The 144,179-nt window shown below is 33.6% G+C and overlaps 6 protein-coding genes and 3 long non-coding RNA genes across 20 annotated transcripts in view; 8 read left to right on the top strand and 1 right to left on the bottom strand.

Moving 5' to 3' along the window:
• The window catches only part of LOC134259002 (mutS protein homolog 5-like), a 30,796-nt gene extending 12,883 nt beyond the window's left edge, over positions 1-17,913 (top strand). For all 10 annotated transcript variants that reach the window (XM_062741589.1, XM_062741591.1, XM_062741593.1 and 7 more), the window contains 23 exons: positions 420-535; positions 973-1,082; positions 5,603-5,638; positions 5,770-5,855; positions 5,941-5,986; positions 6,187-6,325; positions 10,530-10,592; positions 10,756-10,827; positions 10,987-11,043; positions 11,213-11,285; positions 11,629-11,738; positions 12,037-12,117; positions 12,233-12,278; positions 12,772-12,813; positions 12,927-13,023; positions 13,564-13,653; positions 13,744-13,870; positions 15,203-15,352; positions 15,922-15,996; positions 16,097-16,240; positions 16,377-16,514; positions 16,611-16,684; positions 17,561-17,913. In XM_062741589.1, coding sequence (XP_062597573.1) covers positions 420-535; positions 973-1,082; positions 5,603-5,638; positions 5,770-5,855; positions 5,941-5,986; positions 6,187-6,325; positions 10,530-10,592; positions 10,756-10,827; positions 10,987-11,043; positions 11,213-11,285; positions 11,629-11,738; positions 12,037-12,117; positions 12,233-12,278; positions 12,772-12,813; positions 12,927-13,023; positions 13,564-13,653; positions 13,744-13,870; positions 15,203-15,352; positions 15,922-15,996; positions 16,097-16,240; positions 16,377-16,514; positions 16,611-16,684; positions 17,561-17,666 — 2,078 coding nt within the window. In that variant the 3' untranslated portion in view covers positions 17,667-17,913. The remainder of the gene's footprint in view (positions 1-419; positions 536-972; positions 1,083-5,602; positions 5,639-5,769; positions 5,856-5,940; positions 5,987-6,186; positions 6,326-10,529; positions 10,593-10,755; positions 10,828-10,986; positions 11,044-11,212; positions 11,286-11,628; positions 11,739-12,036; positions 12,118-12,232; positions 12,279-12,771; positions 12,814-12,926; positions 13,024-13,563; positions 13,654-13,743; positions 13,871-15,202; positions 15,353-15,921; positions 15,997-16,096; positions 16,241-16,376; positions 16,515-16,610; positions 16,685-17,560) is intronic.
• Positions 17,914-19,733: 1,820 nt separating this feature from the next.
• Positions 19,734-31,630, top strand: LOC134259001 (hippocampus abundant transcript 1 protein-like). The gene is made up of 13 exons (XM_062741586.1): positions 19,734-19,892; positions 25,271-25,366; positions 25,965-26,027; positions 26,186-26,313; positions 26,582-26,696; positions 27,047-27,265; positions 27,910-28,023; positions 28,176-28,247; positions 28,378-28,490; positions 28,781-28,878; positions 29,213-29,388; positions 30,818-30,983; positions 31,186-31,630. The coding sequence occupies exons 1-13, from the start codon at positions 19,818-19,820 to the stop codon at positions 31,242-31,244; spliced, it is 1,494 nt and encodes a 497-aa protein (XP_062597570.1). The 5' UTR covers positions 19,734-19,817; the 3' UTR covers positions 31,245-31,630.
• A 5,497-nt stretch (positions 31,631-37,127) lies between these two features.
• On the top strand, positions 37,128-41,989 carry LOC134258991 (uncharacterized). The gene is made up of 3 exons (XR_009990256.1): positions 37,128-37,273; positions 40,942-41,027; positions 41,130-41,989. It is a non-coding gene; the product is annotated as an uncharacterized LOC134258991 (long non-coding RNA).
• A 5,925-nt stretch (positions 41,990-47,914) lies between these two features.
• Positions 47,915-51,620, top strand: LOC134259000 (uncharacterized). 3 transcript variants are annotated; one of them, XR_009990263.1, is made up of 4 exons: positions 47,915-47,966; positions 48,271-48,375; positions 48,852-48,948; positions 49,817-51,620. It is a non-coding gene; the product is annotated as an uncharacterized LOC134259000 (long non-coding RNA). The 3 variants fall into 3 exon arrangements; XR_009990261.1 differs by having other exon boundaries at positions 48,271-48,379; XR_009990262.1 differs by having other exon boundaries at positions 47,924-48,042; positions 48,271-48,379.
• A 4,368-nt stretch (positions 51,621-55,988) lies between these two features.
• LOC134258990 (uncharacterized) lies at positions 55,989-58,321 on the top strand. Its single transcript, XM_062741581.1, has 3 exons — positions 55,989-56,227; positions 57,086-57,301; positions 58,056-58,321. The coding sequence occupies exons 1-3, from the start codon at positions 56,077-56,079 to the stop codon at positions 58,247-58,249; spliced, it is 561 nt and encodes a 186-aa protein (XP_062597565.1). The 5' UTR covers positions 55,989-56,076; the 3' UTR covers positions 58,250-58,321.
• Positions 58,322-65,041: 6,720 nt separating this feature from the next.
• Positions 65,042-89,784, top strand: LOC134258999 (centromere-associated protein E-like). The gene is made up of 32 exons (XM_062741584.1): positions 65,042-65,091; positions 68,102-68,153; positions 68,514-68,611; positions 68,699-68,788; positions 69,145-69,263; positions 69,494-69,604; positions 70,169-70,253; positions 70,334-70,401; positions 70,716-70,769; positions 70,900-71,030; positions 71,252-71,384; positions 71,606-71,725; positions 73,564-73,725; positions 75,502-75,595; positions 75,823-76,000; positions 76,567-76,690; positions 77,375-77,458; positions 77,751-78,134; positions 78,239-78,595; positions 78,688-80,286; positions 80,684-81,451; positions 81,540-82,043; positions 82,219-82,479; positions 83,059-83,316; positions 84,367-84,447; positions 85,272-85,361; positions 87,461-87,683; positions 87,911-88,025; positions 88,177-88,274; positions 88,381-88,645; positions 88,911-88,960; positions 89,305-89,784. The coding sequence occupies exons 2-32, from the start codon at positions 68,107-68,109 to the stop codon at positions 89,448-89,450; spliced, it is 6,897 nt and encodes a 2,298-aa protein (XP_062597568.1). The 5' UTR covers positions 65,042-65,091; positions 68,102-68,106; the 3' UTR covers positions 89,451-89,784.
• A 5,819-nt stretch (positions 89,785-95,603) lies between these two features.
• On the bottom strand, positions 95,604-97,282 carry LOC134258994 (uncharacterized). The gene is made up of 2 exons (XM_062741582.1): positions 96,201-97,282; positions 95,604-95,770 (listed from the first exon to the last, which is right to left on the bottom strand). Exons 1-2 carry the CDS (start codon positions 97,201-97,203, stop codon positions 95,604-95,606), a joined length of 1,170 nt encoding a protein of 389 aa, XP_062597566.1. The 5' UTR covers positions 97,204-97,282.
• Positions 97,283-125,192: 27,910 nt separating this feature from the next.
• On the top strand, positions 125,193-130,220 carry LOC134258998 (uncharacterized). The gene is made up of 2 exons (XR_009990260.1): positions 125,193-126,350; positions 128,952-130,220. It is a non-coding gene; the product is annotated as an uncharacterized LOC134258998 (long non-coding RNA).
• Positions 130,221-134,016: 3,796 nt separating this feature from the next.
• LOC134258989 (uncharacterized) lies at positions 134,017-137,390 on the top strand. Its single transcript, XM_062741580.1, has 2 exons — positions 134,017-134,078; positions 134,560-137,390. Exon 2 carries the CDS (start codon positions 135,045-135,047, stop codon positions 137,157-137,159), a length of 2,115 nt encoding a protein of 704 aa, XP_062597564.1. The 5' UTR covers positions 134,017-134,078; positions 134,560-135,044; the 3' UTR covers positions 137,160-137,390.
• Positions 137,391-144,179: the final 6,789 nt, after the last annotated feature.

The raw sequence follows: 144,179 nt of genomic DNA, 5'->3' as shown, positions 1-144,179 counted from the left end.
AGGCGGCTATATGAAAGTGTTTGACGCGTGACCAAATCGTTTTCAAAGGACACAAACTCAGACTATCAAAAAGCTGGCCTGTCAATCAAATCAGTAGCTATTGTTTTTTTAATGATTGACAGGCGGTAAATTATTGATCTTGAATCAGGTAAATTTTGGGGGCGTTAACATAAAATTGGGTGTTTAACAGTAATTATTTCTTTATTGAGGTTGTGTACATACACTGTAAAATCATCTAATAAATTTACAAAAGGTAAATCTTGAAGAATTTTTGGCATCTTCATTTAAGATTTTTAATCTTCAGAAATCATGGTATGATAGAGGACATTAAAAACAATTGATAAGAAAAGTTATGAGTTTAATAATTCTATTTATTTTTGATAATTTGATATTTTATAATGAGTTGTGATTTTCTACAGATCCTGATATTTGTAAGAGGAGGATCCTGAATCTCCCGGGGATACCAGAGCACTACACAGACACAGAGAGAACACTGTATTTCTCCTCCCTCATCTCATTTGACAACATCTCCACAGTACGTATGTATTCTTCACTTCATTTAAAAGCAAGTGAAGTAAAGTCAAATTCATGCTTTTGAAAGAAAGGGTGGAACTTGAAACCACTGATGATTGTTTTGCAAAAAAACTGCTAAATCTTTGCTTTAATTTTTATTTTCTTTCTGCTTTCCCTATTTTCCGTGTCAGCAAATGGAGGAGATAATTTTTTTTTTAATTTGAACATTTTTTTTTACATTACATAATAATGTTTTTTTTCTTATTCTTGACATTAATCTGTCATATGTACAGTCTAATTGGGCAGATTATAGTATATTCTTGCTGTATATTTATTTGGCGATATATCTTTCCAATAAAGAAAACTGTTCAAATCATAAGTTATTTAACTTATATCCCTGTTTTTTTCTTTCCATTGTACTTCAGATTGAGTTTCTTGATATTAAGTTTATATTTTCAGATCCGAGCAACAGGTGGTTTGTTGAAGTACCTGGAGAAGACAAGAATAGGTGTAGAGCTGGAGGACCCCTCTGTCAGAGTCCCTGTGATGGATGTCAGGGTTATCACACTGTAGGTCCTCATATCAGGGTTATCACACTGTAGGTTCTTATGTCAGAGTTCCTGTGATGGATGTTATCACACTGTAGGTTCTCATGCAGAGTTATCACACTGTAGGTTCTCATCACACTGTATGGTTCTCACACTGGTTTTCATGTCAGAGCTATTATTATCCTTCAGTACAGTCAGGATTGGTTTAGAGCAGGTCACGTCAGGGTTATCACACAACTGTTAGATGACAATGAAATAGCGTAAGCGAGCTCATTACAACTGTGTTGTCGCCCTTTGAATAAAACTACAGTGGTTTATCACATTTATAAGTACAGTGGCTAAATATGCGGGATCGGTAAACAATAAAATCTAACGATGACGTCAAGGTTGTCTGCTGACATATTTTGAAAGTATGGAAAAGGAGCAGAGTAGAAGAAAATAAGAGGTTTGATTACTATTTTCTTCTCTATCTAATTGATAATGGTATATTCTTCATGTCAGGGTTATCACACTGTAGGTCCACCCTCATGTCAGGCTTATCACAATGTCAAGGTTATCACACTGTAGGTTTTCATGTCAGAGTCCCTGTGATGGATGTCAAAGTTATCACACTGTAGGTTCTCATGTCAGAGTCCCTGTGATGGATGTCAGGGTTATCACACTGTAGGTTCTCATGTCAGGGTTATCACACTGTAGGTTCTCATGTCAGAGTTATCACACTGTAGGTTCTCATGTCAGAGTCCCTGTGATGAATGTCAGGGTTATCACACTGTAGGTTCTCATGTCAGAGTCCCTGTGATGAATGTCAGGGTTATCACACTGTAGGTTCTCATGTCAGAGGATATCACACTGTAGGTTCTCATGTCAGGGTTATCACACTGTAGGTTCTCATGTCAGAGTTATCACACTGTAGGTTCTCATGTCAGAGTCCCTGTGATGAATGTCAAGGTTATCACACTGAAGGTTCTCATGTCAGAGTATCACACACTGTAAGTTCTCATGTCAGAGTCCCTGTTAATGTCACACATGTAGGTTCTCATGTCAGAGTTATCACACTGTAGGTTCTCATGTCAGAGTCCCTGTGATGGATGTCAAAGTTATAACACTGTAGGTTCTCATGTCAGAGTCCCTGTGATGAATGTCAGGGTTATCACACTGTAGGTTTTCATGTCAGTCCCTGTGATGGATGTCAAAGTTATCACACTGTAGGTTTTCATGTCAGAGTCCCTGTGATGGATGTCAGGGTTATCACACTGTAGGTTCTCATGTCAGAGTTATCACACTGTAGGTTTTCATGTCAGAGTCCCTGTGATGGATGTCAAAGTTATCACACTGTAGGTTTTCATGTCAGAGTCCCTGTGATGAATGTCAGGGTTATCACACTGTAAGTTCTCATGTCAGAGTCCCTGTGATGGAAGTCAGGGTAATCACACTGTAGGTTCCTCATGTCAGGGTTATCACACTGTAGGTTCTCATGTCAGAGTACCTGACAGAAAAGAAGTTTGAGATACAAGTAACTTGTAATGCTTAAAATATTTTAATACAATTGCTTGCTTGATCCTATATCTTTCTTTAACAAGTCCAATTCATCATATATCTGTTAAGTTCAAATATACATATAAAGTAATTGGGAATGCTAATTGTTTGGCCTTAAGTATCAATTTATAATAAGCTTATTGACTTTAAGTGTGTTTTACTTGGTCTATTTATATTTAAGTAAGAGAATGATGACTAGATAAGAGAATGATAACCTTTGTGGTCTATGGGCCTTTTGCAATAATTATAGCTTAGGAAAGCAATGATTTTTTCATCATTATTGGTCCATACTATTTAAGAAAATTCAATGTTAATTTTAGCAGAAAGGGAACAAAGAATATTAAGGTATTTAAATATGTTAAGTTCTTAACAAAAGAAGTGATTTTTTTAGGACAAAAACATGGAGTTAAACATTGTCTATTATGTGAAGTAGAATTAATTTATGTTCAAGTATATACATTGGTTTTGAATTTTTTAAAAGGGATATTGCATATGTTTCTATTTTTGTAACAGGAGATTTATTATTTACAAGAGCTAAACAATGTGGACTTTTTATACATCATTAATGGCTGATCTATGAAAGTGAAAACAATTGACAATCACAGGACATATCACATAAAAATCATGCATAGCAATTAAGGATATATGTAGGACTTTATGAATGAATGACAGACAGATACACAGGAGAACAGTATTAAATAAAGAAAGGGGAAATCAACTGAGCTCAGTCTAAGTAGTTTGATTTGGTTTTTACTTAGAAGAAAGCTATTTTGATTTATCATTATGACTCTGCAAAACAATATACACACACACAAACTTAATCTTAAAAATCTTCAATAAGAGTGAGAAAAAATTTAATTTTTCAATAAATTACATGAAAAAAAGTTATATAGTGAAGAAGGTTAGGAAAGCATATTTTGTTGTCCTTGTAATAATTACAGTGCAAATGACTCTGTGGTTTTGTTTTTTTTATCACGTTAAATCATCAAGTGATTTCAGTTTAAGAGCCCTGGGGACACAATCATTTCCGAGTTCATAAACAACTTGAAACCTGCAAAAGATACTTGGTGTGTGTGAAGTGAACTTTTCTTAAGGGCTCTTCATACCATACTTAACTGTTTCCATATTCTGAGATACTTCTTCGTACCATCCCCTCAAGTGTATCTTTCATTTTCAATTATTTAATTCATAACACACCTTACATTATTTTTAAGCTTTATTGTAATGTTTATAAACAAATTAGTGTCCAATATTTTTTTTAAGAGGGCTTGGGATGCTATTTCAAAATTTTGCTTCTGAGAGTAGATTTGAAGTACCTACAAAGGTTAAAGAAAAGTCATTGTGCTAATGGCCTTGTGGTCTCACTTCAGATGAAATGTGGAGAGTAAAAATGTTATTGAGAAATATGCTTTTTATGACCTTAGTTGTGCAAAATCAGGGGCATTAGTATTTTGTCTCCAGCTATCCTTCATTAGTTTGATTGGTTCAGTATGCATTATGATGCATTTTTGTGGTCTGAAAGAGAAGCCTTATTTTCTCATTTTTCAAAATTCTTGATGCTTTTTATTTAACAAAATTGTGAACTTTACCTTGTGTACTTCCTATTTCTTGAACTTGCCTGAGGAGACCAGTCCTATAAGCCTGTTTTTCAGTAGTTCTAATTTATATTGTGCATATTTCATTGAAGTGTATATTTATGCAAAAATTTATGCCGTAAAGAATAATGTTTCTTACACTTAGGATTATAAACTGTCATTTCTTTTTTAAAAAGTTCATCCAGTCTCATTGATGATTCCAAGATAACAATGGGATATTTACGAGGGTTGATCCAAAAGTTCGTGGAATTTCTTAATATTTTATTTATTCATAAATGAAATTGGTTGAAAATCACAACTAAGAATAAAGAGACTTGTGTAATATTTTAGATTAAAAAATATTTTAAATATTTGTGATAGTAACTCTATGGCAGTTGCCATAGAAACGGATGTTTGGAAATGCGAGGGAGACATCAACGCGTTTATTATCATTTTAATTCTTAATACTTGAAATGAGAATTAAACCGCTCTTCGTGTTATAGAAAATGAAAATTATGTCATTATTACGATTGCTTGATCTTTTATAAACCTTTGTGTGTGTATTTTACTGATTTTACTGGATATTTTGTTTATTAGTTAATAATTTATTGTTCATCTTAATTGTTAGACGACGTCAAATTTCGTCAAGTCATAAGTTTTGTGAAAATCCAGTCACTTATCTTAAATGCATATATTATTCATAGACTGAGGAAAAATGCTTTAGCCACTGGTTTTCCAGTGGCGTAAGAAAAAGAAGAAAAATAGAACCTTTATGGACGTTGATTAAAGGTGTGACAGCCTTTTTTGAGGCTCTGTTTTAAGTGTTGTCTCCCTTGATAAATTGAAAGCGTTAATAGACGTTGTCGGCTGACGTACTGTTCTTGGCAGTACAACTGAAATCGGAACATCATATGGAAAGATGGGGGGTATTTTGAAATATGAGCAAATAATGAAGATAAATTGGTGCGAGAGCATACCCAGGCTTTTCTTTAGAAAAAAAGATGGAGAAAAGGGCAGCATTTTGAAGAATTACGTGTTCGAATTTGACATTAGGGTGAGATGATTCTATAACGTGACGTGACATACCTAACTTGATGTTACGTCGAAGTCTCCCCTGGGTTTCACAACCATCCATTTTCAGAAAGCTGTTGTGACCTTATTGGTAATTGGAACGTGGTGAAATTTTCCAGTATTGTTGCATTATGACTCTATTTTATAAATATGCCTTTTGTTTGCTTTATTCAAATCATGATAAAATTTTAGAAAGAAATTCCACAAACTTTTGGATCAACCCTCGTATATATAGGTTTGATACTTGTACAAAAAATACCAAATAGTTAATACACATATTGAAGACACAAGTTTTTAAAGAATTAAAAATTTTAATTTCTTGATTTATTTGTTTTATTTATTTATTTAATTTTTTTTCAGAGATGATCAAGTTGCTTTGGATGATACAGCATTCAGGTACTTTAAATACATGTAGCATCAAGTTTATAGAGCTCTAAGAGGAAAACAATCTGTTGAAAGGGAAGTAACTTGTATTTGCATCCAGTAGTACAAATACCAATAGATTAATTTTCTTCCTTTTTATCCAGTGCTTTGCAGATTTTTCATAAGGAGGCCCATCCTTCGGTTTACAAGATAGGACAGGGCGGAGCTAAAGAAGGACTGAGTTTGTTTGGTATGTGTTGTTTCTTTAGAAAATTAAATTACAAGTTGAGTATCTTTAAATTATTACAACATCTTTGTATTATTTTCCATTGAAGGGTTATTAAACAGATGCAGATCTCCAATAGGAAGCAGAAAACTTAGGTAATGTATAATACTAAAATTGTTTTTAAAATTAAAGATTTTGGATTCTACCACTTTTTGTTGAATATCTACTTTGGATTTTTTTTACACTTGCACCTTTTATGACCCTTCTTCACAATTTGAAACAGTTTTCAGAATAATGCTGTAAGTGATTTTTTCAATTTCTAAGAATCTATCATGTATTCATTTATTCTGTGTAGACTGTGGTTTTTGAGACCAATTCGTAATTTAGAAGTACTAAAGCAGAGACAGGATGGTGTGGCTTTCTTTGTGAATCCTCGAAACATAGAAGTCTTCTCTACTCTAACGGACTGCATGAAAAATGTCAAGAATATCACAGTAAATAAAGTCTTCTCTACTCTAACGGACTGCATGAAAAATGTCAAGAATATCACAGTAAATATAAAGTCTTCTCTACTCTAACGGACTGCATGAAAAATGTCAAGAATATCACAGTAAATATAAAGTCTTCTCTACTCTAACAGACTGCATGAAAAATGTCAAGAATATCACAGTAAATATAAAGTCTTCTCTACTCTAACGGACTGCATGAAAAATGTCAAGAATATCACAGTAAATAAAGTCTTCTCTACTCTAACGGACTGCATGAAAAATGTCAAGAATATCACAGTAAATATAGTCTTCTCTACTCTAATGGACTGCCTGAAAATTTAATATCAAGAATATCACAGTAAATAAAGTCTTCTCTACTCTAACGGACTGCATGAAAAATGTCAAGAATATCACAGTAAATATCATATTTCTCAAAAGTTTGACAGGAGAATCTTTCATATGTCTTTATTAGAGACACTTTGTTTCATGCAACCTTTGCTGCTTTTATCATACTTGACAATGTTTACAGTAATATTACTAATTCATAACAGGCCATATCGCACTTGAAATTCCTACCTTTTCTATTCAATTGGTAAAAATATCACTGTACTATATTATATAAATATTGCATGTAGTTGAGTGTAACATTGAAAATTTTCACCCCAAGAAAGACAATGGTTTTCGAGGGGTGAAAATATATTTATTATATATTACTGAATGTTTTATACAAATATATATAACAGTGAACCGTGCGCGCATAAATTCTGCGCAAACGCTAATTTTTGGAATATCGCCCGTCATCAAGCAATGTTTACTGTTGCTAGGCAGGAGGGCGTGGCTTCATTATTCAGCGTGTAATAGTGTTTTTAGCTCACCTGAGCCGAAGGCTCAAGTGATCTTTTCTGATCAAAATTTGTCCGTTGTCTGTCGTTGTCGTCGTTAACTATTCACATTTCATCTTCTTCTCAAGAACCACTGGGCCAATTTCAACCAAACTTGCCACAAAGTTTCCTTAGGTAAAGGGGATTCAAGTTTGTTCAAATGAAGGGCAAGGCCCTCTTCCAAGGGGAAATAATTATGAATTAGTGAAAAATTAATGGCATTTTTAAAAAATCTTCTTCTCAAGAACCACTGGGCCAAGAAAGATGAAACTGATGTGGAAGTATCCTCAGGTAGTGTAGATTCAAGTTTGTTCAAATCATGACCCCCAGGGGTAGGGTGGGGCCACAATGGCCGATCAAATTTTTACATAGGAGTATATAGGGAAAATCTTTAAAAATCTTCTTCTCAAGAACCACTGGGCCAAGACAGATGAAACTCATGGGGAATCATCCTCAGGTAGAGTTGATTCAAGTTTGTTCAAATCATGACCCCCGGGGGTAGGGTGGGGCCACAATGGCCGATCAAATTTTTACATTGGAACATATAGAAAAAATTTTTAAAAGCTTTTCTCAAGAACCAGTGGGTAAGGAAAGATGAAACTCATGTGGAATCTTCCTCAGGTCATAACCCCCAAGGGTAGGGTGGGGCCACAATGATGGATCTAAGTGTTACATAGAAAAATAAAGGGTAAAATCCCAAGAACAGAAAAGTAATGTTTAGTCATATTGACATGTAAACATCCTCATGTATTGAAGATTTAGATTTATTCAAATCATGACCCTTTAGAGTAGGAAGGGAAACAGTGGGGAATCAAATCAAAATTATTATGAAGTTGTGTATTGGAAGAAAATGTTTTTAAAAAATCTTTTTATCAAGAAAGCAAAGTCATATGCTGTATTTGTATGAAGGCCTTCTCAAGTAGTATTAAAATCAAAGCCCCCCCCCCCCCAGCCTTCAGTAAACTTTTCAGTTGATTTGATTTGTGCTTTTTACTAGCCGATTTGCTCAGGTGAGCGATGTGGCCTTTGGGCCTCTTGTTAGCTCTTCTGAGCCAAAAGCTCAAAGAGCTAATGCTGTGGCCATTTGTGTGGTGTGCGGCGTGCGTTAACTTTTTAGAATATGGGCCATAACTCAAGAACCCCTTGGCCAATCATTGTCAAATTTGTCACAGGGTATCCTTGGCCTAAAGGCTACCTTTTATACTAAAACTAGGGTTGTGACCCTAAAACAAGGGGAGATAATCAGGAAAATAAAACCAAAAGTACTGGTTGCTAAAAAATCTTCTTCTCCAGAACCACCAGGCAGATTTTCACCAAACTTACATACAAGGGTCAGGATATGTTGAAGATTAAAAATTGTTCAAGGCATGACCCTGGGGCAAAGGGCGTGGTCTCATGGTCACTTCAAAGTTAAACAAAATTTAGACTTATTAAAAACGGTGATATTTTGCTTACTATAAAGATTAGGATCATCAAATCTTGTAAGTTGATGCATCTTAGGACTTCACATCATGTTAACACAAAAGTAGGTCATGGAGACCTACTTTTGAAATTTTACGGGCTTTTGTTTTCAAATTGATTTGGAGGCATATTTTGGACACTTTAAGGCCTATGATCATCAAACTTTGTCAGTTGATGCATCTTGGGTCCTTGAAGAAGGTCAACTTAAAAGTAGGTCATGGTGACCTACTTTTTGAATTAAATGGCTCATCTTTTGTAAAACATTTAATTCCATTATTTCAGATACCGAGAGGTTTAGAATCACCAAATCTTGTAAGTTGATGCATCTTGGGGCTTTAAAACATATTTATGAAGAAGTAGGTCACTGTGACCTACTTTTTGTATTTTGCAGGCATTTGTTTTCAAATTGTTTAAAAGGCATATTTTGAATACTTTCAGACCTATGATCATCAACTTTGTCAGTTGATGCATCTTGGGTCTTCGGAAAATGTCAACCAAAGAGTAGGTCACTGTGACCTAGTTTTGACATTTTATGGCTATATTTCAGTATCTTAGGTACTTTTTTGGCTTAGAATCATCAAACTTTGTCAGTTGATGCAACTTGGGTTTTCAGAACATGTCGACCAAAAAGTAGGTCACTGTGACCTAGTTTTGAATTTTATGGCTATATTTAATTAAGTATCTTAGGTACTTTTTGGCTTAGAATCATCAAATTTTGTCAGTTGATGCAACTTAGGTTTTCAGAACATGTCAACCAAAAAGTAGGTCACTGTGACCTAGTTTTGACATTTTATGGCTATATTTAAGTATTTTAGGTACTTTTTGGCTTAAAAATATCAAACATTGTCAGTTGAGGCATCTTGGGTTTTCGGAGAATGTCGACCAAAAAGTAGGTCGAAATGACCTACTTTTGATTATCTCAGGTACTTATTTGCTTAGAATCATCAAACTTTGTCAGTTGATGCTACTTGGGTTTTCGGAACATGTCAACCAAAAAGTAGGTCACTGTGACCTACTTTTGAATATATGAGGTACTTATTGGCTTAGAACCATCAGTCAATTAATGCATCTTGAGCCTTCAGAAAGTTTCAAATCAAAAAGGAGGTCACCATGACCTACTTATGGTACTTTATAGCTAATACTGATTTCAGAAATATCTTCAGTCCTAACTGGCTAAGAATCATCAAACTTTGTCAGTTCATGCATCTTAGGATACTTAGAGTTAGAGGCTTCAAATAGAAGTGATATACTTTACAATTTATCAGAAGAGCGATTCAAGGCCCTTGGGCCTCTTGTTTAACAAATGTTTCTCGAAGAATCAGATTCAAGTAAGTTACATGAAAGTATAATATATAATAATAGTGTGGTGGTATATTTATCAATGAAGAGAAGGGTTCAAAATGTCAAGAGCTCATGAAATTCCTCCATCAGAATAGATGCATACATGGCACTGATGTGCATTTACTAATGTTACACCTAACTGAAGAAGTATTATATCCCATCAAATCGGGGCTGCATTAAAGATAGTAATGACTTCATAGTGCCAGGTAATGCCTAAAAAATTGAACAAATGCAGGCTAGTCCTGTGTAGGGATAATAAGTGTAGAGTTCATAAAAAGCATATGAGAGATGGTTTCACACTAGACAAGCAGCTACAATTTTGAACGTCACAGCTAAGGTAAATGTATAGGTAAGGGTAGAAAAATTTTACTGAATTTAATTGATTTTAAGTATTGTTTATGATGAATAGCTTCTTTAAGGCAAATATATACATGCTTTTGCCATACACAGGCAAGAACCAAAGGTCTCGGTGAAGATATGAATCCTTTACTATGAAATGATTTCTAAAGTTGTTTTTTATTTTGTAGCCAGTGTTAAAAAGAATGTACCAAGCTCAGGCCACCGTTATTGACTGGCAAGCCTTGTACAAGGTCAGTTTACGGGGTTTCTCCACATCATTTTCTGTGAGAATTTTATTTTTATGCACAAATAGGTAATTATAAAAGAAATGGTCTAAGTAATGTTCTAGCTTATGAAATGTTAAGTATGAATGTGTATTGAAAACTTTATTTTTTGATTTTGATTTATTTTCAGACTGTTTATCATGCAATTTATATTGGTGATATCTGCAGAGCCCAGCCACAGACAATTTATATATTCAAGAAGGTACGTGTAGAGTACATATATTTGTACTTATAAGTCTTAAAATTCTTGAGCATTTCACCTCATTAATATTCCTTTACATTTCATATCTTTTTCTGACTAACAATTCACTCTTGCAGTATCATGATTTACATAGCTACAAATTTGATCTTATCATTTTAGATAAATGAAGCTTTTAAAGACGATCTTCACAGAATTGCAAATCTGATCAATAAAATAGTGAGTGCATTTTGACAGATTTTTTGTTGCAGCTTTAGTAAAACCTTCTTGTTTGAAGTATTCCATATATTTATTCTCACTTGATCTTGTATGGGTTAATCTTGGCACAAAATAATGGTAGAAAAACATGAGCACATTCATGAAATTTATACTACTGGAAACATTGTAGGTGGATTTTGAGGAGAGTAAAGCGGAGGGCAGATTTGTTGTCAAACCCAATGTTGATGCTGAATTAGATGACAGTAAGTACATGCCATTACAGGGAGAAGCAGTCAAGTTTATCTTGAACCCATCTCAAAATATCTGAGGATTCCAGATATTGAGCCAAAAATACATTGTACTTTAAGGAAAAGTTGGAGGGATTTCCAGCTCTCTTTGACATGCTAGTATATTTACATGCTATTTGAGATAAAAATGTTCAGGATAGCAAAGTTCAACTATATCTTATATTTGATATTATACAATGTACATGTTTTTCCCCCTGATATTCAGAAACCATCTGACAAGATTATTAAAAGGTGTATCCTTCTCTGTCCTACATTTTAAAGCACTCATATTCATATATCTTTGGTTTTTACTTTGAAGAGAAAAGGACATACAATGGTCTGCCAGATTTCATGACAAAATTAGCAGCGGAGGAGCTAGAGAGGCTTAGTGATGATATCCCAGCATGCAATGTCATCTACCTGCCACAGGTAAGTAATTTCAGGGAAAGTAGTATAATTGTACCCTGCTAATCAGGAAAGCTTAAACTGTGTTTAGCTCATTTTTGTGAATTTGGCAATGGTAGTCAGGAAAGCTTACAAATCTAGTACTCACTTAATGAGTATCGATAAAGGAAGAGAAATAGATTTTTGGAAACATTTGGGTGTATGCTTGATGGTGTTTATAACATGGTTCGGCTCTAACAACTTTCCCCAAATGTTTATTGCTTGGTACACTGCTTGAGTTAATGAATTAAAACCATTTTGCATTAATTTTCTTGTATTTTAGCTGGGATACATGTTGGCAATTCAAAGGCTTGATTACATGCAGACAGAGGAAGATTTTGAAATGCCTGGTTTGGAATTTGTGGTAAGTGCATTCACTAATATGTATCGTAAGTTGATTTTTAATAGTATCAAATTTACATGTAATTTCAATACTTCAGAATGCATTATGTTATATTAAATCATATTTTGTCAAACAGTTTTTGTCCAACAATGTGTTGCACTACAAAAGCGCACGCACAAGAGGTACTTCCTTAATTGTTTGTAAATTTATTGTTTCATTTTCTGTTGTACTGTTCAAGAATTGTTTTTTTATACAAAAATTTATTCACAAATAAAAGTAAATGGGATTGGGCAGAAGGCAAAGCCTATTTTAGCCCTCTCCCTTTCGAGAGTTGGTTGACTTTGTTAGATCTTTGAATTAAACTAGCCAAGATTACAATAATAGAATAGTTTGTAAAATTCTTTTAAAATGTTTACTCTCCTACCGTTTTGCTTGAATTAAAGTCAAACTAAAATACCACTTTCCAGTAATCAGTAGTGAATTATGGTTTAGCTACCACTTACTCATAAGCTAGGAGAGCCAAGGGCTCATCAGATAAAAACTGTATTTGACTTAGTGTATATGTTTAGATTAATGGCTTTAACTTTCAAATTTAACACTTTTGGAGTAGTTTCAGGTTGAATAAAATAAAAAAAGAGCCTGCAGTGTACAAAATAATTGCATTTTCTTTTGCAGAGTTGGATGAAGTGTTGGGGGATACTCAGTGTGAAATAACAGGTATGGTTTACTATAAAATTATCTTTAACCTATGATTTAATTGTATGAGAGAAATGAGGTCGTTCCAATTGCACAATAGAAGTGTCATATTTGTCATATGATTCATATTTTAGATCAAGAAACAGCCATCATGCACAAACTACAGAATGCCATCCTAGAGAGTTATAGAACTCTGATAGAAAATCAGGATTTGTCAGCAGAACTAGACTGGTAAGTTGTGATGCCAAGAAATCAAACCCAGACCAGAGACAGGGCAGGTGCTCTAATCATTGAGTTACCCTGGGCAAGACAAACCATTGCATTCTCAAATATTTGGTACTTTACAAAGCTTAGTAGGAAAGGAGAAAATTTATTCTGGACTTGGAACCAAATCTTTGACCCCTGTATTACTAGCTAGGTGGTCCAATCAGTCAACTATCCAGACAGACATACCACCTATTGCACATGACTCCAACCAATTCATTGTTTATGAGAAAGCTTGAGCAAGTAAACATGCTGAAAACATAAGTTCATTGATTTTAAATTCTTCCTTTGTTACTGACCATTTTTTTAAAACAAAAAAAAAAAAAGAAAAAAAAAAGCTTTCACACTATTTGCTCCTCAAGTAGAAGTACATGTATCCCACAGATAACATGGAATTCTAGTGGGAAATGATATACACATGTTCATTAATTTATAGTACATGTATGTAATTAAAATATCTGCATATCTCTTTATTGACAATTTGATATTCACTTTTTGTTTCCCAAGCATACTGTCACTGGCAGCTTCAGCTAAAGAATTCAACTATGTCAAACCCACAGTAGTTGATGAAGACGTCATTGACATAAGAGGAGGAAGGTATTGTTATAGTTGTTTTTTTTATTGTCATTTTTACTTTATGATGTGCAAAGTTTGTTATTATACTGGAAAACCTTATTTCTCTATTAGACATCCTATTCAAGAAGTTTGCTGCAGTCCCTTTGTTCCCAATGATACCTTCAGTAATGAAACCTATGGAAAGATGAAAGTTCTTACAGGTCCCAACGCTTCAGGAAAGAGTGTTTATCTAAAACAGGTACCCTTCCCAAGCATTAAACCTACCTATAGCCCCTATTTAGATAGTATATGGAAAAAGAAACAATAATATTTGACATGTTTTATAATTTGGATTCACCTTTATAATGAACCTGCAAATATATTAGTTTTATCCATAAAATGTGCATCTATCAGTAGAATTAATTTTTGCAATATGAAGAATAATACTGTACTGTGATGGAAAATATTTTTTTATTGAATTATTAGAGACATACTGTGAAATCACTAATTTTTGTGGGGGTTTAATTTTCGTTGTTTTCGAGGCAAGGAAATGTAAAATTTAATATACATTACTACTAAAACATTCTCCATCCACGAAACTAAGTCCCCACAAACCGAGATTTTTTCCCCAACCCTCAAAAATTTGACCCCATGAAAATATGTGATTTTCCAGTAATTGTTGTGTTGCAAAAATTTCAAATTAGATGTGAGCTGAAAATTCTCATCAAACAATATTTTAGCCTTAAAATGCTAACAAACTATGTGTACTTATTATATCTATTTGGTTGAAGTTATTTTTATACCCCCCGCAAACGAAGTTTGGGGGGTATATAGGAATCACCTTGTCCTGTCTGTCCGTCTGTCTGTCTGTCTGTCTGTCTGTAAACAATTTTTCAAAATGCTACTCCTCCTACAGTTTTGGCCTAATTTCAGTATAACTTGGCACACAAGTAGACTACACTAAGATACATAATTCTGTGTATCAGTTTTTGATTTCGATAAATGGTGTTGCCTTGGTTACTAAAAATAGAAATTTCTGTGAAATTCTTTTAAAATGCTACTCCTCCTACAGTTTTGGTCTGATTTCAGTATATAACTTGGCACACAAATAGACTGCACTAAGATACATAATTTTGTGTATCGGTTTTTGATTTCCATGAACGGTGTTGTCGTGTTTACTAAAAATAGAAATTTCTGTAAAATTGTTTCAAAATGCTACTCCTCCTACAGTTTTGGTCTGATTTCAAGATAACTTGGCACACAAGTAGACTACACTAAGATACATAATTGTGTATATCGGTTTTTGATTTCCATGAATGGTGTTGCCGTGGTTAATAAAAATGAAAATGACTATAAAATTGTTTCAAAATGCTACTCCTCCTACAATTTTGGTCTGATTTCAATATAACTTTGCACACAAGTAGACTACACTAAGAACATAGAGAGACTTAATGAAGGATCATTATTCTATTTATTGCTGTTGTAAAGATTCAATTCCCAGCTGCTAATTTTCTCTTCCTTTGCTACAAGTAAAAACCTGTAGAGCTTCAGTCTCGACAGAGACTTCTGGTTATATTTGGATATGTTTTAGGTAGCCCTGATAGTTTACATGGCTCACATTGGCAGCTTTGTACCTGCAGAGTCTGCAGTGATTGGTTGTGTAGACAGAATTTTTACCAGGATAAGAACAATGGACAGCGTTTCAGTAGGCCTCTCCACCTTCATGATAGACGTGAACCAGGTCAGCTATTTTAAGGAAAAATAACTTTTTGAAATTCACTTTTGCAGAAGTAATTCCAATTTACTGAATGTAAAATATTTTAAGCTGAAAGATATCTGTTTTTAAGATATATTTTAGTTAAGAAAAACCAATCAAGACAATATTAGTTATCCAGGTTACAAAGTCGGGTGTAAATATCCGTGCACCCGACTTGAGCCGGGTGTAAATAAAACGTGACGTCACAATGCATAGTTTAGCCTTCGGCCTCAGGGTGTATGGAATACAACCCGGGGTAAATCCCCGTACACCCTTGATTGAACCTGGATAACGAATTTATTTCCTTTGTACCCATAACAATGCTTTAGAGTGTGTCTCAACATATCGATTTGCTTTGTATTATAGAAAAACTATGCATTGTGACGTCACGTTTTATTTACACCCGGCTCAAGTCGGGTGCACGGATATTTACACCCGACTTTGTAACCAATCAAAGCTCGTGTTACAAGCTAGATAGGAAATAAAGGATTTTATCCTCTGATATAGTAAATGCAATTTTACTGTATAAATCAGGTAGTAAGTTTGCTTTTCAGATGTCAGAGGCACTGAGGGATGCCACACAGCGGTCACTAGTAGTGGTAGATGAGTTTGGCAAAGGGACAGAACTGGTTTGTAAAATAATCTCCAACTTTACATAAATTAAAAGAAAGGGCAGTGTTCAAATTAAGTGTCACAATTTTGGTAACTATATTTTTAACTTTTCAAAAGGTGGATGGAATGGCCCTTCTCTGTGCTTGCCTGACATACTGGATAGAAAACGGAAAATCCTGTCCTCATGTTTTTGTCTCCACACATTTTCACAGTATCATTCATCAACAGTTACTACCTGAGTCACCAATGGTTAAGTTCATGGTAAGTATCAGCATCTTTAACATACTAAAAATAGATGCTTAATAATTAGTGAAAAATGAAATCCATATTTATGAAAAACTACTATTTCTGCTACTTGACATAATCATTCTGCTCTATAAGAGACTATTTTTTGTAGACCATGGACAGCTTAACAGAGGAGGGGGAACTACTTTTCTTATATCAGCTGGTGGAGGGACATGCTAGGTCCAGCTACGCTAGTCATGTTGCTCTGCAGGCAGGACTTCCAGAAGAAATTGTTCAGAGAGGGGTGAAGGTAATCATTTTAATAAAGTTACAAGTTCAAAGATTGATCATTAATGTATTTTTTCACTGTAAAATGATGGTGATTATGAAATTAATGTAATTTTAGGTTTCTGAACTGTTGAGACAAAATAGACCAGTGTACGCTATTGACATGGTTGATACAGAAACTCATTTCAAAAGGTTAGGTTTTGTCTTATTTAATGAGATGTTTTCATGTAAAAGAATTGAAGATTTCTTTGGGGACTTAAACATTTGGCTACTTAGAAAGAACTGGTTCTTAGGGGGCCCCATTTTTAGAAGCTTTATTATAAAACATAGGCTTCAGGAAAGTTTGAATTTCATATATACAGCAAAACTCGTTTAGTACAAACAAGGATATTGCGAATTTACGGATATAGCGAAGTCATCTTGGATCCCCAGCTATATAAATTTAATGACTTTCTTATATGGTTATAACGAATTACGGATATAGCAAAGTAATTCACAGGCCCCAGTGACTTCGTTATTACCGAGTTTTACTGTATGTACATAAGTGCATTGCATTTTAAATCTGAATTAATTAAAATAAAGATTTAAGAATTATGAAATATCTGTTCTTTGTAAAGATGTGCATTGTTTCAGGACTTCTATGTTAAGTAAACTTATTTCAAAGATTATGCATAAAATACAATGTACATACATGTATTTTGTTAATTCTGAATGAAACCAAAACAAGATGTATCTGTATATTTGTCAGCTAATGAGAGATTGTTTAAGAAGTCACTAAACTACTGATACTTGATGCACGCAGAACTGTGCATATTCATATATTTGCAGAATTTAAATGATATAGATATTACACTGTACCCACGGCCAAACTTGGATCTTTTGAGAATGTTTATTGCTTGACGGGGGATCAAAATTGCATTAGGAAAATTGTCTAATAAACTGTCAAGATTTTAAATGTTTTATGTAAACTGGAATTTTTAGTCTTGTGGCAAAAAAATGATTGACCATCAGATCCTCACTGCATGTTCTACTAGAGGACATAATATGTGAGATTTCTTTTCTTTTCAGGAGTCAAATAATTGTCAAAAAATTCTTAGACTTGGATCTGGAAACAGATGATTTGGAAAGTTTCCTGAGAGATTTTGTTCTCCCTACCAGTGAAGGCAAGCTGTGACACTCAGTTCAGTGCAGAGTCTACCATTATATAGGACTGGAGAAAACCAAATGCAATAGACAGAATGATAGTTTCTACAGATTGTTACATTAAAGTTGATGCTTATACATGTATATGGTTATTTCTATGCTTAACAAGTTTTCACAAATAAAAAATTACAGGTATTGTTTCCTTCCTTGTTGGTAATGTAATTTTATGTTTGTACTCAACTTTAAACAAGAATTTATAATAGTGCTTTGATTATTAAGCTGATACACCAGGAAATATAAAGAGCTTAATATAGCTAAAGCATAGATCTGTTAAACTAATGATTAGCTCCTTTTGGAATGTTGTGCCTTTATCTTAAAAATAGTAAAAATATTTTTTTGAAAAAAATGTATTGCTTTTTAGCTTACCTGAGCTTTTCTATTCATATATTGTCCTGTCTGTAAATTTTTAACGTTTGACTTCTTGTCCGGGACCATTAGGCCAAAATCAAACAAACGTGACACAAAGTATCTTCGACAAAGAAAAGTTTTTTTCTCAAATGTAAGTTTGTGCTTCTTTTAAAGGGAGGTAATTTAGAATTACTTGTACTGGAAAGTTGGTGGCATCTAGCTTTATAAAGATTTCCTTCTCAAGAACCACTGGGTCAAGAATCTTAAAATTATATGGAACCTTCATTACAGTGTTAATTTAATGATTTACAAATCATGACCCCCAGGGCTTAGGTGGGGTCACAATTAGTTTTCCATTTCTCTCATGGGTAGCAATTGGCCACAATAAAGAACATTTGCATGGAAAATTATAAATGTGCATGAAAAAATCTAGAAATGTGATTAGTCAAAGAAATATAAATAAAGCATCCTCATGCAGTTGGTGTAGATTCATATTTGTTCAAATCATCCCCTAGAGGTAGTTGGGAGCATTTATGTACATTTTAACTTATAATCTAAGCTCAGGTGAGTGATGTGGCCACTGGGCCTCTTTTTCTTCTAGATGGACTTTATTTGACATTATGAATAACTTTTAGCTTTCTTTTACTCTATTCTCTTTATGACATTTAAGCTTCATAGAGTGAAATGTGAAGATAACAAAAAAATAGTGGTCATGCTGAAAAGTCCTTGACTCCTTTGAAAATATACAAATTGTGAGCAGAGCCAAATTGGACCACTGAAGACAGAATTAGGATCAGATACCATAAAGGAGTAAGATCCCCCTGTAGACAGGTCACGTCTATCGTGCTCTTTGACATGATTGGGTATAAACAGAAAAATCTTTATTTATAAAATCATCAGTGTGAAAATAATATATAATCCGTGGATTTATATACCTCTTAAATTTGTATGAAAAACATCTGTGAATTTAATATCCTGAAGATGAATTGTATTTGAAGATATCATCAATTCATTTTATGGAGACAAGAAGTTGCTTAAATATCAAAGAATACTATTTTACTGAATTATTACTCCCTGATTCAATAATTTATTATGTGCATTAATTCTTTTGGTGAGAATATTTTTTAGTGTTATCAACTATAGCTAGGTTATACACTGTAGATTGGCAAATATATATCACGATGGTTTTAATTTCACTATGTTTGCGATTTATAATTTTTCCATGAAATTAAACTCGTCATGAATACTATTATAAGTTTTAGAAAACGTTTAAATGCTTATTCAAAATATAAGATTAATTTCTTGCAGCGTGAAATTAAACCATCGCGACTGGTACTTTTTGAGAAATCATGAAATTCTTTGTGAATTTATTGGGGGGGGGGGGGATACCCAAATATTTGAGAGCATAAAGGATAGCTATAGATCTAAATATGTATATTTTTTCTTATAAATATAGGCTAATGATTATAAAGGGATACAACTTCAACTTCTTGAATGAGGACCGGACTTATGTTAAGGCTGCTCAAAAGAGTATCCAAAAATACATTCTATCTAAAATGAACAACTTATTTCACCTTAAAGAAAAAAAATTTTAAGACAAAGTAGGAGAAAGAAATTCTTAGAAAAAATGAAGTTTGAATTCCGCGCCAAAATTATGCTAACTATTCACTGCGGACCTGGGATTTCCAAGTTCAAGGTCGGCCGAGAAAATGGGACGATAGTGAAAATAGTGTTGATAAAATGAACCCGATTACTATATGAATGAATTTTTGATATGGGTAGGAAAAAACGTGTAGTTGGTAAAATAATATGGGGACCTCGGAAAGGCCACATCAAGGAAAACGGAATGGTAAGCTGATCCGTATGTCGAGTTTAGGAATTGAAAGTGAAAAATATTTTGAAGGTGTCGCGAAGTATGTCGTCACAAGACATACGCGAAGGAAAAGGATCCATCATCCTGAGAATTTTACATTTATATACTGTTAATTCCATCGATATATATGAAATATTTGATATGATATTATAATTAGTGATCCGACTTGTCTGTAGCTTGTTTCATAAGAAAACACGGAGATGACATGATGCCGAATTTCCTCAACAGCTTAATGTGCTTTATTGTCTGCAATAACAACTTCTCGGGCATTTCCGACTAGCGGAAAAACAACCTCGAATGTATATGTGTCACAGATGGTGAAAGGTCATGTCTCAACCGGGACTCGAACCCAGGGCCTCTGGCGTACCGTGCCAGTGCTCTAACTACTGAGCTATTGAGACCCGATATATTGACTGACCCTCATGCACCTGTGAACCCGGTGACATATGGAAGACGCCATTACAACCCTCCCTTTTCACGATCTATGAAATAAATGCATGGAGACTTTTTATCTGTGGAATATGGAGTTTAACTTTATTCAAATGATGTAATGATATTACCTAAAATATACTATAGAAGGGACTTCTTTGAATAAACAGGAAATATATAAATTTTTAACATCCTGGGCCAATTGCATTTGTCACTGATCGGCGTACGCCGAATTGCGGCGGTCATATGACCGCCGTACAACGGCTAAGATGCAAATGAAGTAAACCGGCGAAAACAGTTTTTAAAAATGAATAATTACACTAAATGATAATCAATTTATTAAGTTTTATCACTTTTTAGCTCACCTGAGCCGAAGGCTCAAGTGAGCTTTTCTGATCAAATTATGTCCGTCCATTTGTCTGTCCATCCGTCTGTAAACTTTTCACGTTTTTGACTTCTTCTCAAGAACCACTGAGCCCATATTGACCAAACTTGGTACCAAGCATTCTTGGGTGAAGGGGAATTTAAATTGTTAAAATGAAGGGCCAAGTCCCCTCACAAGGGGAGATAATCAAGAAAATATGAGAATAGGGTGTGGTCGTTAAAAAATCTTCTTCTCAAGAACCACTGGGCCAGAAAAGCTGAAACTTATGTGGAAGCATCCTGGGGTAGTGTAGATTCTAAATTGTTCAAATCATGATCCCCGGGGGTTGGGCGGGCACACAATGGGGAATCAAAGTTTTACATAGAAATATATAGGAAAAATCTTTAAAAATCTTCTTCTCGAGAACCACTGGGCCAGAAAAGCTGAAACTCATGTGGAAGTATCCTGGGGTAGTGTAGATTTTTTATTAGCTCTACTGGTCAGAGACCAGAAGAGCTTATGCGATAGTAAGGTGTCCGTCGTCCGTCCGTCTGTCTGTCTGTCCGTCTGTCTGTAAACAATTTTTCAAAACGCTACTCCTCCTACATTTTTGGTCTGATTTTAATATAACTTGGCACACAAGTAGACTACACAAAGGTACATAAAATAGTGCATCGGTTTTTGATTTCGATGAACGGTGTTGCCATGCTTACTAAAAATAGAATTTTCTGTGAAATTCCTTTGAAATGCTACTCCTCCTACAATTTTGATCTGATTTCAATATAACTTCGCACACAAGTAGACTACACTAAGATACATGAAATAGTGCATCGGTTTTTGATTTCGATGAACGGTGTTGCCATTGTTACTAAAAATAGAATTTTCTTTGAAATTCCTTTAAAACGCTACTCCTCCTACAGTTTTGATCTGATTTCAATATAACTTGGCAAACAAGTAAACTACACAAAGATTCATAAGATAGTGCATCGGTTTTTGATTTCGATGAACGGGTTGCCATGGTTACTAAAAATAGTATTTTCTGTGAAATTCCTTTAAAACGCTACTCCTCCTACAATTTTGATCTGATTTCAATATAACTTGGCACACAAGAAGACTACACTTAGATACGTAAAATGGTGCATCGGTTTTTGATTTCAATGAACGGTGTTGCCATGGTAACTAAAAATAGAATTTTCTGTGAAATTCCTTTAAAACGCTACTCCTCCTACAATTTTGATCTGATTTCAATATAACTTGGCACACAAGAAGACTACACTTAGATACATAAAATGGTGCATCGGTTTTTGATTTCAATGAACGGTGTTGCCATGGTAACTAAAAATAGAATTTTCTGTGAAATTCCTTTAAAACGCTACTCCTCCTACAATTTTGATCTGATTTCAATATATCTTGGCACACAAGTAGACTACACTAAGATACATAAAATAGCGCATCGATTTTTGATTTCGACGAACGGTGTTGCTATGGTTACTAAAAATATAATTTTCTTTGAAATTCCCTTAAAACACTACTCCTCCTACAATTTTGGTCTGATTTCAATAGTAGTGAGATCATGAAATAAATTTGAGATCTTTTAAGTTTCAAGTGGATTACAGCGTTAGATACTTGAATTTATAGAGAATAAGTATCATAGAATAGTGCATTGGTTTTTGATTTCGATGAACAGTGTTGCCATTGTTACTAAGAATAGAAATGTCTGTGAAATTCCTTTTAAACGCTACTCCTTCTACAGTTGTGGTCTGATGGCAATGGCTTCCTTTCTCATCTTTTGTTATAAGTACAAACCAGTAGAGCTACAGTCTCGACAGAAACTTCTGGTTGTTCAAATCATGACCCCGGGGTTGGGCGGGCACACAATGGGGAATCAAAGTTTTACATAGAAATATATAGGAAAAATCTTTAGAAAAATCTCCTTCTCAAGAACCATTGGGCCAGAAAAGCTGAAACTTATGTGGAATTATCCTGGGGTAGTGTAGATTCTAAATTGTTCAATTCATGATCCCCGGGGGTAGGGCGGGGCCACAATGGGGAATCAAAGTTTTACATAGAAATACATAGGAAAAATCTCCTTTTCAAGAACCACTGGTCTAGAAAAGCTGAAACTTGTGTGGAAGCATCCTGGGGTAGTGTAGATTCTAAATTGTTCAAATCATGACCCCCCAGGGGTAGGGAGGGGCCAAAATAGGGAATTAAAGTTTTACATAGATATATACAGGAAAAATCTTTAAAAGTCTTCTTCTCAAGAACCACTGGGCCAGAAAAGCTGAAACTTATTTGGAAACAACAAGGGGTAGCGTAGATTCTAAATAGTTCAAATCATTACCCCCCAGGGTAGGACGGGGCCACAATAAGGAATCAAAGTTTTACATAGAAATATATAGGAAAAATCTTTAAAAAATCTTCTTCTATAGAACCACTGGGCCAGAAAAGCTGAAACTTATGTGGAAGCATCCTGGGGTAGTGTAGATTTCAAATTGTCTAAATTATGATCAGTGGGGTAGGGTGGGGTCACAATATGTATTACAGGGGGGAAATCTGGTAAAGAACAGAATGGTCAAAGCTTCTCAGGTGAGCGATGTGGCCCATGGGCCTCTTGTTTCATTATGTCTTAGTAGAATAATTTGAAATTCAATTTTTAAAAAAACAAGGAACTCATGAAAAATTTTATTATTTAGAAAATAAAAATATATTTTAAATATATGAATGGAGATTTGCTCAAAATATGCAAACAAATAAAGAACATGTCGATTTGGTAAAAAGTAACTGCATTTTCACAGTTGTTTTCTCTTCCCGCCATATTTCTAAGACCGGCGATTTCCTCGCCGGTCATTTCAGACCGGCTCATTCGGCGTACGTCGGCGAACCGTTCCCGGTCAAATGAAGTAACAAGCCCGGGTTACGAAAGGTCAAGCGGCGCATTTGGCGTACGCCGGTATGACAAATGAAATCCAACCCCTTTGATGTTAATACATTCGAGGTTGTTTTTCTGACCTCTGACGGAAAGACCCGAGATGATGCGATTGCAGTATTGAGTAATCCTAATAGTTTATTTATTGATGGAATGGGAGCGTGGAAAATTAAATGAATTATCAATTACATTAACAGTTACATGAGTAAGTCTATTTGTATTTCTTTATTGAAATACAAAAACCCTTTTCCTAAATAAAAAGTGTCATTTTCCATTAATAAAGCTAAAAATGAAACAAATTAAAAACCTTTAATGTAATGAGATTAACATTGTATATTAATGTTCACCCCCCCCCCCCCCCCCACGAAAAAACACAAACCCTTGTTTCCCTTATTTTAATGGTCCTGTAAGGCTGTTGCTTGTACCTACCGAATGGTGATCATGGTTATGTAAAAGTTTTGAATGTTATTAAGCTAAAATAATTGTGTACCGTATATGCTACAGATTGCCTAAGATTTTCAGTAAAGAGGACAGATATATAGAATTTTTGAAATTTAATACCCTAATAAACTTAAAGTACAGTTATGACAACATAATTATGCCCATGTGTTAAAACCGTCAATTCAGTATGCAAATAATCCTGCATGACAACAGATGGACAGAAAATTGTTGACTTTTGTGTGAAATGGTTGCATTGTCTTTAGGTTAATGTGCTCTGATGTTTGCACTTTCATAATTTATGAAAAGTGTGACAGTGTATGACACTGATGTGAATCCCTAGAAAAAATTAAGGGTTCTTGAACTTGAGCTTGAACTTTGACCTAGTCCCTGACCCAGCTGTCCTTGCAAAGTATTTATAAATATTTAAAACACAAGGTCATGGAAAGGTGCTTTTAAATACTGTTAAGATCACATATTTTCATTGACTAGGATTTTCATGAGGAAAAATATTTCCTGGATGAAAAAATGCTAATTTGGATTAAAGTATTAAATTTGAAATTTTACATTTCATGGAGAACATTTCAATTGTCTCTTCACCCCCACCCCCAAAAAATAAATCCCTAAAAAATGTGTGGTTTCACTCAACATGTTCAATTACTCACTGTACCTATGCAACCACTTAGTCTTTGTTTATATACTGTAAGTCGTTTAAATTCAATGATGTTATAATTTCACGATATCTCAAAAAGTACCAATTGCGACAGTTTTAATTTCATGCTTCTAGAAATTTATTCAAAATTTTGTATAAGCATTTAAACATTTATTTAAACTATTAAATAATAACATTCACGATGTATTTAATTTCGTGGAAAATGATGAATCACGAACATAGCAAACTTAAAACCATCTTGATTATATTTGCCAATCTACAGTATACATGTACAATCAAGGCTGTCTTATCCTTTTTTTCCATTTTATTTGACTGTATTGCTGATCTATCAACCCCGCAATTTTTTACAGAAACATTTAAAATAAGCATAATGTTTTTTTCTCTCTGTTCTCCTTTCGTTTTTGTCTTCATTAAAATGCATGAATTGTTGCTTTAAACAAAACAGCAAAGTGCACTGAATTTGATTGACAGTGTTGAGTAGCAGTCTGAATTGTATACACTCTGTACTTTCATTTTTACAGGACCCAGTGGCTGGGCAGGCCAGTGTGTACCATGCTCTAGTTGTAATCTTTTTAGAGTTCTTTGCCTGGGGATTGCTAACTTCTCCTATTATTGAAGTAAGTTGACTTATTTGGTTAAATTGCACAATGAGTGAAGTGGTAAAGTCCATGGTTTTATTATGATAATTGAATCAGATCAATATTATTATTTATATGAGGCTGCAATTGGATTACATTTATTATAAATTTATGACATAAAGTTTATTCACTTTATTTACTTTATAATCATGGGTAAACAACAGCATTTTAATGCTTTTCTATTATAAAGACATTCTCAAGCTGTTGCAAGTCATTGCATTTATTTATTCATTTTTACACAGCTTGTAGAGATATCTCATAGAAAAGAGACACACTATCTGAGTTTACTAGTGCAAATTATATGAGATTTACACATTACATTTTTGAGAGCTAGATCACATTTTATCTTTGTAGTCTTACTGGTAATATGTGGCAGTTATTATGATGCACAATCTGAATTTTTGTTTGATATAATATTTAAAAGATCTTGAAGTGATACATGAACATTGTACATGTATATGCATGAACAGATGGTCAGTTTGTATCTAGTTTGTATCATTTAAGGAAATAATTAATGAATATGATAAAATTATTTTACAGAGATCGAAGTTTAATTGTCCTCTATTCTTTCCTTCAGGTATTAAATAACACTTTTGCTAACCACACTTTCCTTATGAATGGGTTGATACAAGGAGTTAAGGTAAGATTTAATTCAAAGTTTTAATAAATAGACCTGTTTAAATTATGTAAAATTGTTCAAAATTTCAAGAATCAAAGACAACTTTGTCATCACATAAAGAAAGATGCATTTATTTCCTTGTCAATTTAAGTAGTTCATTGTGTTTCCTTTGTGTGTAGGGTTTGCTGTCCTTCCTCAGTGCTCCATTGGTGGGGGCGTTATCTGACACACTCGGGAGGAAGCCATTTCTTCTTATTACTGTCTCCTTTACATGTGCACCAATACCTCTGATGAAAATCAGTCCCATGTAGGTTTTCTTAGATCATTTGTAGTGCATTCATAAGCTATTTTTAAGACTGAGAAAAGTGTACAATTTAAAGATTTTTAAAGAATTATGAATGATGAATTAAAGAATGTTAGAAGATTATTATATTTATCATCCAAATTATTTTGAGTATGTGATTTTATTTTACAAGTTTAAAATTATATTTGCTGTATAATTCTCTGAATAAAATAGGTATGTTAAATCTAGTCTACAAAACTTTACAGTAATTGGGCATTCTTTGCTATTACAGGTGGTATTTTGCCATGCTTTCTATATCTGGTATATTTGCGGTGACATTTAGTGTTGTATTTGCGTATGTTGCTGACATAACCACGGAAGAGGATCGGGGCCAGGCCTACGGTTTGGTAAGTCATCCTATCCAGAAATAGTTCTTTATGCTTTCTGAACCAAACACTGCCCACAGCTTGAATGCAAAATGATATAAATGGAAAATTTAAATGTATTTTTAAAAGTTTAAAACTTTTAATGTATTTCTATTACCTGGGTAGCTGTATTTTAAGGGAAAATATGATGCAATTGAATTCCTTTGAACTTTGTTGTTTAAAAATGGCACTTTTAGTGAGGAAAAAATATATGTAACATAATTTTTGCAGTATATATTCATTAATTTTACCTGTATTCTTTGTATATTTTAGGTGTACCTTAATTTTTGCAGTATTTATATACCTTTACCTGTATTGTTCCTATATTTCAGGTGTCAGCTACATTTGCAGCCAGTTTAGTGACTAGTCCAGCTTTAGGTGCTTATCTAGGAAAAGTGTATAGTGACAATTTTGTGATATGGCTGGCCACAGCTGTAGCGGTTTTAGATATTCTATTTATATTAGTGGCAGTCCCGGAATCGCTGCCTGATAAACTACGCCCAGCGAACTGGGGATCTCAGATTTCCTGGGAGAATGCAGACCCATTAGGTGTAAGTTCATTTTCAGATGCAATGACAATATATAAAATGTGCATAGAAATATTAGGATTAAGTTTATTCAGGTTCATTCTCAGAAAATTAATATCAGTAATACCCAAAGTGGGTTTCTGAAAATTTGTAAAAAATTTCCCTTAAGGAGGCTGGGGGGTCAACAAATTAATCACAAATTAACCACCAGATTTAACTTATTTTTTTAGATACGGTAACTTAAGCTGTCTACTTTCATCTCACAAAGAAAAAATTCATACATTTTAGTTTTAAAATTTGATCATTTTCTATATCTTCATATGGAGCTCTCCTTTTAAAGGAGATAAAAATAGTCTGAAAATGGCTGCCACACCCCAGCCTCGTTAATTGCAAGGAAAAAACACAATAAGAGAAAACTGATACAGAGAATACCTGTATGTATAGTTAATAAAGTATTTTGTGTAGATCTAACAAAATATCCCTGCTCTGATGGTAATATGACAATGTGACTGTTACCATTGTTTGCAGAAGTTAGGTCCAATTCATATAGAGTTGACCATTTTGTACAATTACATAGACATAGGTGCTCCAAAATATGCATGTTGCATACAATGTATTTACTAGTTACATGTATTTATGATATTTTTTTTTTTTTGGTCTTATTTCAGGCATTAAAGAAAATAGGTCATGACAAGTTAATATTATTGCTCTGTGTAGCTGTGTTTCTGTCCTATCTTCCCGAAGCAGGGGAATATTCATGTTTCTTTGTTTACCTGAGATTAGTAAGTAGCTTAAATACATATTCAGTCATATTTTACATGTTTCATTGGAAAGATGTTAAAAAGTGAGTTGGCATATACAGCGAGAATTCATATTTATTAAAAAGAAAAAGGATGAGAAAAAAAGAGAATATTAGTATGTTGTTTTTTCCTAGGTTATGATGTTCTCAGCTCAAGAAGTTGCTTCATATATAGCTATGGTTGGAGTCTTGTCTGTTGTTGCTCAAGTAAGGTTTACATGTTTTTTACTTCATGAATTTGACTATTTTCAGTTTTATCTGATATATTTTATTACCGTTCTCATTGCAGAAGCGATGCATGTAAACTAAGATTAATGCATTTTTTCCTAACTTTCAGACACTTATTTTAGCATTGTTGATGAAATATGTAGGACATAAAGGAGCCATTATGTTTGGTCTTGTATTTGAAATTGTACAGCTTGCCTGTTTTGGATTTGGATCTCAAACATGGTATGTATGCACACAATTATTAAAATAGCACAGTGTTAAAAATAATGAGAACAAAACCCAGCACTCTCGTTACTGCTTAAATCTTTGAATTCATTATGTTTTCACCAAAAAATCACATGCCTACATTTTGAATTTGTGAAATCTACATTAAATTTCATTATGCATACCTCTTAATGCAAGCAACTTTCAATTCTGTTAAAAAGCTGAAAAGTTTTAGGGACAACAAGGCATATTTATTTTTAAAAAATGATTTCTTATTATGTTATGAAAGAAAATGTGTTATTATTTAGGGTGATATGGATGGCTGGTTGTATTGCTGCCATGTCAAGTGTAACGTATCCCGCCATAAGCGCATTCACATCATCTCATGCCAGTGCTGACCAGCAAGGTAAAGCCAAAGATAGAAAAATATAGTGATAAATATGAGTATTTCTTTTTAATGCACACAAATAAAATTTAATCTTTTGATGTAATTTGTTGTTCATATTGAAAAATAAAGATATATTCCATAACTTATCTTGATTTTGATTTTAAAACAACAATCAAATTACACGTATGTTTCGGCTGTCTTTTTGCTAACATTTAAGATTATTATAACACCAGTAGAGCTAAATATAAATTTCTTGTTAGTGCAGAATTTCAGTCTATTAATCAGTTCTTGTTTTCTCTGGGACCCAATGAAACAAAGTTCTCAGGTATATAACGCCTTTTTTTTCCTACAGGAGTTGCGCAGGGCATCATCACTGGAATTCGGGGCTTGTGTAATGGACTGGGACCAGCTCTGTTTGGTTTCATTTTTTATCTCTTCCATGTGGATTTAAATGAAACCACAGATCCTGATATACAGGTGATATCTCCAGAAAACAACACATACCACAAAATCCAGTCAGCAATTCAGGTAAATATTGTGTACAACACATACATGTACTTAAAAATCCAGTCAACAGCATAAGATTTGCTAAAACATATTCTTTATTACACATTGAAAAATTCATTCAGTAGTGCAGCTGAGAATTCCCTTCTATTTGGCAAAATCAGGCCATCATTGTAGGAAAGAATTATTTTACATTTTAACCTTTTTATCATAATTTTATGAGTCATCATTCCACTGTTAACTCAAATTATGCTTTAAGGGTAATGGTTTTCATTGAGAAATTTTATTTATAGTTAAATTGCACACAATTTTAATATTCCTTTTTAAATTCTTTTTAAAACTTGCATTTAAATTTCGAAATTTATTATGAAAAAAATTATGGTAATTCATCCTAGTGAGAGTTATCTTTCTTATCAGAGGGTCGGTAAACCTTAAAGCCGCTTGGTCCGATTCTAATTGCTAAAAAATATATATTCGTTTTTCTTCTTGAAAAATAATTGTCCATAAATTATTTCAACTTTTGTCAAATTATATCCCAAAAGTCTTTTCCTTTTTAAAGATATCAAAATTAAAAAGTTAAAAAAATAATTTTTGTTAGGTCACATAAAAAATAATCCTTTGTTTACATTGCGTGAAATCACCTTCGAAAAATTAAATTTATCGCTTACATGTATAACTCATGAAGAACAAACCCGAGCATTTTTTTCCGCAACAAAGTGTACACGGGCAATGTACTAGCCCTCAATAAATCTTTAAAAATATCTGATTTTCCTTTATTCTGTAAATATGCATATTAATAAAAAAAATTACTATGGACTATATTCAGTTAATTTCTTAATTTTTAAAAGATATATCATGACTTGGGATATTACAAATGAAAAAAAAAAAATGCTCGGGTTTGAATTCTCTTCATAATTAGATATAACTGATAAAAGTATTTTTACAAAGGTGACTTCAAAACAAATCTTAAGTTACCGTCAGGAACTGCTATTTGTCAACAAGGTTTTTGGTTTATGTTTTCCATGTAAAGATTGTTGTAATAAACTATTAATCAATCTTATAATTAATTTTTATATATTATCTACGTAATGACATACTTTTATTGTTTAAGATAATATGTGCTTGTTTCGGATGAAGCGGCTTTAAGTTTTCTAGCTGTTATACTGTAAAATCACTAATTTTCAGGAGGGGGGGGGGGGGGGTAATTTTCGTTTTTTTCGAGGTATGAAAAGACCCACAAATTCATGTCCACCCTGAAATGTGAAATGTTACATAAGTAAATACTCAACAACTCATAATCCTCGAAATCAAATCCCCAAGAACCAAGAGTGTTTCCTCAAACCATGAAAATTTGGCCCAATGAAAATATTTGATTTTACAGTAACTGATAAGAATTAAGCCTTTTGGAAATTGTCTGGCAGTATTTACAGTAATTACTTTTATTTTGTTGCAGAGTGTGGTACCCGGTCCTCCGTTTGCATTTGGTGCTATTCTAGTCATTTTGGCTCTGTTAGTAGCTGTTTTTATGCCAGAAAATCCTCACGGCACAATTCAAGTCGGCAAATCAAAAGTCAGGCGACAAAACTCACTGACATTAGAAGCTTTCCGCCTAGATAAAGGTATCCCAAAATTACACAGTGAATGTCTAAAATAGCAATTTGGTAAAGAATTACATGTTATCAGCTGTGGAAAACCTAAATATGTGTACATTATTATCATAAAATCTGTATAGCACATTTTAAGATAGGTAAAAAAATCAATAGGTGTTGTGATTTAAATTTACAATGTATTCTTGTTACCCTTTAAACTTTTATTTTTCAGGCTCTAGAGAAGACCAGTCTCCATTAATTAGTCTAAGTGATACAGATCAAAATCCCTGAAATCAAACAGACTGTGAGACAAAGGACCAAGATTTTAGCTAAAAAGACTAACTGTGATTACTAGTTGTAAATAGCTCTCCACATAGTAACAAGTAATGGACTGAATGAACTCAGCATAAAGAAGCATGAACTTCATGGAGACATGGTGCAGTTTGTTATTACCACTAGGTGTCAAGGTGCTTTCTATAATCCTGTGAGGGTTGTCCCAGAAAAAATGTCAACTTTTTGAAAATCGTATAAAGTACTTGACCAAAATCATTTAATTTTTGCTCATTGTTGGGAAATACACTGTAATATTTTATTCATTTTGAAAATATGTTATAGGGTTGAAATGTCAAAACCATGTACATGTAGTTTTGGCATTTTTAGCATGATAGATACATGTATTAGTACCGTAAATCTGGAAATTTTTACGTCGATTTATTTTTGCGAATTTGGGTCAAAAAGCTGTTGATTAATTTTTACGCTTCAAATTTTTGCGAATTGTCACTGGTGCTAAAAATTAAAATCACTGAAGATTTTCATATCAGGTTATGTTTCAAATAATATGCCCAGTTAGAATACCGCCAATATACTCACAACGTGGCAAGATATTGCAAAATCGCTCTGAAACAATTTTGATAAAAATACAAAAGGATTAATTTGCACTGAAAATAATTTCTAACTCAAGTATAACAAATATTTTAGAGGTTGTGTATGCCTTTTAACCTAAAGTATAATCCAAATGAAGAAAAAATATAACTAATTTTCTCAACGTTTGGTTTTTCTCACCTAAAATTTACACGCCGCGTTTACATTTGGAACTTTCTAGTAGTTTGAGTTATCGCCCGTGTTGATACACGGTTAGATAAAATGACAGTTATCTCTTTATTGGCAAATTAATTGATTAAAATAATTAAAAAGGGGCATACCGCCTCAGTGCTTGTCAAATCATCAATTTACGCACGGGTAATTAACTTGTAGTTATAGTAGACTAGTGTAAACAGGTTTCTTTTAAAAATGACCAGTGCTTACCGACACCTATTCACCAAGTTAAAAAAAGACACGAGTTCTCAGAAAAAAATTCTTCGCATGTTGATTTATTTTTAAGAAAAATATTTTTGCGAATTCAATGCACGCGCAAATTTGCTAAAAATTTATCTACAGTAAAAATTTCCAGATTTACGGTATTCGGCATATCCAAATAATGAGTTTTTAAAAAGGAATGTTAACACAAATTTTACTCTCGAGAAAAAATGTTCTTTATTGATCGAGATATATTTTTGAAATTTCTGTTTGGTGTACAATATATGTTTATTATGTGGCGTGGCGGTTTTGAACTATATAAATGGTACAAAAGATAATAAAATTGTCATATGTCTCTGGGACAACCCCTGTATTTTACCAAAATAAGGCAATTTCTAAAATTTCCCGTGAAAAATTAATAATTCTAGTGACGGTAGAATATGTCTTTCTTTTCTGTTGCTTAATTCTGTGTAATGTGCCAATCCAGTGAGCCACGTCTATACGTACATGGAACATGTCATATTTTATGAAATACCTCTGTTAATTTTAGCTTGTTTTTTGTACATTTTTTCAAGACAAGAGCATTTTTATTATAATGTATATATAAATTTCAGTTCACTTTGCTAATGTCAGATGGTTTTATTTTGTGTACAAGTGTGCATGTGTTTATAATAGGTGCAGGTGTTATTGTTCCAAGTTCGGAAAATTTGTGATTATTTCATTTCATACTTTGGTGAATGATGATGTTGAGTGCAAGTATTCTCTTCACTATTAGAAGATATTATTAAAAAACTTTTTTTTATATAAATTTTCTCCATTGAATAATGTAGTTCTAGTTATAATTAAAGAGATTATAACGAACTCTCAAGACCAGCAGACATTGCTTTGTTGGATAATATTTATATATCAAGTCTTTATCTGTTTATGTTTGAAATATGACTTAATGAAAGTAAATGTCTGTGTATTTATTCCATATTTTTGTTATTTTGATTCATGCTTGATAACAAGGGTAAAAATTCTCCACAGAATGGCAGAAGGGAAAAAAAATAATAGGCATACTTTTTATGGGTTCATATTTCTGCCAATCTCTATTTCTGTTATTTAAAAACTATCATTATATACCTTATATGAGTATTAAGTTTGATGGGACAAATTTCTGCAGAAAGTTTGTGAGGGTGTAAACAGTGTAAATCCACAAAAAAGTACTTCTACAGTATCATTAAATAGACAGCCTTCTCATTCAATTCTACTTTTCTAGGCAATGCTAAAACTATATTCCTCTCAAGACATTGACAGAAGTAATTACAAATGTATAAAATAAAATTTTGAAAGACGTTTTTGGCACATTTCTACTTTTTTATAGAACAGTTAGCGACAATCACTCTTACATCTGAATCGCACAATCAACACGTTCCCTTCCTTATTTTGATCTATAACTTTACGTATTCAAGCTTCTAGTGTTTGTAAGTACATGTAGTAATTGATCAGTGTTTGCAAGCTTACCATTTATACCAAACTTAGATGTCCAAGTTCATATAGGATTTCTATTTTACCACCGGCAGTTGATATATTGTCAGAGAATTTGATCTTGAGGCAATGTCTTACCACTTTTTCATTAGCAGAGCAGATATTGCAATAACTATATAAATGTACCTCATCCATTGTATTGAACAATGTTGGGGTATATCTTATTTTTTTTCAAGGATACTTGTTTATGTATCAAACATGGTTCAATTATAAGATTCTACACAGAATAACCTTGATAACTGTTTTTCTTGTGGAACTTTAAATGATCTTGATGTGGAACAGTGTTTTGCAAGTACTTTGTCAATGTCAGATATATTTGTCAGTATGGTCTGTTCATGCTGTAGTAATGATGCTTAACTATGAACTGAATAAAATTATTTCTTGTAATTCAGGTTGCATCAATAGTAATGTTTATTTTTGTAATGTGTAACTGGAATATCTTTAGTCACTCGGTTCTAATCAAATACTTGTAGCGTATTCATTTGAAACTGTGTCGAAAGAGCAGGCTAAGAAAAATTTAAATGGAAAGAGAAATCAAAATTTGATAAATGATTAATAAATGGACTTCACATAAAATGACAAGGATGAACATAGATGTAGATCTTTATCTGCTTTATCTGTCCGCATTTTCTCAAGCCGAGAGCTACAGTTCTGCAGCTAGGATGAACAGACAGACAGACATGTTGTGAAGTGCTAGTTGAAATTGTGAGACAGGTTGATATCTCACTTGAATGGAGGGCTAAAGTGAGCTTTTCTGATCAGTAGTTGTTTTTCTCGAAGCTTTTCACATTTTCAACTTCTCAAGAACTACTGGTACAGATTTTACAAAGCATCCTTGAAAGAGGGGAAGATCATTTGCTATCGGCTGTCATCCGTCATCATGTGTTGTCCATTTTGTGTCTTGCATTAGCATTTGAATATTTTCAGCATGTGTTGTCCATTGTGTGTTGTTCATTAACATTTGAATATTTTCAGCTTCTTCTCTGAAACTGCTCAACCAATTTTGGCATATATCATCTATGGTTAATGTGGAACAAAAATTGTGAATTTCATGATCCCATGATATACAGTAAAAATTCATTAATTCTTTGAAAATTGACTTCTCCTCTGCTCCTGACCAACTTCATACATAGTTATGATGATAAGAGTATCTCTTCTGAAATTGGAAATTTCATGGCCCCTTGGTCACACACGCATCTGACGTTTTTAACCTTTCTTTTCGTACATAACTAGAAATGTGTCCATAGGACATGAATGCCCCGCCGAGGGTATATTAGAAACGCAACATGAAAATTTGTATAACTGAATGAAATTTGATCAGAATATCTTGAATAGTGATGCAGTTGAATTGCTTATATTAGTATGTATGAGGTCAAAAAATGTTGATGCAATTGAAAAGCTCTCATCAGCATATGAAGTTGAAAAAAATATTGTGAATTGTTTATTTAAGGCTGACTTAAAACCAATTTGTGATAAAACTGAGGTCAAGGTAAAAAACTATGTACATGTATTAGCATATGAAGTTTGGCACTAATATAGGAAAAGTGAGGTCAAAGGTCAAAGAAAAGTCAAGGTCTAAAATATTAATGCAGTTGAATGTCTCTCATCAATTTGTATCAACATATGAAGTTTAATAAAAATAACTTGAATGATTTCTTTAAAACTGACTTAAACACAATTTGATGAAAGTGATATCAAGGTCAAATGAAAGGTCAAGGTCAAAAAATGTTTATGCAGTTGAATTGCTTAAATCAGTATATAGCAGCATATGAAGATTGACACTGATTTAAGAAAATGAGGTAAAGGTCAAAGGAAATGTCAAGGTCAAAATGCTGATGCAGTCGAATAGCTCTCATCAGTATTTATCAGCTAATGAAGTTTGATAAAGATATCTTGGATGATTTCTTAAAAACTGAGCTAAACATTACTTTAAGAAAGCTGAGATCAAGGTCAAAGGAAAGGTCGAGGTCAAAAATGTTGATGTAGTTGAATAGGTCTCTTCAGTATGTATCAGCATATGAAGTTTGGTAACACTATCTTGAATGGTATCTTTAAAACTGAGCAAAGCACTTATTTGAGAAAAGTGAGATCAAGAGGTCAAAGGGAAGGTCAAGGTTAAAATGGTGATGCAGTTGCATAGCTCTCATCAGTATGTATTAACATGTGATGTTTGATAATCAAATTCTGTCTGTTGTAACACTTTCGTTTCCACAAGATGTCTCTAGAACCATTTGAACTGTTGCAATGAAATTTTACATAGCAACTCCATGTGGCCTAATGAAGACCCCTATTGATTTTGAGGTCAAAAAGTCAAAGTTCAAGGTCGTATTTATACATTCTGTCTGTGTGTAACACTATCATTTCCGGGCGATATTTCAAGAAGATTTTGAGGTTATGCAATGCAATTTTATACCAAAACTCCTTAGGACCTCTCTCACCCCTCTCAAAGTGCCCTGTCCCGTTTGTTTTATTAATATTTATAGTATTACATGTCGCTATTTTTAGCACAGGGGCATGAGGAGAGTTATTGCGTATAAAACAGGTTCCCGGCGGACATTTTGTTATTATTACATCTATTAGAACTGTTTAATTTAGTAAAGGCCAAATAAATCAAACATGGATTGTGTAAAATTTTGACAATACCGAACATGAATATCTACATGTATGTGACTTCACTTCTGTATGTACTTAATGCCATGTAAAGCGATTCCGTGGTCTAGTGGTACATGTATGTTTATCGCTTCGCATGTGAGAGGTCCTGAGTTCAGGTCCCGGATGGACCACTTTTTTTTTTAAGAAATACTTTTTTTTACTAAATGATAGGCCATATTTCAGACTATGTGGGCAAAAAATGTGTGGTTGAATTTCTTTCATATCATATATAAAGAGAGATTTTGTATCCTAGAACAAAATATCAAAGTTTCAGAAAAATTGAATTTGAGGAAAAATCTTGGCCTATTTATTGTGTCCTAGTCCTACTATGATTGGGAGTCTAGGCCATGCTTTTAATCTTGAAATATAATATAATTATGACTTGGTATTCTGCACTCAAAATAAGCATGCAAGCAATTATAGATTGATATACCCTATATATTAAAGTATATTCATGAATATTTTACCGTCTACAATGTATGTTTATACCGGTATATTATTTTGAATAAACATAACTGTTACATATAAATGTAATTCATGACTGTAATTTTAAAAAGTTTATTAAAATACCCACGCACAAGATTTTCTGTTGAAATTTACAATATACATGTAACAAAAAAATTGTGTACTCGCAGCGTTAGTTTATATTTCACGATTTAATGACCGCAGTAGTGTAATGAATGATGAATACGTAATTAAATCACGTGAGCATGATGTTTGAACATAATTCACAACTGAATTCACAAAGCAGTAACAGGTAACTGCGCAGCAGACTTTCAGATCAGTTCATTACATTTTTCAGTCGAAAGTGCATTACAGGAGCCCAGAGATGATCAAAAATTGAGGTAAATATTCTAAAGCTGTTGTAATAAAAAATGTTTAAGAATTTGTTTAATTTCTCTGAGGAAGGTTGTATATTTTGACATCCCCGCCATTTTCAAAGGGTATTTTCCCTGGTCAGTGGTCAAACGACACAACTTCCAGATCTCCTTAGACAGCTGTAGATAGTTTTACAAATGACACAAAATAGTCTGCAATTTTAGGGGAAATGTAGTTACAAGGGAATAAATAGGACAGGATATATTCGTCGCATTTAATCTTGCAAATATGCATTAAAATAAAAAAAAAAAACTTTCGGTTAAGAGGTTTTTCACATTTTCAAAATGCAATAGAATCCATAAAAATCAACCAAATACATGAAAAATTGAAACGCATTTATTTCTTTTAAAAAAATTATCTCAGAACCTCCCCCCCCCCCTCTCTTCCAGTAACCTAGCAATGTCGCTTATATAACAAGACAGGTTTGAGACATAAATATTTTGTCCTGCCCAGAGGTAGAGCATATTCTAGATTAACTGCTAAAATTGTTTTATAATTGGGGGATTGATTAATACATAAATTTATTATTTGTTTCTTGCATGCATTTGTAATTTATTTGCATCGGGATCGAAATTGTGAGTTTTAAATTTTGACATGTGGCGCGAACAGCAAATTTGGCGTCAGTGGACGGTCAGGTGAGTTGGTTGGGGAAAACAGTTAACATTATTTGAAATAACATTTGTCGGATTCAGATGCACGTATTGATAAAACGTTGATAAAGTATTTTTAAGCTGCGGAAAGGGACAGCTTAAAACCTACAGGTGAATTAATCTATAAAACAAAAAAGTGAAATATCGTTTGAAAATGTATTGTGCTTTTAGACTCTGCATAAGTTTGGGACATCAGATCCTAAGTGGGATTAACTTTGCCCTGAATCAACTGTGTATTGATAATGCAAATATTTTTATAGCTGCAGATCTGTAGCTCTCCCAAAAAAAAGATTGATAGACCGGAGAGCTATAGTGCCACCCACTGAAAAAACTGTATATTTATTGCGCACAAAAAAGTGGCTCGGTTCTTACAAATGACACAAAATAGTCTGTATTCTTAAATAGGACAATTGCATTAAAATAATTCCTACCTCAGTTGCAAAAAGGGAAGATTTTAAACAATCCTTTCTCCTCTATCAAGTACTCTCGTAGTTGACATCTGAACAAAGCATATTAGACCGAATTATCTTTGAAACCAAAATGGCAGTATATAGTAAGCGAAATGTTCTATGATTACAATATCAGGGTCAGGAGGACTATTAACAACAATTATGAGGAATGTTTGGTCGTGGAAACAGCGAAAGAATATGTGCGGAACACACGGTTAGTAATGTTTTGAGATCACAGTTTAAAAACATGGAGAAATAAATCGAGAACCGAGCGCACTTTTTTGTGCGCAATAAAAACACAGTTTTTTCAAAAAAGTGGGTGGCAAATGTATGCAAATATTTTTTAACTGACAGATGGCATATTTTTACTGACAGGCATTTTTAGGGTGTCGAAGGGGCCTGTTTTTTGCTCCATTCATAATGGCAAAAAGTATGTGTTTTCCCAATTTCACCAAAGAAAATTTCCAACAGACAATCAAAACAAACAAAATTTGGTTATAAAATATTTGGACTCTGTAATGTATAATCTAATTGATGTTCAAATAAATATATAAACGACGTGCTCCAAATACTGATTGAGTGAATGTTGAAGTATTGTATGTATAAACTGACAATGATAGTAATTGTTTATATTTGTATTCAGCATTAATCATACAAGACTTACAATATTATAATACGCAATCTCTCCTGCAATACAAGTGACTAGATCTACACACCACCATGCACAACAGACGACAACTTACACACACTTGCGCATCGCACACAGTGTCAAGTTAACACATACCTGCACACACTCATACCACACTAAACTCCCCTCCCTTTTGAAAAAGAGGGAGGTACTCCTGTACCTTAATACATCATATGCAAGTAAAAAAGTCAATGAGTACCTTGCAAATAAAAGATAAACTATTATTTATTTACATAAATAGAAAAATGACAAAATTATGGGTTTTTTTTAAATTTCAACCAAATGTCACTTTTTTCTCAAATGGAATAGCCCAGCCAATTGATGTTTTGCCCCCTTTCCGGATTCTGCTGGAAATCAAGCGGTGAGGTTGTCGGCATGACATTTTACTTGCATAAATTTATTCATCAAATCAGAGATGGCATAAAAAATATGCATTTTAATCATTTTTTTGCTCACCAATATGAAGTGGACAGGAATATTAGTAACACCCATGGGATCAGTGCAAGTGTTGGTGTCCCAGATGAAAGTTTTTGGAGCAGACTTCTTTTTAAGTACATCTATGCCCTAGCCCCTAAGGGATGCATGTAAGATGCTTCAAGTATGTTTCATTGTACCAACCAGGGTTTCAGAGACTGCAATTTCAGCTAATTTAAAAGAATGATCAGGTTAATGTTTTTGAAGCAGGTGTCATTTCCAAGTATTTTGACCAAACTTACAAGAATCAAACATGTACATCCAAAATAAAATATATGGAAGTACACTACCAGGCTTGCCTCGGATGCTGAATCTGGCCTTTATTTTTAATATGAGTGACTAGGTTAAAAGTTTTTTGAGCTAGTCTCATTTCCAATTAACTATAAGGCCTATTTTGACCAATCTTTCATGGATCCATTACCAGGCTTGCTTTAGATTCTGAATCCAACCTACATTTTATGGATGAGTGAAAGAGTCAAAATTTTTGGAGCAAGGAAATATTTGGAAATAGTCATTCTAATATAACTATTAACCTGTTGAATGATCACAATCAAATTAGAGATATTGATGAAGGTTATTCAAATGCAAAAATTTTTTTTACCTTAAAGCTTTATTTTGAACTTGAACTTACCTCAACAAAGTCAAGATGTAGTTATGCTATACCCTGACACCAGCCTCAGGGTTAGCATTTGTGCCATGGTAGAGTTTTAGGAGCAAGTCCATGTTCTAGTAAGTATAAGTCGTACCTGGACCAAAATTGCATGGATGATGCATTTAGGAATGGACACTATCAGACTTGATTCGGATGCTGGATCTGACCCACATTTTCCAGATGAGTGACCAGGTTAAGGTTTTTGGAGCAGGTCCATTCCCAAGAAACTGTAAGTCCTACCCGATCCAAACAAGCATGGATGATGCATCTAGGAATGGACACTACCAGACTTGCTTCGGATGCTTGATCTGACCTACTTTTTCCAGATGAGTGATGAAATTATTCCCAACTCAGCTCTACCCTGACCAAACTTGCATGGATGATGCATCTAAAGATGGACATTTGAAACTTGCTTCGGATGCTGGATCTGACCTGCATTCTTCAAACAAGTGACCAGGTTCAAGTATTTGGAAAATGTCAATCCTCAATGAACTTTAAAACCTATTTAAACAGAATTTGCTTGAATATTGTTGTCAGGATAAATACTAACTGTTAAGGAAATATGATGTGAGATTTGCATTACTTAAACTGATAACATTCTGTCCGAGGTGAGCTTCCTTACATTTATAATCTTTGATTATCTATGCTTTTAAATGAAGTTTCATACTTCATGTGAAATGAGAGTGTCTCCCCTATGATGTGTCTGTTTTCTCTTTATAAGAGCAGAAGAAATTTGAGGCTGACCAGGATCCTGAAGTGAGGAGCAGTCCCTTTCCCATTTAACAGCATTCATGAGCAGAAAATGGGGTAAGATTCATACTTGACCTCTTTGTACCTTTTCCCAGTATTTTGGCTTTCCAATTGATGTTGGCTTTGTCAGGCTTTGACCTATTGATTTTGAATTGACAGGAAGCAGAAATGCTGAGACAGTTCAGAAGAAACATCACCAGAAGCCACAGCAACAGCAAAGGAAGCTTATATGGAAGTATTTTTGATTTTCTCCCTTCTTTCCCCTACCCCCTGGCCCCTGCTGACTCTAACATAACTAACCATCCCCTTCCCTTTCCCCCTCATTCGTCTTCCTGAATTCACTGTCATTGTTTTCTGATTTTTCAATGAATTGTGTTGTACTGATTTTATTCACTTGAATTTTTGTGATTTGTTGCATTCTTTTGAAGTTTTACTAACATTGTGCCAGTTTTATACTTTCAGGGACTCGGTAGAGGAACAACGATGGAGGAGCAAGGCCAACCAACAGAGGAAGACGAGATGACGAGTCCATTTCCCATCTCTATACAGCAGCCAACATGGCCCAAAGTGGTAAGTAACTTTTCGTGATTTGTTGCATTCTTTTGAAGTTTTACTAACATTGTGCCAGTTTTATACTTTCAGGGACTCGGAAGAGGAACAACGATGGAGGAGCAAGGTCGACCAACAGAGGAAGACGAGATGACGAGTCCATTTCCCATCTCTATACAGCAGCCAACATGGCCCAAAGTGGTAAGTAACTTTTCGTGATTTGTTGCATTCTTTTGAAGTTTTACTAACATTGTGCCAGTTTTATACTTTCAGGGACTCGGAAGAGGAACAACGATGGAGGAGCAGGGTCGACCAACAGAGGAAGACGAGATGACGAGTCCATTTCCCATCTCTATACAGCAGCCAACATGGCCCAAAGTGGTAAGTAACTTTTTGTGATTTGTTGCATTCTTTTGAAGTTTTACTAACATTGTGCCAGTTTTATACTTTCAGGGACTCGGAAGAGGAACAACGATGGAGGAGCAGGGGAAGACGAGATGACGAGTCCATTTCCCATCTCTATACAGCAGCCAACATGGCCCAAAGTGGTAAATAACTTTTCGTGATTTGTTGCATTCTTTTGAAGTTTTACTAACATTGTGCCAGTTTTATACTTTCAGGGACTCGGAAGAGGAACAACGATGGAGGAGCAGGGTCGACCAACAGAGGAAGACGAGATGACGAATCCATTTCCCATCTCTATACAGCAGCCAACATGGCCCAAAGTGGTAAGTAACTTTTCATGATTTGTTGCATTCTTTTGAAGTTTTACTAACATTGTGCCAGTTTTATACTTTCAGGGACTCGGAAGAGGAACAACGATGGAGGAGCAGGGTCGACCAACAGAGGAAGACGAGATGACGAGTCCATTTCCCATCTCTATACAGCAGCCAACATGGCCCAAAGTGGTAAGTAACTTTTTGTGATTTGTTGCATTTTTTTGAAGTTTTACTGAAATATTGCCAGTTTTATACTTTCAGGGACTCGGAAGAGGAACAACGATGGAGGAGCAGGGGAAGACGAGATGACGAGTCCATTTCCCATCTCTATACAGCAGCCAACATGGCCCAAAGTGGTAAGTAACTTTTCATGATTTGTTGCATTCTTTTGAAGTTTTACTAACATTGTGCCAGTTTTATACTTTCAGGGACTCGGTAGAGGAACAACGATGGAGGAGCAAGGCCAACCAACAGAGGAAGACGAGATGACGAGTCCATTTCCCATCTCTATACAGCAGCCAACATGGCCCAAAGTGGTAAGTAACTTTTCGTGATTTGTTGCATTCTTTTGAAGTTTTACTAACATTGTGCCAGTTTTATACTTTCAGGGACTCGGAAGAGGAACAACGATGGAGGAGCAAGGTCGACCAACAGAAGAAGACAAGATGACGAGTCCATTTCCCATCTCTATACAGCAGCCAACATGGCCCAAAGTGGTAAGTAACTTTTCGTGATTTGTTGCATTCTTTTGAAGTTTTACTAACATTGTGCCAGTTTATACTTTCAGGGACTCGGAAGAGGAACAACGATGGAGGAGCAAGGTCGACCAACAGAAGAAGACAAGATGACGAGTCCATTTCCCATCTCTATACAGCAGCCAACATGGCCCAAAGTGGTAAGTAACTTTTCATGATTTGTTGCATTCTTTTGAAGTTTTACTAACATTGTGCCAGTTTTATACTTTCAGGGACTCGGAAGAGGAACAACGATGGAGGAGCAAGGTCGACCAACAGAAGAAGACAAGATGACAAGTCCATTTCCCATCTCTATACAGCAGCCAACATGGTCCAAAGTGGTAAGTAACTTTTCGTGATTTGTTGCATTCTTTTGAAGTTTTACTAACATTGTGCCAGTTTTATACTTTCAGGGACTAGGGAGAGGAACAATGATGGAGGAGCAGGGTCGACCAACAGAGGACGATGAGATGACGAGTCCATTTCCCATCTCTATACAGCAGCCAACATGGCCCAAAGTGGTAAATAACTTTTCATGATTTGTTGCATTCTTTTGAAGTTTTACTAACATTGTGCCAGTTTTATACTTTCAGGGACTCGGAAGAGGAACAACGATGGAGGAGCAGGGTCGACCAACAGGGGAAGACGAGATGACGAGTCCATTTCCCATCTCTATACAGCAGCCAACATGGCCCAAAGTGGTAAGTAACTTTTCGTGATTTGTTGCATTCTTTTGAAGTTTTACTAACATTGTGCCAGTTTTATACTTTCAGGGACTCTGAAGAGGAACAACGATGGAGGAGCAGGGGGACGAGATGACGAGTCCATTTCCCATCTCTATACAGCAGCCAACATGGCCCAAAGTGGTAAGTAACTTTTCATGATTTGTTGCATTCTTTTGAAGTTTTACTAACATTGTGCCAGTTTTATACTTTCAGGGTTTCAGAGGAGGAACAACGATGGAGGAGCAAGGTCGACCAACAGAGGAAGACGAGATGACGAGTCCATTTCCCATCTCTATACAGCAGCCAACATGGCCCAAAGTGGTAAGTAACTTTTCATGATTTGTTGCATTCTTTTGAAGTTTTACTAACATTGTGCCAGTTTTATACTTTCAGGGACTCGGAAGAGGAACAACGATGGAGGAGCAGGGGAAGACGAGATGACGAGTCCATTTCCCATCTCTATACAGCAGCCAACATGGTCCAAAGTGGTAAGTAACTTTTCGTGATTTGTTGCGTTCTTTTGAAGTTTTACTAACATTGTGACAGTTTTATACTTTCAGGGACTCGGAAGAGGAACAACGATGGAGGAGCAGGGTCGACCAACAGAGGAAGACGAGATGACGAGTCCATTTCCCATCTCTATACAGCAGCCAACATGGCCCAAAGTGGTAAGTAATTTTTCGTGATTTGTTGCATTCTTTTGAAGTTTTACTAACATTGTGCCAGTTTTATACTTTCAGGGACTCGGGAGAGGAACAACGATGGAGGAGCAAGGTCGACCAACAGAAGAAGACGAGATGACGAGTCCATTTCCCATCTCTATACAGCAGCCAACATGGCCCAAAGTGGTAAGTAACTTTTCGTGATTTGTTGCATTCTTTTGAAGTTTTACTAACATTGTGCCAGTTTTATACTTTCAGGGTTTCAGAGGAGGAACAACGATGGAGGAGCAAGGTCGACCAACAGAGGAAGACGAGATGACGAGTCCATTTCCCATCTCTATACAGCAGCCAACATGGCCCAAAGTGGTAAGTAACTTTTCGTGATTTGTTGCATTCTTTTGAAGTTTTACTAACATTGTGCCAGTTTTATACTTTCAGGGACTCGGGAGAGGAACAACGATGGAGGAGCAAGGTCGACCAACAGAGGAAGACGAGATGACGAGTCCATTTCCCATCTCTATACAGCAGCCAACATGGCCCAAAGTGGTAAGTAACTTTTCGTGATTTGTTGCATTCTTTTGAAGTTTTACTAACATTGTGTCAGTTTTATACTTTCAGGGACTCGGAAGAGGAACAACGATGGAGGAGCAGGGTCGACCAACAGAGGAAGACGAGATGACGAGTCCATTTCCCATCTCTATACAGCAGCCAACATGGCCCAAAGTGGTAAGTAACTCTTCATGATTTGTTGCATTCTTTTGAAGTTTTACTAACATTGTGCCAGTTTTATACTTTCAGGGACTCGGAAGAGGAACAACGATGGAGGAGCAAGGTCGACCAACAGAGGAAGACGAGATGACGAGTCCATTTCCCATCTCTATACAGCAGCCAACATGGTCCAAAGTGGTAAGTAACTTTTCGTGATTTGTTGCATTCTTTTGAAGTTTTACTAACATTGTGCCAGTTTTATACTTTCAGGGACTCGGGAGAGGAACAACGATGGAGGAGCAGGGTCGACCAACAGAGGACGATGAGATGACGAGTCCATTTCCCATCTCTATACAGCAGCCAACATGGCCCAAAGTGGTAAGTAAGTTTTCGTGATTTGTTGCATTCTTTTGAAGTTTTACTAACATTGTGCCAGTTTTATACTTTCAGGGACTCGGGAGAGGAACAACGATGGAGGAGCAAGGTCGACCAACAGAAGAAGACGAGATGACGAGTCCATTTCCCATCTCTATACAGCAGCCAACATGGCCCAAAGTGGTAAGTAAGTTTTCGTGATTTGTTGCATTCTTTTGAAGTTTTACTAACATTGTGTCAGTTTTATACTTTCAGGGACTCGGAAGACGAACAACGATGGAGGAGCAAGGTCGACCAACAGCAAAAGACAGGATGACGAGTCTATTTCCCATCTCTATGCAGCAGCCAATATGGCTCAAGGTTGTAAGTAACAAATTGATTATTCAAATGAAGTTTGTCATTTGTTAGGGAATGTGAGTGATTCTCCTTTGATGTGTTTGTTTTCTCTTTTTAAGCAGAAGAAATTTGAGGCTGACCAGGATCCGGAAGTGAAGAGCAGTCCCTCTCCTATTTAACAGCATTCATGAGCTGAAAGTGCGGTAAAATTCATACTTGACCTCTGAGCACCTTTTCCCAATATTATGGCTTTCCAATTGATGTTGACTTTTTCAGGCTTTGACCTCTTGAGTTTGAATTGACAGGAAGCAGAGATAGCCACCTCTGAAGGTCAGTCTGGAGTGTTTTCTGCTGCATTCAGAAAGTATTGGGTGTATAGTAGTTGTAAGTAGCGTTACAAAGGTGTTTCTTAGTCTTAGGTTTAGTTTGTATAGTATTTCCTGTAGGTGCAGTTGTGTTGTAGGTTGAGTTAGTAAGTAGGCTTTAGTTGATAGTTAGACAGCTTAGAGGAGTGTAGGTTATTATTGTAGTGTTAAGGTATTTGTTAGTTAGTGCATGATTAGTGCTTGTGGTGGATAGGTTTGCATGATTAACACCCTAACAAGCAGGGTTCTCCATGAGCTGTTTTACTGTGTTGGTCCCAACACAGAAAAATGTTCTCCGACACAGTAATATTCAAATTTTATCTGTGCGACACATTCAAAATTTTGCTGACACAGTATGATCTGTGATAATAAAAAAGATTGAAACATACAAATTCTCTCTATCTGAAACATAATTGATCAAACAATTCTACCGTCTTTCAATTCTATACGATATCTAGATCACTTAATTATGCTTTCACCTTGCATAATCAATTATTTCCTAGACCCTCAATGGACTTGACGCATGAAGGAACAAAGACAAAAAATTGGATTTCAAACTTCCATGTAACGCTTAATTGGTACTAGTAGTTGCAATTAAAGTACATTGTATTATTTTTAAAAATATATTTAAATGTCTTTTCTTTAGAGCCATGGATCTAGAATTATGTTTGCAATGTAAATCAAACATAACACTGTACCAAAATCATTTACTTGATGTAAATAAATAGTTTTCAATTTTCAAGGAACTTTTAAAAGTATTTTACTATTCCGAAGTCTCTTTTTTTGTAATTCCTTAATTCGATCAATAAAATTGACAAAAAAATTATGACAAATTTGCTTTAAAAAATTGTAAGTAGTTCAACTTTATAGACAAGAATTTCCTCTGCATTTCACAACATGTGCTAATATGTTCGACCATACTATTTTTGTAACGAATTGGTGATTTTTTTTTTTTAAATTGTGTGCATGTATTCTTAAGTAATTATAATGAATAGTGAGTCAGTTGCAAATTTGATCGCTAAAATACTGTGAAATTTTAGTGCTTTGCGTAAACTCTGCAACACAGTAAAATTTCAAACAATGGAGAACCCTGAACAAGTAACAAGCTACTAAAACTACTAACGTCTGCTAAATGTTGTGTGACGCGTCTAGTGTGTTGGTGTAAGTGTCTGTGTGCTTGTCACCTCTCGCTTTCAGCCATCACCGCTGGCTAGCAGCAATGCGAAAAGGGGGAAGAAATTCTAATGTCTTCCCCTGCCAGTACATAGCCTCTCCACAACAAGTCCTATGCGATGCCTCCACGTGGAAGCAGATGGATACTGGGTATCATTTTGTCCCAGGCTAAGTTCGCAAGGGCGCGTGGGAAGATGAGTCTCAAAAGCATTGGTAAACATCTCATATAGGATCTCTCCTGATCACAAACCCAATTTAGTAGTAGAATCAATTGATATAAGTGCTGGTTTTTAAAAGAAGTGAACCCTTTGTTCATTTTATGTCTTTGTCATCTTTTTAGCTCACCTGAGCCAAAGGCTAAAGTGAGCTTTTCTGATCACATTTTGTCCGTCGTCTGTCCGCCCGTCCATCTGTAAACTTTTCACATTTTTGACTTCTTCTCAAGAACCACTGGGCCAATTTTGACCAAACTTGGTACCAAGCATTCTTGAGTAAAGGGGAATTTAAATTGTTAAAATGAAGGGCCAAGTCCCCTCACAAGGGGAGATAATCAAGAAAAGACAAAACTAGGGTGGGGTCATTAAAAAATCTTCTCAAGAAGTGAGGAAGAGTCCCTTTCCCATTCCGCTGCAGCCATGAGGAGAATACTCGTAAGAATCAGACTTTACTTCTTTTTCACCTATGGAACTTCATCATGACCCACTTTAACAGGCAGGAGTCTTACAAGTATTTTTTATTTAATTATTTCTGACATATCTTTGTCCTCCCTACTCTAAAGTAACTATGCTTTCCTCTCCTTGCCCCAATATTCCACCTTTTTCCTAGCTATCATAACCTTATTGTCTTTATTTGCTTTTTGATTTTCAAGCTAATAATGTTGTAATGATTATGTTCATTTGAATTTCTGTGATTATTACATTGCTTTGTATTATTGCTTATCTTCTCTCCATCAAGTATTTTCAAGGAATTTGACAAGGGAAGAGGACCAGTGCTGACCAAGTGAAGAAAAAGAAGAGTCTATTGCCAAGCTTTGTACAGCAGCCAATATCTGATTAAGGAGTGGGTAAAAAGATTTATTTTTTGCAATTTACAAATTTTGTTTATACACTTATCAAATCATAGGTCCAGGGGGATTCACTTCTGCTGCACAACAGCAAGACTGTGTTGCAATAACAATAGGGCATCCCGAGGATGTGTTGTTTCAAATTATGTTACATCATGATCCCTTTGGACTAGGATTAGTAAAAAAAATATGAATTAAGAATTTTTCTTTTGATGACAAAGTCAAGATGACTCAGGTGAACATTTTGGCACAAGGTATTTTTGTTCATGTTTTTTTCATTATCAAGTAGAAGATGAGACTGATCTCAATCAGTTAACAAGAATGTGGAAAGTAAGGACTTACTACTGTCTAACCTAAACATTGATGGTTAGTCAGATCAGATGCATGTAAAGCTCTAGACCTTGCATTATGTGAATTAGAGGAGATTTTGACTCTCTCATTGCTTGGATTCTTAGTGTTTTTTTGTTAATAGGCAGGCGGTTATGCTGGCATTGATCCTGTTTCCAAAAGCAGATCAACATGATTCCTCAAGACTCCAAAGAGATCAACTATGGGACCTGAAAATAAAGGTAAGACACATGTACAAGCTCTGCAAAATCCTTCTATTCTGTAAAAATATGTTAGCTATTTTTCATTTATTATACCCCCCGCAAACGAAGTTTGGGGGGGGTATATAGGAATCACCTTGTCCGTCTGTCTGTCTGTCCGTCTGTCTGTGCAAACGTGTCCGGTCCATATCTTTCTTATGGAGGGACATTAGAATCTACTACTCCACACAAAGATTGCCCATGACCTAAGGGTGTGTCATGACCTTGACCCAAGGTCATTTGGAGAAGTTCAAGGTCACTGGAAGAAAAAGTTCATAATTCGTGTCCGGTCCATATCTTTCTTATGGATAAACTTGGTAGGTTCTCATTTCACTTGCCCATGACCCAAAGGTGTGTCATGACCTTGACCCAAGGTCATTTGGTGAAGTTCAAGGTCACTGGAAGAAAAAGTTCGTAATTTGTGTCCAGCCCACATCTTTCTTATGGATAATCTTGGTAGGTTCTCATTTCACACAAAGATTGCCCATGACCCAAGGGTGTGTCATGACCTTGACCCAAGGTCATTTGGGGAAGTTCAAGGTCACAGGAAGAAAAAGTTCCTAAATCTTTCCAGTCCATATCTTTTTTATGGATAAACGTGGTAGGTTCTCATCTCACACAAAGATTGCTCATGACCCAAGGGTAAGTCATGACCTTGACCCAAGGTCATTTGGGGAATTTCAAGGTCACTGGAAGAAAAATTTCAGAATTCATGTGTGATACATATCTTTATTATGGAAAAATTTACTTCTGAAAAAACCCAGCGGGGGGTATTTTGTCCCGTTTGGACAGTTCTAGTTAAGATTTTATTAATATTTATGTTGAGTCCTTGTGATTTCTTTTTTTACAGGCAGACTGCCATCAATTTCATGTTTCTTTGATAGCAGACAAATATGCTTCAGCAATAGTGCAGAGAGTAATTTAAGGTTTGGACTGCAAGTGATGGACACACTAAATAACTCATCTCAAAGAATTCAATGGATAGTGCTGAGTACATTATTATATATCTACAAAGTGATGGGCACACTAAATAGCTTAACTGACAGAATTCAATGGACCGTGCTGAGAACATTGTTATATATCTACAAAGTGATGGACACACTAAATAGCTTAACTGACAGAATTCAATGGACCGTGCAGAGTACATTGTTATCTACAAAGTGATGGACACACTAAATAGCTTAACTCACAGAATCCAATGGACAGAGTTGAGTATGTACTAATATCTACAAAGTGATGAACACAGTAAACAGCTTAATTCTCAGGATTCAGTGTACCATGCTGAGTACATAACTCATTAAGGATAACTCATGATCATATGACATCCACAGCAGATCACTCAAATTAAGTTGTGATACTACATTATTGTACAACTTTTAATATACTACGTTATTTTTTCTGAATGTTTTTTTTGGTATCTGTATATTATATTTTTTAATTTAAAAAAAATTAAAGATTGGATTTTGAAGCAAAAATATCAAGAGAGGTAAATCAGTGCTTGTCTGAATATCTAAGCTTAAGAGAAAGGGAGGTAATTTTTTTTATTGTGAATCCTTGTCCAGAGCATATGCTTTCTCCCCTTGGTCCAATGTGGCTAATACTTCTCTCACAGAGTGCCACTGGTCAATGGATGTGTAGTGACCTTGAACAAAGTTTCTAGGCCAAGAGTCAAGGTTAAAACCCCTTTCAGCTACTTTACATTTTTATGTTCATTGCTGAAAGTGGGACCCTTTGAGATGGCCACCATCTCAATGATATCTAATTTTAGTTTGAAAATTGCTAGAAAAGATAAAGTGATCTCATTGTAACATTATTATTTTTTAGTGTTTTAGATTATAAATAAATATAACAATATGCAAAATCTAAATTCTTTTATATTTTCTCTCCTTTGACTTATATAGCAGGCCTTGCAGTTTTTAGCTCATATGAGATTTTCTGATCACCTGTTGTCCATCGTCCATCCGTCTGACTGTCCATTCATCTGTAAACTTTTCACATTTTCAGCTTATTCTTGAGAACCATTGGGCCAATTTTGACCAAACTTAATACAAAACATCCTTGGGTAGTGGGAGTTTAAATTATAAAAATAAAGTCCCCTTCCGAGGGGAAATTGTCAAGAATATACAAAAATAGGGTGGGGTCATAAAAAAATCTTCTCAAGAACCACTGGGCCAGAAAAGCTAAACTTCTGTGGAAGCATCCTGGGGTAGTGTTACTAGTGTAGATTCTAAATTGCTTGAATCATGACCCCTGGGGATTGGGAAAGGTCAAGATAGGTATTAGGGGGAAATCTCTTTAATAATATAATGGCCAAAGTTACTCAGGTGAGTGATGTGGCCCATGGGCTTCTTGCTTATCTAATTTAGTTTTATCTTTGTATGCAACACTTTTTCCTTCTTTTAGTTGTTACTGAGGTTCTAAGTAATTTAAGTTTTTTATGAAATATTTTTCCTTGTCAAGTCCTATAAGCATGTTCTACTTCATACACAAGTAGTATATGAAGATTTTCTAGATGTTTCATATTTTTTCAATTTTTCTTGAAAAGCATAACTGATGTACATGTAATTGTAAAAACTGTGTTTGTCCCTTGTGATACATGATTAATTTATGTCAGTTTGAATTTATCATATATATTAAAATACACTATTATACAGTCTTTTTGTCATGGAATTAAACTTGTTGAGTTTTTATTCCACCTCTATAATTGAAGATTTGGGGGCATATTTTGATAAACTGTCTGTCTGTTTATGTGTCTCCAAATTTACTAATTTTTACTACCCATGGCCATTCCTTTTGAACTTTTTTTTAACCTTTAAGTTAGACTTTGACCTACTTTGGTAAAACAAAATGATGTGAATGATTAGTGCTAGGGCTTTCATATTTCAAATGTATATTCCTTGTAATGAAACTTCTCTTTTTACCCCAAACAAAGGAAGTTTTAGGGATATATAGGAATCACATTGTCTGTGAATGTAATTTTGTCTAGGCTCTAACTTTGATATATGGAAACATTGGAAGCTTATACTTGTTATAGAGCTTGCTTGTAATGACCCGACAGTGAGTCCTGATCTGACACAAGGTCATTCCTGCAAGTTCAAGGTCACTGGCCTAAAAGTATGAAATTTTTGTCTGGGTCATAACTTTGTAGAAAGAATCACTGGAAGCTCAAACCTGGTACAGGGATTGCTTATGACCCAAAAATGTGTCATGATCTTCAATCCAGTCATTCCATTTAGTTCAAGGTTACTAGTAGAAAAAAGGTATGACATAACTTGACTTTGTAATGGAGAGTCAGTGGAAGCTCATACTCGGTACAGATATTGCTTATGATCAAAGAATATGCCTTGACCTTTATCCAAGGTCATTTTGGCGATTTCAAGGTCACTGGTAGAAAAAAGAAAAAAAATGTCTCGGCTAAAACTTTATTTGGAAAAGAATTGGTACAGGTATTGTTTTTTAAATAAGGATAGTTCTTATTTTAATCCAGTGTCAATGCAGCAAGTTCAAAGTTACAGGCAGAATAGTGTAAAATTATTTTTTAAGACTTTAACTTAACAATGTAGAAATACTAGGAGCTCGTACTTGATACAAAGATTGCTCATTGGAACCTGATACAGGTACTGTTTATGAACCTAAGGAGTGTCATGACTTTAATTCGAAGTCAAATAGCAAGTGAAAGGTTGGTGGTAAAAGAATTAAAAATTATGACAAGCCTTTATTATCTGATGGAGAAATATCTGTACGTATGCATGATGATTCACTTAAAGTTTATTAATGATCAAAGTATATGTGAATTTTGACTAGTCTGTCTTTTTGGCAAGAAATTGAAATGAAATGGCAAATTGAAAAAAAATATTTTGGACCAATCCCGATCAAAATAAAACCATAATGAATAAAATAACAATTTATTGCCTTCTTTATTGTCCCCCGCTTTAGCGAAAGCGAGGGGACATTAAATCTCATTCGTCTGTCCGTCCGTCACAAAAACTTTAACCTTGCCCATTATTTTTTATTTAGTGGAGGTTAAGTTTTTTGACTACTTCTATGTCCTATGATTAGACATGCATGGAAGATGTTTCTAGTGTGTTTCATTGTACCCAAAGTTTCAGATGCTGCAATTTCAGAAAGGAATGACCAGGTTAATGTTTTTGGTGCAGGTTAACATTTTTGGTACAGTTTTTGGTGTAGGTCTCATTTCCGAGTAACTATAAGCCCTATGTTGACCAAACTTACATGGATGGTACATCTTAGGATTTGACCAGACTTTTTGGACACATTTTCCGGTTGAGTGAACAGGTTAAAGTTTTTGGTGCAATTTTGAATACCAAACCAAACTTGCATGGATGGTACATCTTAGGATGCATTCTACCAGACTTGCTTGAAATACCTACATTTTCCGGTAGAAACAGGTTAAAGTTTTTGGTGCAGGTTTCATTTCACTATGAGACATGTAATGACCAAACTTGCATGGATGGTACATCTTAGGATGCATATTACAAGACTTGCTTCGGATGCTGAATCTGACCTACATTTTCCGGTTGAGTGAAGAGGTTAAAATTTTTGGTACAGGTTTCATTTCCAAGGTACTATGAACCCTATAATGACTAAACTTGCATGGATGGTACATCTTACATACAACTTGCTTCGGAATCTGACCTACATTTTCTGGACCAGGTTAAAGTTTAACCTTTTGAGCCTTAATGACCAAACTTGCACATCTAAGGTTGCATTCTACTGGGCTGGCTAAAAACTTTTCCGGATACAGGTTTCATTTCCAAGTAACTTTGAGCATGTTGAACAAACTTTTGATACATCTTAGGATGCACACTAATGGACTTGCTTCAGATGCTGAATTCAACATACATTTTCCAGATAATAGACCTCGTAAAAGTTATGGGTGCAGGTCTATCACCAAGAAACTATAAAGCTTATATAAACCAAAGTTGCACAAATGATGCATCAAGGGATGAAAACTCTCAATCTTGCTTCAGATGCTGGATTTTAATTACATTTTCATGATGAAGAACTAGATTTAAGTTTTTATATAGGTCTATTCCAAAGTATCAAAATTGCATAAATTTTGCATTTTTGGATGTACGCTTTTTGTTGGTTAATTGTGTGGCTTAATTTGCCTTACTGGAGAATCTCTGATTACCTATGTTTTTTGATTTAGTGGAGCTATGACTTTCATATTTCACTTGTGTGTCTCTTGTGAGAAGACCTTTCGTTGGGTACCACCATTTTTGACCTAGACCTTGAAGTTTGACCCACTTTTACACAAAAAATCCAAACTTTTACTTTGGCCATATCTTTTGAATAGTAGAAACTAGGAATTTCATATTTCACATATGCATTTTTTGTGTCAAGGCCTTTCATTGGATACCAACAATTTTGACCTTTTAACCTTGACCTTAGAGACCTATGAAAAAACTTTTACCTTGACCATAACTTTAGAACGGAAAGGGCTAGGGCTATCATACTTCTCATATGTAATCCTTGTGAAAAGACCTTTCATTGGATACCAAGAACTTTGACCCTTTGACCTTGACCATGGAGATTGACCTAATTTTCAAAAACTTTGACCATGGCCACAACTTTTGAACAGTAGATACTACATGTAGGAATTCATATTTTAGCACATATGTATTTTTTGTCGCAAGACCTTTCATTGGATACCAACAACTTTGACCTTTTGACCTTGGAGATTTCTGTACTTATGAAAAAACTTTACCATATCTTTTGAATGGTAGAAACTAGGACTTACATATTTCACATATGTATTTTTGTGGCAAGGCCTTTCATTGGATACCAACTACTAGTATTCTGACATTTTGACTTTGACCTTGGAGATTTCCGTACTTTTGAAAAAAAAAGTTTAACCTTGACCATAACATTTGAACGGTAAGGGCTAAGGCTTTCGTACTTCACATATGTAATCCTTATGAGAAGACCTTTCATTGGATACCAAGAACTTTGACCCTTTGACCTTGACCTTGGAGATTGACTTACTTTTCCAAAACTTTTACCTTGGCCATAACTATTGAACGGTTAAGGTTAGGGTTTTCATCCTTCACATATGTATTACTTGTGACCTTTTTAAAGAAATCAACAACTCAGATCCTTTCACCTTGGAGTTTGACCTACCTTTCAAAAATGTATCCTTGGCCATAACTTTCTTTTGAACAGGGGGGTGGGATTTTGTATTTCACAATCGTATTTCTTGTCTGAAAACCCTACTTTTGGTAATATCAAATATATTTCATTTGAATTAAGAAATGTTAAATCTTTGTTATGTTGCCATACGAGGTCATCTGTGTTTCACAATTTGACACATCTTGTTCCTTATATTGAGAAGAGATAGGACTTTCATATTTGACATGTGCATTACCTGTGACAAGATATTTCCGAGCATGCTATGAATTCTTACCCCTTGATCTTGACCTTCACAAGTGACCTTATTTTTAAAAAGAAATCAACTTCAGTGATAATTTCTAAATAAATGACATATGATAGGGTGTTCATATTAGACACAATGTGTCATAAAAAAATGACATCTCATCCACAAAGACACTGAAAGCGGGGGACCACAATTCTTTGAATTTGCTTGTTTCACCCAAACTTTGCATGTACACTAAAGTTAATGTAAGTTATAAATATGGTATAAAATGAAGAGTTAATTTCGCTATTGTAGTTTACACACAATAAAATCCCCAGCTGGCCCCATTAAGCAGATGGACTTCTATTACCTACATAGTTAAGATGAGCAAGGGTCCTTTTTTCCAGAATTTTGAATTTTAAGACCCCAGGATCAGAGGTACTAAAGGTGGGGTGGGGGTATAGGAGTTGTAATGATTACATACTGAAAAGGATCGAGTTAATGCTTTGAAATCCGCTTCTAATTGGCATTAAATGGAACATTGAATTTATGATGAGCAAGGGAACCTTTTCCAAAATTGTGAAATGTGTGGACTGGTCCCAGTCTCAGGGGTTCCTGTGGGGTTGTGACACTACTGATTATTGTTGAATAGGGTTGCCTCGTTATAACGAGAGAATCTGACGTCACAATGATGTGACGTCACAATTGATTGCTTAGTTATCAAAGAAGTAGAAATGGCTGTGAACGAAACCCTAGGAAGGTTTATTTTGGCGAAGATAGAAATGCAATGCCATTGTAAAGTTCCTTCAGAAAATCTGGCATTAGCTGTCACCGGATCCATCCCCCAGTTAGGGAATTGGAACCTGGAAGAAGCTCTTATTGCAGGTATGATTCTTTTCATTGACCTAAGAAAAGTGTCTACAGATTTTTCAAAGAAAAACGAGTTCTTTTAACGATCCTTTACAGATATAATAATGTGTATCGGGGTGTACATTTCCGGTATATTCAATAAGAAATATTCTAAGGTTAATTTTCAATTATAAATGAAGAAATGTAAAACAAATTTGGTGTTTTCTTTCCATCTCAGGAAAAAAGTTTTATTATTGTCCACATCCTCTCAGAAAACAGTTTTCGTATTTTCTTGATCAGTACTTTAAAATCATTGAATTAAAGTATCGGGGTTCCGTTGACTGGGTTTCAAATTGAATTCCATGTAAATACTTCATTTTCTACAGCCACAAAGTACGGTAAAATCAAAACTTTAAATCCATTATGACGTCATAATGACTCGGAAAAGATAATCTATATAAACTCATTGGATCAGAAAAGAAACCATCGATGTAATTCCTAAATGGTTTTCAAACGGAAAATTTTGTATAAAATTAACACGGATATCGCTTTGAAGACGAACTTTCACAGCTTTGGCTGAAATTCCTTTATAGTGTGTTGATATTTTTCAAAATTATTACTGTGATGGTTCCTCGCTACAAACCTTTTTATGCATAGTTTTGTGAGAATGAATTTAATCTGTCCATTTTGATTTTCGCTTTCAAATCTCAAAACTGAAAAGTTCAATTGTAGCAGTTGCTCATCAATTTCTTCCTTTCTTTTTAAGCTTTATATGTATAGCTTCCCCTTTATTTTTAGAGAACCGATTCATCCTCACAGTGCAATTTTCGCAGAATTTAAGTTCTTCCCATAGCTGTAAATGTTCTTATTTTTTTCAACTGATTTTCACTGTAGAGGAAGTTCCGATGCACCCAGGAAAATGGGTTGTAGAGGTCAAATTGCCAATAGGCACGATTTTCCATTATAAATGGGTGGTAGTATGGCGGGACAGCCTCAGACCCTTTGCTTGGGAAGATGTTGGAAGAAGACTTACCCACATTAGAGAAAGTGGAATATATATATGTGGTTGGGAAACTGAGGCTGTCTTTCAAGCTGTATCCGAAAATTCAGGTATGCCAAAATATAATACTTGTGTTGTTTTTAGCTCTACTGGTCAGAGACAAGAAATCGAAGAGCTTATAATAAAATGCTATTGTAAAGTGTCCGTCATCTGTCCGTTTGTATAAACAATTTTTCAAAATGCTACTCCTCCCACAGTTTTATTCTGATTTCAAGATTACTTGTACACAAGTAGACTACACGAAGATACATGATAGTACTGTGTATCGGTTTTTTGTTTCAATGAAAGGTGCTGGACACCGTGGTTACACAAAATAGAAATTTCTTTAAATTATTTTTTAATCGCGGTACTCCTCGTACAGTTTTGATCTAATTTCAATAGAAGTAGACTACACTTGAAAGTAATTAGAACATAATCCTGTGTATATCGGTTTTCGATTTCAATATAACTTTGCATTAAAGTAGACTACACTAAGACATAACTCTGTAAATTGCTGATTGATATCGATGAAGGGTGTTGCCGTTGTAACTAAAAAGAGACATTTCTGTAAAATTCTTTAAAAAAAACTAATCCTCTTATAGTTCAAGATTGATAGCAGTCTTCCACGAAAATATACCAAATCGAGGATCATTGACCTATTTCTTGCTGTAGCAAAGTTTCTCAAGTCCAATGCTACTTTCTCTTCCTTTGTTATAAATACAAACCAGTAGAGCTACAGTTTCAACAGAAACTTTTGGTTTTTTAATACATTTTTTTTTATGTACATGTCCAAAAAACGTTTTGACGTTTATGATTGGTGTTTAGCAGGGTTCTGGTCGCACTTGAAACGTGCACAAAATGCACCACCTCGCTATGTACTCTTCAAAGCGGTGTACAATTTCATCAAGCGTGGAATAGTCTGGGTATGCAGCTGGATATGGCAGAAAGTACAGAGATTATGGCGCCCACCACCACCACCACCACCACCACCCCATCAAGATTCCACCATCGGGGTTTAATTTTTTTTACCCGTACTGTACAGTTATTTATTTCTTTTTTGGTACGATTACCCATTTCTAATTTATAAAATATCTTTTTCTCTCTATATTGCACTTTATCAAATTATATAATAGTTTAAAATATTTTTTGACTGATTAACTTTAATCTTTTTACATTTCATTAAGAAATCTAGCCAAAATTAATATCTAAACTCCGTCTTTATTTATCTCAGACCACGATTTACACATCCCTATTTAAATACAATTTATCTCTATTACCAACTTATTCATTGAAGAAGATTACCTCCCCCCTCCTTTTAAAATAAAAACCTCGCTTTTTCCTTTGTTCTACCTTCAATATTTTCCTCTTTTTTTCTTTTTTTTTTAAAAATAACTTGTAAAAATATTAAATAATTTTTCTTCATATTTCAAAGTGTACTTTTTTTTTTTTTTTTTTTTTTTTTTTTTTACAAAGTCAAAACAATTAAGAGCTTTCTTTCATTATAAGATTCTAGAACAGAGATATTCATACAACAGACTTTATAGAATTAATTCTGAGCTCACTCACTGGTATCAAGGACCTTATTTTTGTCATATCACTTACGTAATTTTTTCACTGAAATATTCAAGTTATTAATTTAATATAGATCTGACATTTTCCCTTCTGTGTCTAAAACATTTTATTCAAGGTTTTGTTTTGATTTTCGTTTTTTTAATGTTTTTTTTTAATTATTATTTTTGTTTTTTTTTTTCATTTTTTTTTTTGTCAGTCTTGGTTGTCTTCTCTTCCTCGCCCCTCATTTTCGATACTGTAGTAGGTAACCCTTTCTTTCCTGTTTATTGAAAGTCTTTTGTTGTCTTGCATCATATAGATGTACATCTGTATCTCTTTGTTGAATCTGTTGTAAGCACCCCCTTTCTACGTTTGTCATCATCTGACTTTTGTTTTCTTGTCCATCTTACCAGTTCAACTTCTTCTTGAGATTTCTCTTCTTCTTCCATTGCTACTCGGCAATAAATTTTCTTCATCTGGCCTTCAAGGCTGACCAATGGATCCTCTTCTAAGTCTTTGTTCTCCACATTAGGTTGCTATAAGGTGTTGTGTCATCCCATGTTTCTGCCTGTGTGTCTGTCGGAATCAACGTCCCTCGCATTTGTCTCTGTAGATGACCCCACCTGTTTTACCTTCCTCTGTGTTCTCAGTCAATATCTGACTGTCGTGCTTTCTTTCTTCCTTTTTATTTTGTCTCTAGCTACAGATGACATCACTTGTTTCCTCATGACCGTTGTGTGTGTGTGTGTGGGGGGGGGGGGGGGTGGGGGGGGGTTATCATTGTTTTTTGTTTCTCCACCTTCCACGTAGCTCTATTGTAACTACATGCGTATTACTTGTGACCTCATGCACCTGTTGTTTAATTTCTCTTATTTATTTTGTCTGTTTTATCTGCATCGAAAGAACCAGGGGTATGTTGTTTTTGTCCCGACTGTCTGTTTGTCCTTCTGTTTGTCTGTTGTCAACTTTAACATAACCCATACTGTAACTATCGCGCTGTCAAGGGTAAGTGTAAACTTCTTCAGTCTACGTCCCACTCCAGAATTGTATGTGTTACCATATCGGGGGCATAGTGTTTCACACACACATCTTGTAATTGTAGTCTTTCAGCTCACCTGAGTTAATAGCTTATGTCAGCTTTTTTGATCACCGTCGTCCGCCCGTCCGTCTGTCTGTAAACTTTCAACATTTTTAACTTCTTCTCAAGAACCACCGTGTGTCCGTCTGTAAACTTTTCACATTTTTAACTTCTTCTCAAGAACCACTGTGTGTCCGTCTGTAAACTTTTCACATTTTTAACTTCTTCTCAAGAACCACTGTGCCAATTTGAACAAAACTTGGTACAAAGCATCCTTGGGTAATAGGGAGTTTCAATAAAGTACCAAGTCCCTTTACAAGAGGAGATAATCAAGAAAAGACAAAAATAGGGTTGGGTCATCAAAAAATCTTCTTCTCAAGAACCACTGGGCCAGGAAAGCTGAAACCTTGTGGAAGCATCCTGGGGTAGTGTAAATTGTTAAAATCAAGATTCCCGGGGGGTAGGGCGGGCCACAATAGGGAATCCAATTTTTACATAGAAATAAATAGGACAAATCTTTAGAAATCTTCTTCTCAGGAACCAATGGGCCAGAAAAGCTGAAACTTATGTGAAATCATCATTGGGTATAGTGTAGATTCTAAATTATTAAAACCATAACCCAGGGTGGGGTTGGGAAGTTGGTTAGGGTGGGGGCACAATAGGTTTAACAAGGGGGGCTGGTAAACTACGGCATCACAAAAGTTACTCGGGTGAGTGATGTGGCCCATGGGCCATTTGTTTTGTTCTTTTTTTTTTCTTCTGTCATTTTTTTCATTTCAGTATTAGAATTCCTTTCTAATATTGCCCCAACTATCTGTTTACAAAACAAAGTTGTAGTAACTTGTCTATATATGATCCCTTTATTATTTCAATACAGTTTAAGACATGTATTCGCATCAATTTTACATCGATATTTATTTCTTTTTCTGGTTACAAACGTGGACAATGATGCTATTTTTTTTTATTCTCTACACGTGGAAAATATTGTAAGCTAGATATAAGGGAAAAGTTTAAAGACAACTTACTCAAAAAGTTAATTTTCGTATTTAATACTATGAAGACAATTAAAATCGAGTTTTCCAGTTACAAAATTTTTGTTGCTGTATATATAATTTTGTAAAAGTCTTAAGAGTTTAAAGATTTCATAGGAAAATGTGGCTCAATTTGGATAAACCATTGTATTTGAAGAACTGATATATTTATTTGTACATTTTAATGCATTTTTTTACCACATCCATAACAGTTAAAGCTGAGAAAATGTAAAAATGACAGTACGGTGTTTTTTTTTAAATATTGTGTGGAGCTCAATCTCCTATTTCGATAATATATACTATTGTATGTTATGAAGAACGTTTATTCTTTGTAAATTATATATTTATTATGTAAATGCACGAGCAAATAAATTTTACCTTAACTTGTCAAAACCTGGCATTTTAATCAACTGTAGAGTTCTGTCAAAACAAGTCTTGAGATACATTCTGGAATATTGTGCTTTAAGATTTAATTAAAGTTATTTCAATATTGTTTGTTGGCTTGTTTGTTAGTTTGTGTCCACGTGTACTTAGTTTTGTGTAGCATATAATAAAGTGTATTTGAATATGATTCGATTTTTTTTCTTCGTTGCACATCTAATTGTTTTGCAACTAACTGCAGAGAAGAAATGAAGAATTCTCTAAATATAATAGGACATCGGGTCCTACCCCTTGTCATTATTTTATTAGATGATGTATCTTTGAATGGGCAAAAGTGTCTATTGCTTACTCTGTTTAAACTAATACAGGGCACAAGACTTGGCTATATTAAATAAAAAAGATCCTGGATATATTTTGGGCTCATACCATAAAAAGTTTTATACAATAAGATACATTTATGAAACGTAACTAACTCAAAAACATTTAACCATCCTAATTTTTCAAATTTTTTTTTTAGAGTTCACATCAATATATTTTATCATGGAGACACTTAACGCACTTTGAAAAAATGTGTAAAAACAAAAAAAATCTGGATTCAGATCTTAGAAATGGAATTATTTTATTTGTAATTTATCTTTCAAAACACATGAAATTGATTTGATTTACCGAGCTTTGCAAAGAACCTTGAAGCGCATTGGGAGGCATATAAGTCCAAATCTTTATCATTCCAATACATTATCTGTATTTCTTTAACAAATAAAACGGGGGATGGGTGTAATTAACCCCAAAAAGGGTAAGCCGCATTTTCAATGCTTATATGATGTATATCTTTCCAAAATAACAAATGGGGGGCTTAGCCCCCGTCCTTCTTGTCTTTAATTTATTTTCAAATGGAATCCAAAGTTATGAATCTATAGCTGTAACAAATGGTTAATGACGACAAAACTTTCATAAATTATAATTTAAAACAGATGAATCTAAAATAATTAGTAAAATGCAGAGAGAGAAAGAACTTTTCATTTTTGAAAATCTCTATCGCCCCTTTATCAGCACGATAATTACCTCATGCACTTTGTCGCATACAAACTTTTTAATATTCCTAGTACTATGTTTATTAATAATATTATATACATAATAGCACACATTCGATTCCCCTTTATAACTTTTACCAAAATCTAAGTTTTAAAATTCATTATCTTATGTCCTGAAGTGAAATTTCACAAAAAAAGTTATCCAAAGGTCAATTAATCAACCGATTATTTGTGAGAACATTGATCAAGCTTTAATTTTTTTTCAAAGTTACAAGGAATACACCTATGAAATATGAAAGCCCTATAGTTCTAACTGTTCAAAAATTATGGCCAAGGTTTAATTAAAAATTGGGTCAACCTCTAAGGTCAAGGTACAAAATATTTAGACCCCGCTGAAAGGTCTTGTCACAAAGAATACGCATGTGAATAATGAAAGCCATAGCTCCAACTGTTCAAAAGTTATGGCCAAAGTTAGAGTGTGGTACTTTTTTTAAAAATATAAAATCTACAAATTACAAAAGACCTCCCAACACAAGGAATGCAGCAGTGAAATGTGAAAGCCATAGTCCCACCCACTCAAAAGGTTAAAGATTTTGCAGAGAAACAGACAGACAAACAAATTTTACAGACAGAAAATGTTATTACCCCCGAAAGGCTGGTTGGCACCCCCACTTTAGACTATAATTCCAATGGGGAAAATATAGTTTGTAGTATCTTTATCGAAAGGAATTGGTAGTGAAAAAAGTTTGCCTATAACGGACAAACATGAAGTGAAAAGCTAAATCTCAATTATATCCCAATTTTCTTTGATATTTCATCTATACTTAATATAAAATCTATACAAATTACAAAAACCTCCCAAAGAGTGAAATTATTTGCCTGCAGTGTATGAAAAAGCACACGCACGCTAAAAATATCAAAATGATCATTTTCTCATACTTTAACAACAATTCTCAATAAGAGTGGGTCTTCGCTCAAATCTCAAAAGTTTGCGATAAAATTTACATTTTTTTGGTTTACATAATGGAGCAAAGACCCGCTATACCTTAAAATTACATTTTTATGACTTTAAAACATTTGCATTTTTCCGAGAAATGTTTTATAAGTCCATTATAAGTCAAGGGTCATATCACAAACATGACTTAAATGCCCCACTTCATCATGAGCCATATAGCGTAGTGGTTAGAGCGTTAGTCTTGAAGCACTTGGATACGTTTGAGTCCCACGAATTCAATTTTTTATTTTACTAAAGTAATATTTTTTTCCGAGATTTTTTCTCTCCAAGAAAATGTTTGTTTCCCATAATTTCACAAATTTCAATAATGTTAACTTAATTTAAATACCCAAATTCACAAGCTGAATAGGATTTCTTAATATTAAGCATGAAGCTATAGGCATTCTGCACACCTTGTTCAACCGTCTTCTTTATTCATACAATACTACATTATCTTTTTTTGAATACTGCATCAAAAAGTCGAAGGTGAGGACCGGGACAAACGGACTTTCAACGAACTCTCTATAGTAAAAAGCTATGTCTGGGAAAAAGGGGCAGCCCCCTCCCCCTGATGTTGCGTACCTGTGAATGAATAGATGTCAGTTGATTCGATACGGAAGAGCATGTTAGAGACGTAAGAACAATTTCTAAAACGAGGTAAGTTATTAACAAACAAGTTGGTGAAGCAAGAATATCAGCAGTCTCGTTTAACGTTATCATTTCGTAAGTTCTATGGTCGATACAATCACCTTGTCAGCAAGTACAATTTTTCATTTAGTCAAATGCTGGTCGATTTTTTTAGGCCATTATCAACACACTGAGTTGTCCTTGGATTTTCCCGTTTTTTTTTCCTTGCCAAATATAAAAGGCACACTGCGGATGTGACCGGTCGGCAGGGGATGCTTACTCTTCCATGGCATTGATCCCACCTCTGATGTTTGGGAGGTCCGTCTTTGTTTCTTTCCTTTTTGTAATGTTTAATGGTCTTTTGAGTTCGAACACTCTTCGCTATCTCCATATATTTCAATGCAATGTAGTGATAGTCTCTGAAAGCAAACTGCAAAATCGTTTACAAATAATTTGGTCAAATAGAGAAACACTTGCATCAATTGTACTATTTTTCTTTAATTTGCATGACATATTGTGATATATAAGGAGAGAGGAACTAAGTGAGTTGTATAGAACTTGGTTCCAATCCTTTTGATTTACTCAATAAAATACCGGTATGTTCAAAAAGACAAAATGACTATTTAATTTGCTGTCTTCTCAATAAATATCACAAACTGGCTTTCTATAATCATTGATAGTGCATTAGCAAGAGAAAAATACCGACTCACATCCTTGATGTCATTAAGTGAGTTGTCCCTCATTTTTGATTGTTGGACATCATCTCCTTTCCTGCTGAGGATGCCAAACTTAGCAAGTTTACGCTCAAATATACCAAGTTTTAAAAAGAATTGCAATTATGTTAAAACAATTTGATACATGTCATTTCAATAAATAAATAAAATAAAATGAATAAATTCAATCAATTAATCAATCAATGACGTATGATTGGATACATTGAAAATTTTCGTAAATAAAAGGTTAACTATCAATAACTGTAAAATGATGTTTATGATTTCAACTATTATAAATAGTTTTTTAAACTGTAAAATACGAATCGCTTATTTATATGGTTATTTCCATTTTTATCCGGACATGAGTTTTAGCGATACCGAAGTTCATTAAAACGAAAGTTTTGATTGGCTTATCTGGTTAAATGGAGGAAGATTTGAAAGAAAGTAAATCTTAGGTATGTGTTTGTTCCAAATTTTTAGATATGCAATGGGAATTATAGAAAAGAAAATGTACAAATGAGAAAGAAACATCATCAATAATCTCAGAAGCAGCAAATTAGACAAATCATCAGTTTACAATTTGCATTTCTATGCTTCTAACCACGACTTTCCATCGATACGTCATTCTATTTTGTTCTGTTGTTTATAATCTAACAGACTAATACTATATTAGCCAGATGATAAGAGGACTAACATAACATACAATGTGTTCAAATAGTAAATAATGCTCTCTGTTAAACATAGTAAAATACCCTGAAGATTTGAAAAACTTTGACAGATTTCTGCAGGTCTTGGAAAATCACCGGTATCAGGTCCAGTACAATCACTAGATTTAGCTACGTAGGTAGAATTCCCTACGTAGCTTTATCTACCTACCTCAGGTAGCTTTATTTAGCTATTTCAATGTAACTTTTCAAAATTTTATTTTTTATTTAAAAGAGACAAAAAATCACAATCAAGAGACTATTGATATTCATACTAGGGAGGCTTATAAAAACAATCCAAAGCAGAGATAGTTTAAACATTGCTGCGTTTGGACAATTTAGAGCAAAACATGTAATTCCATTGTTTGATTACTGTCTTCTCTCTCATGCGTGCGGTGAGGCATGACTGAGTATGATTACTTCACATTGTGCTGAATGATTACTGACCTATTATCGTGTTAACCGGAACTGGACTTCTTTGTCATTTCATTCCAGGAGTAACTGTTCTAACTGTCATACATAGCCCCAAAACTTTCAGAACTTTGATTGCAATTGCGCAGAAAAAGACATTTCTTCAAGAATGATTTTTTCCTGAGTTGTTTTCAGATGAGTTCAAAGTTGAAAATGATCACTGCATCAAAAGGATATTTTCCGCACACCCTGAGAAAAATGCTTTTTTATATAAATAAATTGAGTTGGTAGCTAAATAAAGCTACCTCAGGTAGGTAAATAAAGCTATGTAGGTAAATCAAGCTACGTAGCTAAATCTAGTGATTGTACCAGACCTGGGTATATTTAGCTATATAGCTGAATCTACCTATATAGCTTTATTTACCTATATAGTATAGCTTTATTTAGCTATTTCAGAGTAAATTTCTGCTTTATGAAAAGCAGACAAAAAGTCTCATAATGAGGCAGTATTAGTTTTCAACTTTGAAATGGACTGAAAACAATTAATTCACCAAAAACCAACTTTTAAAAATGTTTCTTCTTTTGTGCAATTGCAATCAAAGATCTAAAAGTTTTGGGGCTATGTTTAACACTTAATCTGTGATTCAGCAGCTACTTTAACAAAGAAAAGCAGTTCTGGTCAAGAAGATAATTGATTGGTAATTGTATAATTCAGCACAATGCAAAGCAATCACACTTAGTCATGCCTCATCGCACTTCCAGTGAGGGACAGCTATCCAAACAATAGAGATGCATTTTTGGTTAAAAAGTGTTTAAAGAGGCAATGTTTTTACTATCTATGCCCTAGGTTGTTTTTATCGAACATTTTAAGGAAATATCATCCATAATTTTCATGCGACTTTTTGTCTGCTTATCATAAAACAGAAACTTATTCTAAAATAGCTAAATAAAGCTATATTATACAGGTAAATAAAGCTAGATAGGTAAATTAAGCTATATAGCTAAATATAGTTATTTTCCTGGACCTATTCTGAAACGTAAAATATGCTTAGTTGTTATCTTCTATTATGATGATATTTCCATTGCCTTTAGCTGCAGATCTGTAGTGTTATAGTTTTATATATTTGTCTTTGACCATAACGCTACAGATCCTGTAATGCAAAAAAGGTGCAATTTATGATGCAATATTTTTTTGCACAACTTTGGGGAGAATATCTCCACTTTCCAGCCCTGATCAATCAACTACCTTTCACTCTCTAATTCTAGACACATTCTGTAGCCACTATGTATATTTTATCTACCTCCTAACCATTTATAGTTGTCTCTACAGGCAATAAACTTGCTTGAAGTGAATTTACTTATTAAGAAATAAGGTATAATTTTAAAACATCTTTCAGGATATAAATATGGGTTGGTCACGAGATTAAACTCCAAATTAAATTAAATGGCTTTATGATGAATTTAATCTCATACCAACCCGTATTTATAGCCCGATAGATGTTTTAAAATGATACCTTATAACTTATATTTACATTGATGACTTATTCATACTTTAAATTTGCCTGATTGTGACTATTAACGAGTGAAATGCATTATTTTTCAAACCCAACGGCATGTATGTTATCCACTGAACGTGTGTCAAACCCAACGGCATGTATGTTATCCACTGAACGTGTGTCGACCTTTTATGATGTCACTGAGAAATTACGTTGAACGATTATCCATATGCTCATCTATGACCTCCTGTCCCCGTACCGGCATTTATACAGTTATAGATACACATTGCTTTCAGTAGTGTTATATAAAGGAAAACATTTGCAAATGTAAATATAGCAATCTAACAGACAATTTTAATCAAGCGGATTTATCTCTTGTAGAGACAATTATAAAGGGTTGGGTGATGGATAAAATATACAGATTTGTTGAACAGTGTGCCTAGAATTAGGGAGTGAAAGGTAGTTAATTGACCTATGCTGGAAAGTGGAGAAATTCTCTGGATAAGTGCGCAAAAATTATTGCGCCGTAAATTGCACCTTTTTTGCATTATGTGATCTGTAGCGTTATTGTCAAAGACAAATATATAAAACCATAACGCTACAGATCTGCATCTACAATTCCTTCTGCCCATCACGATTAATTTAAAATCTTTCATAATAAGTATTGTAATATAAATGTACTCTTGAGAAACATTTTCTAAATCATATTTATGCTTTTCAATTTGTTTTCTTCAGAATTCTACTGGTCTGACAGACTTTTGGTAGGTGATAATTTATCCCTCATTTTTAATTTTGTTAATATAGTTTTCCCATACAACAAATACCAGTAATGATTACAATGGTTTATTTTACAGGGGGGATGGACAATATTCAGGTGGCTATCCGTGTGCGTCCTTTGATTGCAAAGTAAGGAAGAATTAAACATGGTGTTGATTGTTAAAAATTTATATATGAACAGCATGTTAGCTGAGATTTATCAATCTCTTTATAAGACTGCTGAACACCAAATTACACAAAAAGTAAACAATTAGGGAACAATGTACATGATGTATGTATTACATGTATTACATTTAGCATGTTTAGTAAGTCTAAAAGGGTTTATAGTTTTTTCATATTTTTATATAATAAAAAAAAATGCTTATTTGTAAGTTTTAATAAATTAAGATAATTAAAGTGGTTGAGATATACATCATGGTTGAGATATACATCATCATAAATTAAAATGGTTGAGATATACATCACTAATTCTTTAACTGATACTCTTAGGGAAGCAAATACTGGACAGAATAAGGTGTGGAATGTCAAGGACAACACACTGGAACCTCTGGACCAGAGTGGCAAACCCGGGGTTCCTTACACCTTTGGTAAGGAACTGGAATCTCTCTTCAAACACACAATTCATGTTTTTTTTTTAAAAGTCTATATTCAACCATTGAATGTTCCATTTTCAGATAAAATATTTGATGAACACATGACAACCTATGATGTGTTCCAGGGAGTTGCTAAACCAATAATTGATGCAGCTGTTCAAGGCTTTCATGGTAACAAAAAATAGTTATTTCTTTAACAGAAGTAATTTATTATTTTAATCATAGCTTGGTTTCAGATTAAAAAAAATATTTTTCTATTAAAGTCACATAATTGAAGATTAAGATTTACATACACCCCACTGCATCAACTAATATAGTCATAAAACCAACTGTCCATTGTAAACATGGGTACTTTGAATTGTTTTTTCCTTGTTGCTAATGTGCCATTTGAATTAAGGTCATTGTTTGAAAAGTTTTAAAATAATTTTTCTTTCTCCATGGAAATTAACAGTTGCTAGTTTTCTACTCCTGTGGAACTAGCTTTATTTACAATTAATATCCTGCTAAGATTTTCGTTTTTTTTCTAGGAACAATTTTTGCATATGGACAGAGTTCCTCAGGCAAGACCTTTACAATGTCGGGAAGTGCTATGAATCCAGGAATCATTAAACTGGCTGTTAACGAAATATTTGCAAGAATAGACAAGGTTTGCAGTCATTTTTGTCTTTATAGATATACATAAGGCTATTTTTAAGAATATTTGCTTGCTATCTCTCTTTCTCGCTCGCTCTTGACTTGGGATAAAATAGAATTGATAGGTAGGTGGGTACTTCATGGCATTCTGCAACACAAAAATAATAATTTACATTTCATGAACAATGAAGTTGCAACCACTCTGACAAAGGCTTACCTAATAAACCCTTTATTTCTTTGAAGATTCCGGACAGAGAGTACCTGGTACGCTGTTGTTACATGGAGATTTACAACGAGAAGGTGTCAGACTTACTATCCACTGAGGACAAAATCATCAAGATCCAAGAAGATACCGTAAACAAACTTTTACAAATCAAATATTATATATATCTGTTGGCATTTATCAGTCTCAGTTTTGGCATTTTTATCTACTCAACATACGTTCTAATGGATATTTAGCTTTAATGTTTCTCAGAAGCTGAAAATTGATTTTGATTTCTTTTTAATAAGAGATTGAATGCAACAAAGCGGATTTATTTAAAATATTATTTAAACATGTACGTTATAAAAGAATTTTAAAACCACACTGCTGCTATTAGTAGGCTATTACATATACACGTCTTTCATACATTTTGACAAATTTGTTGGATAAGAATCCCCTCTCATCACAATAGAAAATTTCTTTGTCAACTTTTGATTTTCTTGTCATGATTTTGATTTTAGAGATACTGCTGTCTCAGCAGTGATAAAAAACAATTATTGGGCAAAATGTCTATAGAAAAGGTGTTAGTCTGTTTCTTTTTAATTTTAAAGAAATTAATTTTTTCCCCCACATATCTGAAGGCTTTTTGTACTTAAAAAAAAAAAAAAAACAGTCTTCATTGTTTTCTTACTGAAATATAAATTTCTGCTTTTCAGGAAAGAAATGTTAATGTCATTGGTGTAGAAGAACGATATGTGATGAATGAAGGTGACCTGAACGCTGTCCTGAAGGAGGGAGAAGGTTTGTATTTAAACTCACAAAAAAGTTGTCTCATGCAAAATATAGTTATGTGATGCTAAGTCCATGTTTTGTTCTTCCAGCAAGAAGACATATGGCAGAGACCAAACAGAATGACAGAAGCTCTCGCTCTCACTGTATACTACGTATAGTATGTGTAATGCTCTCTGTATACTGCGTTTAGTATGTATAATGCTCTCTGTATACTGCATTTAGTATGTTTAATGCTCTCTCTGTATACTACATATAACATCTTCAAAGATCTTCTCTTTCATTGTCAACTGCATAGATATATGTATGATTAATGCTCTAGTCTCTATAAAACTTTTATTTAGATACAGGTTAAGTAATTCTTTAGTTTTGTAGACAATTTCAACACATTCAACTTGAATTCATGTGTTATACCCCATACCTCTTGTAATCTTTATTTTTTTATGTTTTTAATTATTTTCTTAAACTTTGTAGATAATAGAGAGCAGACAGATAGATGATGAATCAGCTGTAATGGTGGCACACCTGGTATGTAATATTATGTTGATTTTCTCATGAAATATATGACAGTATTCAGTTATTTGCATATTTTCTTAATATTGTTAAATTAAAATTCTAACAAGGAAATCCAGCTCACATCCGTGTTATATTTGTACAGAATTTTGTGGATCTGGCGGGTTCTGAGAAGGCGGGAGAGAACACAGGAGACAGATTCCGTGAGGGCTGTTCTATCAACAAATCTCTCTTTACCCTGGCTCGTATTATTGCCAAACTTAGCGAGGGAGTCAGGTTGGGAGGCCAATTTTATGTTTCAATTTTATATTCAGATTCAAACAGAACATTTTCAAAAGCAAAGACAGTTATATTTTTACTGAAGGATTTGATAAATTTACAATAAGAGATTGGAAATGAAAATCTGCAGATCACATTTGTTTTCATTTTTGTAAACATTCTTTTAAATGACTGAAGTCCTTTGACAGATTTATCTCAATTCCGATTGGCTTTTTCAGTAATCAGCATATTGGGTATCGTGACTCGAAGTTGACCCGTATCCTACAGAATGCACTGGGAGGTAACTCTAAGACGGCCGTTATTGCCACCATCACCCCAGCTTCTTTGGAGGAATCTCACAGTACGCTTAAGGTAAAACATTCTATGCTACATAATAGTTCAGATTTCAGAAAAAAATACGATCCCAGGTTCTGAATTTGAAAGTATTTAAAATCTTAAAGGGACCACTATTTTCAGATTTGAAAAAAAAATCCTACATGTGAAATTAATGTGTGCTATGTGTACTATTGAATTTAACATGAAAAAAAAAACTTATACTCTGCACATAAAATTTATTACATATTGCCTTTTAGTTTGCAACCAGAGCCAAATCCATTTCCAACAAACCTATGGTCAATGAAGTTCTCTCTGATGCTGCCCTACTGAAGAGAAGTCATAAAGAAATCCAGAAACTGCAGGAGAAAATTAAAGCGGTATATTGTGATAAGCATTTTAATTATTTTCATATCAGTGTTTGGAAAAGCTATGCTGTTATGTTGGAGCAGGGCTTTCAAAAAGATTTGAGCCAGGTGGTACTTTATCAAAAATAAATCTATATAGATGGAAGGTGTAGCCTGTATGTATTCACACAAGTACCTGTTAAATTTTTCTAATTAAAGATGCATTCACTCAAAGGATTTCCTGGTTTCTGGACACAACTTTTATACAGTGTTATATTTTATGCCATGTTTCAAAGTTTTTTTTTTGTCATTACAGTAAAATACACATTACATGTGAAGTTTAGCATGGATTGATGGAATTACAGCGAAAAATTAGTTATTTGAGCAGAGTAGAAATATATTTAGGTAAAACTATATATATATATATTTGTTTATATAAATTTGTTCAAAAAATTTTGCAAGGTTTGAGTTGTAAGTGGTATGTTTTAAATATAAATATATACGAAAGGAAATGGAAATTCAAAATTTAAATTTAATAAAAGAGAAATGAAATTGTATTTGCATTAAATGAAATTCATTCTCTGAACTACAAGGAGAAAAAAAAATTAGAGAGAAGAAACTGAAAGAATAGCATGTACCAATAAACAGAATATTTTTCATGCACTGGTACTCTCTATAAAATAATATACATACGTGTAAATTACACAAAGATGACATCAAACTGGAGATAAAAAAAATAGATAATCCACTTTACTGGATATGGTTACAATACCAAAAATTTAAATGTTTAAGGATAAAGAAATAAATTCTGTTTTATGTCCTTTTGTTACACAAAACTTGCAATATTTAGGACATTAAGTAATTTATATCGTCAGCTGCGGGTTTTGACACTTAAATTTGAAGAGTTGAGGCTATTAAAATGTACAGAGGTGGTCAAAGAACTACCTATTGTTCATGTCGGTTTCTCTATCTGTCAATTGTGTTCCGCGGTCTAGTTCCTTGTATCTTAAAATCTTTTGTGAAACGCATTACCATGGCTTTAAATTGACACTTTCATTTCTGACACCTGGATTCCTATTTTTAATTTTTTTGGCCGTATTTATTTAAAATATATCCATAGTCATTAGCTTTTTTCAAAATCAGTGACAGAGTAATTTGACAGATCGAAATCTACTTTCGTTTTCGACAAAATCTACAAGACGCGTTACGCAATCTCTTTTGTTTCATTTATTCAAACGCTTTAATGATCTTCTTGACTAACCAATCAAAAACGTTATAAGATACCATTACGGACTAACAATAATACAAAGCTACGTAACCACAACTTGTGTAAATATATGGTAGGGTCTATCGTATTTTTACGCGATTTTTTTCCAAATTTTGGCCGGTACCATATAGAACAAATCTTTAAAAATCTTACCGGCAGATTTTGAAAGGCCTGTGTTGGAATATATAATTTTAAAATAGAAGATCGATCTCAGTCATATTAAAATTGAATCTATATAGGTGGAAGGTGTATGTATGTATTCACACAAGTACCTGTTATATTTTTCTACATTGAAGATGCATTCACTCAAAAGACTAGCTACAAACTTTTTTACAATGTTTATATTTAAAGTCAGGCATCAATTAATATGTAGCAGTTATTATTATCATTACAGTAAAACACCATTATAGCTAACATGAATTGATGCTAACAGGGAAGTGATTCTTATTCCCCAGGGCTTTTAAATATATTGTAAACTTAATGGATATAACGAATTACACTTACCCCGGTATAACGAAGCAAAGTCATCTGTCCCTGGCACTTTGTTATAAACGTTTTTACTGTATTCATTCAATTTTATAGTGCTTGTATCTATATGCTGTAGATGGAAAACATAGATGTCTCTGAATTACAAGGAGAAAAAGAAGATTTAGAGAAGAAACTGAAAGAAAAAGAAGAAATGGAACAGAAATACCATGACCTTTTGAACTCTCTGAAGTATGTCATCCAGTCAGGAACCACACAGCAAAAAGAGGTTATCCCACAGGTATATGCAGTAGATAATCCAGTGTGGCAGTGTTCTACCAAAAATTTCATGTTTAAGGATACATACCACAAACAAATTTTCTTATCTCCTACACAAAACTCAAGAGTTTCAATAGTATTTTTAGCTCACCTGAGCCAAAGGCTCAAGTGAGCTTTTCTGATCAAAATTTGTCCGTTGTCTGTCGTTGTCGTCGTTGGCTTTGTCGTCGTTGTCGTTGGCGTCGTTGTCGTAAACTTTTCACATTTTCATCTTCTTCTCGAGAACCACTGGGCCAATTTCAACCAAACTTGCTACAAAGTATCTTTGGGTAAAGGGGATTCAAGTTTGTTCAAATGAAGGGCCACGCCTTTTTCCAAGGGGAGATAATAATGAATTAGAGAAAAAATAATGGCATTTTAAAAAAATCTTCTTCTCAAGAACCACTGGGCCAGAAAAGATGAAACTCATGTGGAATCATCCTCAGGTAGTGTAGATTCAAGTTTGTTCAAATCATGACCCCCAGGGGTTTTAATTGGGGCCAAAATGGCCAATCAAAGTTTTACATAGGAATATATAGGAAAAATCTTTAAAAATCTTCTTCTCAAGAACCACTGGGCCAGGAAAGATGAAACTCATTTTAAATCATCCTCAGGTAGTTTAGATTCAATTTGGTTTAAACTAAACATGAATACCCATAAAGTGGGTGGGGCCAAACATGGCCGATCAAAAATTTTACATAGGAATATATAGGAAAAATCTTTAAAAATCTTCTTCTCAAGAACCACTGGGCCAGGAAAGATGAAACTCATTTGAAATCATCCTCATGTAATGTAGATTCAAGTTTGTTCAAATCATGACCCCTGGGGGTAGGGTGGGGCCAAAATGGCTGATCAAAGTTTTACATAGGAATATATAGGAAAAATCTTTAAAAATCTTCTTCTCAAGAACCACTGGGCCAGAAAAGATGAAACTCATGTGGAATCATCCTCAGGTAGTGTAGATTCAAATTTGTTCAAATCATGACCCCTGGCGGTGGGGTTGGGCCAAATCGCCGATAAAAGTTTTACATAGGAATTTCTAGGGAAAACTTTTAAAATCTTCTTTTCTAGTACTTTAAAGCCATGCTTAGTGATATTTATAGGGATATCATCCTTAAGTAGTGTGGATTCAAGCTTTGTTCAAATCATGACCCCTTGGGGGTTTAAAATACAAGCCCCCCCCCCCCCCCCCCCAGTAAACTTTCAGTTCTGATCTGATGTGTGCTTTTTCCTAGCCAATTGCTCAGGTGAGCGATGTGGCCCCTGGGCCTCTTGTTTCAATATTTCTTTCAAAGGAAATGTAATTTAGAAATTTTAATTGTGTAATATGTTAAAATACACACTTGAAAATGCCCCCAGAAACTTTGCAGTAAGAAAACTTCATATATTTCTATAAAATGTATTGAGCTGTAAAGTTGCATTTTCACACTTTTCACCAAATTATATGTCTTGGCCAAAAATTATGGTGTTAAACTAAACAAATAATACTTATAAAGTGGGAGAGGCACACATTTTAGCAAAAATATTTGAATTTTGGGAGAAAAGGGTTTGTGTTATTTACATATATCCATAAATACACAGTATTCTATTATACTTAATATAGATACTTTGTAATTGATCATGCTGTCATTTGAATGTACTGTAAATGTGGTCTTGGATACAAATTTTTATGGAATCGATGTGTACTCAGTAATTTCAAATACATGATGTACATGTAGTTGCATGTCTAATTTCAATATTGCTTTTATTTCTATATTAGTCCAAACGACGTAAAACATGGTGTCCAGGAAAGGGAGCCTCTGTCAGTTCTCCCAGACGATTCAGCTTCATCAACCGAATGAACTTTTTTAATGGTAAAAAAAATCATAAAAGTGATTTGAAAATACTTACCACTGATATTTAGACTTATAATTCTGACCTTGGTAAAACATTCATCAAGAGTCAGTATTTTTTTTTAATATATCTATACCAAAAGTAGAACTCATGATTTTCTCCCAAGAAAAGTGGCTTAAAATAAATGTAATATATACTACTTGGTGTATATTGTAAATTCTGTAACCATAATATGAAAATAATTCAGAGGCGGACGAAACTGGCATTGAAGACATATCCCCTCCTCACATCAGAAAACGCAAGTCAAATGAGAGACTCCAGGAGCCAGCAGAAAAGAAGCATGTGACATTCCAGTCTGAGGAAATTAAGGAAGAGGACGATGAGGCCTTCATTGTGGATCCCTTGGCTAGGGAGCTCCTAGACATGTAAGTTAAACGTGTACAATCAAACCAGGATATCTCAATTTTGATAGGACCATGATAAAACTCTTAAGAACAGAGGATTTCAGATATTGAAGTTTAAATAAAAAAAAAAAGATCAGTTGTGGGCCACAATCCTTACCCGAGTCACTCTAGCCCATCTGTTCTGCAGAAGGTTTTTTTTTTTTTAGCAATTTACATATAACGAAACATTTGTGTGGGGGTTATTTTTGCACAAGTTAAAGAATTTACAAAATTGTTAGTTTAATAATATGTTGAATTATTTAAAACTGTTTGCATGGTGATAAATTTTGCAAAACTTTGAAAACTGTAAAAACATGAAATATACACTCTGCAATAAATGTTAACATAAGCTACACTGTAAAAAAAGTTATATTCTCCTTAAAGCAAAGCAGGGGAAGATTAGATTTTTAGGCTCATTTATTTGGGATGACTTTACATCACTTCTTTTTATATAACAATCATTGGAATCCTAGTAATCTACTAATCTTTGATTACCTATTAAAGTTTATTAATGTTTGATGAATGATGTTGAATTACTTTTGTTGAAGGCAAGACAAATATGAAGACTTACTTAATGACTTTGAAGAATTGAAGAAAGAGAAAATGGAGATAGAAGAGTATCACCGTCTAGAACTACAGTCAAACAAAGAGGGAATGGACAGAGTGATACAGGTAACCACTCAGTGGAGAGATCTTACTCTTACAGTAAAACTCTGTTATAATGAAGTCACTGGGACCTATAAAATAACAAAGAATTCGTTAAATTTATATACTGTAGGTGGGAATCTAAGATAACTTTGCTATAACCATAAATTCCCAATATCCCTTTGTACTAAATGATTTCGCTGTATACTGTGTATAAAGATTAGTGTAAACAGAACTGTATGTCATTTTAATATTCCACTGTGTTAAAATTTCATGATTTTTGTATCAGATCAGAGAGTTTTTTTTTTTTACAACACTTCTTGAAGGGAAGAAAATTTGAAAGTTTTTTTTCAGATTCTCTTTCACATTGTAACAAAGTATCGCTGATATTCTTCACAATGTAACAAATTAAAACAGTTTTTTTCAGTGAATAAATTGCATTATTTCACTTGAAAATGTATTAAAGGCTGCTTATAAAGGCATCTTTTATGCAATTGAAAAACTGCACTGTGGTCTGTCTAATCTTGTATTTAGAGATTAACATGTGTCCATGTACATATGTAAATCACTGATGTGTGTAGAGATTATGTTACAAAATGTAGACGTAACATTCTAAAAAAAAAAAAAAAAAAACAACTGAAAATCTGTTTTAATGTGTAGTAGGTGAAATGGCATTAAGAATTGAGTGATAAACGTTTTTCCTTTTTACAGTTAGAAGAAAGCGAGAGAAGAAACAATGAGGACATGAAGAATGTCAGACAGGAGTTGACAGAGCTGGAGGAAAAATTCATAGAGGTAAGGCCCACAGTCATCAGTCTGGGTTGTCTTGGTTTGGCGGAGAGGGAAGAAAAATTTATAAATTTGATGAAATTGAAAAAAACTCCATAAAAAAAAAAGATACAGATGCATGAGTGATTATTCAGTTATTACACAGGTCAAACTTTAAATCTGTGATACTAGCTGTTTATTGAAAAAGACAATAATGAACACATACCAGTTTAAACAAAGATTTCAGAGAGATTTTTCTCTATGTCTAAAACACTTAAAAACAAATCCCTAGATTATTGAAATATTAATTTTCTCATAGAAAACTCAGAAAATGAAGTCCATGGAGGAGAAGATGAATGCATTGTCAGATGAGAATTTTCACTTGGAACACAGACTTCAGATTCAAAACAAGAAGGTCAAGGAATGTCAGTCTGAGCTAGATAAGATACGACAACCAACAGAAGAGGGTGTAGAGGAGAGGTCAGAGGTTGAAAGGTTAAGATCAGCCAATGAACAGTTGGGGTCAGAGGTGGAGAAGTTGCAGTCATCCAATGAAGATCTAAGGTCAGAAGTTGAAAAATTGAAGGCTGCAAATGAGGAACAATTATTGGAGGTTGAAAAATTTAAAACTTCCAATGATGAGTTGAAAGAAAATCAAAGTACAGTAGAGAAGCTCAACAATAAAGTGCAGGAACTGGAAAAGGTAAAAAAGAAAAAAAAAAAAAAAAAAATCAATAAGTCTTAATAATTAAATTTCTGATAAAATTTAGCAATGGAGTGTTGGTCACATGAACATGTATTTTGTAGACAATAAAAGTATTTGAAGAAACTGTGGAAGATTTCCAATCTGAGAACAAGCAGCTGCAAAAGTCAGTGGAGGAGAAGACACAGGCACTAGAAGAGTTAAAAACTATGACAGAATCCAAGACAGATGACACTGGTGTCATTCAGGAACTCCAACAAAGAATTGTATCCTTGGAGGAGGAAATTAAGCAACATAGCAGAGAGGGTGATGAAACTGAGGAGGTAGAGAGTGTAAAGAGACAGCTTGAGGAGGCAAGTGGAAAAATTACTGATTTAGAAGAACAACTGGAGCAGATGAATGGTGCCTCCTCAATAGCTGATGAAAATTGGAAGGAACATAAAATACATGAACTAGAGAAGGTAAGAAACCCTTTTTTCATTTCATGAACTTTTCTATCAGTTTGGTTAAGATTTTTACCAAATTAAGTGTTGATAAATATTTTTTCCTCTAGACTATTAAAGTATTTGAAGAAACTATTGAAGAGTTTCAAGCAGAGAATAAGCAGCTTCAGAATGCTTTGGAGGAGAAGAGACAGGAATTAGAAGAGTCGAAAACCACAGCAGAATCCAGTGATTTGGATAATATGATTCAGGAGCTTCAACAGAGAGTGCTTTCCTTGGAAGAGGAGGTCAAACAACATGTGTCAGAAAAAGAGGATCTTAAGGCAAAGAACAAGGACCTAGAGAATACTTTTGTTGACTTGAGGAGAAGCTTGGAGTCTTCAGAAGAGGCTAAAACTGCAGAGGAAAAATTGGAATGTGAAAGGAGGATGCTGGAAGAGGCAAACGGAAAAATAGTTGAACTTGAGGAGAAAGTTAAAGCACAAGTGGAAGAAATGAACAAACTTTCTTCAATGGCGGAGGAAAAACAGAATGATTTAGAAAGTCAATTGAAAGATAGTAAAAATGAATTAAATAGACTCAAAGAGAACTTCAGTGATAGCGAAAGGTTGAAGGCAGAGAGAATTCAAGAACTTGAGACAGATCTTCACCAGGAAACATTGAAACATGCAGAGGAACTGGAGAAGGTCAGGAAAGAGATGATGGAATCTGTAGAGAAGGAGACACACATAGAGAAGGAGGGCTGTGTGAGGTGTAGGAGGAGCAGAATGGATGTGGAATTCACTGATTTACGGAGGACGGAGGAGGTGGAGAGACTGGATAAGAGTGTGAATGTGAGTCTGCAGGAGGAATCCCAGGAAATAAAGTCAGAGAATGTCATGGATGATGAGGAAAGAGCCAGACTGGAAAAGAATATTGTGGAGCTGCAGGATAGGATAGATGTATTAGAACAAGAAAAGGGAAATCTCAAAGATCCCACAGAACTGATGGAGCAATTCCAAAATATTGTGGAGGTGATGAAGAAAGAACATGCCAAAGAAAAACATAAAATGCAGGAGGAATTCGAATCCCAACAAGATAAAATGATTCAGGAGGAAATGGAACGCTTGCGTTGTCAGTGCGAGGAGTTGGCTCAGTCTGTGAATGAAAAAGAGGCTTTGTGTCAAGAGTTTAAGGAAGCTGTTACTGAAAAAGAGGCTCTCTGTGTCGAACTTCATGAAAAAATCATGCAGAGTGAGAGTTCATCAGAAGCAAATGTTCATGGACCTTGTCTGAGTTGCCAAAAATATGCAGAAGACATTTGTGACTTTCAGAGACAGCTTGTGCTTAAGACAGAGAAGGTTGAAAGCCTGGAGGAGTGTATGTGTAAACTAAAGGATGAAAAGGAAAATCTGCAAAGACAGAACTCAGACATTTCAAACCTACAGGAGGAAATTAATAGTCTACAAACTCAAATGAATGAGAATGAAAGCAAAATTATTAGTTTACAAGAAGAAAATGAGAGACTTCAAGAAAACGCAAAATTGAATCACTCTACAAGACACAGGTCTGAAAGTTCCAGTTGTATGAATAGAACCCATTCAGAGAGTATGGACTACACAGAGATGTGTGAGAGACTCTCATTGGAGAACGTCTCACTACAGGAACGAGTGGAGGAGCTCAGCGAAGAAGTCAGCAGTCTCCAGGATCAGATGAAGAATTACCAACAGGTGATAACAGTTGTCAAAAATAGGCATAAATAGTTGTGATTTTTATCATATTCATAGATTCTTGAGATTTATCATTTAATTTTTTTCCTTAAGAGGGAAACCGGAAATATTCATTTAATTTTTAAAGAAATTAATGCCCAGTAAAACAGGCTTGTAATGAATTCATGCTATCGACTGTGATTTTTATTTTCTCTGTTTTTGAAATATTTACCTACTGGATACATAACGAATAACATTTATCACAATTCAAAATTGTCTTTGGCACTTCATAAGTTGTAGCATGACTGTAATTGACGTTACAATAATCAAAAAGTACAATGCAAAATTTCAATAAGGAGACCTCAAATTTGAAAGCTGTATGAAATACAGCAATTTCAAAATAATTGATGTTTTTTAGGAAGTGGAATGCCTGGAGGACAATCTAAAAGAAGCCCAGGAGGAAAGCAGGGTGTCACGTGAAAAAGTCTGGGAATTGGAGGGGAAGCTGATAACAGAGACAAGTCATAGCAGCTTAGATTCCAAAGAAAGTCAAGAAACACAGACTGAAGAGTTCACTGCTGAGACATCTATGTATACAGAACAATCTTCACAAACAGAAGATCAAGATGATGTACAATCTCAGAGGAAGGACAGTGAAGAGGGCTGTACAAAGGAACAGCTTCAACTTTTGTCAGCAGAGAATGAACACCTGAAGGAAAGACTTTCTTCACTGGAGGAAGAAACAAGGAAACATGAGGAATGGAAGCAGGCCAGGGGGGAAGAGGAGGAGGTTGAATCCCACAGGGCAGAAGCACTGAGACAGGAGCTGGTCTCTCTGAAAGAAGTGCATCAAGATCTAAACGAAAGACTGCAGGATGTGACCAAAAACTGGGAGGAAGCAGAGGAAAAAGTGTTAGAGCTCAGTCACTGTCTGGAGGAAACGAAGGAACAGGTGACAGGCCTGACAAAAAGACAGGAGGAATTAGAGGAGGAAATAGTCAACTATCAGAGACAGATTGAGGCTTTACATGGGAAAGAGTCTGATTTAACAGATCACAAGAATAGTGAAGAGGAAAACAAGTACTGTCAAAAGCTGGAGGCTGAAATCCAGACATTGAAGGAGGAAAATGAAAAGTTACAGTCTGAACTTGAACAGAAAGAGAAGAAAGTAATACATTTTGAACAGGTATGAAAGTTTAATGTTTTCTGTTTGAAGGCATAACATTTTACAAGGAAAGATTATTACATAAACTATATTTTGCTTTTTATTTCAGCAAATATGTTTATTAGAGGAAACACAAAAGGAATTCCAAAGTGAACTTAAAAAGTTAGAAGAGGAAAAAATATCCCTGGAATCAAAATTAATATCTGTTGAGGACCTAAGGGCAAGCCATACTGACGAAGTTCAGAATCTGAAAGAAGAAATGGAGACGCTTTCATCTGAAAAGGAGAAACTGAGAGCAAAATTAGAGAAGGGAAAGGCAGAGTATGCCAAGCAGCAGGAAGTCCTGCAGACGCGGTGGGAACGTGTGATGGAGCTATCAGATGAGACCAACAGTTTACGGGATTCCATGGAGGAGCTGGAGCAGTCGCTGGCCTCGGCTAACACAGAAATCCACAATCTGAAGCTGAAGAACATGCAGCTGGAATCCACGGTGAGGGATAAAGAGCGGGAGGCAGCAGACGTTCAGGACCAGTGTCAGTTCCTAGAGTCAGAGGTGGAGAGTCAGAAGTCAGAGATACAGAGTATGAGTGAGGAGATGTGGCAACTCAAACAGGTAAACTATAGCCCCATCTTTATGTATGACATGAACTTAACCCAAGATTATTTTCATAAGGTTAAGAAAATTTGTAACTTTATTGAATTATTTTATGATAAGAAACTTTCTAAGGAGTTCAAATATATGATTTTCTTTTACATAACATTCTAAAATTCTATGCATCAAAATCTAGAACTTGGATCAAAGTGCAAGTAGTTCAGCCCTAGAAGAAATGCAAACCAAGATGGCAGAGAAGGATTCCATGATCAACTCCCTAGAAGAACAGCTTCAGTCCATGGAGCATGAACTAAAAGCTGGGGAAGAGGGCATGGAAAAGGTCACCTCAGAGTTACAGCAGAAGATCACAGCAAAGGAAGAGGAAGTGGTGTCACTAAAGAGGGACCTGGAGGGTCTCCAATGTAAACTGAAGGCAACTGAGGACAAACTTAAAGAGGTGAGTTACTGATATTCCATTGTGCTGTTAATGAAGTATTGATGTAAATGCTTGAAATCAGCTAGCATCATTTATCAGGATTTGTACAATTTTGTGATTGCTCTCTGCTTTGGAGAACAAATACTATTCTGCAGTGACATACTAGTTTTGATCTGTATCACTCCAGTGTTTGCTGTATGATCTAAATCATCTAGAGTTTTTTCTTTGTTGAGAGGCCTTTGATAGAAAGGTACAAATGATTGCTTGTTTGTTTTTTTGGAGAGCATTATAAAAGACATTTCATTTTGTAAAGGAAATTTCCAGGTATACAAGGTTTGTCTAGTAAAATCGTGGACAAAGTATTTTTCTTGAAAAATAATGAGCAGCTAAGCTGAAATTTTCATCTAATGTTTACTTATCAAATTTTGGAAAATCCTCATCCATGTATGTAAAAAATATCTTAATTTGATAATTACATCTATTTTGTTAAGCTTTTCTAGATTTTTTTATAAGTTTATTGTATATTCAAACATGAACGGATAATATAAAAGTACATGTAGCCTTGAAAGCTTAATATACCACAGGTAATTTGAATTTTAGTCATCTGACCAAAGCATTGTGAATCCTGTAAGAGATGAACTACAGGGGGAGATAGAGAGGAAAGACGGTGAACTTGGTTCACTTAAATCCGAGATTCAGACTCTCCAGGCTCAGCTAGAGAAGGAGGGGGTTCAGGAACTCCGCTACACCATATCAGAGCTGGAGGTCAACGTTCAAAATTACAAGACAAAGAACTCGGAACTTGAACAAGTGATAAAGAAGATGCAGTCGGGTGCCAGTATTCCCCAGATTTTACAGGTAAATTGGGTAGAGCATGAAAGCTACATCATTTACAGCAACTATATGCATGTAAAGACAGATGAAAAGGAATTATAAAACATCCAAGGCAAAATTTTTATATTTTTTTCATCTTATGTATTAAAATTCCATTGTTTAACTGTATGATATACTACTGCTCAGAAAGAGAGACTTAAATTTTTTGTAGAAACCATCCTGCGATAAACTAGAGGTACTGTGAGCCCTGAGCTCACTAAATGATACCCCCTGCCTCCGATATCATATGATTATAATGGCAAAGACCATGTTTTGCTCTGGAAGACCTAAAATAAGTGTCAGATCTAATAGTAAAATAAGTGGTCTCAATGGCATTATCAGATTATGTAATAAAGAATCTATGAAATTATCATTAAATTTTAATTAGTAGTATAAGAGTATAAGAGGAGTTAAGAGATGCATACCCTTCAATATTATAGAAAAAATGTCAGTGTCAATGTTTTGTTATGGGAAACCTGTAAATATGTTTCCAATAAAAAAGTAAAATAGGAGGTGCACAATGGACTTTGTAACAAAGAATCTGTAAAAGTCTCATTAAATTTCATTCAGTGTCTGAGGAGATGGGTACCCCAAGCATAACAGACAGACATCCCGATCACTATATACTGTAAATGAATTATATTTGGTGTGTATGATATTTGGTGGAAAATCATGTTTCTACAGGTTAGTGTAGATTTGATTTAGTGCTATCTGAATGTGCTAGATACATGTATAAATCTACCATAAACAAGATGTTTAGCTATGTGCTTGATTTAGTGGACGATGCTTTCCGCTAAATTCACTAAATAGAATACACTGCTAAATGTAATACGTTTACAGTACCCTCCCAATTTTCAGAAGGGGGGGCTGTTATAATCAAAGATGTTTCTAAATCAAGCAACTTATTGAATGATGGAAATGTTACATTTATTTTACTGTGATACAATACTAATGTCTGCAGTCTTTCTCACTTCTCCCTTGAAATCTTATCATGTAGTGTACAGATTAGATGATATTTTTTTTTATTGAAAACAGAAAGAAATGGAGCATATCAAATCGGAGTGTGATACCCTGAAGAATGAAAGAGAACAATTCCGTCTGGAGGAGAAAATGAAGGTATTGTTTATTACTCAGCAGTCTCCATGATGTATATTTAGAGCTTCATTACAAATGTAGGTGCTCTTTAAGAATCACTGAGACCAGTAAAAACAAGATTACTTTTTTTTTTCACCTGAGTAAAAAGGTGACCTATTTTTCAATGTTTTCGTCACTGTCGTTCGTCGTGTGTTAACATTTGAACATTTTCAGCTTCTTCTCTGCAACCACAGAACTAATTTCAACCAAATTTGGCACAAAGCATCTATGGGTGAAAGGGATAAAAATTGTGAATTTCAAAACACCTGTTTATTTCAGTTACACTTTGTTAAAGGTGAAAGCCAATGAGTGAGACTTGCAGTGACTCAGAGATTTTTTAGCTTTCTTGCTATATCTTTACATAGACGAAGATTTGCTTAAGGAATACACCCATAGAGCTAGGATCCAATGATAAGTTCAAAAGTCAGTGTTGTTTCTGTTTTGATGAACATACACTTTTTTGTTTGTTTATTACTCCCTTACAATGAAGTACATTAACACATTTACCGGCAGGACATATACCGTTATTAAAAAAAAATTGTCAAGTAAGGAAGAGTAGTCTAAAATATAAAAGTATTACTGAAAACAGGCTGATATTGTTTTAACGAAACTAAGATAGCTTTGTCTGTGAGCTTATCTATGGTGGACATAGGATTCTTAAATTTGATTAAAAGTATTTATGTAATAATACATGAGATCAATATTTCTTATAGAAGTTCAATACGTTTTGAAGAATAATGGACAATCCAATACCTAATAGAATAAATTGAAAGTCATCATTTAATACATTTCATTTCATATTACAGAGAGCAAAACTGGTATCTGAATTCAATTCTCAAAGACTTACCATTCAAAAACAAAAGAAATCTATTCAAGATCTATTGAAAGAGCTAGAGGTAAGTCAGTCTCTTTAACACATTTATCCAGCTTATACTTAGTCTGGTATAAAAAAATGTATAAACTCTTGTCAAAAAACATTTAGAGCAGTTACTGATTGAGCAGTTATTTCCCTTATGTCTGTATTTTACCTAAAATACACTTTCTTAGACTTTCTTCTTCCACTTAAACTGTACATGTAAGAGAATTGTGGACTATAACTCCATTATACATGTATGTTGTTGAAATGGTTCTCTCAGATCTACTTTTTATTAGCTCACCTCAACGAAGTTGGGGGAGCTTATGTAATACCCTCGGCGTCGGTGTCGGCGTCCCAGGTTAAGGTTAAGTTTTTTGGAGCAGTTTTCTTTTTAAGTACTTCTATGTCCTATATTGATTAGACATGCATGGAAGATGGTTCTATGTGTTTCATTTTACATCAGTCAAAGTTTCAGATGCTGCAATTTCAGCAAAGGAATGACCAAAAATAATGTTTTTGGAGCAGGTTAACATTTTTGGTGATTTTTGGTGAAGGTTTATTTCCAAGTCAACTATAACAAAATTTATATAACTGACCAAACTTGCATGGATGATACAATAAGCAATTAAATGCACACTACAGGTAAGCTTATGTGTCCAGTGGAAAGAGCCTATTAGGATAATCTGACCTACATTTTAATTGATTAACAAAAAAAAATTTTAGTTTTTGGTGCAGGTTTCATTTCCAAGTAACTATAAGCCCTATGTTGACCAAACTTGCATGGATGATACATCTACGGATGCACACTACAGGGCTTGCTTTGGATGCTGAATCTGACCTACATTTTACGGTTGAGTGAATAGGTTAAAGTTTTTGTTGCAGGTTTCATTTCCAAGTAACTATAAGCCCTGTGTTGACCAAACTTGCATGGATGATATATCTAAGGATGCATACTACTGGGCTTGCTTCAGATGCTGAATCTGACCTACATTTTACGGTTGAGTGAACAAGTTAAAGTTTTTGTTGCAGGTTTCATTTCCAAGTAACTATAAGCCCTATGTTGACCAAACTTGCATGGATGATACATCTACGGATGCACACTACAGGGCTTGCTTCGGATGCTGAATCTGACCTACATTTTCTGGTTGACTGAACAGGTTAAAGTTTTTGGTGCAGGTTTCATTTTTAAGTAACTATAAGCCCTATGTTGACCAAACTTGCATGGATTATACATATAAGGATGTATACTTCCAGGTCAGTGCTTCGGATGCTGTTTTGATGAACATACATTTTTCCAGTTGAGTGAATAGGTTAAAGTTTTTGGTGCCTGATTCATTTCCAAGTAACTACGAGTTCTTTAATGACCAAACTTGCATGGATGATACATATAAGGATGCATACTACCGGGCTTGCTTCGGATGCTGAATCTGACCTACTTTTTGTTGATGAGTGAAAATGTTAGTTTTTGATGCATGTTTCATTTCCAATTAACTATGAGCCCTATAATGAGCAAACCTGCATGGGTGATACATCTTAGGATGCACACTAATGGACTTGCTTCGGATGCTGAATTCGACATACATTTTTAGTTAATAGACCAGGTAAAAGTTATGGTTGCAGGTCTGTTACCAAAAAACTATAAGGCTTATATAACATTGTATAAACCAAACTTGCACAAATGTTGCATCAAGAGATGAAAACTCTCAAATTTGCTTCAGATGCTGGATTTTAATTACATTTTCATGAAGAACTAGTTTAAATTTTTTATGTAGGTCTATTTCAAAATCAGATTAAAATTGCTAAAATATTTTCATTTTTGGAATGTACACTTCTGTAAGAGTTAATTGTGTGACTTTGCCTTACTTAAAGACAACATTTGTTGAGGTGAGCTCTGTAATCTCTGATTACCTATGTTCTGTTCATCTTTTGGCAGACCCAATTATGAAAAATATATTTGACCTTTGATATAAACATATCTGAGATATAAATTTAAGTCATCAAGTCACACGTCTATGTAAATGGGCACCAACCAGTCCTTATTTGGGAACACTTTTAAGTCCGATAGTGCTATGCTTTTGAATTGAAAATATCTTGAAAAGTTATCAATGGGTGGTGACTGTCTGTTATTTATCTCCTCAGGAAGTTGACAGTAAGGTTGTGGGTCAGGAGGTCATGGAGAAACTGTCCAAGGAGGAAAAGGAGAACGACAAATTGTGGGCGGACCTACAGGTCAAGGACAGAGAGATCCAACATCTCCGGGGATACCAGAAGCAAGTGGTGGATCTGAACAAACGAGTGGCGGAGTTAGAGAAAAACAAAGTAGATCTAGAAAAGAGGCTTAAGGAGTCCAGGAAATTATCAGGTATAGGGGTATTAACAAGTAGACATATTGAGTTTATTGAAATTTTGGAAAAGGAACAATGGAGTACCACTATGCAAGCTTTTAAATTACATGTAAAAATGTTAGTAATCTATTATTTCTTAAATTGAAAATATTGATGGGAATTAAAAGTACATCAATCTTACTGAAATATTTTTAATGAAAGGCTTTAATATCTGTGTTATTCATTGAACACTACTTATTACCAGAGAGAAACGAAGAAGACTTGTTCACTCCACAAGCCCGAGAACTGGCAGACAAGAAGAGAGAGAACTTTGCTCTCAGAATGGAACTGGACAAAGCCAAGGACTCCACCAAAGAAAGGTAATTAACAGAATTATCATACTATGAGATATATATTGTAGTTGTTCTTATCAGTTTGAACCTAATTGAAAGCATTTGTCCAGTCACTATTTTTTGTTGTTGCTTCAGCACCTTTGAGTTTCATGTATTCTTATTAAATATATCCCTACAGGGAACAGGAACTCAGTGAAGTGGTGGACAGATATGAAAAGAGGATTTCAACCTTGAAAAATGAAATTCGTCGCCTGCAGCAGGACAATGAAACTACTGGTTTGTAATTGAGTTGCTAATGTTGTATGCATTTTTCATATTCACCCTAAATTCTTTACTGTACTTCATGGGGGTTGATAACATTTTCTCTCTTTTTCTTGTACAGTTCTTATACCACCAACAAAAAAGACATTATTCCAAGACCCCGTGGTGAGGCCCGGTGATAACAACAGCCAGTGTAGTAATACGAGCAACAATGACTCGGCCATCGCGTACAAGGCCTCATGTTCAGGAGCCGTGGATCAGTACAGCAATCTTCTGTTGAAGAATGAGAACAAACGATTGGAGAAGGAGAATAAAAAACTGACCAATAGAGTGTTACAGATGGAGGCAGAGCTTAAACATTATAAAGAAAATCGGCAGCAGAAAAGGTAGGCAGAGATCAATTGACCAAATACAGTCAAATATATACATAGGGAACAAGGTATATTGTTAATTTTTGTCTTTAAGATTAATTGTTATATTCTATTACCCAGAGAAAGAGGGTAAATAAATTGAAGTGGCAGTTCTCTGTTTACTTTGGTAATTCACTTTAATTATTTTAGAGACCTTTTGCATGTAGAATGGAATCTGCATGTTCTTAATTTATTGTCTACAAAATTTGTAACTAATAATGTTATTTTATTTTTAAACCAGGGAAGAAAATGGGAAATTGACAAGTGTTGTAAAGAAAGAACCATTAGAAGGTAATGCATGACAAATGTTGCGACCCTTGCAATAAATGCTATTGCAATATATAAGTTGTGATATTATACAGAAAATCTGAGAAAATATTAACTTCAAAACTGTGCCTTTGCACTTTTTAGTTATAAAATATTACTGGTAAATATATATTTTGAAAGTGATTGAAGGACATACCGTCAAAGCAATGAGTATGATTATTATTTCAGAAAATGGAGAAATTTCCCAATTCTGCCATCTTTTGGTTTTTGTTGTTGTTTTATATATATACACACTTTAATTTGATTTTAGAGATGATCTTGGACCACTATTAAAATATGACCTTTTTTTTTTTTTTTACTTTTTTCAGACACCAAGGGAATAGATCTGGACTTTTCTATACCAAAAGTATCTGCTAGTGTACCGCAACAAACAAGTTTTAGGGCCCCCAAGTCATCTAAAAAAGACTTGCCAACAGATAACATCAACTCGGAAGATCAGTGTGCCACACAGTGATGGACAAAGTTTTATTCAGGGGAAGATCTTCCTTAATAAAGACATAGTTCTTAGAGTTTGAAAGCTTTGTGAGTGTGTAAATATTTAGCAACAGGAAATAATTTTTATTTTTTTTTTAATATCAGCTGTTTTGGATGTGTATTGTATTTAGTGAATGGAAGAAGTTTATTTTGTATGAGAGTTACTCTACAGATACATCTATCTATATATAGTTTCTGAAGCTGAACTTTTAATCATTTTTCTTGGTTTAACAGAAAATGTTTACTGTGTACAATTGTTTATTAAGTATTTATTTACTTTTATATCAATTACACTCACATACACATGAAAGTCTAATAAATGACTTCTTCACTAACAATTTTTTTTTCTTTATTTCTCCAAGAGCAAAATTACAAACTGTAACCTGAAAACAGACTGCATATCAACAATGCAAAAGAAACCTTTCCAGTGCATGGAAATCCATAAGAAAAAATACAGAATCCGAATGAGGGTAAAAAGACTAAGCAATAATGGAAAAATTCTACAGTTCAATTAGTGTGACTTGTAAAATTTAAGAGCTTTTGGGAAGATATTTTTGTGTATACCATAACATAAAATATATGTTTCATATTGATCATGGAAGAAAGAAATATTAATTGAAATTTTTAAAGGTACTTGGACACAGATTTGAAGTCAATATTTTCTCTATAATATTACGACTTGGATATTTTAATAGCATTTCACACAAAAATGAATTAAAAATCTCATTTCATTTAAAAGTTATTAAAATTTCAGTTTTTTGGTGGGTTTGATTGACACATCCTTGCACTTTCACAAATTTAACCTTATTCTTAATCCTTAGGAAAAGTGGCAATCTTGTGTATTATTGAGAGATATTAAAACATTTATCCAGAAAAATAATTTTATTCAGAGTAGAAATGTTAGAAAGCAAAACTCCTTCACAAGTATCGATATTCCGAACTAAGAGTCGTGTACAGAGTTTAGCAAACCGAGCACACTCTGTTATGTACACAGTTTTTGTAAACATGGCGCGTGTTGATGTTTACAATTCACTGGGTGCGTTCAATTGTCACAGTCTGCTTACCACAACTGCATGGACTGACAATATATTGCATGTTTGTTTTGCTTTTGAACATGTCTACTCTGAATTTTCTGGATTATAGTATTAATATTTTTCATTTATACACAACGAGATTGCCACTTTTCTTAAGGATTAAGAATAAAATTAAATTTGTGAAAGTGAAAGGATGTGTCAATCAAACCCGCCAAAAAATTTGGAAATTTAATATCTTTATATGAAATAAGATTTTTAATTAATTTTTGTGTGAAATGCTATTAGAATATATAAGTTGTAAAATAATAGAGAAAATAATAATTTATCTGTGTCCAAGTACCTTATAGAGCATACATGTATGCATAATATTTAGCATTTAATTCATAATATAATTAAAAGCATGCTTTGGTGAAAAAGAATTCAAATTTTTGGTCTTGGTCAAAAGTTCTATTTTAAAATAGAGGCCCTTCATTTGTGGGATATTGTAGCAAAGCATTTGTTTTGAGAAACTAAGTGATCTCGGTGGAAATGAGCATGGCTAATTTTTATATTAGGGCCTGTTACAATAGGGGATGGCTGTCTTAATTGGCCATTTTCATTTAAAGGCAGATCCACAAAGAAAGAAAATCTACATCCTTTTCTGCGTCTTGTACATGAAATAATCTATTTTCTATTTTCTTGTAGGGTAATTTCATTATTTTCACTGGATGTGACATGCATTTTATTTTAAGTAACTCTCAGTCTGTTTATAAAATTCAATCCTGTACTTAGATATTTATTTTGTCTGATATCACATGACCCTGATGTCAGAACAGATTTTTTTCATAATACTACAGACCAAAGGTCTTGTGAGTTGAAATGCAAAACTAATATTACGCTATTTTAAGTGATTTTTAAAAATTTTCCTAAATAGCGAGTGCAATTCTTTTTAAGATGAAAAATATTAAGATTCTGTCGTTCAAAACATCCAGCACACTGACATTTCTTTTGTCTGGAAAATGGATTTTTTGGTCATTTAATGGGCACAATTTTCAAAAGATTCCAACAACTTTGTGAGTAGATCTAATCGATAATTCCACCATAAAGAAGACCAGTATCTGTTTTTATCCCGCCTTCTCCGTAATGATCGTCTTGATAAGTTTGGCATGAGTCTGATTATTGACAAGTCGGCGTAAAAGAATATAAATTGTCGCCATGTCTTTCACAACCCAATGTTTAGGACTTATTATCTCTGAAAGTAATAGACACTTCCAGCAGATGGGAATTGGTCAGAGAACACAAAATAATGATGCAAAGGTCACTAGGTTGTTACTGTTTACATAATGCTTTTTTCCTGTTCAAACATTGTGTGTACTATGCTTAAAATGCCGTATCACACAACCAACGTATTAGAAAAATTTCATTAATTTGTTAAACTTAAATACATACATGTAGTACAAAATCAATTTATGAATAAAATGTATAACTCCAATACAGACACTCGAAGGGTTCTAGTGGATTTCATTACGAGTCAGGATGATATTATGAGCATATATTCAAATATTAAATAATTTTGTACCTATCTTCAAATCAATTTTACATATCCTTAAATAAATTAAAGATAGATTTAAACCAATTATACCTGTGTATAATTCATTTGAAGATTGCTATAGGCCTACTTGATTTGAAGATAGCTATAATGTTCGTTCGAAGATAGGTACAAATGCAATGAATGAAGGTAGTCTAATCCTCAGGTTTATAAAATTAGCAGTTAAGTAATCAAAAATACTCATAAAAGTATCTCTAAATCCACAAAGTTATGTGAACTTATCCACAGTATTTCATTAAAGTTGAAGATGCAAGTTAATCATATTATATAGGGAAAATTGTCAAATCAACAATATTTTTGGAGAAAAGGCGAATTGGAATACGTGTACATGTACATTATATAGAATAGAAGATTAGAATTGATTTCGCTCGAGAACCAAACTGAACCGAAATTAATCTAATTCAAAATTTTAATATATCAGTACACATAAAACGAAACTGACAAAATAAATGGTTGTTTGCATGAAAAAAAAATTAACGCCACGTGCTAGGCTCGAACCAAAAACTTCCCATTTGCAGTGCACTGAACAGGTAGCCCAACTTATTGAGCTATCACCGCTTCACATAAGGAGTTGATTTTAAAAGGACAAAGAAGCACCACGTTCACGCATTTGGAATTTTTTGGGGAAAGTTCGTTTTTCGTGGTCTCTGGGTCTTCTCTCCAATTTTTTAAAAAGTGTATTCGTTTCTTTGAAATAAAATGCACACAAATAACGTTTCAAAATCATGCAGTGAAGACCCAGAGATAGAAAAATTTTGGAAAAACGTGTTTAAAAATGTACCATTTTGTACCAAATGTCTTATCTGGCCAATTTTCGAGTCATTTTTTAGTAAATCAAAGCTCAATTTCGGGAAAATATTTTCATTTCCTGTTGCACAGGAACCCGATATATAAAAAAAATGTTAAAATTTCATGTGACATGTCAATAAATTTTTCACTTTTCAATTACGCCCAGATTCCTGCCGAAAGCCAATCAAAGGCGCTCTCGTCCTTTATTTTTTTCCTAGGTGACTTCACAACAGACCTTAACTTCCTGTCAGGAACTTCTGTTTGTCAATAAGGTTTTTGATTAAGTTTTTCCTTGTAAGGATTATAGTAATAATCTATTAAATCAATCTCATAATTTATTTCTATATATTTTCTATGTAATAACGAACTTTTATTGCGTAAGATAATATGTGCCGGTTTCGGATTAAGCGACTTTAATATAGTTCAAAAAAGAAAACATTTCACTTCATACTACTACAAGAAATATTTAATCTTGCTAAAATTTATACTAGGAAAAAACATTTTTTTTCAAACACAAAATATATAATTTTCAATTGTAATCCAGATGATAAATCTACATTTTTATCAAACGTTACATAAAGAAATACTGAGTACACTATTTATCAATTTGTCACAATTTGTCAAACACGTCTCCAAAAATTATGGCCTTTGTTATTTTGAAATCACTTGAAGGACATGAATGATTAATTTCTTTTCAATAATTGATGTATATATTAAGTATATCTATGAATGATTTTGTGTTGCCTGTATTTATATTACAGAAATAAGTATCTATCATTTAAGAAAAAAAAGTCCAACTTCATTTGATGCTTTAGGCATTTCATCTATATATTATATTAAGACAACACTGGCCCTTCTTAAGCTTCTAGAAAGGAAAATTTAGAGATAAATAAAAGTTTCCTTTTTGCAAAAATAAAAAATAGCAATAATAAATCCAACACAATCGTTTATGTGTAAATTATTGTTATATTTTTGTATCCCTTTTCCTAAAAAAAATTATGTGACCAAGTTTTGGTCCTCATTCAAACCCACATTAGTAAAAACAAGAGGCCCATGGGTCACATCGCTCACCTGAGTAGCTTTGACCATGCTGTTCTATACCAATACACCCCTTGTAATACATTTTGTCACCCCACCCTACCACATGCGTCATAATTTGAACAATTTAAAAATCTACACTACATGTGGATGCTTCCACATAAGTTTCAGCTTTTCTTGCCAAATAGTTCCTGAGAAGAAGAGTTTTAAAGTTTTTTTTCATATATATTTCTATGTAAAACTTTAATTCCCTATTGTGGCCCCGTCCTACCCCCGGGGGTCATAATTTGAATAATATAGAATCTACTCTACACCAGGATGCTTCCACAAAAGTCTCAGCTTTTCTGGCTAAGTGATTCTTGAGAAGAAGATTTTTTAATGTCCCACCCTATTTTTGTCTTTTCTTGATTATCTGCCCTTGTGAAAAGACTTGGCCCTTGATTTAAACAATTTAAACTCCCCATTACCCAAGGATACGTTGTACTAAGTTTGGTTAATATTGGGGCAGTGGTTTTTGAGAAGAAGTCGAAAATGTGAAACGTTTACAGACGGACGGACAGACAGACAGCTAGACAGACGAACAGACTACGGACAAAATGTGATCAGAAAAGCTTATTTGAACCTTTGGCTCAGGTGAGTTTAAAATATACAGTTCCTTCATCAGAATTGTTTAAGGAGGCTCTAAACACTGCACACTAAAGAATTTCGATTGTAGGTTAGTTTTATGCTTTTAGAGTGATCTGCCCTTATAAATGAGATGGAAAATGGTTATTTACATTTAACAGCACATCGACATGTAATCGACTAAAATACGCGTATTATACCAAGAATTATTAATTGAATTCATTGTTACATTAAATTTCCCAATTTTAGTAAACAACAGTTTTTTTTTCTGTTCAAGCATAAACCATTGTTTTGAACATTTTTTTTTTGCAGAATTAGGGCAGGTACCCTATGTTTAAATGAATTTAATAGTTTCAATATGCACATTTATATGATATATTTTTTTTTAAAAAGCCGAAAAGGACTTTTTGCAAGTGTTCAGAGCATCCTTAACAGCACATTCTTTGTGTACGATTTTAACATTATCTCCTGTGAAATTTTTCTCCCGACATGCCTCACATAAAATGTTAGAATATCTTATGTTTAGGCACAGGTGAGCGCAAGCAGTATTTCCCTCTAATTTTCCGTTTAATCAAAGCTCAATTAAAGCTTGTCCTCCGTCTTTTCTCTTTATTTCCTTCCATTTTTGAATTTGTGTCTTTGTGACGTTTTAAACTAATTCGGACATTTTTGTTTCTTAAATCTGATACGACAGTCAGCATTCTGATAATTTTAGCCTTGAATATCACACATCTGTCAGAATGAGTTAGTGATACTCTGTACGACTCAAATGCTTCCGAATAATACCCTGACAATTGTTGAGCAATCCCAAGGATATGCCAAGAGGTATTTTTTAGATCAATTGGAACAAATTTCCTTTTATCATTATTAAGTAAATTTTTCAATTCGCATAAGGTAATATCGCGGCCTTTTATGTCTCCAAGCCGTATGTTGCAAAGAATAATGAGAAAAAGTGTTAATACGTATGGAGGGATAGCGAAATGTGTATATTCCATCATTCCCACATGCTGTTCAATCCTTAGTTCTTCTAAATACGTAACGGAGCTAGATAGTATCACTTCTACTGCAACATATTCTCTGAGCTTGAAGGACCATGATTTGTTTTTGCCAAAGAATTCAATTGTTTCTGTTGATATAACTGAGTTGGGTATATGTAAAACATGGGGTCGTCTGAGATCTTTCTTGTTCTTAATGGCATAGCGTAGGGCTTCTTCAAATCTTGACATTCTGTAAAGATAAATCACATAAAAAATCGTATCTGATAGGAATCCATGTTTGGCTGCAACTTCTACAAAGGCACCAGATTTACAAACATCACTTTTCGACTTCAGTAAAATAAATGTTAAGTGAGTAAACAATGAACAAACATGCTGTCGTACTGCCATCATTTGTGCAAGAGTCATCGTTTCCTTTTGCAGAAGTCTTTTTATGGTGCGCATATGAATCTCCATGTGGTTTAAATAAGCAAATTCTACATACAATCCTACTTTATTATTTATCTCAGTGAATAGACTGAAATTTTTAACAAATTTTCTAAACCGATAAAATGGAGTAATATTTTCTTTAGGAATACATGGCATTAAGCAATCATAACCCTTGTTATACAACAAATGCAGTGTTTCAAGCAATCTCTCTCTGGAACTACCAAGAACTTTACCTTGGAACATGTTATTTTCTTGAATAAAAAAGTTAGGTAAATTCCCTTTGTATACACAAGATATTAAATGTTTAAAGCAAGTCCAAAAGCAATTTATCAAGTTTTCTGGAGACCAAAATGATTTTTCGTTTTCTTGTATCATGTAAAACATAATAGTTTTCAAAAAGTAGGAACACAATATTTCTTTATCATCCATCAACGGCCTGATTACTTTTCTAAGAAAGATCTTGAATAAGCCGTAGCAGGTAAACTGAACATGGTTCATACACTTCACACATTCCAATTCAACGAGATTGAAAGAAATTCGCCATTCATAATCCTGATCTGGCGAGTCTCTACGACCAATGGGAACAAAATGACAGCCTGTTTTTCTGGCATATTGCAATACGGTAGAATCAGGCCAGCCCTTTGCTAGACATCGCTTTATCCATGATGAAGCTATCGGTGTAATAAAGTCACATTTCAGTGAATGAGCATTGTCAAAATACACTCCATTACCCAACTGACCGCTTGCACAAGGTCCATGTGTTTGTGAATTTTTAACTACTAGGTTTCTGGTGGATTCCCGGTACTTCAAACTCGACATGTAGGTTCCATCTTTAAATGCCACATAACTATCACTTATAATACGCCAGTCAGACCACTTTTTGACTTTCAGGAGGGCAGATCCTGGACTATCATCACAATACTCCATCATAATCAATGTTTCCTTGTCGTATAGGTTTTCTTGTTTCGGGTGACAAATAACTTTGTGATTGGTCCACCAGTAGAGAAAATCTGCGTCGGACCCTTCAAATCGGAAACCCTCCCTTTGACTTCCAGTTGCCACTCGGAAAAAATTAGGATGTCTTAAAAAGGGCAATTCTACTGTCGATGAAGCTGAATTGTAAATAGTTTCTTCAATATCTCTAACCTGTCTCCTGATATCCACTTCTGCTGGAGTACCAATTTCTATTTGAACCAACAGGTATACTACCTGAGAGATGTTTGATTCACTTTCCATTGCAATATGTGTCCTAATATGCGTCTTTTTACAAACAACTGGACTGGTACCCTACTTTCTCTACTGGTTCCTATATAGAATATATATAACGTAACTAATTATAGGGCAGAGAACCAGTGTCACAATGTAGTATACCAAAAGGAAGAACTGATAACGAAAGTAATTCAATATCTGGCTTTTGAAGCCTAAAATTGGTTAACTTAAGCCAGTAATCCTGTGTAACTTAATGCACATATTATGAACGGTCTAATGCTGTGTTGACGATCGCTCACTGCAGCGCAACCTGATTAAAATCATAGGCGCTTGGTTACAGCATGGTGTATTTTGTTTATTATGTGTTTTTCTATGTGTGCTTGAATACTCTCATTAAAATAAAAAAAAAATCGCCGAAATTAGCACGTTTTAAAAAATGTCTTATTTACTGTATATAAAAAGAGTACTAGATCAGATCCTCGACCTGTATTTCATTCATCTTTATTGTCGCTACATGAGGCGATAGAAATGACGAAATATCTCCTTTTTTTAATAGATAAAGTTTAAAATAATGGAATACTATATAGCTGTCATGGCTGTTATAGATTAATTAATTTACCATTCTTCTTATGGTGGACATTCAACCTACGGTCATGTTTCTACTTTCGTTTCAGAAGATATTGCTTGTAACCTGATATAATTTTTAAAATATGAAAAACCCTAATTGAATTCAATCATCTGATGATAGATAGAAAAATGATAGTAATAGGAAAGACAAAATAATATATTTAAATAACCTAATCTAATAAGCTAATATCATCTAAGATCGAGTAATATGTTAAAATCGTTATTTATATTTTATATGGCGTATAAAATGTAATTTTGTTTAAAACACACATGCAGACAGGTAATTTCGTATAGGGTTTACTCAGGGCAAAAATCAAGAAGTTGGTCCAGTACAAAAACATACAGTGGTCCTCGAACTTTTAAAGCTCACATGGTTTTCTCACAAATTAAGGTCACATTTTTCTTAAAATAAAACTTATTAACAAATTTCGTGACAGGACCCTAATACGAATTAAATGTACTTCTCTGTTATTATCTAAGTTTTCAAAAACGATATGTCTTAAAGGTGGTTTATCAATTAATATTATGTTACAAGTACATATACGTACACCTATGTGCTTCTATATGTATTTACTTATTTACATTTGCTAATGTTTTTCCTTATATAACACTGATTATAAAATTGAAATTCAATTTTCAATGACATGCAGTGGGTCACATGATCAGACTTTCTTGCGTATGGAAAGGAAACTGCACGAGCAATTTGGAAAGTTCTGACTGTGACGTCACATAACGTCGTAGATACGTAACGTTGCATTTCAAAATTAAAGTCTAAATAATGCCTATATTTCTGTAAAACATGAATAAAAACGTAAAATATAATAAGTCGGTACGTGATCTTTACTATAACGCCCTTCGGGCGTTATAGAATTTGATCACGTGACCGACTTCATGTCATACCCCAATGAAACTCTAAAAATGATATTTTATTTCTTAAATGTTGTACAATCAAAAATTATCTTTAGGATGCTGCTTATCATTAAAAGAATATTCAATGCATTCTGATACTTGTACATGTAAGTAAAAGTTCTGGCGTATCAACTGCACAAATTAGACACAGTTCTGGCAGTAAAAGGGTTAAAAAGTGCGCAGGATTGTATTTTTGTCTTAGGCCTCAGGAAGTGTAGCCTCTAGTATTAGTACATAACTGCATGCAAGTTTTCTAACAAAATCCACCTCTTATTTTATTGACACATGAAAAATCTTTACTAACATAATCAGGTGTTAAATTATTACACAAATCATGCGATATTCAAATTAACATTTTTTTAATGGAGAAACATGCATGTTTTAGAATACAATGTACTAGTAAATAAAATTAAGAATGTTTTCATTTTCTGTAATAATTCCAACTTTTCAAAGAAGATCAAAAATAACTTTATTTTGATTTGCTTGTCCTTTGTCTCTTTTCTTATTCAGTCATTGATTTTTTACACTGTAGTTTTCTAGCGTTTGTAGCTCCTATGATCCAAAAAAGACCAAGACAACCAAGTGCTTTTACTAGTACATGTACTAGTATAGTACAAGTACTGTAAGAATCCAACGCACTGGTGAAATCTCCGGACAACTGTTGACAGATCCCTAATATCTGAAGCGAGATATACTAAAGATGTGTCGGTACAAATTTTCCTTTATCCTCCACCAGCAAGTTTCGTAAATTATCTAAGGCAGCTCTTTTTCCTTTCTCGTTTTTATCCTCTTTAATATGTTGACGGTGCGACCGTTATGGCGAGCGCAGATGTTTATTTTGTTAGAATTTAAATCGGGCTCGTACGTCAAACTGCACGTGACATTTGATGCGTCTAGACTCTGACGTCACATGACGTCGTATGTAAGTCACTCGGCACACCTCGGCCGATTTGTACCTCATCTCACGGAATCAGCCGAGGTTTGCCGAATGGTATGTAAGTTACATTTCCCCCAAAGAACCCTGAACAGTGCTGAAAATAAACGAAGAACGTTTCGTTTGCTATTTATCTTCAATATTTATCCATTAAATCAGGGCATGTTTACTTTTAGTAAAACTTTTGCTACTATTCTCACGAGAACGTAGCTTTAACGTAGCTTAAAAAAGTGATGCATTGTGGGTCGAAATTACGGCATAAAAAATTCTATCGAATGAATGTGCAGTAGTCCGAATTTTCTCTTCGCACAGGCGTTGCTTTAATAGCTCGCAGTGACGAGCGTCGCTTCGCGACGCTCGCTGCGCTCGCTATTACAGAGGACTACGAGCATGAGAGTCAATACATATGGATGGCCGGGATTCCATTCTCCTTCATCGCATTTTGCTGAATTTCTAATTCATACAGAAATGTTATATAGCTGGGGTAAGCTATATTTACAACCACTGTCCCAATAAATCTGTCGATGGTAAGCAGTATTTCAAATCTTCATATTCAGTAGATCCTGGTAAGTATATCACACTTGGTTGTTGAAATGTGTGCAACAGACGTTCAGCTACAGAAATGGCCTTCTTAAAGTTGGATATTCTGTATAAGTACATCACGAGGAACACTTCATTTGAAATGAATAAGGAATTTGCTGCAGCACATAGGACATTTTCAAACTGATGTGCCTTTTCTTTAATTTGAGGATTTCCCAGCAAAATGAAACGCTGGTTTATATAAATCGACTTGTAATGTTCATTTAAAGTTTTTTGCAAGTATTACTACAAACTTTCATTTCTTTTAAGTTCTCGTACTTTAGAGAAATACTTTTTATAGAACTCGTATACTGGGAATTCCAAATATAATACAAGGGAAGCATACACCTCATAACAAAATGTAATATATTCTGACAAATTTTCTTTACTAAGTTGCTTTCTATGCCGTTCAATGTATGGAGTCAAGCATTTGTAACCTTTATCGTAAAAATTGCAAAGTTCTTCAAAGAGCTTTTCTTTGCGAAAACCTACAATTTTAATCTGAAACATGTTATTGTCTTGAATGAAAAAGTTTGGTAAATTTCTTTTGTAAACGGAAAAGATCAGTAACTTAAAGCACTGCCAGAAACATTCTATGAAATTCTCTTGGATCCAAAATGACTCCTTTTTCCTGTATCATGTAGAACATAATAGTTTTCAAGAAATAGGAACAGAGCAATTTTTTCATTGTGGGAATTGGGATTGATAAAATCAGTGAGGAATATCTTGAATAGTCCATAACACATAAACTGGACATGGCTCATGGAATGAACGCATTTCAATTCAATAAGACTAAATGATATAAGCCATTCGTGATCTTCATAATTAGAGCCCTTGCGACCAACAGGAACAAGATAGCAACCTGTCACTTTGGCATACTGCAGTATAGCTGTGTTAGGCCAACCTTTTTCTACGCAACGGTATATCCATGGAGTTGTTGCTTCAGGGAAAAATTCGCACTTTAATGAATGAGCATTGTCAAAACGTGTCCCATTAAACAGAAGGCCACTCGTACAAGATCCATGTTTTTGGGAATCTTTATTTACCAATTTTAGTGTAGCCTTTTTATATTTTGAACTTGACATATATGTTTCATTTCCTGTTTTAAAGTAGCTATCGCAAACCTTCTTGCATGTACATGCACACCGATAAATGACTCTCAGAAGAACGGATCCTGGACTATCCTCGCAATACTCCATCATGATTAGAGTTGTTTTATCTTTGTTTTATTTGTTTGCTTGTTTTGGATGACTAATTACCACGTGATTTGTCCAACATTATATATAATCGTCGTCAGAATTTCCCAGTTGGAATCCTTCCCTTTGACTTCCAGTTGAAAATCGAAAAAAAGTTGGAATAGAACGTTGCTGTATTGTCGAAGAAGCTGAATTATAAATCTCATTTTCAACATCTTTAATTTGTCTTCTTATAGCTAATTCCGTAGGCGATCCAATTATGTTTTGGAGAAATAAATAAAACTCGGAAGGAGGATTAAACAGTTTCCCCATACTCCAATCAGGTATACAAAACAATTCATACTTTGGAATACGCAAAAAGTCATTTCTTTCTGGATTTTGAAGGGACGGATTATTAAACATCATTTTTAAAAACATCATATATTTGAATAAACTTGACATACATGTTTTAGTTTCCCGTGTAACGAACAATTTTACTGGCAGTTCGATTCCTGGCATTAAAATCCATGGATTCCAGGTCATCCTCCCAATATTCCATCAATATCAGGCATTTTTTAAATTGATGCTTGTGTTCTGGATGACAGATCACTCTGTTGTCACTCAAAGAGAGAGAATGTTTACTTTGAAATTGAATTAGATTTTCTCCCAGTTCATTTTCCATCGAAAAACTGCAAAAGTCAGGAACCCTTCCTTCCTCTTTTATTGTTGAAGCTGCATTATTCAACAAACTTTAAATTTCTCGTAAGAATGCTTCTTTTAGCTTTGTTTCAATTCCTCTAAGTCCACAAAATAATTCCAGGATTAAAGCTAATTCGTCCCCCATTTTTGACTTCCTGAACTGTTCATGTTTGTGATATCCAATACAAACGAACATGTTTTAATTAAATGTGAATGAGTCAGTTCACATTTAACCTTAGACAATGAACACCATAGGTTTGTTCAAATGCACTAAAGGATAATCTTTGAAACGCACTTTGTTTTTCATCGTAAAAGGTGCTTTGTTATATCAAAATAAAAAATGTTTACTTTGAAATTGAATTAGATTTTCTCCCAGTTCATTTTCCATCGAAAAACTGCAAAAGTCAGGAACCCTTCCTTCCTCTTTTATTGTTGAAGCTGCATTATTCAACAAACTTTAAATTTCTCGTAAGAATGCTTCTTTTAGCTTTGTTTCAATCTCTCTAAGTCCACAAAATAATTCCAGGATTAAAGCTAATTCGTCCCCCATTTTTGACTTCCTGAACTGTTCATGTTTGTGATATCCAATACAAACGAACATGTTTTAATTAAATGTGAATGAGTCAGTTCACATTTAACCTTAGACAATGAACACCATAGGTTTGTTCAAATGCACTAAAGGATAATCTTTGAAACGCACTTTGTTTTTCATCGTAAAAGGTGCTTTGTTATATCAAAAAAAAAATAATCTGTGAAGCGATGTGTCAGCAAGATATCAGGATAAATGATCCTAAACATTTTAGAAATAAATGCTTTTGAACATATTTTAAGCCAATTTCTGAGAGTTTTGATTTATTCTTTATTTGCTGTATTTAATATCGGAGTATTTTTTGAACTATAATTAATAAATATATAATAAATGAATTAGGGAATTTTTCGACTTCTATTCGATGTCTAGGGTAAAAAAGTAAGAAGGCAAAAATTATTGCAAATTTACAGTACATTCCACTTTATGATGCGAAAAAATTCTTAGTAAATGCTGCTTTATAAAATGTAAGAGAAGTTCATGAGACCAGGTTTTTGCAACATAAAACAACTAATCCAGATTTTTTTAAAAATAAAAACGTTGTTCGACACTCCTTTTGGTCCCAAAGATGAAAATGAAAATTTTGAAACGTTTTTGCAAATCTACAAGACACCACCAATTACCTTCTTAAAAAGTCATATAGATACTGTATAACATGAATTACTGTATACAGGGTTATTTTCGCCCCGGTAATTTTCGCCCTTTCACACTGTAAAACAAATTTGCCCCGTTTTAAATTCGCCCAATCGTATTTTTATTTAAGAAATTATACTGAATATTTTGAATTCGCCCCGTTTTAAATTCGCCCTTATGGGATTTTTTTTTTTTTTGGTTTGTTTTTTTTAAAGACATCTTTCGATCCTCAATGGGTAAAAAAAAAAGATAATTCCAAAACTTTTTTTGCACATGTAGAGGAAACCACTATTCATCCTTTAAATATTATTTGGTAAATGCTTTTTTCTGAAACATTTTAAAACTTTCATTTGAGGTCCAGGATGAAAATGAAATTTCTGAAACCTTATTGCAGATGACACCAAGTAACAAATTCTTAAAAACAAATTTGTTACTCTAAAAGTACAGGAAGAAGAAAGTGGGACAGAGGAAGGACAAATAATTACAATACATTTATATTCCCAAACTTTAAAGAAGAAACATTTGTTACTCTATACATGTAATTACAAGAAGAGAGTGAGGCAGAGAAAGGACGAAGGAAAACAACAATATACCCGAAGTTCGGTGATAAAAACTTCGTAAGCACTCGTTGGGAAGCGCGGCATGATTTCACAAAAAAAAGTATCAAATTATATAAAACGCCAAATTAACATATATTCAAATATTTGAACCTATCTTCAAATAATTGTTCCCTTCTTTAAATAAAGATAAGTACAATTGGATTATATTTTTTAGAGATAGGTTTAAATGAATTCAGGATAGATGTTTAAAAAAAAAACATGTATACCTATCTCTAAATAATTAAACCTAGGTTCATATAAATGTTACCAATCTTAAATACCTATCTTCAGTTCAACTGAATTATACCTATCTATGCTAAGTACAGTTGATTTAAAGATGTGCCATGTGTTGTACGTGGGTACAATTTAATTGTATATAGGTTGAATTCTTTTTATTTTATTGAAACTTATGAAAGCTCAACCTAACAGCGACTTGAACACGGAGAAAACTGTACAAAGTATTTTTATGGGAGTATTTGTGGCCAACTTAAGAATTATAGAATCAATTCAATTGCAACTATCTTAAAGGATATCCGATCCTTAGCCAGGAAGGATAACTCCATAAATTAATATTTAATTTGAAATGCATCAAAATGAAGCTTGAAAATGGAATTTTTTTCATGCAACAATTTTCATTTTATTCATCTTTACAAGATTCAAAAGTTTTTGAAGTAATAGAAAAGGTCTTATAAAAGTTGACATTTTTACCCTATGAAAAGAAAAAAATATATAGTTTTAGAGAAATAAGATTTTTTTGAATCAAGCCTTAGATACCAATGCTTATTAGCATGATATGAAATTAGAAGTGATATGTGGTGTCTTGCAATGATAGCAAAAGCCTTTTACACTATGTATTATAGAATACTTGATGGAAATAGGAGACAACAATTTCTAAATAAGTGTAAAAATCATGACAATTTTTCGAATGCCTGGATACCTATCATTTTTTAGCCTAAAATATATTTGTTGATCAACTTACAATTAGAAAATGCATTGCTGGTATCATGCATCTATATGCATTAAATATTTTAGGTGTTTATTTTTTTGTGATTAAACAGTATGTTATAGTACCCCCAAGGAAAAACGGAGAAAAATGTTACAATATCACACTTTCAAACTAATTGAAAAAAAAAATTTGTAAACTCTGACAAGCTATATTCAGCCAACCAAATCATGGACATTTAAACCATAAATGTTTCGTACAAATGATTCCTGCAGATCACACGCCAAATGCGCCCTGTTACGACGCGAAATGTAATAACAACGCGAAATGTAATAAACCTGGATTATAACATTTTGCGTTATTACATTTTGCGTCGAGATCAACGCAAAATGTAATAACGCAAAATGTAATAACACAATTTTTAGTTTATTACATTTTGCGATATTTACATTTGCCAATGTCTTTCCTTATATGACAATACTAAAAAAATGACATTCAATTTTCGATGACATGCAGTCGGTCACATGATCAAACTTTCTTGCGTATGGAAAGCAAACTGCACCTGCAATTTGGAAAGTTCCGACTGTGACGTCACATAACGTCGTAATAACGTTACGTTGCATTTTAAAATCTAAGTCTAAATAATGCCTATATTTGTTTGTAAAATGAATAAAAACGTAAAATATAAATATAAGAAATAAAATATCATTTTTTAGAGTTGCATTGGGGTATGATATGAAGTCGGTACGTGATCAAATCTACTATAACACCCTTCGGGCGTTATAGAATTTGATCACGTGACCGACTTCATGTCATACCCCAATGCAACTCTAAAAATGATATCTCATTTCTTAATTATTACATTTTGCGTCGAGATCAACGCAAAATGTAATAACGTGCTTTTTCGTTGTTACATTTTGCGTTATTTTATTTTTGCACTGAAGACAACGCAAAATGTAATAAAACAATATGTAATAAAACAAAATATAATTAATATTTTTGATTGCGTTTAACAAAAAAGATCATAAAATTGATTCAAATATATACATGTAACCAACATGGGAAACGCGCTGTAAAAATATTTTGAACTAAAACAATGAGATAAACGTTAGGGCTTTTTCATAAGAAGACATAAATACGAGGGCCGTTCAAAAATTACGCGGACTGGGCTATTATTTACTCTTACGGGCGTCATATAGTTATGAAATTTCACAGAAATATGTATCTTAAGGATTCCAATAAATTTTGAGCAAAATTGTTGTATTTTAAATTTTTTTTACTAAAATTATCGGTATGTTGATATCGTTGATGGAGAGGTACGGAGCACGACAAAACATTTAAAGCAAAAGCATGCGGAATCCAAAATTTAACTCATTTATTTTCTATAATTCGCAATATTTTTCGACAATTTTCTCAAATGTATCTTTCAATTATTCTATTATTATGTATTTTGATTTCTGAGGTGATATTTGAAGTATTAAGAGAAATATAGTGATTTTTCTCTGATGCGATTCCCGTGAAAACGACTGTGGAAATGACGTCTCCTGAAATGACGGCGCACCACACTTTTGTTAAATTATGTATAATGCTCGAGATATCGCCAACACACATGTAGATCCAAAAGATGCAAAATAAAACATGTAGTAAACTAGGGTATTCGTGACATTCGTCAACAAATAGCAATTTGAAATTTTAGACTGTTAGACCTCTGTAAAAAGACTATACGGGAGGACGGGAAGAAGATTTTCGACGAAAACTTTATCCGGACTGTAAAGAACGTGATTGAGAGTCACTAATATTACAATATATCTCATAAATATCTGACGTTTTTGGTTTTAAAACAAAAATGAATATTCTTTACTTGTTTAATCGATTTATAAGCTTGACAAGAAATGGTGTTTGGATGTTGAGTAGATAAGGTAACTCAAACTGTACAGGTACTCATGGGAAAATTTTGAGAAAATGAGAGATCAATCACATATTTTTAATGCTGCCTGTGACGTCGAAGATTTTGCTGCTCCGTGAATTAATGATATGTCCTGAAAAATCACTCAAAATTGATACCAATTTACAACATTTTTATGTGAAATTTTGAAGACCATAAAAGTAAAGATTCTTTTATATTATGTGTGACATTTTTCCCGATTATGTCGTCAAATATTTTTTCTGTGCAACAAGTCCGCGTAATTTTTGAACGGCCCTCGTACATCAAATTGTATCGTTTTTATGACTCTAATTTTAGTTATATTGAATACACTGTTCTTAATTTAAAGAATTAATTTAACTTTGATTGGCATATTTTTTTCTTATTACATTTCTAACCAATAAAACATATTTAATTAACAAAGATTGACATTAGGTTCATTAAAATCTCTTGATATGCATCTTCGGCACGTATACATTGGTTAACAAATGAATAGAAGTGTAATTTGTGTGTGTGTCAAGCGAGGATCAGAGGGGCAGGGATAGGGCGGGGTGTTTACTTCTTATGTTTATTATCGATTACTGTGGACATGCAGAAACAATCCGTTTTATTATAGGATGGAAAGAGAGAGAGAGAGAGAGAGAGAGAGAGAGAGAGAGAGAGAGAGAGAGAGAGAGAGAGAGAGAGAGAGAGAGAGAGAGAGAGAGAGAGAGAGAGAATTTTGATTTTGCTTGTCTGCAATGCTGGAGATTTGCATGGAACAGTATGGTATCATTATTGTCAATACACCCCTTCCCTCTATACATTAACACCTGCAAGTACGAATGAATTTTTTTTTTAAATTCATTGCAATTATCTATAAAAATATGTCAATACCCCAAACAACCTTGCCAACAGATGCACGTTTCTAATTTGCAACACATTTTATATGAATGCATTTATTAAACTGATTTAGAATACGTGTAACTAATTTATTAAAAAATATATTATTTGTAAGAAATTGATCTATTTATTTCTTTTGTATTATTTTCTTTTCATCAGCCACTACACTATTGAAAATTGTACTTAATCTGTGTGATGAAAAAATGTGTTATTACATTTTGCGTTCCTGCCTTTTGCTTAATCTCGACGCAAAATGTAACAACGCAAAATGTTATAATCCAAAAATCGTGTTATTACATTTTGCGTTATTACATTTTGCGTTGATCTCGACGCAAAATGTAATAACGCGAAATGTAATAATTCTCCAAAATGTGTTATTACATTTTGCGTTATTACATTCTGCGTTGATTTCGACGCAAAATGTAATTACGCAAAATGTAATAATCCAGGTTTATTACATTTCGCGTTGTTATTACATTTCGCGTTGTAACAGCGCCCATCTTCTTTATCGTTTTATCTTATTATGAAGTTAATTCAAACCCGAGTATTTTTTTTTTCAATAGTAGAAGCAATAGAAGTCATAATATATCTTTTAAAAATTAAGGAATTAATTGAATATAATCCATAGTAATTTTTATATTAATAATAAAGGAAAATCAGATATTTATTTAAAAGGAAGTTAAGTAACGCAGGCTAATATACCGGTTTTGTCCGTGTACAGGTATAAGAACTTTTTGTGGAAAAAAAAATGCTCGGGTTTGTTTCTTCATGAGATATTCATGTAAGCGATAATTTTAATTTTAGAAGGTGATTTCATGCAATATCAACAAAGGATTATTTATTGTGTGACCTAACAAAAATTATTTTTTTTTAACTTTTGAATTTTGATATCTTTTAAAAGAAAAAGAAGTTGGGGATATAATTTGACAAAAGTTGAAACAATTTGTGGACAATTATTTTTCAAGAAGAAAAACGAATATATTTTTTTTTTGCAATTAGAATCGGACCAAGCGGCTTTAAATGAATGAAATACTGCGTAAAGGAAAAAGGGAAAGGTTTATACAATAAGCTGACAGAGACTTTTTAAATTTCTGTTATCAATCAATTTTCTTTTGTAACCAATATTGCCTTGTTGCAACCACTATTGAAATAACGACCACTATCGAAATAATTATATCAATAGTGGTTGAGAGTGCATTTCAATAACAAACATAGATATTAACCAGTATTGAAATACGACCACTATTGAAATAATTACTTCAAAAGTGGGTGAGATAGCATTTCAATATGATAACCATAGGTTTCAACCACTGAATTGAAATACGAGCATTATTGAAATAATTATCTAATAGTGGTGAAGAGTGCTTTTCAATATGATTAGCATAGGTTTCAACTACTATTAAAATACGAAGAGTATTGAAAGAAAAGTTTCACCGCGTAATTTTTAATTTTTTATACAAGATTTTACAAAAGTTGGATTATGGGTGAAAATATATATATATTAATAATTAAAGTGTGTAAATTAATAAGGAAGGTTTACAATTTCTTTATATTCTAGAAATAAATTTTTGCACCATTTTCAATGAAATCAAACCAAAAAATTTATACCAATCCAGACATCCATATTTTGTTTGTGCCATCTGTCCTTGAATGAAGATATAGATAGTTATTGAAATTATAATTTCAAAAGTGATTTAAATAATTATTTTGATAGTTGCTGATAATATTACAAAAATAAAACCATAATTTAATCCATATTGAAATCCTTATTTCAAAAGTGAACATTATTTCAATAGTGGTTGCAACCTATGTTTGTTATTGAAATGAATCTCACCCACAATTGAAATGACTTTTTTCAATAGTAGTCGTATTTCAATAGTTGTTATTACCTATGTGCGTTATTAAAATACACTCTCAACCACTATTGATATAATTATTTCAATAGTGGCTGTATTTCAATAGTTGTTACTAGCTATGTTTGCTATTGAAATGCACTCTCAATCACTATTGATATAATTGTTTCAATAGTGGTCTTATTTCAATAGTGGTTACTAACTATGTTTGCACTCTCAACCACTATTGATATACATGTAATTATTTCAATAGTGGTCGTTATTTCAATAGTGGTTGCAACATTGCCTTATTTACCCCCTTAATAGAAAATCATATTCAAAAATTATGTCGAATGTAACTTTGTATGTACTGAGAATTAATGAACAAGAACAAGAAAGTTATCCCTTCATCATAAAGCTGCTTGGTGATTGACCCATTGTTGTAACTTAACTGAGTTGTCTGGTCTTTCCTGTTATCATGAAAATAATCTTAAATCAACTTTTAATTGTACATATTTATCATGATTATCATGTAGAAGCACACATTTCGTGGGGATAAAATTTTGTTGATTTGTCATAGAAATATTTTTGGGCATTTATTGTCGATATATAGTCATATAAAATTTCGTGCAGAATTTAATTAATCGTTAAACACAAAATAAACAAAATTTAATTCCCCAGGAATATTTGTGCTTTTACAGTTCTTTTTAAGAAATTCTGTTAAAGACCAATCACTAAACAAGGGCATTTCAGGTTCCATTCTGTGTACTTTATTGAATCGAGCAAATAGCTTAAAATAAATTCGGATAGGTCTATCTTTAGACCGTCTTTGTATAACTGAACAAATACCAGGTAATAAAAACGGGAATGCTCCCCTATCTTACCTCGTGGTCTCAGTAACCACCCGCTGTCCCTGAAATTTCAAATGATCATGTTACTAAAAATGGTTAAACAATTTCCAATTGACCATGGATAAATTTGCTTTTTGGTTTATTATGTATCTAATATTATAAAGGTAACGAACTCCTGGAAGTCATCCCTACTCCCTTGTCATCATTATTTACTCTTCTCACAACATTCATGCACATGTTTATTTGCCAACACATATAGACTTTAAGTCACAATTCTAGGTCTCCCTTGAATCGGGAATGATGATATAAATAATTTAATTAGGAGTAAGAATTGAACTGTTCTTGTATCTTAAAATTGATAATGATCCGTGGTTGAATTAGTTGTACCAGTATAGCTTGATTTTGCAATCCAGAACACCTTCATTAGCTATTTATAGTCATACTGTTGGATAAAGGTCATACTAAGTTGACATGATTTTATTTTTATTTTCAGTTTTAACTATTTTAAAACAATTTATGAAAAATTGCTTTTTAAATATTGTAGCTCTCTACAATCACTTGCTACCACAAGCTTTTATCTCTTTTTTCCAATCAAATTTTTTTGCCGTCATTTTGAAAACTTTTCACATCTTCTCAAGAACCCTTGGGCCAATTTAAACCAAACTTGCTGCAAATCATCCTTAGGTAAAAGCGATACAAAAATATTCAAATGAAGTGCGACATTCTCTTTCAAAAGGAGATAATTAAAAAATGATGAAAATTTTCATGTATCTTTGAAATATCTATACATGTATCTTCTTCTCAAGAAATACTAGGCCAAAAATATGAAACATTAAAGGCCCCCCTTTCGTAGTGTAAATACAAGTTTGTTTCAAATCGTCTTTGGTTTCTTGGCATATTTTTAAATATAATCTGAATAAAAACTTTTATTTAGCGTGAAAATTGCTTAGAAATATAATATATTTGCATTAACAGAGACTTTGTTTTTTGATAAAACGGATGCGTATCAGAGAAAGTATTCAAACAGTCAAACTTGTTCATGGTATTATTTGAAATTCTGATTTCTTTCTATTTCCTATAGATGGAACGAATATTGGTGGCTTTAAAAGAGTGATGGCTAATTGCTTAGCCTTTTTCTTAAAGATGCACCTTGACGCATTAATTGGAAATTAAATTATAGCACGTAGAACTTTTGCATGACTCATGTAAATTTTGTTCAATTCCTGAAAATATTAGGCTTCAGAATATTACAGGTTTCAGAACCTAAAAAATCTATTTTTATAGAGAAAAAGGTAAGTAAAAATAATTTCAGTATGCCCCAGCACTGAAATATTGCTTTACTTCTTCCTCCCTATTGTTGGCATGCGCAGAAAAATTGAATAGGTTTCCATCGTAACTATGGTCTCAGGTGTCTTAGAATGAATGTAAGTAGACCAAGAATTTTGATGCAATCTTTTAAAAAAATTGTAAGAACATATATCTCACCTTTGCATGCACCAGATGAATCTTGCATGTACATGTATACAAGTTTGAGCAGAAAATAACACAGCGTGACCTTGACATACATGAAAACAACGAAACGTTAGATAAAACCTTTGTTTTTCCGGTACTTATATTGTACAGTCTTTCCTTGCTTTACTGTGCAAACATATTGAATATATAAAAAATTGATAATATAATATACTTAAATGACAACTAATGACCAGGGCGGTCTAGTAGATGAGAGGGTAAGTCTGGCAGATATCTTGCTACAAGGTCATATATGTCACCTAGGGTACAAACAGATGTTTGACTATAGTGTTGTTCTCAGTAGAGACTATCATTAGACTAGGGTACAAGTGTTCGACTCTGGAGTTGTTCTCAGAGGAGCATATCAATAGTCTAGGTTAAAGAAGTATGACTCTCATGTTGTTCTTGGTAAAGTGCATCGATAGAATAGGGAACTGGTGGTTGATTGTAACCGGAAAATAGAAAATGTATGGCTGTGTCGGGAACCAAACCCAGGATCCCTGCATCACAAGTCAGGTGCTCCACCGACAGAGGTACTCAGACCAATATCCATGGCAAAACCATAGTAAAGGACCTTTAACAAAATAATTTTAAATCGATACAACAACTTGTAAAAGTTGTTTAAATTGATTTGTTATATCAGTTTGTTTTTGTTTTATCAATTTAACTTTAAGATTATTTATTAATGCGGAAGAACTTCATAAATGTTTCTTTTTACTGACATAAGAGTTTTCTTTCTTGGATTTTATTTATTTTTAATTTACCATTGATAGGTATTATTCATTTGTTTATTTCCTACTATCTATTTCGTTTCTTTATTAACTTTATTGCATTTATTAATTTTATTTAAAACTATTTAGAGTGTTACTTTTGATGATATAAAAAAATGTGTTAAACTGTGCATGCCATTATATGATTTAAATTACATTACATATTTATGCCATGGTCACACGAAGAGTTTAATTCGCAGTAAATTAATGCGAAGCAAACTAATGCGAATTAAAATAATGCGAATTAAATTGCGTTCACACAACAGCTTGAGCGAAGTAAACTAATGCGAATCAAAGTTTTATTTCTACAAAAAGGACTATTCAGTAAGGCTATTATAACGTCATTTGTAAATCACATCATGTATGCAGAGCCATCTATTTGATATCATAATCATAGTGACTAAAGGTATACATTTAGTGATTAAGGACGTTCGATCCTGAGCTTTTGAGTGGATTTTGGTCCTTTCCTTTATTTATAAAATTCTGCATCATTTTTAAGTTCTAACATTAAATCTGAATTCTACAATGCAAATTGAACTATACTCGATGAAAAAAAACCGCAATTAAATTCCATTCAAATAGAATTAAGCTAGGAACTATATTTTGTGGCGGAAGGTTTATTATATTGATTGATTGTATATTGTTTAACGTCCCTCTTGAGAATTTTTCACTCATATGGAGACGTCACCGTATACCAGTGAAGGGCTTCAAATGTAGACCTATACTCGGCACCCAGGGCCATTGAGCAGTGAGGGTTCTTTATCGTGCCAGCGCCTACCGTAACACGGGACCTACGTTTTTAAGGTCATATCCGAAAGACCCGTGACTTTCACTTCTAGTGCGAGCGCTTGGCGAAGGAACAGTCACTACCTTTGTTTACGTCTTATGTATGACGCGGCGCCGCGCACGAGAATCGAACCCGGACCTCCCGATCACGAAGCGAACGCTCTTCCACTAGGCTACCGTGACCGGTAGAAAGGTTTATTAGAAGAAAATGATCAGTTTTTTCCCTTTTGAACTATAACAGTACTGTTAATTTTTATTCCTATTTTTTCATGCTGGTTGCACACAATGCTGTTTTTGCAATGAAATGTGTTATGCTGGATCTGAAATATCTATTAAATTATTTTTCATGAATTCTTTCAACGAAGTGTGACAAATATAGTCTATATATTCTGAAAATCCTGGAAGAAATTAAGTCAATTTTAACGTAAAATTGACACTGTTTTAGTAATATCCCAAAATTTACATCATATACCCCCACTTTTGATATTCTTTTCTAAATATTTAAGATAACTTTGACTTATTTTCTTAAATTCAGAAAAAGTTTAAGACTTTAAAATAATATTCTTGGTTATTAAGGTAGTCCGATCCTCAGGTTTATAATATTAGCAGTTAAATAATCAAAAATACTCATAAAAGTATCTCTGAATCTACAAAGTTATGTAATTTTATCTACAGTATTTTTTTAAAGTAAAAGATGAAAGTTAATCATATTATACAGGGAAAATTGTCAAATCTTCAATATTTTTGCAGAAAAAGCGAATTGGAATATCAGCAATGCATTTTCTAATTGCAAATTGATCAACAAATATATTTTAGGCTAAAAAACGATAGGTATCCAGGCATTCAGAGAAATTGCCATGATTTTTATACTTATTTGGAATTTTTGTCTTCTTTTTCCGTCATGTATTCTATAATACATAGAGTAAAAGGCTTTTGCTTCATTGCAAGACACCATAAATCACTTCTCATTTCATATCATCTAATAAGCATTGGTATCTAGGGCTGGATTCAAGAAAATCTTATTTCTCTAAAACTGTATTTATTTTTTCTCCTTTTATAGGATACATGTACAAATGTCAACTTTTATAAGACCTTCTCTAAGACTTCCAAAGACCTTGAATCTTATAAAGATGAACAAAATGAAAATTGTTGCATGAAAAAAAATTCATTTTCAAGCTTCATTTTGATGCATTTCAAATTAAATGTTAATTTTTGGAGTTATCCTTTCTGGCTGAGGATCGGATTTCCTTAAATTTTGAATGCCAGAAAAATAACATTTTATTAGTGCAGAAAGGTCAAATAATTGATTATGCAAAGCAAATTGAAACTTTTTCTTAGTCACAATTTCAAAGTATCTTTTAAAAAATAAACTTAAAGTTTAATTTGTTTCATGCTTAAGTTGGATAAAAATATTGGAGGGTGGAAAACGTCGAAGATGTAATTTTTCATTAAGACACAAATTTCAGTGCAAAAAGGTCATATTAAATGTACTCTAGCGCCAAAAAAAAAGCATATTGACTCCCAATTTTTGATATGAATTTTAATTAAGCTGTGTATGCAGAAACTAAAAATATACTTGGCAAAAAGAGTTTAAGACTTTAAATATCAGGATCGAACGTCGTTAATAAAATACTTTCCCTCAATTTTTGAACCAAAATTAGCACAGATACCTATATCTTACCACCAGCATTGTCCTGTGACTTAATTCTGGCCTTACACATGCGTCAAAATTTAATTCTAATTAGCTTAGAATTCGCTTTTAAACTAAATAAATTCAGACCGAAATTCCTCCAACTTTTTATCATCAATCTTCGGGCGTGTTTCTTAGGCCTTTTCAGCATTGATTATCGATTTTCACAAATAAATATATTCTCAGACAACAATCTGTTCACTCTTACTGATCACAAATGGCCTTCAACAAAATTTTCCATTCGAAATAAAATATCTCAACTGTATATATAAGTAATAAATAATAAGTTCTGTTCCGAGAAGCCCTTCGGTCTTCACAGGATTTGATTACGTTTATAAGCTTGTTATACCCCCTCCCTCCCCCCCACCGCTTGAAAAGCGGAAGGGTATATAGTAGGGATGGCAATCGATTGCAGAATTGATAATCGGTTAACCGCAAAACGTTCCGACCGATTAACCGGTTAGTCGTATCAAGATATACATTTTGACTTTTTTTTTCATATGTACACAAAAAGGACAAGAAGACGTTAAAGGTTACATTCTGTCTATTATTTTGATCGGGGAATTTTATGTACATAAGAGTATATTTTATTTCATTTTCAATAGACAAGAAAAATTAAGAAAACTATTAATCTTGCTAGAGAAATCAGACAGGGATAATTTTCCAACGCAGGTGTTAAACTGATAAGTTCATTCTTAGTTGTCACCATAATTAGAACTAGGCTATGTCTGAACTCTCACTTTATTTACAATATACAACGTTCTTTTATAATAATATAATTTAGGCCTAATAGATAACGACAAAATATAGACATACTATAACTAAAAGTGCTTAACGGTGATGTTTTTAATATAATTAAAAACAACTACAGGACTATTTGGGTAACGGCATGATGTTATAAAAACAGTAATTAAAAATTTACAAATTGACCAATTACCCTGGATCTTAATCTGGAGAGCTATATAATTACCTCCAAATATTCCTAAGGTATTTCCACCCTCACAATTTTATAGGTTCAAAGTACAAAAACTGTATTTATTTTCATTTAATATACTTTAAACTTTCCATTTATTGCAAAAAATGTATAGGTCACCATATTTTTTAAGATGCGAAACATAAATAAACAGAAGTGTATGTAAACATAAAAAATTGTACATTTTTTGTAAACAGTATTGAGAAAAATATGTAAAAACTGGTTAAAATACATAATTCTGATGCTGAGTGTTCCTAAATAGTTCCTACTTAAAAGATACTTTTGAATTGTGAATATCAGATAAACTATTTTACAGCAAAGCAAATGCCTGAATGAAGAGACCTTAGAAGGAGTTATTGCCCTTGTCAACATTTTTTAAAGATTGAATAATTGATTAAATATAGAAAATATGTATTTTTTAAATCAAAATCTATGCAGCGCTTTCTTAAAAAAACAACAACAAAAACAGATGGGATTTTAAGGAAACTGCACTCAAATTTACATATATTTTTTTCCGACTAACCGATTACGAATTTTCTAACCGATTACCAACGTTCCGACCGATTAATCGATTAACCGGTTACAAATTGCCATCCCTAGTATATAGTAATCAGTATGCGATCCGTCCGTCTGTTACGCTTTGGGGTACCCATCTCTTATCCGCAACTCCTCTCATACCACTGAAGGAAATTTAATGAAACTTTCACAGAATCTTTATTACATATTGCCATTGTGCACCTCCTATTTTACTTTTTGATCTGACATATATTTTGGATTTTCCAGAGCAAAACATGGACACTGCCATTATATTCATATGGGAGGCGGGGGTATCATTTAGTGAGCTCATTAATCACAGTACCTCTAGTTTTTTTTTGTCTTAATTAAATTCGTCGTGTGAATAGGGCATAAATAAAGATATTGCTTTATCGTTTATAGCAATGACATATTGGCTGCTTTAGCATTGGTATTGTTACAATGAAGCGCATTGAAGTGGTACAATTTTCCATTTGGAAGAAACGTTCTGAGTCATGTTTTGAACGTCAATTATAACATGACAACACGCCCATTTCTTTAGAAACAAGAAAGAAATATTCGTCGTAAGTTTTAGGACACTACACTTTCCGCAACAAGCGACATGAGTTACACTGAAATATTTAAATAAGAAAGAGCTATGTATAGAGTTTCCGCTTATGTAAAACACGCATTGCAACGATTTTGTACATTATTATGATTTTATCATGTTTATTGGAGTTAGCAGAGCACATGTATCAGTCGAACACGTGCTTACTTGGTGTTTTTGTAGACCGTCAATTTCATTGGCTCTTATATTTATAAAATACCTGTTTTACAAGTATTCGATTGAATCATTTGACTGATTTTCTTTTCTAAAGAAATGGGCGTGTCTAAAGATAGCTCAAAACGTTCCACCCAAGCAGAAAATTTTACCACTTCAATGCGCTTCATTGTACACAAAAAGGTAACAGGTTCCTTACATTGTTTTGTACACAAAAGTGTTGACCAAAAGAAGGAGAATGTCTGCACTCTACCTGAAATAACAGGGTCAAATGAAACCAGATCTTCCAAGAAATGTAATTAAAAAAATATATAAACTAAGAAAACCCATTCATGATAACATTTTTGATCATTCATTTTATAATTAATAATTTATATGCAATTTTCTTAAATATTAGTGGTCTTGTTGTTCAAATTCGCATTCGGAGAGGCAGTTTAATTTCTGGAGGAATCTAAAAAGCAAATTTTTTGCAAAAAAATCAAAAGGTTGATGAGAGTCAGGAATCCATTACATTAGATTTTTTCATGACAGTGTCCAAACCCGCACGCCCTGAAGAGTAAAGGAGTCTCGGGGATAAACAGAATGTTAATGTTCTTTCACATTAACAATATTAGTTATATCTTTCGCCTCTTGACTTGTTTCATTTTCCAAACTTGAAAAAGTATACAAAGGGTCATACCCAAAAATGAGTTCTAAAAACAACCAGAAATGATAAAAAATGTGTTTTAATTAAAAGATAATATTACATTAAATCATTAATTATGACTAAATTATTGAAAAACGTCTTTTTTTTCATCCGAGCACCGAGGACATTATTTATTGAACAGCCCTCGTATAAGGTGACCACTTGTCCCCCCTACTGATGTACAGTATAAGGTGACCTCTAGTCCAACTACTGATGTACAATATAAGGTATCCTCTGGTCCCCCTACTGATGTACAATATATTAGGTGACCTCTGGTCGCCTTACTGATGTACAATATAAGGTGACCTTTGGACTTCTTATTGTTGTAAAATGTAAGGTGACCTCTGGACTCCTTATTGATATTCTATATAAGGTGACCTTTGGTCCCTTACTGATGTACAATATTAGGTGCCCTCTGGTCCCCCTACTGATGTACAATATGAGATAACCTCTGTTTCCTCTACTGATTTACAATATAAGGTGTCATCTCTAATTGATGTTCAATTATATAAGTTGTCCTCTGGTCCCCCTATATTGATGTACAATTTTAGGTGACTTCTGGTCCCCCTACTGATGTTCATTATAAGGTGACCTCTGGTCCTCCTATTGATGTACTGTACAATATAAGGCAATCACTGGTTCTCCTACTTATGTACAATATAAGGTGACCTCTGGTCTCCTTCTTGATGTTCAATAAAGGTGTCCTCTGGTCCCCCTACTGATGTACATTATAAGGTGACATCTGATCCCCTCACTGATGTACTGTACAATATAAGGTGACCACTGGTCCCCGTGCTGATGTACATTATAAGGTGACCAATGATCCCCCTATTTATTTCTACGTTTCTACTAATATATACATTAGAAAGTAGATCTGTATAAAGTTATTATTATAATTATGTTAGAGTAAGATATAAGGTGACCTGAGGTCTACGTATTGATATCGATGAATTCACTTTGTGCCTTTAATGCCTGAAGAGTTCCTAAAATGTTTAATTACTATGCAAAATGACGAACTATTTGCGGGGGACCCGAGGTCCTAGTTGAGCGTACGTTTTATCATTTGAATAACCTTCCAACTTCTGATTACCACAGTGGAGCTCATGTTACGTCTGTATTTCATGTAAATTTAAATGACTCTAAAGTGTATGATGATTAAAGTATTTTTCAACTGTTTGATTGCTTTCCATGTTCATAAGCTGGCATTTTTTCAAAGTTCGATTAATTTTATGTAAATAGAAAATACCTATAGAATCACACAGGTGTTCATATGTACTTGTAGCATAATTATATTATACAATTATTGACTTTTGATGAGGTCTACTCATGACTATACAGACCTGGTCAGGTATTGGTTGACCGAGGCCGAAGGCCGAGGTTAACCAATACCTGACCAGGTCTGTATAGTCACGAGTAGACCGAATTCAAAAGTCAATAACCGTTTTATTAAATGATGAGGAATTTTACAACACTGCTGACTCTTTCACTCTTGTCTCCATCAAATATAAACATCCATAATGTAAAGTGTAATTACACTTTTTAAATGTTGATATACTTCAACAGCAAAACAAATATTAGTTAAAAAGTTAAAAACAATATTAATGAACAATAAATACTCAACCATTTACTTTCAAAAGTTCTTAATCTCCTTGGTAATGGCGTCTGACATGTTTACATTCACACCGACACATGCTTTGAAACACGCAATCTGATTGGTCGAAAAAGCTGTAAGCAAATCTATGGTTGGTCGAAAGGGAAAACCCGAATAAACCTTCCAGAACGTCATTTGAGGTGAACTCACTCTGAGGTACACACCAGTAAATGGCGTCTAGACCAATCAGAGAGCACCAAAATTCCTTATCATTTAATAATAATTGATATATCCCCTTTAAGACATCGTCTTTGAAAACTTAGATAATTATTCTAACAACGAAGTACATTTGGTATGAGATATTTAATTCATAATAGGGTCCTGTCTCGTATAATATTAACTTGTTAAGTTTTATTATAAGAAAAATGTTACCTTAATTTGTGAAAAACCACGTGAGCTTTAAAAGTTCATGGACCACATACTGTATGTTTGTTTACGAGACCGACTTCTTGATTTTTGCCCCGAGTAAATTTACCAAACTTTTTCATTCAGGAAAACAACATGTTCCAAGGTAAAATTGTGGGTAGTTCCAGAGAGAGATTGCTGGAAATGCTTTATTTGTTACATGGCAGGGGTCATGCATGCTTAAGCCCATGCATATCTGAATCTAAAATGTACTTATTATTGGGAAGATTTATCACCCCTCTTTATGAATTAAGAAGATTTAAAACATATTACACTTCATTCAGTGAGATTAGTGATAAAGTAGGATTGTATGTAGATTTAGCTGAATTACGGTACCTGAACATTTATATGCTTACCATAAAAAGACTTCTACAAAAGGAAACTATGACTCTTGTTCAAACGATGGCAATAAGGCAACATATTTGTTCGTTATTTACTCACTTGGCATTTATTGTCATGGATATGGGAAATACGAATGATATTTATAAGACTGGTTACTTATTGGAGATTGCAGCAAAACATGGGTTTCTATCAGACAACATTTTTTACGTAATGTATCTTTATAGACTGTCCAGATTTGAAGAAGCTCTTTGCTATGCAAGAAAGACAAAGAAAGATTTAAAACAACTCCATGTGATATTTGTACCCAACTCATTAATATTTACAGAAGTCATTAAATTCGGCAAATACAAATCATGGCCTTCAATTCAAAGAGGAAGTGCAGCAGTAGAAATGGAACTCTCTATGTTCGTTACGTATTTAGAGGAACTAATGATTGAACAGCATGTGGGAAGGATGGAACGTACACATTTAGTTATCCCTCCATACGTGTTAACACTTTTTCTCATTATCCTTTGTAACATACGTCTTGGAGACATAAAAGGCCGCGATTATACCTTATGCGAATTGAAAGATTTACTAAATAATGATACAGGAAGATTTGTACCCTTTGCTCTAAAAAATACCTCTTGGAATATCCTTTGGATCGCTCAACAATTGTCCGGGTATTATTCAGAAGCAACTGAGTCGTACAGAACATCGCTAAATCATCTGGACAGATGTTTGATATTCAAGGCTAAAATTATCAGAATGCTGACTGTCGTATCTGATTTAAAAAACAAAAACGCCCGAAATGGTTTAAACGATTCAGAAATGGGAGGGAAAAAAAAGAGAGAAAAGACACAGGACAAGCTTTAATTAATTACAAGATTAGAGGGAAATAAACCTTGATTTCATCTGTGCCTAAACATAGGATATTCCCAAATCTTATGTGACGCATATCAGAGAAAATTTTTACAGGAGATAATGTTATAATTGAACAAAAATTGTCCTGCTAAACAATTCTTATGAAGCAACCGGTATAATTTTACCTATGTGAGTTTCAATGAGAACATAGAATTTGCTTGATTACATTAAATATATAAGGAAAGGGGATACAAAGTGAATAAATATATCATCAATTTTCACATAAAAAATGGTTCTGGAGATATAATTTATACTTTTTATTTTTGCAAAGATAAAAATATTAACTTTAATTTAAATTGAAGTTCCCTTTTTCCTCTATGCAGTATTTCCTTCATTTAATATAGTTTAAAAAAAAGTTTCACTTTCCTATTACTACATGAAATATTTAACCTTGCTATAAGTTATATTAATGAAGTATAATATCAAAAAACACAATTTGTCATACACTTCACCTACAACTATGGCCTCTGTTGAAATCACTTTAGGGACATGAATGATTGCTTTGCGTTTCAATAATTGATATATATTTTTGTGTGATTTTGTATTGTATGTGATTATATTGTAGAAAAATTAATATTTATTATTTTGAAAAAAGTCAAATTTCAATTAAAGCGTTAAGCAATTTATCTGTATATTATTAAAACAAGACTGGTCCTAAAGCTTCTAAAACAGAAATATTTAAGATAAAAAGATTTATAGAATTTCAACGGGGAGTCGAAGAGAAGGTCTTAGAGTCGAAAAATTCAGACGGTGATTAGCTTTACTATTGGACGGATCACATTGTAATATGTCATCCAGAACAAGCAAACAAATATAACAAAGACAAAACAACTTGATAATGATCGAGTATTGTGAGGATAGTCCAGGATCCGTCCTTTTGAGAGTCATTAATCAGTCTCCTTATAAAAAGGTTTGTGATAGTTACATGAAATTGGGAAAGAACTCATATATGTCAAGTTCAAAACATAGAGATTCTAGATCTTTTCTTAACGTGGTAGTCCAGGGCTCACATGAACATAGGCCTTGTGCCAGTGGCATTTTGAGTAACGGAATGCGCTATGATAATGCTCATTCATTAAAGAGTAATTTCATGGAGAAGCCGTTGCGTAGAAAAGGTTGGCCTCACGCTTCTATTCTAAAGTACGCCACAAAGACAGAATGTCATTTCGTCTCTATTGGACGAAGGGACCCTACATATAGAGATCACGAATAGCGCATTTTCTTAATTTAACGGAACTTTAATGTGGGCTGATCAAGATATTCCTCACTGATGTTATCAATCCAAATTTCCCACAATAAAGAATTACTCAGTTCCTATTACTTTAAAACAATTATTTTCTATATGATACAGGAAAAAGAGAATTCATTTTGGATTCAAGAAAACTTTTTGGAATGTTTTTGGAGTTGTTTCAAGTTTCTTATCTTTTCAGTTTATAAAGGGAATTTACCAAACTTTTTTATTCAAGAAAATAATATGTTTCAAAATAAAATCGTTGGCTCCAGTAAAGAAAAATTATTTGAAGAGCTTTATCAGATTTACTGTATGGGTTACGAATGCCTAATTCCTTGCTTTGAAAAACACAGTATGCAACTGAGTGAAAAATGAAAATCGATCAGAGTACATTACATTTTGCCATGAAGTTTATGATTCCACGGGACTTTATATGGAATTTACAGATCGATCATTCTAACGAAAGTATTATCTTAAAATATCTGAACTTATAAAAAAAGAAAATATGCCATTATTTTCGCAAAAAACTCTACAAGAACACAAATATTTGATATTCTATTACATTTTTTTCGCCTGCTAAAAAATCGAAAAGCAAATAAATGGGAAAAAATTGATATATTCGACGACATCTATCTTTCGGATAAATTATTCTATTTTATGTATCTATACAGATTGTCAAGCTTCAAAAAAGCTATATCTTTGGCTGAGCAGTTGTTAACAATATTGAAACAACCTCAAGTGGTTTATTTACAAGGTTTACATGAGGATATAAATTTGAAACAAAGTCTACCATCGGCAGAGATATTGGGACCAGTGGTTGTAAATATAGCTCTTCCCATAGACATAATCTTTTTACATGAATTAGAATTGGAAAGGATTGCAATGATAAAAACTATGCGTCCAGTTGGTTTCCATATTCCTCCGTGTGTATTGACACTTATGCTATCATTCCTCTGCTATAAAAAGTGTAAAAACAGAGAAGGACAACGATCTGTCCTAGAAAAAAATGCAAGATATGGTAGAAAAGGATTCAGGGACATTTGTACCAGTGCATCTTAAAAATGTTTCCTTAGAAATATCAGGAATCTGTCAACAGTTGAACGGAGACTACAATGCTGCGATGAATTCATACAGTAAATCGCTCGAGTGTATAAATTGTCTGATTGAAGAAGCTACATACGCTAGAATAAGAGAGTGTGAAAAGTTCTTGACCAAATAGGAGAAAGATAAGCGCCAAAAATACAGAAAGAAATAAAGCTTCATCATTGATCCATCTTCTTAGAAAATAATTCATCCTGCAAAAATGAAATGGAAACATTTTCGTTTAATCTAAATTGATATGTACCTGAAATATGGCACTACATAAAGTTTTAAAGAAAACTTAATTTTCTTCGGTGTGCATTTTTATATTTAAGTTTTGTTTTGTGATATGAAGGAGAAAGGTGGTTGAAAACAAAGGAACAGTGTTAAAATTTTCAGCTAGCAGTATGCTCAATTCAATGTGTCTATTTTTTCCTTGAGCACAGACTACTTACATTTTATTCCTACATAATAGTTCTAAAGAATGGTATTAAATAAAGCTTAATGACTGTAAATACAATTTTATGTCTCATAAAATGATTTATACAATCTTTTTTACATTGTTTTTGACAAATTTAGATTAAAATTGCAGTTGTTATTGATTTTTAATGTAAAAAGAGTTGGGTCGACTGGATCGGGATCGAACTCATGTTTGGATCGGGTTCGGCTTGATCGGGATCGAGTGCTCAATTAATTTAATTTTACGCAAACATGAGGTTGGAATCAATTTAGAGAGAAATTACAATTTCTCTGATTCAAAGCTATATTTTCTACTCCTGTGACACCACCTCAGATGCGTTATCAGTTTGAACAGTTTGATGGATTGTGCAATTGTCTTAATCGATTTCGGATTAGTCAGCATGTAGGTAAAAACCTGATATCCCAAACCGCGCACTGTAGTGCAGATAGGTCAATCCTTCTTTGAAGAGTTGCTTTGGGTTTTTTAACTGAATGAACCAGATTTCGATAATTTACGGCTACAGAAACATACATTTAAATTGTTAATATGAGCCAGGGGCGGTCTCAAGACCCGCGAGCTAGCCAGCTCAAGAGAATTACTCGACTTTCAAGTTGGTCAGCAGACATCCATCCAAGTAGGCGACAGTGATTGACAATAATAAACTTTCACACCATCAATATCACCAGTTCAGCAGCAATAATTAAATTTGGCACCACTGCAGTTTCTGGAACCCAGACATGAAATACTTGGCAAGTGATTCACCTAATATTCACCTAAAGACAGCAGCTGCGACCACCGGTTCATGAAGAAGTACCTTCAGAACATAAAAAGTGCTGCCCTCCATGCCTCCCATCTGATTGGATGGGAGAATAATGATAAGTAGTACATTGCACATATGATGATAGATTGTTATGCATCAGTGTTTTCCGTTTATTTCAAAGTAAAGGGTTCGAGATCACAAAATCTCTGTGGATCTTGCAACAAATTGTTATTCTAAAGCGACAATTTTGTCATTTAAAGCGGTCAATTTACCTGATTGCCGGCTCTTAGGGAAAACTTGAATGCATGTGATAAAGATTCTGGCTAATGCCGCAATATGTCATGTCACATGTTACACAAAAATATGACATTATATTAGTGCTTATTTAATTTCAACGTAAACCTCGACATGTCTCTGCACATTATGTTACATGAATTAATAATTTGCTGTCAATGTCAGCACTGGTCAAAATTTTGGGAATCGCCAATGGATTCCATTATATTATGTGAAGGCTCTAATTTGTTTTTCTTAATCTTCCCAATATCCAATGAAGGTTGGGACGATTTGTTTATTTATTAAAAAATGGTTGCCTATCAATGTTTTTTGTATGTGAAGGCTCCAGCTGTTTTTGTCAGTGTCAGTACTGGTCAATTTGGGAATCGTCAATTGATTCCAATTGATGTTGGGAATCGTCAATTGATTCCAATATGATTATGGGAATCGTCAATTGATTCCATCATATTATGTGTAGGCTACCGTTTGTTTTTCTTAATCGCCCAATATCTGATGAAGGTTGGGACGATCTGTTTCTTTATTTCAAAAAAGGATTTTGTTTTTCTTAATCTTCCCAATATGTAATGAAGGTTGGGAGGATCTGTTTATTCATTTATAAGTGGTTTGCCTATCAATGTCTTTTTGCATGTGACTATGTGAAGGCTCCAGTTTGTTTTTCTTAATCTTCCATGTATCTAATGAAGGTTGGAAGATCTTTTTATTTATTTGTAAAAAGAATGGGTTGCCTATCACTTTTATGTCACAATTGTTGAATTTTATGATGACCATGATGAACTGACCTATTTTAAGCTGAGCCGACACTTGTATATGATAATAGATTGGCAACATGCATTGTGAAGAGTTCAATAACAAATGATAAAGATGAAAAATAATAAAATGCCACCAAAAAGATGAAAATGTGATGGGTCCGAAGCCTCCCAAAAAGATGAAGTTACGCAGTCAACCGGCTCAATTGCTCTCTGCGGATTCAGTTTGGGCAATTCGGATTCCAATTGATCATCGACTCAAGTGGCTGCTCCAAAAAATCAGCTGGCAGCAGCAAATCTTAGACAACAGCAACAGCCTTGACTCCCAGCAATGCTTCTACAAACAAGATCACTTCAAAGGATGCACTACTGCACCGCAGACTTCTATTACATCTTCTACTGATTTGAATAGTTCCTATTTGGTAAACACCCTTATAACAGTTGCATTGTTTTTCCTTATAACAGTTGCATTGTTTTCCAGGTGTTTCGGTAGCAGATACATTTAACAGTAACAACTAGATTCTGTTCCATTATCAGTAGACGAAAAATAAATAAATAGATAAATAAATAAATAAATAAAAAATAAAGATAAATAAATAAATGAATAAATAAATAAATAAATAAAATCTTTAATGATCATTTCATTGACCTCAAAAGTTTACTTCTAAATTTCAAAGAGAAAAATATTTCAATTCAGATAGAAAATAATGTTAATCATTAAATCCTCAGTCAACTAGTTTTAATGTAATGGGAACCATTTAAGATGTTCACTAAATGCTCCCCCAAGTTCCTTATGTCCTTCCTGGTGTCTTATTCCCGGCAAGCTTCATAAAATAAGGCAATCTAGTATAATAGTCATTTTAGGGTTTACACACACGCAAATACATGCACATACATAATGTCCATGTCAAAATGATTACACTTTAAATGCATCCATTTTAAAAGCAATTCATCATAAATAATTGAAAATTGGCTATATTAAATATATTTGTCATTTTACTCAATTCGTGTTCTTGCAAGTGCATGTATGTGCAGATTTACCATGTCATTTGGTGAACACCATTAAAAGTGCTATTATATTCTGATTTTTAAATCATTTCATTCTCAAAAACATACATATAAATATATATAGATAATTTGGCGATATAATGTATTATCAGTAAATGAAGACATTTTGTGAAAAATAAGTTGTGCAATGTGACGTTAATGAAAATGTATTACAGTTAATCAAGAAATATCTGACAGGCACTTATGGCTAAGCTAGACATAGGAGATGATTTTAGAAATATCCCAAAGCACCTTCAGACTATCATTGGAACAATCAATATATTAATTGATAAATGTTAACCAATGGGTGCTAGTTCATCTTGTCAGTTTTGTTTAAGTTTTAAACAGGTCCTTGTAATGGTTTTTGTTGGAATACAAATCAGGCCAATATCTCAAAATGTCTCTCTGATGTTAGAAACTTCAAACGTTTACGTTTGAGAGTATGATTTTCCTCTAAAGAAACAAAAACTGTCTTCTCAATAACTTGTTTGACTATATATGGAATTGAGGTAGATTCTATTCCTATAGGAAGTAGATTATCTAAGACATGAGAACAAACTCATTAATATTAGACAAATGTTGAGAGGGATAGTCCAGGATAAATGTTCAAAATTTGCCTGTCAAGTGGTCACACCTGGTCGTGCATTGTTTGAGACTCTTTATAGATTTGACTCCTGAGTTCAATTGCAAACCAAACCATTACATAGAAAATCAACTGCTAAGGAACATGTTGAATTAAGGCAATGTAGCTTATATAGATCATTTTTGTGGCAAGTCAATATTTCATCAGTAGTAGTGGTGTTCTTTACAGAAGTTACATTTATAAGTAGATAGATGCATCTGGTGCTTTGGGTTAAGAAACTGTATAAGGTTTAAAATGGTCTGCTAAATCTTAGTTAGATATTCATATAGATTGTCAAATTTATCTTAAAGTTCTTCCAATCATTTTGCTAGTAGACATTTGGGTCCCATATTTCAGCTATCAAAATTTGCCTTTTAGCTGATAATACAGCAGTTATACCTTCAAAACTCATAGTTTACTGTTTTATCTTCCATCTACAGAAAGAATTATTTGCAATTTTTAATTTTATGAACCAAATACTCCTCTATGGTAGGAAAGTTGTCAAAAGAGCCCATAGCTTCCAATCACAAAACCCATCTTAATGAATTAGTATCTGACTTATTTCACACTTTTCAAGAAGCAGACACAAGAACCAACTATCAGCAGTCTTCCTTCTTGCCTTGAACATTTTTATGCACTTAGGCAAACTCGTTCCTATAAACAACACATACAACTCAAAAGTTATTCAAAGACAAGCCATAATATTCTTTGATGATAATTCACTTTAGATAACAATGAGATATTCCAAACTATGAATGATAGGCATCCAGTGATACTTACTTTAACAGCCAATGACTTAAAATGTCAATTTTGTCCAGTTCATGCCTTAAAAGTATACATTACTTAACATAAACACACATCTAGTCCTTTATTCACCTTCAAATCTGATGAACCAGTTAAGTACAGTTTTGTGGGATTCCAATCAAAACATGCAATATAAGTTTTCAACTGATTGCTTTACTTTGGTCATAGTTTTTGTGTTTGTACTGCAAGTTTTGTACTGCTATTGGCAGCTTAGAATGGTTTATCTAAAAATGTAATCCAACAACTCGGTCATTGGCACTCAAAAGACGTTATATTAAAATAAATGCATTCAGGTTTTAAATTCCACACTTGATGTTAAGAATTCTAAACTAAATGTTTCCTTTATACATGTGCTGTCATTGGCTATGGTAAGAGAGAAGTGAGCATATGGTTGTTTCTCTCTAGAATTTAATTAGGATCTGATAAACTTTTTACATCCAATTTCAGTGATTTAACATATAAATCAGTTCCAAACTAAATGCTCCCCTTAAACATGTACTGCCATTGACTATTGAAAGAGAGAAGTCAGCATATGGTTGTTTTTCTTCAGAATGTACTGCCATTGACTATTGAAAGAGAGGAGTCAGCATATGGTTGTTTTTCTTCAGAATTTAAATAGGATCTGATAAACTTTTTACATCCATTTCAGTGATTAAACGTATAAATCAATTGCAAACTAAATGTTTCCCCTTATACATGTACTGCCATTGACTATCGAAAGAGAGAAGTCAGCATATGGTTGTTTTGGTTTTTTTCCAGAATTTAATTAGAATCTGATAAACTTTTTACATCCATTTCAGTAATTAAACGTATAAATCAGGTCTATTAGGCCAGCTAATGGTTGCTGTGATAAATTGTAAAATTTTAAAGCATCCTATCAAAATGAAACAACAAATTTAAACCTTCCGAGGTCAGCATTTAGCTGCTTAAATAAAATAGTACTTTGGTCAGTGATCTTGCAAAGTGTTCATTTTGAAAATTAAGTGCTAGATAGATGCACATTTTACTCTTCATATTGGCCTTAAATTTGCGAGCTAATATACTTGAGGACAGCACCCAGTTGCTCATAAAATTTATGTATTGTAGTTGGAATTCAGCTTTAAGTTTGGTCTTGAGAATTGTGTATCAGGTCAGCATATGTCTGTTTACAAAATTGTATCATGTCATGAGCTTAGAAGTTCAAAAATTTGTGTATCAGGTCAGCGAACAGCTGCTTATAAAAATTGTATGTTAGTTGGAGCTCAGCAGGATTTTGTTCTGAATTTTGTGCATGAGTTCAGCATATGGATGTTCATAAAATATATATTGTAAAAATGAGCTCATGTTGTTTATGAGGTAGCATATGGTCTCTTTTTTAGTCTCGTTAACCTTATGTTATTCACAGGTTTAGTAACCTTTGTCCTTTATATTTTGTAACTTATTCAGATATAACTTTGTGCTTATGTGGGTTTTTAATGTTTATTCATGTACACAATGTTATTATCTGTTAAAGAACACATGTTTGCTACAATTAATATTGAGCAGCATATAATTTATGAAATGCCTTTCCTTGGGTGGCGCTGCATGCTTCATGCAAGCATTTTGCATGCTGTGTGGCCTCTTTGTTTACGCCACCTTCTTGTTACACAAACTTGGTAATCATTATATAACAATAGCTGGGATAAGCACTAAGTCGCAATATATCATATCTAAGTTGAAACTAATCATTATTTGGCCTTATCCCAGCTATAATTTACATGATTGTATGTAATATTGTATATTTATGTGTTTTTGTTCACTTTCGTCATTTATCTGGTCAATAAATGACATTTTCACTCAATTCAAGTAGTAACAAGAACAAGCTACGGAAAGGCTTTTCATATTGTGAAAGTTACTTTTATTAGTGGAAAAGTTGTGGATATAAATACAATTTTATGTCTCATAAAATGTTTTATATTCAATCTTTTTTACACTGTTTTTGACAAATTTAGATTTAAATTGCAGTTGTTATTGATTTTTAATGTAAAAAAGAATGGGGTCGACTGGATCGGGATCGAACTCATGTTTGGATCGGGTTCGGCTTGATCGGGATCGGCTTGATCGGGATCGAGTGCTCAATTAATTTAATTTTACGCAAACATGAGGTTGGAATCAATTTACCGCCACCTCCCATCCTCCTCCCATGTAATACCAATATTTGAATTTTTGTTGTATGGAATTTTTTCCTCATTGTATAACATCAAGCATTTACCATGCCGTGTGGCCTCTTTGTTTACGCCACCTTCTTGTTACACAAACTTGGTAATCATTATATAACAATAGCTGGGATAAGCACTAAGTCGCAATATATTATATCTAAGTTGAAACTAATCATTATTTGGCCTTATCCCAGCTATAATTTACATGATTGTATGTAATATTGTATATTTATGTGTTTTTGTTCACTTTCGTCATTTATCTGGTCAATAAATGACATTTTCACTCAACTCAAGTTCTTGTGTCTTCGCTAGTTTTCAAGTAACAAGAACAAGCTACGGAAAGGCTTTTCATATTGTGAAAGTTACTTTTATTAGTGGAAAAGTTGTGGATATAAATACTGAATAAAATATTATAATATTGTCATTTGGCTTCCCATTTTTTTTAAATATCGAAGATATAATTATGCCTTGTTGTGCGTAACAGGAATGCAGTATGTATTATCCATGGTTTGGCACAATATAATTCAGATCAATATTTGATAAAGTGAAATAATGATTTTAAAGTTTAAATCCAGGATGCTTTACAAACCTTTTAAATACACTGTAAGCACTGAATGAGTATTTCTACTTTACCACACATTATTTGTCGTTTTAAAGAATTATTTAATATAATTGTTAAACGCACTTGACATACCATTTTCGTAGTGTATAAAAAAAACTCTCAAGACCGGGGTATATGAAAGCTAAAGAAATTTTTTCGCTTCTGAAGTTATACTTACTAGTATTTGATTAATTTGTCAATCTTTCGAGTTTGAATTTGTTAAAATAGATTTTGTCCCTAGTTTAGGAAAAGAGATAACTAGAAAGCCTTTGTAAATTACCATTTGTGTTGGTCATCTTCATACCTCTGTCATGAGGAAAACTTTGTTTTCAAATTTTATAATTTTATAATTAAATATAAAAAAAAATTAAGATAGTAATTTCACATTTATAAATTATTTTTAAAAAGTTGATTTTAATAAATAAAAATTTCTGTTTTTTGGTAGAAATATTTACGTTAACTAAACTCGTTTTAGTTGTATTTTCAAATTGTCAAATGGAAATATTTAGCACCTTTTCATCTTTTTAACATTGGTTTTCTTTTATGTTCATGTCACCTATTGTTCAGTGTAAGTAATTGTATTTATATCAAATCTTTTAGTTAATTGCACAGGTGAAAAAGTAAGTGTCCATGTTTACATTGATTGCTCAAAACCAATAGTCTTTTGTTTGGGGATTATGCCTTGCAGAGGACATTCTATTAAGTTAATCTTTTACTCAATTAATTTGTCAGCAATTATCTATCATCAAAGGAACATGGCATGGTCGACTGCATTTCATTTTTGGAATATTTGGTAATTATCAACTTTTCATTTCCGACATTTTTTAGTTTTCATTTCCAACATTTTTTGGTTTTCATTTCCGACATTTTTCAATCACATATGTAGTACCTATATTAACAGATTTGATAAATTTACTTGTGAATTTTTTTTTAATTATTTTTTTTTAAAAATTTGCATAGAACTGCAAAAAAAAAACGACAAATGGCGCATATCAGATAAGAAGCAAATAATACTTAAGATTTCTCTATATCTTACAGATTAATTATTTATGTAATATCCGTTCAAAAATATTTATCAATCCATGCATCAAAATTTTGTTTGTGACATGTATCCAAAATAAGTTAAATATTCACAAGCTGGCCAATCGTCGCCTGATCATCGAGCTCTGAGCTACAATTTGATTTTAACCGTCGGCCGATTTTTTGGACACATTGTCGAACAAGGGTCGACCAACTTAATAAATTGACTGCCGATGGTCGGACGATGATCGAAGGTTGGTCGATGGATAACTTCAATTGTAGAAATCGGCCACCGACGCAGAAAAATTATAACATGGACCGATAGACACAAAATTGGTCGACCGACCATAAAAGAAGTCAAAATCGGGCAAGACAATGGCCGATGAACTGCCGACAGACACCCGAAGAATCCCATTTTTGCTTCAAAAACCGTCGGCCGTTAGTCGTTTGTGAAAATTTGATTGGGTTTTAAAGGGTATGAGTCCCATAGGCGCTTGGTTACAGGATGGTGTATTTTGTATTTTTCTATGTGTGCCTGAATACCCTCATTAAGATAAAAATAAAAAATCGCCGAAATTAGCACGTTTTAAAAATGTCATATTTACTGTATATAAAAAGAGTAAAGGAGCGCCACTCGCCGTCTTGAAAATAAGGGGTGCCTCGGTTCACACTTGATTTTAATAAATGTCTACATTTTTCTTACCGGTGTCGGACGAGATCTAGCTTCAATAATGATAGAATAACATCTTTTAAATGTCTGCCGATTTGAACTTGCCGCATAAAACATGCAGCAAACACAAAACGTCCTCTATACCATGTACAAACATCGAAAGCAACGTAAGTGCCGATTTCTAACGATGAAAAATGTAGAGGTGTCCCGGAATTACACGGAAAATCTAGAGAAAACAAGTTTAGCGCGATTTCTGACCTCTCCAGATTTTCCATGTATTTCCGGGACGCCTTTACATTTTACATAGACGAAATCGCCACTTCCGTTGCTTTCGATAAACAGGTGCAAGAATCGAGGACGTTTCGGTTCACTGCTTGTTTAAAACGGCATATGTAGGTCAACAGATGATACGGAGTTGTCATTCAATCATTGTTCAAGCTAGATCTCACCCGACACCGGTAGGAAAAATGTAGATATGGATGAAAATTTAGTGTGAACCGAGGTACCCCCTGATTTTCAAGATGGCGAGTGACGCTCCTTTATTCTTTTTATATACAGTAAATATGACATTTTTTAAAACGTGCTAATTTCGGCGAATTTTTATTTTTATTTTAATGAGGGTATTCATGCACACATAGAAAAACACATAATACACAAAAACACCATCCTGTAACCAAGCACCTATGATGCGTCCCCGTGTCGGTCGATCACTTTTCTATATGCAATCAAACCACATGGACGTCGTAAACCTTCATTAATCTTTGTTTTTTTTTTCAAATTCAGGTAAATATATTTACTTTTATTATTTTTACTTAAGTATTTAAAAATGTAATTTAGTATGATTAAAAGTTATTGCCAATACTAAGATATATGCATTTTAAAGTAATTGTAGGTACATGTACATTGCTCTTTTTAATGAAATAAATTATTGTTATAGTTAAAATTACAAAATTAGGAAGTAATGTAATAATGTTCAGATAGGCATAAGAGTACTGAGTCAATCATTTTATTATTTAGATTATTTTAAAAATGTTGCATTTAATCATTTAGTTCATAATTTTAGGTTTTAGACGTAATGGTCACGTATTAACTGTTAATTACGCTCGGGCTCTGTGTGCTTTTATTTTTTTTTAACTTGTTTACTAAGTATTATCGGCTGAGTGTATTGTTAATCATTCATAGCTGATGTTTACTATGTCTGAAGTACATGTAAGCTGCGATTATATACTTTTGATATTCAAATTTTTGTTTAATTTAACTGTCATATTACACTATGATAACGAGATGTATACATATTCATCAGGTGCGCGTCTGTCAGTAGAGCACATCCGAATTCCTTGTAAATATGTTTTGAGTTTAAATGGTTCCGTACTTATTGCACTCTATCTTCAAAGTTCATAAAAAAATGATTTTGTAATACTGCAAATTTTTTACGATTTTTAAATTTTTGGTTTGTTTGATATTTCATACAATTTTACTAAGCTAACCGTCTATAATTGCTATTAAGCCATTATTTTCAAATTTAGTTCTTTCTTATCTTGATTATATAATATTGGTTAGGGACATTGTTTGTAAGGACCTTGAGCCATATCTAGTTTATTAATGCTTTGTTTTGTGCACTAATCTATATGCAATAAAACCACACGGACGTCGTTAACCTTCATTAATCTTTGTTTTCTTCAAAATTCAGGTTATTTCCCCTTATCATATGCTTGCCAGTAGGATAAGAAGCGCCTTAGGCCAAATACAAGAAAGGAGATAAAGAAAATATAACGGCTTACGAATAATAATATTTATGGACTAAATCTAATTTTGATTTAAATCGCAATCCGGAAGAAATTTCGAGAGTCAAACTACATATAGTCCTCTGCGTCTCCGCAAACAGACATTGGTACAAACGAACTCTGGTGGATGTTAAAATTGGGAGCCAGAAATCAATAGAAATTGATTCTTCATCGTAAACGTTACATTATTAATATTCATGTGTGCTTCAATGCATTTTAATGCAGAAAATGGTTCTGGTAAGTAAGGAACGAGTCTGTACAGCGATATGAAGAATATCAAAAGAAAACGGAGATAATCAAAAGTCAACGGTACTAAATTCACTGCTTCTCGAGCCATGGTACCAGTACAGCTGCTTACTTAAACTTGCGTGGACATATTCAACAGTTTAAAATGGAAAGTAAATCAATTCTTTCTCAGGAATTATATCTATATTTACAAATAGAGATCGGCACTCCAACACAAGTGGAAATCAGGAGACAGATACGGGATATTGAAGAAATTATCTACAATTCAGCTTCATCTACGTTAATATTACCTAATAGAAGACAACCTACTTTTTTCCGAGTATCAACTGGAAGTCAAAAGGAGGGATTCCGATTTAAGGCATCCGACGCCGATTTTCTGTACTGGTGGACTGACCATAAAGTTATTTGTCATCCGAGACAAGAAAACCTATACAACAAAGAAACATTGATTATGATGGAATATTGTGATGATAGTCCAGGATCCGTCCTCCTTAAAGTCAAAAAGTGGTCCGATTGGAGTGTTGTTAGTGATAGTTATGTCATATTGGAAAAAGGAACGTATATGTCAAGTTTAAAGTACAGAGAATCCACTAAAAATTTAGTAGTAAAAAATTCCCAAACACATGGACCTTGTGCGACCGGTCGATTGGATAATGGAGTTTGCTTTGACAATGCTCATTCATTGAAATGTGATGTTGTATTAAAAGTAGCTTCTTTATGGATAAAGCGATGCCATACTAAAGGTTGGCCTGATTCTACCGTATTGCAGTATGCCAGAAAAACAGGATGTCATTTTGTTCCCGTTGGCCGTAGAGACTCGCCAAACCAGGATTATGAATGGCGAATTTCCTTTAATCTCATTGAATTGAAATGTGTCGAGTGTATGAACCATGTTCAGTTTACCTGCTACGGCTTATTCAAGATTTTTCTCAGCAAAGTAATAAAGCCATTGATCGATGATAAAGACCTTTTGTGTTCCTACTTTTTGAAAAGTATCATGTTTTACATGATACAAGAAAAGGAAGAATCATTTTGGTCTCCAGAAAACTTCATCAATTGTTTTTGGAATTGCTTTAAACATTTAATATTTTGCGTTTACAAAAGCAATTTGCCAAACTTTTTCATTCAGGAAAACAACATGTTTCAAGGTAAAATTGTAGGTAGTTCCAGAGAGAAGTTGCTTGAAAAACTTTATTTGTTATTTAACATGGGTTATTCATGCTTAAGCCCATGTGTCTCAGAAAAATGCGTTTTACTGCAAAAATCCATCACTCCTCCTTACGTGTTAAGGGCGATTAATACAGATTTCATTTTATTCAATGAGATTTATCAAAAAGTAGGATTATACTTAGAGTTTGCTTTATTACCATTCCTGGAGTATTATATGCTTATCATAAGAAAACTTTTCAAAAAGAAAACCATGACACTTGTTCAAACGATAGCAGTGCGACAGCATATTTGTGCGTTGTTTACTCACTTGGCGTTTATTGTACTGCAATCCGAAAAGACGAGTGGTGTTTTTAAATCTGGAAACATGTTAGAGGTTGCAGCCAAACACGGATTCCTATCAGATAATTTATTTTATGTGATGTATCTCTACAGAAAATCCAGATTTGAAAAAGCTCTCGGATATGCGTTAAACACAAGAAGAGATTTAGAGGAACCTCATGTTTTATTTATAAATGGCTTTTACGATGTGCATGAGTTCATAATGTATGGCAAAGACAAATCATGGTCAACACAGCTAAAAGAAGCTGTAGCTGTAGAAATTGGTCTTTCTTGTTACGTGGCGTATTTAGATGAATTAACTATTGAACAGTATGTTGGAGGGAAGAAAAACATGTATTTCCATATCCCCCCATACGTGTTAACACTTTTTCTAATTATCCTTTGCAACATACGACTTGGAGACATAAAAGGCCGCGATCATTCCTTATTCAAATTGAAAGATTTACTTAATAGAGGAAGAAATGTTCCTGTTGATATGAAAAATATCTCTTGGCATATCCTTGGGATTGCTCAACAATTGTCCGGGTATTATTCGGAAGCATTTGAGTCCTACAGAACATCTCTAACTCATCCGGACAGATGTGGGCTATATGAAGCTAAAATTATCAGAATGCTGATTGTCGTATCTGATTCAAGAAACAAAAACGCCCGAATTGGCTTAAAACGTCACAAAGACATCAATTCAGAATGGAAGGAAATAAAGAGAAAAGACAGAGGAGAAGCTTTAATTAATCGGAAGATTAGAGGGTAAAAATGTTCGAGTTCGCCTATGCCTAAACATGAGTATTCCAAAATCATACGTGAAGCATTTCTGGAGAAAAAGCTTCATAAGAGATAATGTTATAATCGGACAAAGAAAATGTCCTCTTAAACACTTCTTATGAGGCAACCTGTATTTTTTCATCTACACAGGTTTGAATGAGAAATTTGCTTGGTCACATTAAATATTTAAGGAAAGGTGAAACAAAAAATAAAGCTTCAATTTACCCGTAAGCAATAATGTTTGATTCATTATTTCTATTTTTTACAAAGATAAAAAATGTTATTTATCTTGAGATTTTCTTTTTTCGAAGTTTAAAAACCTGTCTTGTTTAAATAATATAAAAAATGCCTAAACCCTCAAATGAAATTTGACTTTAAAAAAAAAAATAATTGATATTAATTTCCATAATATAATCACATATAATACAAAATGACTCATAAATATACATCAGTTATTGAAACGGAAAATCAATCCTCTTATTGTGATTTTTAAAACAAAAGAGGTCATACCGGGTAGTTGTTGGATGAGTGTTTGACGACTTGCTTTATGTAATAGCTTGTGTATTTCTTTGTGGGTAGTTTGATTTGATGAAGAATATTTATTTTGATTCTAACTGGAATTAAAATACCATTTATTGTGTTTAAAAAAATATATGTTTCCATATTATAACTTATAACAAGATTAAATATTTCATGTATAGAAGCATTAATTGATTGTACCGGTATATTGTTTAGTTAACGTCCCTCTCGAGAATTTATCCACTCGTATGGCGATGGAGAGTTGCAAATTGTGTCTTATACTCGGCACTTACAGCCACTGAGCAGTGAGATACAGCAATACAACGTGAGCTATTATTATTTAACCGCTAAATATTATTGAAAGGTTTTTAATTTATAAGCAGTCATCAAAGCGTCTGCACATTATTCGAACTTTCGAAGCAACTATCTTAAACAGCTTTGATATAAAATGTGAGCATGGAGCAATGTCTTTGGAGTGACTATAGTGTTGTTCTCAGTTGAGACTATCTTAAGACTAGGGTACCAATCTTCGACTCTGGAGTTGTTCTAAGAGGTGCATATCAATAGCCTAGGCTAAAGAAGTTTGACTCTCATGTTGTTCTTGGTAAAGTGTATCGATAGAATAGGGAACTGGTGGTTGACTGTAACCAGAAAATAGAATATGTAAAGCTGTGTCAGGAATCAAAACCAGGATCCCTGCATCACAAGTTAGGTGCTCCACAAACAACATCCATGGCAAAAACCATAGGGTAGGACCTACCACAAAATAATTGAAATCGATAGCACGACTACGCGTAATAAAAGTTGTTTAAATTGATTGGTTATATCAGTTTGTTTTATTAATATCAATTTTTAACCTTTAGAATACAATGTATTTATCAATGCGGAAGAATTTGATTTGGTTCTTTTTACTGACGTAAGAGTTTTCTTTCTTGGATTTTATTTATTTTGAATTTACCGTTCATAAAGATTATTTACTTGTTTATTTCTGCCAACCTATTTCGTTTATTTATTCATTTCATTTCATTTATTCATTTTATTTAAATTTATGAGTGTTACTTTTGATGATATAAAGAATTGTGTTGGACTGTGCATGACATATGATTTAAATAACGTTACATATTTATGCCCTGGTCACACGAAGAGTTTAATTCGCAGTAAATAAATACGAAGCAAACTAATGTAAATTAAAATAATTCGCGTTCACACAACAACTTAAGCGAAGTTAACCAATGCGAATCAAAATTTTATTTCTACAAAAAGGACAATTCAGTAAGGCTATTTGACGTCATTTGTAAATTACAGAATCAGAATCAAATTGTAAATATGAAGAGCCATCCATTTGACATAATAATCATAGTGGCTAAAGGTACCTACATTTAGTAATTAAAATACTTTCCTTGATTTTTTTTAACCAAATATAGCAAATGTAGCACAGATACCTATATCTTACCACCAGCATGTGTCCTGTGACGTAATTCTGGCCGTACACATGCGTCAAAATTTAATTCGAGTTAGCTTCGAATTCGCTTAGCGTTCAATGGTCCGATTATATGTCTCTGCACGGAGTTAATGCGAAGTAATTTAATGCGCAGTAAATAAGTTATTCAGACCGACATTCCTCCAACTTTTTATCATCAATCTTCGGTCGTGTTTCATGTTTCTTTTTAGCATAAATTATCGATTTTCACAAATAAATATATTCCCAGACAACAATCCGTTCACTCTCACTGATCACAAGTGGCCTTCAACCAAATTTTCCCTTCATAATAAAATATACATTTAATTGCCCATCTTAATTGTATATATGAGTAATAAATAACAAGTTCTGTTCTGAGAAGGCCATCAGTCTTCACAGGATTTGATTATGTGATTGACCCATTTCAATTCACATTGAAGTTTATAAACTTGTTTTTTATGTCTTAATTAAAATCGTCGTGTGAATAGGGCATAAATAAAGATATTGCTTTAAATCTGGATTGTTTAAATAGAACAAGCTAAATTCTCCACATATCGCCCTGAAATTAAATTTTAACACACACACAAACACTCACATAATTTTTTTTTATTACCTTGACCTTTGAACCTCAAAATTAATAAGTATATTTCTAAGTCAAAGGGAATTCATTGTGTAAAATATTGCAAAAGCTCAAATGCTTCTTGAGTTATCGCGTGGGAATGAAAGCGTTACAGACAGACGAACGGACAGACAGACAGACCGAGATTAATTTTCCACACTTTCAGCGGGAGACAATAAAAGCTGAACACTTCTCATAAATAGACAAATTCAGACGGTATACATACATCCTTCGATTTCGGTAAACCTGATTGCACACTTGAACTCGTGGCCATGTAGTATTTCTTTTTAAATTATGTATTGACTTGTATTTTTTCATGATACTGTTCTCTTGTTTTAAAAAAAATGCGTAAAATTTGATAATTTTATCGCGACAGAGTAACACGGCAATGTAAGATCAGTGTACGTCTACACTCGTGGGACCTTTATGGCGAAATGCATAGATCTAACTGCTAGGAGATCTACTCCTTATATATATATGGGTTGTAAGGGATAGCGTCGATGAACGGTTAATATAGCGGACTATTCCTTTTTACGGGTATGTTCAGCTTTAGATATTTTATACGTACTTCTGACGGACATTACGGAAATAAAATACTATATCGGTTATCTTTTAATCGTTAGAGGCTATGACTATTCATATCTATGGCGCAGTCGGCCTCACAGATTCCATTTCACTACAGTGGTTTTCTGTCATTGAATCTCATTACCGTATTCGGTCAGCAATGTCTAGGTACCAGTTGAACTGAAATCTAAAAAAGGGTTTTTTTTTAAATTGGACATTTGAGCAATGGAAAGTGAGTCAGTTCTTTCTCAGGAAGTATACCTATATCTCCAAACGGAGATTGGCACTCCAGCACAAGTGGATATCAGGAGACAGACGATGGATATTGAAGAAATTATCTTCAATTCACGTACAACAGTAGAATCACCCATTAGAGGACATGATAATTCTTTCTACTTGTCGACAGGAAGTCAGAGGGAGGGATTCAATTTTGAAGAGTCCGATGTCGATACGCTTTTCTGGTTGACTGACCACAAAGTTATTTGTCACCCGAGACAGGAAAACCTATACGACAAAGAGACATTGATTATGATGGAGTATTGTGATGATAGTCCGGGATCCGCCTTTTTGAAAGTCAGAAAGTTGTCTAGCTGGAGTTTTGTTCGTGATAGTTATGTGAAATTAGGAAATGGAACGTACATGTCGAGTTTAAAGTACAGTGAATCCACCAAAGACTTAATAATTAAAAATTCACGATTACATGGGCCTTGCGCAAGCGGACAGTTGACTAATGGAATTTGGTATGACTACGTTCATTCACTGAAATGTGATTTTCTTCCACAAATAGCTTCTTCATGGATAAAGCGTTGTGAAACAAAGGGCTGGCCTGATTTTACTGTATTGCAATATGCCAGGAAAACAGGATGTAATTTTGTTCCAATTGGTCGTAGAGATTCACCAAATAAAGATTATGAATGGCGAATTTCCTTCAATCTCATTGAATTGCGATGTGTACACAGCATGAACCATGTTCAGTTTACTTGTTACGGCTTATTCAAAATTTTTCTCACCAGAGTAATCAAGCCATTGATGGATGATAAAGAACTTTTGTGTTCTTACTTTTTGAAAACTATAATGTTTTACACAATACAAGAAAGCGAAACATCATTTTGGTCTCCAGGAAACTTGATAAAGTGTTTTTGGAATTGCTTTAAATGTTTAATATTTTGTACATATAAGGGCAATTTACCAAACTTTTTCATTCAAGAAAACATGTTTCATTGTAAAATTGAGGGAAGTGCTAAAGAGAAGTTGCTTGAAAAGCTTTATGTGTTATATAACATGGGTTATGCTTGCTTAACGCCATGCGTCTCTGAAAAATTTATACGTATGCAAACATCCTTTCCTCTTTATTGGTTAAGAAAATTTCAATCAGATTACAGTTTATTCACTGAGATTCATAATGGCGTAGGATTATATGTAGACTCTGCACAATCACAGATCATGGCGGTTTATATGCTTACCATAAAAAGACTTCTAAAAAAGGAAACCTTGACTCTTATTCAAACGATAGTAGTAAAACAACATATTTGTTCGTTGTTTACTCACTTGACATTCGTCGTACTAAAATATGCTGAAAACACAAGTAGTTTATTACAATCTGGTTTGGACTTGTTGGAATTTGCAGCCATTCATGGATTCATATCAAATAACATTTTTAAAGTGATGTATCTTTACAGAATGTCAAGATTTAAAGATGCTCTGGACTATGCCAAAAAGACAAAGGGAAATTTGAAACAACCCCATGTTATATACATACCCACATCTCCAGAACCCGTTAAATACATATATGACCAAGATAAATCATGGACTTCAAAGATTAGAGAAGATGTAGCAGTAGAAATATTTCTCTCTAGACTCGTTACGTATTTAGATGAACTAAGTATTGAACAGTATGTGGGTTTGATGGAAGAAATGCATCTCGTTATTCATCCATATGTACTGACACTTTTTCTCATTATCCTGTGCAAAATACGACTTGGAGACATAAAAGGACGCGATATTACCTTATGCGAATTGAAAGATTTACTTTATAATGATAAAAGGAAAATTGTTCCCATTGATCTAAAAAATACTTCTTGGCATATCCTTGGGATTGCTCAACAATTGTCCGGGTATTATTCAGAAGCATTTGAGTCGTACAGAGTATCACTAACTCATTCGGACAGATGTGTGATATTCAAGGCTAAAATTATCAGAATGCTGACTGTCGTGTCTGATTTGAGAAACAAAAACGCCCGCATTGGTTTAAAACGTCACAAAGACATCAATTCAGAGATGGAGGAAAAAGAGAAAAGACCGAGGACAAGCTTTAATTAATTACAATATTAAAGGGAAATAAATAAACCTTGATTTCACCTGTGCCTAAACATTGGATATTCCCAAATCTTATGTGAGGTATATTGGAGAAAATTTTTACAGGAGATAATGTTATAATCGGACAAAAATGTCCTGTTAAACAATTCTTATGAAGCAACCGGTATAATTTTACCTATGTGAGTTTCAATGAGAACATAAAATGTGCTTGATTACATTAAATATATAAGGAAAAGGGATACAAAGTGAAAAAAATATATCATCAATTTTCACATAAACAATTGTGCTGGATATATTATTTCTAATTTTTATTTTTGCAAAGATAAAAAGATTATCTTTAATTTAACATTGGAGCTCCCTTTTTCCTCCATGCAGTATTTCATTAATTTAATATAGTTTAAAAAAAAAAAGTTTCACTTTTCTTTTACTACATGAAATTTAATCTTGCTATAAGTTATATTAAGAAAATATAATATCAAAAACACAATTGTCAAACATTCCTCCTAAAACTATGGCCTCTGTTGTTTTGAAATCACTTTAAAAAGGACCTGAATGATTGATAAAATATTTGCGTTTCAATAATTGATGTATATTTATGTGTGATTTTGTATTGTATGTGATTATATTGTAGAAATTAATATTTATTATTTTGAAAAAAAGTCCAATTTCGTTTAAAGCTTTAGGCATTGTATCTAAATATTATTAAAATACTTGTCCTTTAGCTTCTAATATGGGAAAAAGGAAAAATAAATAGATTTATAGAATTTTCAACGGGGGAGTCAAAAGGAAGGTTTTAGAGTCGAAAATTCAGACTGCGATTATCTTATTGATGGACGGATCACATCCAGAACAAGCAAACAAATAGAACAAAGACAAAACAACTTTGATAATGATGGAGTATTGTGAGGATAGTCCAGGATATATCCTTCTGAGAGTCATTAATCGGTCTGAATGTAGGAAGGTTCGTGATACATGTAGTTACATAAAACTGGGAAATTAAACATATATGTCAAGTTCAAAATATAGTGATTCTTATCTAAACGTGGTAGTCCAGGGCTCACATGAACATGGACCTCGTGCAAGTGGCGTTTTGAGTAATGGAATGCGCTATGATAATCTCATTCATTACAGAGTGATTTCTTCCCCAAAGAAGCGGCTTCATGGAGAAGCCGTTGCGTAGAAAAAGGTTGGCCTCACGCTCCTATTCTAAAATACGCAACAAAGACAGGATGTCATTTCGTCCCTATTGGACGAATTAAGGGACTCTACATATACAGATCACGAATGGCACATTTCCTTTATCCTAACCGAACTTGAATGTGTTCAGTCTATGAACCATGTTCAATTTTTATGCTATGGGCTGTTCAAGATATTCCTCACTGATGTTATCAATCCAAATTCCCACAATAAAGAATTACTCAGTTCCTACTACTTGAAAACAATTATGTTCTATGTGATACAGGAGAAAGAGGACTCCTTTTGGATTCAAGAAAACTTTTTGGAGTGTTTTTGGGATTGTTTCAGGTTTCTTA

Source organism: Saccostrea cucullata, unplaced genomic scaffold, assembly GCF_032062105.1.
Source record: "Saccostrea cucullata isolate Sc308-1 unplaced genomic scaffold, CSIRO_AGI_Scuc_v1 ctg2193, whole genome shotgun sequence".
NCBI classification, from domain to species: Eukaryota; Metazoa; Mollusca; class Bivalvia; order Ostreida; family Ostreidae; genus Saccostrea; species Saccostrea cuccullata.
Note: the sequence above shows the minus strand (reverse complement) of the source record. Positions and strands in the feature narration are given on the sequence as shown.

Coding starts and splice junctions, on each gene's coding strand:
- LOC134258999 (XM_062741584.1), top strand. CDS start 68,107: ATGGACAATATTCAGGTGGCTATCCGTGTGCGTCCTTTGATTGCAAA. Junction 71,385..71,605: donor AATCTCACAGTACGCTTAAG/GTAAAACATTCT, acceptor ATTGCCTTTTAG/TTTGCAACCAGAGCCAAATC. Junction 77,459..77,750: donor TGGAGGAAAAATTCATAGAG/GTAAGGCCCACA, acceptor ATTTTCTCATAG/AAAACTCAGAAAATGAAGTC.
- LOC134258989 (XM_062741580.1), top strand. CDS start 135,045: ATGGAAAGTAAATCAATTCTTTCTCAGGAATTATATCTATATTTACAA.
- LOC134258990 (XM_062741581.1), top strand. CDS start 56,077: ATGGCTGTGAACGAAACCCTAGGAAGGTTTATTTTGGCGAAGATAGAA. Junction 56,228..57,085: donor GGAAGAAGCTCTTATTGCAG/GTATGATTCTTT, acceptor TTTTCACTGTAG/AGGAAGTTCCGATGCACCCA. Junction 57,302..58,055: donor AGCTGTATCCGAAAATTCAG/GTATGCCAAAAT, acceptor ATTGGTGTTTAG/CAGGGTTCTGGTCGCACTTG.
- LOC134259001 (XM_062741586.1), top strand. CDS start 19,818: ATGGGTAGGAAAAAACGTGTAGTTGGTAAAATAATATGGGGACCTCGG. Junction 25,367..25,964: donor TAACTTCTCCTATTATTGAA/GTAAGTTGACTT, acceptor TCTTTCCTTCAG/GTATTAAATAACACTTTTGC. Junction 26,697..27,046: donor GGGGCCAGGCCTACGGTTTG/GTAAGTCATCCT, acceptor CCTATATTTCAG/GTGTCAGCTACATTTGCAGC.
- LOC134258994 (XM_062741582.1), bottom strand. CDS start 97,203: ATGGAAAGTGAATCAAACATCTCTCAGGTAGTATACCTGTTGGTTCAA. Junction 95,771..96,200: donor AGAAAATAACATGTTCCAAG/GTAAAGTTCTTG, acceptor TTATCTTTACAG/AATGTCAAGATTTGAAGAAG.